Source organism: Struthio camelus, chromosome 3 (genome assembly GCF_040807025.1).
Source record: "Struthio camelus isolate bStrCam1 chromosome 3, bStrCam1.hap1, whole genome shotgun sequence".
Taxonomy (NCBI): domain Eukaryota; kingdom Metazoa; phylum Chordata; class Aves; order Struthioniformes; family Struthionidae; genus Struthio; species Struthio camelus.
The window spans coordinates 9,211,850-9,330,988 of record NC_090944.1 but is presented as its reverse complement, the minus strand read 5'-3'; the positions used below and the strand labels follow the sequence as shown (position 1 = coordinate 9,330,988).

The 119,139-nt window shown below is 44.9% G+C and overlaps 2 protein-coding genes and 1 long non-coding RNA gene across 5 annotated transcripts; 2 read left to right on the top strand and 1 right to left on the bottom strand.

Moving 5' to 3' along the window:
• Nucleotides 1-2,200: 2,200 nt before the first annotated feature.
• Nucleotides 2,201-98,830, top strand: ELP3 (elongator acetyltransferase complex subunit 3). Its single transcript, XM_068936768.1, has 15 exons — nt 2,201-2,336; nt 3,923-4,022; nt 4,967-5,105; nt 6,365-6,435; nt 9,525-9,588; nt 11,454-11,522; nt 14,332-14,486; nt 36,982-37,143; nt 40,272-40,398; nt 56,720-56,913; nt 62,578-62,668; nt 67,250-67,315; nt 75,760-75,987; nt 77,911-77,992; nt 96,587-98,830. The coding sequence occupies exons 1-15, from the start codon at nt 2,318-2,320 to the stop codon at nt 96,661-96,663; spliced, it is 1,644 nt and encodes a 547-aa protein (XP_068792869.1). The 5' UTR covers nt 2,201-2,317; the 3' UTR covers nt 96,664-98,830.
• Nucleotides 98,831-103,377: 4,547 nt separating this feature from the next.
• On the bottom strand, nt 103,378-113,495 carry LOC104152735 (serine/threonine-protein kinase PDIK1L). Of its 2 annotated transcripts, XM_068936766.1 has the most exons (6): nt 113,422-113,495; nt 112,105-112,170; nt 111,387-112,013; nt 110,080-110,296; nt 107,904-108,156; nt 103,388-105,677 (listed from the first exon to the last, which is right to left on the bottom strand). In XM_068936766.1, the coding sequence occupies exons 3-5, from the start codon at nt 111,930-111,932 to the stop codon at nt 107,921-107,923; spliced, it is 999 nt and encodes a 332-aa protein (XP_068792867.1). In that variant the 5' UTR covers nt 111,933-112,013; nt 112,105-112,170; nt 113,422-113,495; the 3' UTR covers nt 103,388-105,677; nt 107,904-107,920. The 2 variants fall into 2 exon arrangements, with proteins under 2 accessions (XP_068792866.1, XP_068792867.1); XM_068936765.1 differs by lacking the exon at nt 112,105-112,170 and having other exon boundaries at nt 103,378-105,677.
• A 297-nt stretch (nt 113,496-113,792) lies between these two features.
• LOC138066660 (uncharacterized) lies at nt 113,793-118,657 on the top strand. 2 transcript variants are annotated; one of them, XR_011139946.1, is made up of 5 exons: nt 113,797-114,241; nt 114,944-115,094; nt 116,279-116,365; nt 118,002-118,222; nt 118,350-118,657. It is a non-coding gene; the product is annotated as an uncharacterized lncRNA (long non-coding RNA). The 2 variants fall into 2 exon arrangements; XR_011139945.1 differs by having other exon boundaries at nt 113,793-115,094.
• The last annotated feature ends 482 nt before the right edge of the window (nt 118,658-119,139 follow it).

Genomic DNA, 119,139 nt, shown 5'->3' with positions numbered 1-119,139 from the left:
GCCGTATAACTTAAGGGAAGGGAAGGGGGGTACGAGAATCAATTTAAAGGCAATTGCCTTGTCCTCAGACTGGTCGCCTCACCGTGTGTCTAGCAAGGGCCTCCTATCTGTCACGTGCTCTTGTGTCATCTCCTAGGGGACTAACTCGCACAACCGAGAGAGACATCCGGCATCTCCTCCAGGTGCATGTTGTGTAGTGTGTGCACCACCCCTGGAGAACCAGATTATTCTGGGGAAAGGATTGCCTTTCCTATCCCCACCAGTCCGAAGCTGGACATGGCTAGATACACAGATAATCCCGACGACTTAGTTGCATCCGAAACATCCCCTTGCGGCACAGCGACCTCTGCAATTGGTGCAGAGAAAGATGATGGTAGGAGATGCAAGCTCGGATGCAGGATGCCTGTCTTTCCTCGCCGTGATACGTGCTTTGTATCTGCACGGCCCATATCCTCAAGCTCGGATGCAGGATGCCTGTCTTTCCTCGCCGTGATATGTGCTTTGTATCTGCACGGCCCATATCCTGAGCACAACCACTCTCCAAACCACTTTGAAAGAGCCGGTTGGCACAGCACGCTTGGGAGACCTCCTGCGATGTATAATCACTGGTATAGACAGGTCCAGACATTGCAGAGCACTCCCAACACATCCTGTAAGAAGGAAGCTGAATTCAGCCCTCTAAAAAGGCCTGCAGGCAGGAGGCGAAAGGTGCAGCAGATGGTCTCAACTGTGTTTTCAACCTGCTCCATCTTGGGATCTTGCTTTATATAGCTAGGACGCTGCCAAGCCCACCTAGCAATATGGGAAAGGCAGGATGGTGTCAAACACATGCACACCCACACGCACGCACCATTATGATCTGCCTGCAAGACTGCGCGCCCTGATCTAAGGCAAGGGAGCCGGCTCCAGTCGCTCTGTGAGCCAGCCCCTGGCTCCCGCACAGGTGTGAGCGGTTCGGCTCCCATCCTTCCGCCTGTTCGCGGCGGAAACAGCCTGCTTGCGGCTGTTTCCCCATGCCCGGGCCCCTTTCTGCAAAGCTTGCTGCCCGTTCAGTGGCAAGACAGAGGCCAATCACAAGCGTGATGCCAGAAGTCTTCCCGTCAGCCCCCAAATCATGCGTTTTTTGTAGAAAGATTGCACTTTGGAGTTCCCCTTTTGCCGTCTTCTGTGGCAAAATCACTCCCGTCAAGTTGCTCCTTTTCCCTGTTCCCCATGACTGGTTATTTGCAGCAGTTTTCACTAGTCCTGGAAGTCCTTTTTGCGAGACGCTGGAGATGCTGAAGCTCGCGTGGGCACTAGGAGTCACCGGAGACTCGTGGATCCCGACAGCCCCTTGCAGGCACTGGGGGCAGCTGGCAGCTCCCTGGAGCCGTCCTTTCTCCTGGCCGGACGAGCCCGTGCCCTCAGCTTCCTCCATCCCCAGGGCAGGGTGTCGCATTTGATGGCACCGAATTTCACCGGGTTCCCGTGAAACTCCCGCGTTCCCCCCCAACTCCTGCGTTCCAGGTGCACCCTGCTCTAGGCCCCTGGTGAGCCCCTCCGGTGTCAGCGGGCGTCAGCCTTTGTCCGGAGGGGAACGGAGCTGTGTGTCCTACTTTCAGTCCTTTGCCACCATCTAGCGCCGAGATGGAGGAGAGACGGGAGGGCAGGAGAGACCTCGCCCAGCAGGTCTCCGGCCTAGGCTCACCTCCTCCAGGACAGATCGGTGCCCCTCTGGTTCTAGGTCACCCCCAGCACCGGCTGGGTCCTTCCCTTTGGTTCTAGGTCACCCCCACCCAGTATCAGCTGTGTCCTTCCCCCTGGTTCTAGGTCATGCCTGGCACCAGATGTGCCTATGCCCCCCAGTTCTAGGTTACCCCCAATTCCAGGTATCTGTGCCCCTGGTTCTAGGTCACCCCATTACCATCCTCCCAGTTCTAGGTCTCCCCCCTCTACCAGAGGTGACTATCCTCCAGGGTCTAGGTCACCCCGAGTTCTAGGCCATTCCCAGTACTGGCTGTGTGCCTTCCTCCCCCCCGCCCCGTTCTAGGTCACGGCCGGTTCTAGGTCACTCCCGGTACCGCCTGTGTCCGCCCCCCCGGTTCTAGGTCTCTCCCCACAGCGCCCCCCGGCGGACGGCGCAGTTACCCACCCCGTAGCTGTGCGCATGCGCCGAGCAGTAGCGACCCCCCTCCGCTCATTCCATGTGTCGCTTTACGGCAGCGCCGTTGGAGGTGCGGCGTTTTCACGACGGTGTGTGTGTGTGGGGGGGGTCGCTTTGCGGCGGGAGCCGTTGGCCTGGGCCGGGAGGGGAGCGAGCTGAGGCGGCGGCGCCAGCATGAGGCAGAAGAAGAAAGGTACCGGGGGGACAGTGTGTCGGGGCTTTGTCCCCTCCCCTGGCCCTGTGGGGGGCGGTGGCAGTGTGTCAGGGCTTTGTCCCCCTCCCCTGGCCCTGTGTGTGTTGGGGGGGAGGTGGCAGTGTGTCAGGGCTTTGCCCCCTGCCCTGGCCCTTTGTGTGGGGGGGTGTGGGCAGTTTGTCAGGGCTTTGTCCCCCTCCCCTGGCCCTGTGCGTGTGGGGAGGTGGCAGTGTGTCAGGGCTTTGTCCCCCTGCCTTGGCCCTGTATGTGTGGGGAGGTGGCAGTGTGTCAGGGCTTTGTCCCCCTGCCTTGGCCCTGTATGTGTGGGGAGGTGGCAGGGTGTCCGGACTTTGTCGCCTCCCTTGGCCCTGTGTGTGTGGGGGGGAGGTGGCAGTGTGTCAGGGCTTTGTCCCCCCACCCTGGCCCTGTGTGTGTTGGGGGGGGAGGTGGCAGTGTGTCAGGGCTTTGTCCCCCTCCCCTGGCCCTGTGTGTGTGTTGGGGGTGTGTGGGCAGTGTGTCAGGGCTTTGCCCCCTGCCCTGGCCCTGAGTCAAGGGCTACCCGTAACCTTGCTTGAAGACTAGGGGGACTTGGCACCCCTTGGTGAGTCACCCTTTGAACAGGGAGTAGAGACCTTTGCACCCAGGTGCTCGGGGGTTTGCCTTGCTCCTGACCTGTGCCCCAGCAGGCTGTCAGACACGCAGGTTGGGATGCCAGGGGCAGGGGAGTTCCCAGTGTTACCGGGTTTTGCCTTCATGTCTGAGGGAAACCAGCTGCGGAGGAGATATGGGGCCGCAAAGATGATGCAGGGTATTGAGGGGTTAGCAGAGGCCTGGTCTGTCCAAAACTGTGCCTGCAGAGAGTGACCAGATGACAGCAGTGCTGTGGTGCTTCTCTGGGGTGGATGTAAGCGCTGCCAAATTTTGGCACGGCTCACACTAACAAAGTTGTTAGTGTGGTTGTGTACCTAGTTATGTCCGTCCTAACAGGTTTTCTGATAACAGTTCTGCGTGTATATAACTTACCGTCCCAGCTCTTGCTAATGCAGACAGAGCTGCATAATGTGAAATAAATATATGTTAGGAAGCCAGGCTCTGCTAGTAGCAAAGCGCTTTTTCTGTCAAAGCTGATATGGAGGAACGTATGCAGTACGTAGAGCGCAGACAGTCCCTGCAGGGTGGCTTAATGGTTGGGGGGAAGCCTTGAGGAAGCTTGATGCAGCGTACCCATTCGGGGTCTCTGACGGAGGAGAGTTTCTGGAGCTGGCTTCTTCATGTGTCTTGTTCCACACTATTAATTGTCTTTAACTTCCAGTGACTTTTTAGTTCTAGCTGTCATGCACGTTCTCCATGCTGAGAAGGTGGAGTTTGTCCTAGAAGTAAAAGAAAAAAAAACAGTGATACAAGGCATTGGCTGTCTTCTGCAAATCAAGAATGAGGTGCAGGGGCAAAATTTCCTCTCTAGGCAGCAGTGCCTTGAAGTTGTAGGAAATCTTAAAAATGAATTACAAGGCAGACGCAACTTGATTGTCACGAGCAGTTAGAAAGTCCTAATATACATGTGGTTTGTTGTTTTGTTCTCATTTCAGGAGATCTCAGCCATGCAGAGCTGATGATGATGACGATAGCTGACATCATAAAACAATTAATCGAGGCTCATGAGCTGGGGAAAGATGTGAATCTGAACAAGTCAGTCATTCCAGGATGAAACTAAACAGTTGGTTCACCAGTGTGGAATGTGTCCTGTGCAGTCTGTTATGTTCAAGCTTTATTTTAAAACAATGTTTCACTTCCATAGCCTACTGTAATTTCTCTTACTATTACCTGACAATGAAGTGTATTGTAATTATTTCAGATATGAAGATTTGTAAATTTTGTGCTGATAGGAAATCATGCCTTGCTACTTTATTGGCAGTGCTCAGAGCACAAAATGGGTTGTGTTGGTGAAAAAGCCCAAAGAAACTTGCGACTGCCTTTTTGTGTCTCCATCTGCTAGTCCCAAAGTCAATTCCATCATGAGAAGGAGAGAATAATTTATGGGTAGCATAGATTAAAGCAAATTTTCTTAGCAGTGTATTACAACTGAAGCTGTTTTTTTACAGAAACTTCTTCCCTCTTTACATATGTAGAGTAATGACAATTGAATTTGGCCCAATGTCCCTATTTTATTTTCATGATATAATTGCAAACTTCTTGTGGATGCTGGAAACAAATAACAGAACTATCTTGGAAATTAACTCAGCTAGAGCCTGAGTTTGTGGGAGATCAGTTGGATGGAAGTCTTATGAAAAGAATAATTCGCTGAAAATGGGTAAGCTGGAGTCTCTGGGGCAGCTGTCACAATGTTTGGGGTAAAACCATATTTAGAAGTGAAAGGTATAGAAACTCAAAACATTGGCAAATGTTGCGTGTGAATTTCTTTTGGAGTTTATTTTCTGTATTTTAATGCCCAGCGCTGCTGCTGTGGTTGCACGGAAATGCTGTTTGCTTTTTAAGTAAGTTGCCTGGAAGGCAAATTGGAAGAACCTACCCAGGTCTCCCTCTAATAGAACAGTAACATGATAGCACTGCGGTGGAAGATGGCCGGGCAAGTCTGACTGTAATCATTGATTTGAGGTCCTTCTGCCTTTTAGGCTGAAAACCAAGACGTCAGCAAAGTATGGACTTTCAGCACAACCTCGTTTAGTTGACATTATTGCTGCTGTTCCACCACAGTACCGCAAGGTGCTGGTACCAAAGCTGAAAGCCAAGCCTATCAGAACTGCTAGTGGGGTAAGCACATATATTGTTCTTTGCATCTATCCCCGCGTAGATAAATTATACTGGATGTAATCACTTTCAAAGACGAGGATATTGAATATCCAGAAGCTTTAATGAAGATGCGCTGGCGACATTGCCAGCTTCCAGGTTATCTTTTCTGTGATGCCGTGCTCACAAGGCTCCTACTTTCAAAGCACTCAGGCATTGCATTTAAAGCATTTGGGAGAAGAGAAAGATAGGACGTGGAGACTTCATTTCATCTAGCAAGTTAGCCTGTCTTGCTTTTTTAGTTGCTCTAGAAACAGTGCAGCTTAATCTGTAGGCCCTCTCAATGAATATTCGAAGATGTTAGTATTTAACCAGTTTCTTTGAATAAGAGTTCAGTTTGAAAACAGTAATACAGGTACAGCTAATGTTGAACTGTGTGCTCTTAAGCTTCCGTATTGTATATATAGCATGCCTAAAGGCAGAGTTTAAAAAAAAAAATCAGAAACCAAAATCTCTGGAAGTGATCAGTTCTTAATAGTTATTTTTTTTTAATGTTTATGGCTAGGGACTATTTCACTAAACTCTTACTCCAAACAGTTTCTGAAAAATGAAGCATTCCAAGTTGGGCGCTCAAAATTAGCGGACGCTTGAAAATCTCCAGTGCCTCTATCTCTTCTTCTCCCTGTTCCTTGTAAAAAGGGATGATAGCATCTTATGTTGTGCTTGCGTTTAATGTGTGAAAAGCTATGTGAGACCGGACTGGAAAAAAAGGTGACAGGGGGAAGCTGTTTTCTTCTTTATTCTCTGTTTTATGTCTTTTTGTTTTTCTTTATCTCCCCTATTTTCATCTTCCAGATGTTTTTCAGTTTGCTTTGTGACACACTTCCGCCCATGCACTGTCTCAGAAGCAGCCTAAATGGTCCCAGTGAATATCTGAATGTCAGTCTGCATCTTTTGTGCTGCGTGGTTATATCAGATCTGATACAAGACACCTGATTCTTTATAATATTATAAAGAGCATATGGGAGTATATTATAATATACTCCCAGATTATTCTGACTTATGTAAATATGTAATAATGGGATTCCTATTTCTTGATATATTTGCTATAATCTTTTCTTCATGAGTTAATGCATAAATATTTTGGTGGTACACTGAGCAGAAGATATCTTTAGTCTCTTGCAAATTCATTTCTTTATATAGCCTTCCAAGACGCGCTCTGTTTTTGTAACTTCTGATACAATTACTAAAATTTCTCTCCTCTGTAACTCTGCTTATTACAGATTGCTGTTGTGGCCGTGATGTGTAAACCACATAGGTGTCCACACATTAACTTTACGGGCAACATATGTGTGTAAGTATGACACTTTGGATGACCTAAGGGAAGGCTGTTTTCCAGTATTTCTGTATGAATCTAGTATTGCAGTAGCATCCTGTTGGAGATTATTTATCACAGGCTTCCTTTCTGCGCAAGTAAAAAGTTGCAGGAAATTGGATCCAAAGTGCAAATTGCCTATACCTGCGCGTTACACTAAAGAATCCACTTATTTAATGGTTTCCGGGGTGCATTAGACAGAGTGTTGCCAGCAGGTCGAGGGAGGTGATCCTGCCCGTCTACTCAGCCTTGGGGAGGCCTCACCTGGAGTACTGTGTCCAATTGCGGGCTCCCCAGTACAAGGGAGACATGGCACTCCTGGAGAGAGTGCAGCGGAAGGCTACCAAGAGGATGAGGGGACTGGAACATCTTTCCTATGAAGAAAGGCTGCAAGAGCTGGGCCTGTTTAGCCTGCAGAAGAGAAGACTGAGAGGGGATCTCATCAACGTGTACAAGTATCTGAAGGGGGAGTGTCAAGAGGATGAGGCCAGCCTCTTCTCCGTGGTGCCCAGCAACAGGACAAGAGGCAATGGGCAGAAACGGAACCGCAGGCAGTTCCATCTGAACCTGAGAAAAAACTTCTTTCCTGTGCAGGTGACAGAGCACTGGAGCAGGTTGCCCAGGGAGGTAGTGGAGTCTGCTGCAGATATTCAAAACCTATCTGGATGTGATCCTGGGCAATATGCTCTAGAGGACCCAGGTTGAGCAGGGAGGTTGGACTAGATGATCTCCAGAGGTCCCTTCCAACCTAAACGATTCTGTGATTTTCAGGTTTTCTTCTTCTTGAAGGAGAAACCCTTTTTCTTTTATGGGCCAAACCCTACTTATATCAGTAGATGCACTTTAGTGACTATAGTAACCAGGAGAACATATGAATGGCCAAATACCAGTTGTAGTACTGTGATAGGTTAGATTTATAAATGTACCGAAAGATCCTATGCCTGTGTGGACTGTCCCTTTGAGCAAACAGGGGCAAATGACTCCTAGTAAGCTATGACAGTGGATCTTGAAGTCCAAAGGAGAAGAGAATATACGGCAAGGAGTATGTGTGTATCTTTGAATATTTTTGCACATGAGAATAGTCTGGGTGCAAAGCAGATAGAAGACTATTATGGAAAAGAAACAGGGCCCAATCTAAAAAGTTTGAAAAATGCTGACTGAGAAGGTTCAGGTGTTGTCTATAAAAAATTTGCTTGGTGTGACAACCTGACTTTGGCTGGCTCTGGAATGAGCTGCCAGGAGCTTATGGTGTTAAGGGAATAACTTCTAAAGTTTTTTTGAATGAAGAAACCCAAAACGGGGTTTACCTTGAAGTATGCTGCCTCTATTTGACTTAAGATTCTGTACACCTGAAATCTCATCTATTTTTCTAATCATATCAGTCGATCTACTAAAAAGCATTGCTTCTCCTTCCCACGTTGTCACTCCCAAAGTTTCAGTGTATTTTACTGTGAGCTGGCTAACAGAGAATGAGCTGGTTCCATTCTTGTTTTTGCATCACAGCTATTTTGTTTGAGATGTTCAAGCTAATTACTTATGTGAAATGTCTTGAATTAGATTGCATAACTTTCACCAGGAAATTAATTTGGCCATGGTAATTTGGTAATTAATTTTATAATGGTGACAGATGGCTTGGGCTGAGTTTGCAGGGCGGGCAATGAGGAAACTAATCAATTTTACTGAGAATGGAATGTGTCTGACTTGATAGAGATGGAATTTTTTTGTCTCTGCGTTTGAGATCTGCACTGTAAGTAACAGTTAACTGACTGCTCTGTTACCTTTTCCATTGGAGGTGGGTATTACTAAAGTTGAAGGTGTTGTCGACCTTTTTGTGTCAGGTGATCGCTGAATGCAGAAGGACTGTAGATTGACCGTTAGTCCCATAGCCCTCAGAAGAAAACTAAGGTCCCTTCCGAATACTTTATATTTCTTTTGATTACTGGCTATGGAGAATAATCCATGTACCATTCTACTCATGGCTAGCAGTCGTTCTGTGATAGCTGCAAGTCTGTCTTGCTGTGTCACAGAAGAGGAGTTTCAAACAAGTCTTTTAGGTTCACCAATAATAACTTAATACTAAACTGCCATGCAATTATCCAGAGTAGGTGGGGCCTTACTCTTTTTAAGTAATCTTAGTGTGCTGTATTCTTTAAATAGCATGTTCTTGAGTTCAGAAAACAAATGTAAATGGGCTTTCACATTATCAACATTCTTAAATTCTCCTACCTTTTGGAAAGGAAATGCAGACTTTTTACCTAGATGGTGTCTCCATTTTCTGTCTTTCCTTGCAAAGCCAAAGTTTTACTTTGTATCAAATGAGGCATTTTTTCTTTGATTGAGTGGAGGAAAATACTTAGAATTGTTTGTGTTTGTAAAACTACTTTTAAAAAAATCTCATGGTCTGTTATTAGTCCAAACTTGTAGGGCAGCTTCCTGAAATAATTTCAAGTTCCAGGGATATGTTCATGGTACATTTTTGCTTCTAGTAAGTCTTACCAAATTGTTTTTATGTGCATGTAGTCATTTAACAGGTCTGAACTGTTCTTTGACCTCCCATCTCTCATTAAAATTAAGTGAAAAGACTTTTTGCACTACTCCGTACTTAGGAACTGAGCCTGTATCTATTTAAAAATGCTCTCAATGTTAATAGATACTGCAGAACTACTGTCTCTAGTATGTGTGTTCGGGCATGTGCTTCTCAGCCTATGCTTACACTGGGTAATGCAGAAACACCCAAATTCATTCATCCTGTGTTCTGAGCTAACCAGTTGTGAGTCAACTTTAGTCCAGAAGCTATATTGCAGCTTTAAGATACTATAGTGCTTGAGCTAACAAGGCCTTCCTTTTTTTGGGGGGAGGGGGAGGGGGGGCAGAAGGGCAATTCCTCGTTACTGTGGACAGACTGTCTCAAACTTGTGTTTCCCTGTATTTCTCATCAGAGATGGACTGCATGGAGCAGTGTCTGCTCAGCCTGCACCCTCTTGTACCTGTACCTCAGACAAACTAAGGGAGTCATTGCAATTAGCTGGTTTGTCTGATGCCTGTTTTCTATTTTGTAATATTTGCAGATACTGCCCAGGTGGACCTGATTCTGATTTTGAATATTCAACACAGTCTTACACTGGATATGAGGTATTACTTCTGTTTGCTATAATGCATTGTCTACATTCTCTACAAACTTTGATTAGACTGCTCTTTGTCTCTACGATTTCATCCTTGTTGTAAGAATAAGCAAAAGTAGACTCCATAAACTCCGTACTGAGACCTAAAGCAGCTTAACTAAAAGACTGGGAATTCTTTTCAGTTCTTATAGCAGTTATTTCTTTCTCCTGACCTTTCTACTGTTTATACCGCTTGCAGAATGCTTTAGAGCAGGAGTGAGCAGCCTGTGATTCTGAGCAGGGCAAATGCAAATGCAGCTCCTGTGTTGCGGCTGCATTGCATGATTTCCTGCTGTGGGAGCTGCTCCTCATCTGAATCCCCCAGCTGTGGGAAGTAGTGACTAAGTAGGAGCAGCTGGAGGTGATATAGCTGTTTCCTGTGGGATGCTGCTGCATGCCTTGCTGCATCTCCTAGAGGAAGAGCAGGAAAGTGCAACTTTCTACTTGTGAACCGTTTATGGAGCAACTCTTTCTCCTTGCTTTCTTGGGGTATGTAGGAGATGTCTGATGACTCTGGCAATGTGAAAGTGTTGTTATGTAGTTTATGGAGTCAAGAGAGGCTGGCCACCTCAGTTTGAAAGGCCAGAAGGTAACTTTTACTTCCTGCCAACTTTTAACTTTGACAAAAGTCAAAGGATAAAGTTTTTATGGCCTACTGTTTTAAGTGGCTTTGTTTAAATGCTACCTCTGATCCCTATAGGAGTTGTCATTCTGCATCAAAATTTTCCTTACTAAACATCTCAGTAGAAACACATACTTTTGCTTATGGCTCAATATGGATTTAACGGAAGGGTATAGAGATGACAGCCAGAGCCTTTCTCAGAGTTGCCCAGTGGAAGCATGAGAGGCAACAAGCTGAAAGTTTAATAGCAGGAGATCTTATTGCAGCTAAATTATTGACTAGTTTTTACAAAGCAACTGATAGCTATTGTACAGATATAAAGTAGTAAAAGAGGTAGATTACAAACCAGATTAATTTGATAAATAGGGATGCAGCCTCCTCTTAGTATGATTTTTGTCTGATATTATACATTATTTAGTGACTTGAAACTTATCCCTTAAACATTAGTCCAAAGAAAAACCTCTGTGTATATATATGTATATACCTTCTTTATAATTCATATTGTTTTAGGTGTCTTTTATATTAATTTATTTAGTCTTAACACCGTATGGGAGTTGCACATGATTAAAAGAGTCTTCTTCCTTTAGAGATTTTAGTATAAAAGATATGAAATACCAAACATCCAGCATACACCAGATAGTTAGAAACCTTATTAAGAGTATTATTAATAAGCTTACAGCAGTTAGTAATGTACAGCATAAGTTATTAGGGATTTCAATGAAAAGAGTATGTTTAGCTGAAGGAATATTTGAAGCTCAAATAGAGCTTTGGAGGACATTCCTTGGATAACTGTTGTGCAAGTGAAGAGAAATTGAAATGAACAGGACACAACAACTGGTATTTTGAAAACCATTTTGTGTTTGAGATCTGCATTATTTTTTGTGAATTATTGTACAGGTTACTTATTTATCCATCCTGTCATAATCCACTAGAAATCTGAAATTGTGTCATTCTTTTTACATTACATTACCCTATCAGGGTGTTATGTATTATGTATTTTGTTAAAATTTTCAAAAATGCAAGGATCTGCGTTCAGTTTTACAGTTGGATGGAGTCTCTGATTGTAAGTTCGAAATTGTCAGGTTTGAGTGTTTGCAGAACTGAAGCAGCCATTTCAGTGCTAAAAAATTTTATCTTGTGTGTGTGCGCGTGTTTTTTTTTAACTGTGTTTAATTAAAAAAAAAAAAAACTAAATCAATTTCTCCATCTTTAAGCCAACATCCATGAGGGCTATTCGGGCTAGATATGACCCCTATCTTCAGACAAGACATAGAGTTGAACAGGTAAGCCTCGAATGTCCTGTATTTTGGATAAGTCCTAGAGTTATGGCAGTTTATTAACGTGTGGGTGCTCCTGCCAGCCCTACCACCTTGCTCATGCCTCAAGTGTTGCATCTCCTAACTGTTATGTTCTGGGAGGTGATAGCTGAGGGCCTGCTTATCTTGTATTTTTTGTATGTTTTCATTACCCTTTGATATTTGACTAGGGGGAAGTCAAAGTAAGTGGCATTTCACAAGGTTATAATCTACCATTTGATTGGGATCACCTACTAACAGTAAAGGATCTTAAAATTAAAGCATGGTGTGTTTCGCTTTCCTTCTCTGCTTTGAAGGTTCTTAAGTATTCTCTCTGCCTTGCTGCTTTTATGAGTTTCCTTTTGTTTTCTGTCTGCATAACTTGACTTTTTCTGTGGAGGGGAACTGAGATGAAACCGTTTCCCTGAGGAATCACTTAACCACCTCTTCTAACAAGAGGAAGGGCAAATAGTTTTATCTGCTGCCCTCCAGCAATCGAGGCAGCACAGGCTGATGTCCTGAGACAAGAACTGACACAAATACCGCCTCCGTTTGAGGAGGAGGGCAGGAGGGAAAGTTGTATTGGGCAGAGGCTAAAGAACCACACAAACAAACAAGCTAGGCTGTTTCAGTGCCAAGCTGGCTTTGTTTGTATGTATATATAACCAGGAAAATTTCTCTTCATATCCTTAGTGAGTAGATCTGGTGGAAGATTAACAACTAAATCCTACAGCTTGTTTATATGATCTGCTTCTTGATGGTTTTCCAAGACAGCTAAATTTTGGACTGTGAGGTGAACTGAAAACTGGCTGAACTGCTGGGCTCAGAGGATTGTGATCAGTGGCACAAGGTCCAGCTGGAGGCCAGTCGCTAGTGGCAAGCCCCAGGGGCCGATTTTGGGATGAGTACTGTTTAACATCTTCCATAACGACCAGCGTGATGGGAGAGAGCGTTCTCAGCAAGTTTGCTGACAATGCCAAGCTGGGAGGAGTGGCTGATACACTAGAGGGCTGTGCTGCCATTCAGAGGGACCTCGGCAGGCTGGAGAAATGGGCAGAGAGGAACCTCCTGAAGTTCAACAAAGGCAAGTGCAGGGAAGTGCAGACCCCTGCACCTGGGGAGGAGTAACCTCATGTAGCAGAACAGGCTGGGGGCTGATCTGCTGGAGAGTGGCTTGGTAGAGAAGGAGTTGGGGGTCCTGGTGGACACCAAGGTGACCATGAGGCAGCAATGTGCCTTTGTGGCCAAGAAAGCCAACAGCATCTTGGGCTGCGTTAGTGTTGCCAGCAGGTGGAAGGAGGTGATCCTTCCCCTCTACTAGGCTACGGTGAGACCCATCTGGAGTGCTGTGTCCAGTGCTGGGATCCTCAGCACAAGAGAGACGTGAACAGACTGTAGCAAGTCCAGCAAAGGGCCACAAGGATGATTAAGGTATTGGAAAAGAGGCTAAAGGAAAGGTACAGGGCAGATCTTATCAATGTATTTAAACACCTGATGGGAGGGAATAGAGAAGACAGAACCAAACTTGTTTTCGTGGTCCCCAGTGACAGGACGAGAGGCAACGGGCACAAGTTTAAACGCCTAAAATTCCATTTAAGCATGAGAAAAAACTTTTTTTTTTTTTTTTTTAAACCTGTGAGGGCAGTTGGACACTGGAAGAGGTTGCCCAGAGAGGTTTTGAAGCCCACATCCTTGGAGATAGTCAAAACATGACTGAATATAGTCCTGGGCAACGTGTTCTAGGTGACCCTGCTTGAGCAGGGGAGTTGGACTAGATGATCTCTAGAGATCCCTTCCAAATCCAGCTATTCCGTGATTCTATATTAGCTTGACCCTACAGAGAAATTGTTTGTAAACAATGTTAACTGTTTAACCCTCATCTCCATTGGATAATTTATGAGTTTTGAACCTCTCATAAAAAGTAGTCTCTTCTGAACAATAGTTTATTGCTGACAGGAGACCCTACTAAAGCAATTGTACTGAATTGGGAGTTTGCTGTTTTTGTGGCAGTTGTTGACTCTTCACAATTACTGGCGTGTAGAATATTTTTGCTGTAGTGTCTTTACTACCAAAATGAGCTTTTCATCTCGGCTGGAGGATTAAAAGATCCGAAGAGGCTCTCCGTCCTGTTTTACTAGTTTCCTGTATATCCCTGAATCTGTCAGAAAATTCTGCATGAATTCAGTCTGCTCCTTTTCTCCCACAAGTTTGTAAGGATAGTTCTATATGGATTGGTGCAGACGTGAGAAAATTGTTCCTACTGGCCATATCTAAGCTAGCTTCAAACTGGACCTTGTCTGACTACTTAATCGAGATGCTGTGCTCAGATTACTCACCTGCCCTGTCCAGAAGGCCAGTTATCCTTTGCACAGTCTCTTAACCTGGCTCTGCATTTTCAGACTGGCAGCTGTCTTGTATCTGGGTGGCTGAGTATGCAAAACTCCCTGTATTTTCCTACTTTGAAGTACCATAGTAGTATTTTTCCATTTCGAGTTTCTTTTAATGACTAGCTCTGCCACGTGTGCCACTCGTACTTCTTGGCTGTGCTTTCCTTGTCATCGTCTCTCTCTAAAGTATCTTTCAAAGACTATATTCTTGCAGTAGAACAGTCATTTCTGAGGTTTTGGAGGGGCTTATTAAGAAGTCTGTGCATGAGTATTTAATGGCTGGTCATTCATAAAAGATTTAACTGCTGAAGGAAACATCTGCAGCTGTAGGAATGTCAGGGTTTTCAAAGAAGTCTTTTATCCAAAAGTCATTCGCTGGTAGTTTCTCACTGGTAATTTTAATTTTATAGCTGAAGCAGTTGGGCCACAGTGTGGATAAGGTAGAATTCATTGTGATGGGTGGAACTTTTATGGCCCTGCCTGAAGACTATAGAGATTATTTCATCCGTAACCTTCACGATGCCTTATCAGGACACACTTCCAACAACGTAGCAGAGGCTGTCAGGTAAGCGCTTCTTTTTTTCAAAAAAATATAATCATTTAAAAGTAGTCTTTAGCCTTTCTAAAGAATTTTTATTTTATCTTTATTTAAAAATAGTCTTTGGTCTAAGGAAAAATAACTGAATACAGAGTTCAGGCTTCAGTTTTTGAAAGGTAATGTTTCAAGTTAGATATCCAACTATGTATTTAGACACAGAGTATTTATAGCTTGACCTCCAGTTTTGCTGCACGTATTGCACAGCGCCAGCAGAAGATAAGGTTGTGGTTTTATCTATTTTTTTCATGTAGGAAATGCTAAGCTTCTCCTAATTTCTTGGCATTCCATCTGGACTTGTGCCTTTTATGTCTCCGCACCTTAATTTGGAGTTGTGACGTATCACATTGCCGTGAGATTTATTTGCTTCAGCTGGGAAGGGGAACTGATCCCTGCTTGGAGGGCAGCCAGACGTCAGCTCCCCGTAAGGGATGACTCACCCCTGAGAGCGTCAGCGCTCAGGAGTTCTGCGCCCCTTGCAGTTATCCTTGCAGTATTTCTGTTTGACAGGGAGTTGCTCTTGTTCTCATTTTACAGCTAAAACTGAAAAGCAGAGAATGATTTATTTATAGTTGCTCTGAGTTATTAAATATACAACTGTCCAGTACATCTTGCGGTATAAAACTGAGAAGAAAAACTTAAAAGGTGTGACATCTTGGAGCTAGTAGGTGATCATCCCCACTGACATTTTTAGTAACTACTTTGCTGTCATAGTTCAGTGCAGTGAGTTTTATTTGATACCTTTGCTGCCTACTGAGGGAAGCAGTTCTAAAACTGGATAGGAATAGGTGTTTTCTAGCTTCATATCTTACAGCTGTAATTTTGTCTTTTTTTCCTCTGGAGGGCAGCAAACACTTTTCTGTTTTTCTCTTCTGGTTTTTTTTTCCTTCTTGTCATTCAAAGACCATAAAAAAGTGCTATGCTGCTTGTTTCCAAGTGGAATTATCAAGGCAATAAAATCATGAACAAGTTGAGAAAAGAATTGCTTTTCTCTGAATTGTAGGTATCATATAGAAATACTTTTAACGGAACATTTATTTTTGAAGGCTTCCTTGAAGGTGGTGTTAATATGCAAAAGAATCTTTGAAACTACCCAGTGTTAAAATACACTGCAAAACCCATAAATATTAAATTTCATTTGCTTACGCCCTAGTTGTGAGCTCTTAAAGAACGCAACTCCTTTTTGAGGAAGGGTCGAGTTTGCAGTTGCCCGTTCAAATTAGTGCTCTGCTGCCGTGTACATCAGTGGTTCAGAATACAGTTATTCAGTGTTTCCTGCTGCAGGTCTCTAGACAGTTTTATTGGAGACAAAATTGCTTTTGGAGTAGGCTGTCCTTTGCTCTGCAGATTACTGAGGAAGCTACTCATGACGCAGATCGTGTGACCAGGTAATTTTCAACGCATAAGCAAATAAAATGACTCTGAAGTCTGTATGTTGCCTTGCAAGCGCGCAGGTTGAGCAAAGTGGAAAAACCCTGCACTAGCAATGTATGGGGTTTTTTCCAGCAGAAAAATAAAAATGTTTATTTTTGACATAAAATTCATGTTAAATGGTTGGTAAATGGAGGTAGGTGGGAGTTACTAATGTTGCACTTCCCATATAATCTAGAGGCGACAAGATTGTGCTTGAGGTGAATCAGAGCTTTTACTTTTTGTGCTTATTTTTGCGTAGAGCTGTTGTGCTACGTCACTACAGTACTGTTTTGAGATGGTCAGTAAGACTGGGAATAAACTTTCAAAGTTGAATTTATATTTCTTTGTATATGAGGATTCAGCCTTTCTCCCTCCCTTCTTCGATTAACAGAAACTGTGCTACTTGGGGGATATTGACAGTATTTTACTTGTTTTGTATTTTGGGTATTGCGTTCAGCAATACCCTGGCATCTGCTCTCCCTCGCCCCTTACTTTTAAAGAGACTGTAATAGCCTTGAGGTTTTTTTTCTGCTGGTGAAAATAAATGTTAGGTTTTGTACAATGGTCCCCTTCTTGCTGTAAATGACCTCCAGCTTTTCAAAATTCCTTCTTTGGTTAAACCAGTGCGGCATCTATTTGTATAGGCTTCAGTCCGCCTAACTGTGAACACAGGTTTTTCCCCTTCTGTCCAGTCATTTCTTTCCTTTGCCCTAAACTTGAGTTCTGATTCTGTGTCAAATGCAGTCTTTCCAGTGATGGTGATATGCTGACCTTTAATGCCTGAATTGTGCCGCACTGATGGGCTCATGAGTCTGGCATTCTCATCCTGACATCATTTGGAATTCTTTTCATATAATACTTTATCTTGACCAGCCCTGGTTCCAATTAATCAGATAAAAAGGGTCTGATCCTTTGCAGTTCCAAGCAATACAGTAAAATCATACTCTGCCATGAGGATATGTAACTGGTTCTCATCAGAAAACAGCACTGCATGTCTGAGGTTTTCTTGTTTGTTTGTTTGTTTGTTTTTTTTAGTCCTTGAATTGTGCTGGCCTTTGGATACCAGCTCATGTTCTTGAGCGGGCTCCTGGCTTTTTTTTTTTTTTTTAGAGATTCAGAGTCTTGTGGTCAGACTGGCTGTGTGGTAAATCATACAGCTGCAAAACCAGCCGCACTTGCATAACGCCAAGTGACATGGGACTGGGAATGATCCATCTCAGAAGACGAGGCACTGGTCCAGACAGCTGCTGCCAAATAAATACATGTGAAACTGTCTTTTAGTACCTATATAGAGACAGTGGAAAGAGCAGGATCTTCACAGCATGGCTCAAAGCATCTACATTAGTTTGCTACTTTAAACTGCTTCCAAGTAAATTGAGTAGCTAACCTGGGAGGTGTGAAGAGGTCCCTTTGCATCTGTATTTGTAAAGCAATAGGAGATCCTTTGCATGAGTGGACCTGAAATGAGTTAAGTGTTTGTTTTTGTGTGTGCAAGAACAGAATGTGCATGTAGAAGTGACCATGTTTGCTTATGCAAACTCTTTAACCAAAAAACCAGATTTGAAGAAAGATGAAGAGAAACTGCTAAGGCTTTCAGAGTGGACTCTGTTGGAAGCGGAGGAAGGAAATAACTGCCCCAAGAAGGTCTTGCTAGTGATTGATATTTCTGCAGCACCTCTCTATTGAAGGAATGGATGCCTTTTAGACTAGTCAGACAGAAGTCTTTGCTTGAGGTGCTACTTGAGAAATAAATTGGCCCAGGAATGAGTAAAGAATTGCAGAGCCAGAGGACATTTTTGTTTTGCAGAGAGTATGCAACAAGACTGAGAAGTTTTAATTTCTGTCTCCTGAGAACACAGCTTAGGAGAGTTCAGTGCATTTCTGGATGTCTGTCAAACAAGGATGTGTTCGTCATGATAAGCTTCCCTTCTTTGGGAGGAGGTGTATAGTTACTGCTAAAGCAGCACTATAAGATAGATGTTGTGTTGCTTCTTTTTGTACACCACTAGAGAAATACATCCATCTTTGGGAGCTGGTCCCATCAAGTCCAAGTGTTGATCAGTAATTGTGGCTGCATTTGCTCTTTTGGGAGGACAGTGAAAACATGAACCAAGAAGGTGTAAAATACACATGCAAATGACAGTTGCTTCTCCCCATCATTTTGCTCTTCTCACCTGACCCATGACTCACTAGAGGTGCTGGGCATATTTAACTGCCAGTGTGATTCATCACTTAACTCGGAAAGGCTGAGCACCTTTTCCTTTTCTCTGAGCCAGGATCTGAATTTAATTGGCGAATGAAGCCAAAAGAGAACTTGCCTTTGTTCAGAAAGGCAAGTGGCAGGAAGATCCCCCTGGGCTCCACGCCCGATGTGCAGCTCGTTGGACTACAACATCAAGTCTGGTTTCTCTCCGTATATTTAAAAATGCAGAGAAATGTTTTTTTAAAGTTGATTTTGCCACTATGGCGGTTTATCTGATGTTTGCTCTGGTCTTCAATTGCATTGCTAATGGGAAAGTAAAAAGGGGAAAAATTGCTGGAAACGTTCTGCAGTTGAAGCATCCTGTGTACGTGATACTTGTGACAGTATTCAGGTGTACAGCTGGCGTAATAGCATGTTCTTGTCCACATGCGCAAATCAGTTTGCTTGAATTAAACAAAATTGTTTGCGGGAAGAGGGAATATGAACACTTCTTGGAAGGGTGCTGCTCTGCTGGAGTGTTACCGCACTGTTTCTGTCAGTATAGTTTCTAGTAAATTGAAACAGAGCTCTTGAGTTCAGGGTTTCTTATGTGGCTCGAGAATAACTATGTCCATAATAGGTCCGTTACCCAAGACTGGTTCTGCTTTACGTCTGCTAATCTGTCAGTGGCTCCTTAAAAGGCTCACTTTCCACTCGCGTCGTGCACTGAGAACCCAGACTTGCAAAAGTAAGTACTGCTGGCTGTATTTGATTTCATGTGGAGAAACCGCAGCTCCTGGTATCTGATGACACCACGAGCCTGACTCTCTGCTCAGGCTCCTTGCCGATTGCTTTTGCCAAGCGTCCTTTTGTGTCTTCCCTGTTAGTTGTATCTTCAGCTGGGTCGGTATGCTGGCAGCAACGCCTCCTTCCGTCACAAACGTCTGCGTTATGTGCGGGGGCACTTCCTTTAGGTATCCCAAAAGCTGTATTGATCTTTTGGCAAGGTGTAAGCAGACAGATCCGGCTACTTTAGAACATAAATTTGAAATAACCCCTGTTTGAGGCTGGATTATTATGCATCTCATTTAAGACCTCTTGGTGTATCTCAGAAAGATCCAAGCGTGGATGATTTCAGTAGCAGTTGGGTTGATATGTGGAGTTCCTGATGCAGTTTAAAACCCAGCTGGAAGTCACTGCTCTTGAGCATGCTAAATCAGAGCAACCCATGAAAAATGTGCTTTGTGTGGTTATGAGGTTATGTATTTTACAAAAGAGCCTTGTATTTTTTCCTCGGATCCCTGGATTAGGGCTCTCATCAGTAATTCTTCTAAAACAAAATCTTGTTTTCAGTGTAGTACTTTTTTTGAAAAGGGCTGAAAATGCAGTATGCATTTAGTCGTCGTACTGACAAATGAGCGTCCTCTGATGAGGAGGTCTGTTGACCACTCCAAGTTTAGACCATTGCTGGTTTGTAGCAGTATAATGCTTTGTAATGCTTACAAGCATTAGCTATAGGCTTGGCGAGAGGGCTGTATGGTGTTTGCGAGAAATGTTTGGGTGGTTGGAAGTTGTCTGCAGCCCAGAGAATTTAGGAATTCATCACCTAGTGGTCATGCAGGTTGACTGCCTCTAAGCAGCTCCTAATTCTGCTTTTCAAAAGTGAAGAATAACCCCATTTGTAAAAGGTCGCTCTTTGTTGTCAGAGTTAGAAGTCTACTTTGAATTTCTCAATTTGAATTTTTTAGAAGCTGTAGGCTTCTGCAGGTAAATTAGGTCTTGTCTTCCTGCTGCTGTAGCTATATTAATTCTAGGGCACAGACGTGAAATGAAATTACGTACGGTAACAAGTGATCGTCTTCTGCCTGTGCTGTTGCAGCTGTCCGTGTGTGTGTGTTCAGCTGGCTCCATTTGTGAGAAATAGTAGTCTGCCTTGAATCTCAAGGAAAGAGACTTAAGCAAACATGCTTAGCCTTACAGTTAGTATGGGCTAAGAAGATATTCTCATACAGTTCAGGTGGCTTAGTTGACATATGGTAGTTTGTTGCACTAATTTATCTTCGTTGAGCTTTTAGACTACTAATTGTCGCTCTGTAGCAAAGATGACTGGGGGCTTGGGCTCACTAGCTCCAGTGATTCATACTGGAGCAATTTAAGAGGTTGCTGTTCACCTTTATCTACCTTGACCCTCTGCTTGAGGTTACCGTTTCCAAAACAGGCAGCTGAACATACAGTTGTCCACCCTTCTGCTGCCAGAGTGCACTGTGTGGCAAAAGCACTTAATCTGAAACGGGTAGGGATTTAAGAAGATGTGCCACCCCTTCTGCCGCAGGGAGGCCAGCCCGTTAAATCGCTCCGCTACAAATTGCCAGAATGTGATAGTCAGATCTTACCTCTTGACTTGCCATAACGAGTAGGTATTTTGACAGGTAAGCTCTTGCTGCTCTCGCACAGACCACTGTAATTGCCAGTTTAAGCTACTACTTTAACTGCAATTTGGGCAACTGAGATGTCAGTACTTTTGTGCTGCAGCCTCTCCCGTGCAGAGAGGAGCTTTTGGCAGAGAAAAGGGTGAATAGCAGGAGGCAGCAGCATTGCAGATTGCTGTGGCTGTATCCATCCGAGCTTGCCTGTCAGATCCCTCAGGACATCTCATGGGCAGTGATTTCCCTCCGCCTCTGTGCCAGTCAGGAGATAACTGGCTGTTGTTTTAGTGCCAGAGCATTTACAACAGAGGTTCTGCTCACATTTCCTTTTATTTCCAGAGATTTGGAGACTAGTTCCTAATGTTTGGGAGAAGCAGGCAGATTTTCTTTGTTTCCAGCACTGGATGCGATTCTTCTGTGATCCAGAAGCCATGTTTACCATTAAAGCCTGTTTGTTGCTGAGTCTTTCCTCCTAAACGCCTTCAGTATGGATAACGTCTTTCCTGCCTGTAGAACTTGAGGATATTTACCCCCAAGTTGACTGGCCTTTTTTGGGTAACTGTTACTTGTGCATTGCTTATTTTCTACTGCAAGACCCAACTTTTAGCTGCTGAAGTGTGTTATTTGGAAGATAAATAAGTGAAAGTCTTTTCATCAGATTGTATCCTAATGATGTTAAGAGTAGCTGTTCATCTTGTTCCTCCTACAGCTATGGAAAGTGGTTGCCTATCGAGTTATCTGTCCTGTTCGGTATTTCTGTAGCATTTTCTCCTGCGTGTGAAATATTCAGGTTTGCAGTTGAACATAGATTGCTGGGGTAGGTAGATAGGAGAAATCGATACCCACAGACTTCTGTGAAAGCAACAGCACATCTGGTATTACGTGGTTTGAGGTTTTCGAAGGTGGAGGCTGGAACCAAATATATCTTTAGCAAACATTTACGAGGTGGTAGTGTTTATTCATAAGAGAAATGTGAGTTACGCCAAATTTAGCAATATTTGTAAATGCTATCGATCGGTATTTTATCCTGTGCTGGTGGAAAGGATGATGGCCCCAGCGGTCATGACATTGTCAAAGCTAAGTAATGAATTTTAGGGGCTTTTTTTGTACGTTTTCAGCAAATTACTGCTGAACACCTGCCAGAGGGAATACTTTTCTCATTTTTGCTGCTTCACTGCTGCGCCTGTGTAATTTGGCAAGGATAACAAGTTCTCTGGTGACCTGCACTAAAATGTTAATGCTAGGTTGGGATCCGAGCGGTCAGACGGGGATGGCAGCCGGAGATGGAATTTTATTCCTGGCTCAGTCACCTGTATGAATATACTCTCGACCTGGCTATTACGTGGTTCTAGTTCAAATTGTCCTGGTGATCCAAAGTTAATGCCATGAAGAGAAAGTGCAGCATGTATTAGATAAGCTTTCTGGTGTAACTTCCTTGGGCCTCCCCGTCACAAAGGATTACACCTTTCTGTGTATGACAGAAGTATTACCTGAGCTACTGTTTTATTCCATGTTTTCCAGGGATGCAGAAGACCAAATATTGGAAAATGCTTTGTTGCTCCGTGAAGTTGCAACACAGGAAACGTCACCTGTGTCCAGCAGTTGCCTCGCTGTGGGCAGACTCGTGTCGCCCAAGGTGTAACACAAGAGCGGTCCCAGTCTGACGTGTCCGTGCCCTGGAGAGTTAACGTGTGGCCTGCGCTCCCTTTTTTCCTTCTTTCGGCAGAGATTGCTTTCCAGCCCAAATTAAAATGTGCTGGTAAAATAGTGCGATGCCGTTTATAGTTCCCTCAGCTGTGCTGTGCTTGCCTCGTTGATATTGTAAACTGAGAGCTGTTGCCTTTCAACCGCACTAAATTCACTTAAAAGTTATTTTCTAGTAACATGATGGTGCAGTACGAAAGTTAAAAACAGCAGGTTTGATTTTCTTATTTTTAGGGAAAAATATCGAGAAGTGGTTTTCCCGAGACTGTTTTGAGAACTACAGAGAGCAAAGGCTGTTTGCTTTTGAAATACGTCTTTCTGGAGCATGTTGCAGCTAATGCGTCCTGGGATGCTGTGCCTCCTCGCGGCCCGTTAGTTTGCAAAGCCAAGCTAACAGGCATTGGCAGAGTTAGGGCAGTCTGTGCAGCCTTAACTTGGTTGCCCTCTGTCTTTGCTTTTGGCTGTAGGATTGCCTACTTTTTTTCTTTTCTGCAATTTGCCTGGTTCACCTCCAAAGATGGATTATGTGCAGCTCTGGGTTGTTTCAAGTTGGGTTTCTAAAATTAGTGGGAACAGCCTGAGCGCCTTGTGTATAAGTAGGATTCTCTTTGCCTCTAAAAGTTACGAGGTGAGATGTGGGTTCAGACAGCTCAATCTTTGTGCTTGCATGTGAGCTGCGTGCCCGATCTCCCCTTACAGCCGGTGGAGATCTCATCGGCGGAGCCCAGCGAGTGATTCAGCTCATACTGAGGCAGACGCCCACGTTCGATTGAATCACGCTGGGTTCTAGTGGCCCAGGCGCCGTCGACTGCCGTGGGAGATGAGCGCCCGGCACAATTTGGGTGCGTACTGCCCTGAGCTGGGTCCCGCACCGAGAGTCTCCGTACCAGTCCAGGCTTTGGCAGGAAATGTTTTCTGCTTGGTCAATGATGTCTGGCTCCTTGAGCTAGTGCCGGTTGTTCGTGCATCTGCAGTTTTTTCAGATCCTCCCGTTTCTTCCAGTGTTGGTTTCTGGTCCCGTTCTCCTTTCCAGGTGTTTGCTTTTCCCCGCCTCTTCCCTAACATCAGTGGGTCAACAACGTCACCTTTTTATTGTGCTCTTTTCCTCGTTTTCTCTTCTGCCTCTTGCTGCTGTATTTGCCCTGGGCACGTTCCCTCGAGTTTTCCGGCTGCCAAGAAGGGAATAATAGCCCAGGAGGCAAACGCGCTCTGTTCAAAATCCAGGTGTGCCCTTGACAGGGGGAACAGCCGTGATGGGAAATGTTTGGCTTCACCCCTTAGTGGTGGAGCCAAGGAAACTTGCTCTGTAGGACTGGCCCATCCTCTCTGGAGTTGGGAGGGATTTCATGCCCAGGGAGGATGAAGTTTTTAACTGCTGAAGCAGCTAAAAGCTGAGCATGCGCAATCATTTTTCCAAAGCTGTCAGCTCAGTCCTTCATTTAAAGTGTCAGTGGCTGGTGGCACCACATGCTGCCTTAGAGCTACCCTGGATGGAGCCAGCGAAATGGCACCAACAGGTCTCATGGTCTGTTGTACCAAGCCTCTTCGTGACCGTGCAGCTTTAGAGGCATGGAGAGAGCAAATGAGCATATTTGTATGTTTTGTAGCACTTTTTGTGAGAGAGATCGTATTGCTGCTTTATAGGTGAGAGTTATTTTGGCGAGAGAACAGGATTAGCTAAACCATAGCTTTTCACCGGCAGTTTTGGCTGATGACTGTTTTATTGGCTCCGTTTATAATTTTATTGATACAATTTCTTTGTTTCCTCAAAGCAGCAATCAAGCTGTTTTCCCTCCTCAAGCTAAATGTTCTTCTAAAAGTGTCAGATGGGAACGAGAGGAGTTCTGTTTAGCAGGGAGATGCAGAAACGCCAAAGAGAGTTTTTTTTTTTTTTTACTGGACACTTGTCTTTATGCGACAGCAGTTTTGAGCGCATTTAGTCTTCCGAACTACGTGCAGGACCGCAATGGCATAAGTGGTTATTTTCCTCAGTAACCACCTGGGAGCGTTTGTTACTAAGAATATGCAACTTTCCCTAGGCCACAGTGAGTCAATATCTGAACTGAAATTTGAACAATTTTTTTAATATGTATAAACCTCACCTAGTGCAGCGTGTCTCATCAGCCGCAGCAAGAAAAGCTTTGACTTCAAATTAGATTTAATAAAGGATACCTTGTGTCAGTTTCATTCTTTTAGATTTAAGCATTTTTCTCCTAAATCCCTCGTTATCCCGTGTCTGTAACTGTATATTGACTACTCCATGACAAACTATATAATTAAGACTTGATCATAGGTGATATTGATTTGGTAACAGGCATTTGAATTGTTCTTTCAAGTTTCTCTGAATGAAATTGTGCAGCAAAGAAGTGAGAAACCAAGGGCAAATCTTGGGCATCTCCTCATGCAAGTTTTATAAGCCACTACGTACAGGGAAATAAAGACGGTTACAGGTTGCTTCAGTGCCATTGTTCTGGCATCATTTACTGTTCATGGGATGTGGTGCCTATTTCTGTACATGTAGAGGAACAGAGAAACAGATATAAAAACCTGTCCTATGGGAATAGCTGTTATTAATTACTCAATAGAGGTGGAATTTAACTAGAAGTCAAATAAAATTGTACTGGAATCCACAGAAGGGACACTTAAAATAGGACTAAAAGCCACTTTTTTTTGATTATATGTTCCTTGGTGAGACGATCCCAGAAAGCAAAAATTTACCAAAATGAAATATTAACTAAACACAACCTGCAACTGTACATTTTGCCTTTTTCACTTCGATGAAATACTATATGGATTAAGGCCATCGTGCCGCATAGAATTCGTGCTTAAAGGTAAGAGTGGGACGCTGTGTTCGGGGTTTATCCTGCATTACTGGAGAGAATTTCACAAATTGTTATGGAGAAATGCTTTTTTTTTTTTTTTTCTTTCTTTCTAAAACTTAATAGCTTGAAGCATCTCTGATTTTTCCCTCAGTGTGCTGAGCATATTTTTCCAGGCTTTTCTTGTGCATCGTAAATTGACAAGTGGTTTTGAAAATAATACTGCTTGGAGCGAAGCGAGGACCACAGACCTGCTTGGTTTTGGTAGTATGAAAGGATATGGAATTGCTTGTGAACTATTTTCCTTTTTTTTTAAATAGGAGAGGAGCTGTTGTTTAACACAGGAAATCTTACCCTGCTTTGTAGTGAGTCCGGATCTTCACAGTGCCGCCAAGCTTCTGATTATCTGCATCACCTCTTCTGTAGCTCCTTTTTGCAGTTTTATTGAGCCTTTCGGGGATACGTTAACAGCTTCTTTTCTCTTTGGTTGTCTTTTGCAAATGCTATTAGATATAATTAAATGAGATGAAAAGTCTGTAGAAGCATCCTTGGAGCAAGGATGTGAATTTTAGAATGACTGCTTGAGTGCATAGGTCAAAAACCTATAGTTTGATCTATGTATATAGCCTATGAAACTGTTTATCTTGGTTGCTGAAAACACAAGCTAAAATGATCAGTCTGGTCTGCCAGACTAGGTGCATCTTTCATGTGTACTGTGGATTTTTTTTTTTCATACTGGCATTCATATATTAGTCTAAAATCTAAAGCATCTGACTCATACTCATGGAAACTATGTACGCTCCTCATCTAATGGGTGGAATATGGGCTTAGGGGGTGGACATTTTGCAAGCATGTTAGGTATTTTCTTATTTCAGACATCTTGGGGAGGAAAAAAAAGTTGTGCTTTACTATCTGTTTGTGTCCAAAATTGTATTATGTCGAATCTCATAATTATCTTTTTTAGGATAACAGTTTTTGTTTTCTTTGACTGTTAAGATTCTTAACAGCCAACCATGCCCATTACGTAGAAGGGAGAGAGAGATTCTTGCTTTCATAGAATTTTTCCTCTTATGGCAGATGAACTCCTTTCCTCTGGCTACTTGAAGTGGCCTAGTATTTGGGCAAAAGCACTAGGTTGTAGTTGTTGTCTTTGAAACATTTGACAAATATGTGAAACTACCTGGATTTCCAAAGGTGAGGTCCCTTGCTAAGAACTCTTAAAGACTGTGAGATGAGAATGAAGGCCTTGCATGGGTAAATAATTGGTAAAAAGATAGGAGATGGGGGGAAAGAATGAATGGTCAGTTTTCACCACAGAGGAAAGTCATCAGTGCTATCCTTGAGGAATCTGTGCTGGAATCTGTTTGAGGTATTCTTACATAACCTTAAATAAAAAGGCTGTCAACTTGCTATGGTACTGCATTATTTGGAGCAGTGACAATGAGCTGCCTGTGGAGAGCTGTAGAAGGCCTTCACCATGCTGAGTGTGAGTGGGTGATGAAGGGGCAGGTGGAAATCAGTGTAGATAAATATAAAGCAACGTGTATAAGAAAGAGAATAGCTCTCCTTATTGTGCTTAAAGAGCAACGGGCTCCAAGTTGGCTCATGCCACTCAAGACCAAGATTTTGAGATTGTAGTAGGTAACTATGAGAAACACGGGCTTGATGCTTGATATTGGTTAAAAGACCAGCACGGCATGAAGAATTATAATGAAAGGAAGAGAGAGCAAAGTGGTGAATGTTGTTATGCCACTGCTTAATTTTGTGGTGCCTCCACAGACTGAGCTGTGTTTGGGTCTCCTTTAAAAAAAAAAAAAGGTAAACCTGGGTGAAAATACGGAGAAGCGCAATAAACATAGCCTGATCTATGGAAGAGCATCCATACAAGGATCAGTTAAGTAACTAAGACTCTTCAGAGTGGGTAAGAAATATTTGTTTGTTATATAAGAGAGATCTATAAAATCCTCAGTGGTATGGAGAAGATGATAAAGGATGATGTCCTTTAGCACAAGAACCTGGGGCTTCGGATGAGATATGAGTTAAGGACAAAGGGATCACTTATTTGCTCAGTACTTTATTGGGCTGTGGGGGGAGGTGACTGAACACGTTCATAGAAAAAAATCTATTGAGGACTGCAAAGCACTAAGCATATCTATTACTACTAAAGACACCACCTCTGGCTCAGGAAGTCCCTGAAGATGAAACTGTTGGAGTAGTGTTTTTTTCAAGAGCAGGCCTGCCCTGCTCTTGATGCTCTGATCTCAGCATCTGCAACCAGCTGTTGCTGGAGAGGGGATGTTGAGCTGGATGGACCTTTGGACTTGACAGAGGCACCGTTCTTGTGTTCCTGGACCTTGTAGGTCCGTTATTTCATCTCCAGACAAGGTCAGTTTGTTAGTTGCTGTCTGAATGCAGTTCAGAGACTCATGTCTCCGTAAAGTTTGGCGTGAGGAAGCTTGTAGTTTGTGTTGGCACTTTTGTTCTGCAAGAAGTGTGAAGACCTCAATCTCCCAGACTATCATTTGGCTCTGCTTACTGGGACAGGGTAGTGAGGAGCAAAGAGCAGCATAAGGGAGGAAAAGTTAAGCACTCTCCTACCCATCCAAGCCTTGTTCAGCCTCCAACCCTTTAGTTTTAAGAGAGGCAGATAAAAAAGAGGTGGTAACTTGGCTCCTGTTAGAGCCATCCAATGTAATTTTTTTTTCTTGAAATATTTCACTCTAGCATATGCCTATTCATAGTGGTGTTTTCTGTTACAGCTTGCTAACAGTTTGTCTCTGAGAAAACATTAGCTGTGTTGCTCTTGCCTTGAACTGGATGGATGGGAGCATATAAAATAAGCCTGTACTGTTCGAAGGTCCTGTCAGGGTTTTCTGTTCTGTGGCCTTTCCTTACCTCCTGAGCTAAGAAAAGCTTTTCAGGGCCCACTCCTATATCCTCTGGGAATAGGCAGTGATTATGGTTTTTGACAGGATTATGCGTGTTGTAGCCCCAATTTGGAAGAGTGCAGCAGCTCCCAAGGAGGTTGTACATGGCTCTGTCTTGTTGGTCCGGCAAAGCTCCAGCCTCCTAACCCAGGAGTCCTTTATGTGCTCATGATGTTGCTCTATGAAAGCTGTGAGTGATGTTACAAAAAATAAATGCAATGCCCCCCCCCTTCCTTTTATAGCCAACATCATTACCTCCTTGTCGTTACAGCTAGAGTTTAATTAGTCCATGGAAATAGCCCTCTTTTGATTAGGCCTGAAGTGTTTTAACATAGCTGTGCCGCTTGTGCTCGTGCTGGGCTTTTTCTTCAGAGGATTTTCAAGATGTCACAGCCATTCATTGCGGCTGCAACTTGGTAAACAGAGTAAGAAGGCAGAGAAGACTAAGTTCTAGTTTTTTGCTTAAGAATGGATACTATTTTAAACACAGATCCTATCTTGGATTTCCAACACCAAGTTACACAACAGGAGGGAGTCTAATTATGTATGACTTAAACTGTTAGTGGCATTTCAGGGAAAAAAAAAGAAAACAGATTTGTTCTCGCTAATCTGTTAGTGGGTGGTATAAATACTGTTACTTTATCCAAATTCGAAAGTTATATTTTAGTCAATAAATTACTGTATTTTAAGGTACCATAGTTTTTTCAATATTTGAAAACTAAACTTTGGGAACCTGGTGCTGTTAGGAAACCAAAGCATTCTGTCCCGCTCCTGGCAGCCGTGATAAAGAAAGCACTGAAATGTTGTAATCAAAAGGGAGCAGTCTAAAGCCAAATAACTGATATTTGAGCTTTTGGAAATATCTGCTCAGGGCAATAATCAGAAATGCAACCTTTGAAACATGTCTGATGAGTAAGATGCCACCTGTTTTTTTTTTTTTTTTTTTTCCCACTAGCAGGAAATTGTAGATGCTGAATTAATTATTGCTAGCTGTGGTTCAAACATTGGCATCGTAATAAAGCAGGACTATTGGAGATCGAGAAATAGGAGTTAGTTTATTTAATAGATGAGGATGTATTATGCAAAATACTTGTTGTATATCATCTAAGCAATTTCCGGAAAGTGATGGTGTCACTTTTTGTCTTAACTCCATGTGCATGGACATCAGTGTCTGTCTTGAACCTCTGGAATTTAGGGTTCCTTCTGGAACAAAGTTGCTTTTAGTCAGGGGCATCAGAAGTGGTTTTTCAAGATGTTGTCAGAGACACCTCTTTGAGATGATGAACAGCAATGGTTGCACATATGCAAGAAGTTAAGAAACTTGCTTATGCCGTAAACCCAAGAGCCTTCTGCCAAGGACTCCTTTGGTCCCTGATTAAAATTTTTCATTTTCCCACCCTCGACATTTTCCCAGCCCTCAGACGTTTCCCTTTCCCCACTAGGCTATAAGCACCTTTTCTAAGGGAGGTTTTCAACTGTTTTTTCTTGGGGATAGGCTGGGGGAAGATGATCAACGATGTTGGCCTTTTTCCCTTTCCATTTCCAGCTGAGCTATGGCCACTGATTGCAATGTGTTTTCTGAAATGCTCTTCCTACAAATTGAATTTACAATTTCTGGATGATTTTTGTATTGTTATGATTGGACTTTCTCTAGTATGGACAACACTATTTTGTAGAAACTAATGGAGTAATCCCATTAGCAACAACGCTGATCAAGTAATCCAAGCAGCATCATAATTCGCTCTGTCTTCTTACCTGCAGGCAGCTTACTGGGGACAGTGGGATTGGATGAGTTGTTCTAGATCCCTCCCTTCTTTCCGTACAGAAGGAAACAAACTTCTTGCTCTTGGTGATCGGTTCCCCTTGATGTTGCCTTTGAGCTGTTTCTTCTGCTTCTTGTGCCTCTTTCTGCCGTTTTCTCTTATGTATTCTTCTATTTTGAAACTCTTGTAAAGCAGATAAATGATTTAAGGCATCCGATGAACATGTGGTATTCCCGCTGTGTTAACCTGCTTGCTTGTTCTTATAGCTTGTCTTTTCTGAGCTTGCTGGGGCAAGGCAAGTCTTTCTGTGTTGTCTGGCATCCTGCCACTCTGATCCTGACCAGGGAGTTTGGATGCTCCTGGATTATGAATTGTAAATAATTGGTTCTTTGATGTTCAGGTCTCTTAGCTGATGACTTTTTTTTGTCTCTAGCCTAAAGTTTAATCGAGAGTGAGTGGAGGCATTGTTAAATGGGTTGTTTTATGCCAGGACTGTGCCATCTGTTTTTTCTCTAAATGAGAAAGTACGCTGAGACCTTGTATCAAAGTGCTGTGCTTGGTGGAGAGGTAGGTACTTTTTTGATCTAAAAAAACATCTTACTTAAGAGGCAGATTTTGACTTGTGGGTCCTTTCTGCTTAATGTATCAGCTTTCTCTGAATAGTCAGTCAGATATTCTCACATGATTAAAATTATTAATCTCCCCATTACTCCTTCCTTACAGCCGTAGTAAACGCTGTAAAACAAATGGGGTTCTATAATCATGCTGAAAAAAACTGACTTTATCCTTGGTACTCTGTGCAAATCTTAAAGGTTTCTGTATCTCATTTCCTTCCTTCATGGGGTTTAGCATCTGCCTAGTTCGATCTGCCTGGCTAGCGTGCCACTTTGCCATTTTTCTGTTATGTAGCTAGATACCTATTGTTTTCAAAGACCCAATAAAAGCAAATCCATCATCTCTGTTATTGTGCTAAGTTACTGTATCCAGTCAGTGTGTTTACAGGTTTTTTTGGAAAACTTAAGGGTATAATATGCTTAAACTTCTCTAAGAGATTTGACTTGGGTACAGTGAGATATTTTGACTTTACGAAAGAGGCTAGAATAACTAGAACACCATGTCACCCATTACATTGGTTGTCAAAACAGGTGCAACAGAAAATTATTTTAATTGTCCTGAATGGTTTCTGATAGGGTTCTGTTGTTTTTGCCTCTGGGCCCTATGTTTAATACTTGTGTTAAAATAGTAATTTCTAAGAATTGGCAGATGCTGTCAATACTGGAGATGGGCAAAAAAGGAATAAATCTTTATCCCATGGTAAGTTGTATACAAGCAAGCTGTGTAGTTTATTATGGTAAAACGTAAAGCTGTTTTTCTAGGAATGGTGCAGGATTCTATTCTGAGAAGCAGCAAAATATCTATAAAAGATTTAGGAGTTCAGTCACATTTATCATGAGCTTTCTGTATGATTCAGCAGCCAAATTATCCTTGACTGTATAAATAGTGGAAAATTGGATAGGAATAGGCAAATCATATTCCATCTGAATTTAGCATTGGTGTTTCTGCAAAGCTCTGTGGCTGTTCTTGGTATTAAAGGCAACAAGAGGAACACTTAAAAACTGGAGACAGCGCTGAGAAAAGGCATGAAAATATCAGGATTAGAAGATAACGCGCTTACTGAACAACATACAGAACTCCTTGAACCTAGTCTGACACTTGCTAGAAGAGCAACATGGCAGAGCACAAGTAACTTAAGAGATTTCTGGAGTGCGTTGCAATGATATTTTGAAATAGCCACTGGATGAGCCAACTGGGAGAGGTGCTTTGCTAGATCTGCTACTCACAAAGAGGTGTCAGGACGATATTCTGAGGGACGTGGTCTTAGCTGCAGTGATTGTGAGATGGCAAGGGGATGTGAGGAAGGCAGGTAGCAGAAGAATGACCTCAGAATTCAGGAGAGCAGACTTCAGCTTTTCCAGGGAACTGATAGATGGGATCCCATGAGAGACTGCCCTGAAGGGTAGAGGAGCCCAGGTGAGCTAAACGATCTTCAAGGGCAACCTCCTCAAACCACAAGGACAGTGCAACCTGATGGGCAGGAAATTGAGTAGGCATGACAGAAAGCCAGCTTGGCTCAATAGGGAAATCCTGACAGAGCTCCAACATGAAAAAGGAAGTGTGCAGAAGGTCAAAGTAGGTATGGGCTAGCCAGGAGGAATACAGAAGCATAGCCCAAGCAGGCAGAGGTCGTGTTAGGAAAGCTTAGCTAAAATTGAACCTGGCAAGAGATTGAATGGCAAGGAGAAGGACTACCATAAGTATGTCAGCACCAAAGAAAGACCAAAGACGGTGTGGGTCTGCTGCTGAATGAGGCGGGCAACTCAGTGGTGAAGGATACAGCAAAAGACTGAGGTATGCAGTGCTTCTTTGTCTCAGTCTTTATTTGCGAGGTCTGCTCTTGCTAGGTGGCAGAGTTTGGGGGGCACAGGTTTTACCCATGATAAAGGATTGAATTAGGAACCACTTCAGCAAACTGGGCACGTGTACATCTATGGAACTGGATGAGCTGCCTCTAAGGATGAGGCAGCAGGCTGAGGTCACTGTGAGGCTGCTCTGTGTCAACTTTGAAAGGCCGTGACAATTGAAGATAGGCATGATGTTTACATTTTTCCAGTCACTGTGGACCTCTCAAGAGTGTGAGAAGGAGAACTGAGGGAACCACAGGCCCGTTGTGCTCCCCCCGAGAACGTTACGGAGCATGTCGTAGAAGCTGTTTCCATGCACAGGGAGGACAGGAAGGTGGCTGGGAAGCTTCAGCACCAGTTTATCGGGATTAAATTGTGCCTGACTAACCTGATTGCCTTCTATGATTAGAGAGATGACTCATTCTGTGAGCTGAGGGGAGAGCAGTGGACATTTACCTTGACTTTAGCAAGATTTTCTACGAGGTCTCTCATAGCATCTTTGTAACTAAATTAGGGATGTATGGACTGGATGAGCAGATTACAAGACGGGAGAAAAACCATCTGGCCTGTCAAGTGTAAGAGGAAGCAGCCGATGGTGGCTGGCTGAGTGGTGTTTCTTACGGGTCAGTAGTGCCGATGCAGCTTAGCATCTGTTCCTAGCGGACAGCAGGTTGAACCTGAGACAGCACCGTGCCTTTGCAGCAAGGAAGGCCTACACCATCCTGGGCTCTGTTAGCAAGAGCATAGCCAGGAGACTAGCAGAAGCGGTTCTTCCCCTATTTTTGGTGCTCAGGAGGCTGCATCTGGAGTACTGTGTCCAGTTTTAGTATCTTCAGTTTGAGAGATGTCAACAAACCGCACGCGAGTCCAGTGGAAGGCTGTTGAGATGATTAGGGGACTGGAGCACCTAAAATTCAGGTGGGCTGAAAGAACAGATTTTGTTTGGTCTGGAGAAGAGAAGGTTAAGGAAGGAGATCCGTTGCCGTCTTCAACTACCTCTGTTAGGAGATTATAGAGAAAATGGAGCCAGGCTCTTCTGAGAGGTGCACAGTGAAAGGAGGAGAAGCAGCAGACAAGTTGCAGCAAAGGAAATTCTCATTAGATGCAAGGAAAATGTTCTTCACAGTGAGGGTAGTCAAACCCTGGGACGGCAACCCGGAGTGGCTGTTGATTCTCCATCCCAGGAGATATTCAAAAGGTTTAACATTCAATTAACTTTTAATTTAGTTCTCTGAGCAGGGAAGGAGGGGAATTCTTTCTGGAGAAAAAAAAAAAGTAGTGGTGGGTCATGGTTTTGATATTAACTGGAGTAGAAATATGGGAAACCACCTTGTTTCCAGTAGACAGTTATGATGAAACCTGGGGACTGAAAGCAGACAATAGGCAAAGTCAGTCTTGAAATAGCCAATGTGCTGTAAATTGTTACATTAATCACTGTCTAAAAAACCAGATATACGACTGGAGATGTGTAACACTAGATCAGATTTTGAAGATCAAAAAACGAAAGAAAACCCCAAGAAGCTTTCTCTGCTAAAGGAAAAAAAAAAAAAGAGCCTTAGTGTTAAAAATGTCAGTGTGCCATTTCATTTTCTCTGTTGGCTGGAGAATATCTATCTGAGATCCTGACTGTGCTTTAAAAGAAGAAATCCTGCCAACTTGATAAAGAATCAGTGTGTGTCTTGATGTAAATCCAGTATTTAGTAGATAAGCTTTCAAATAGTACTTCTTGCCTTTTTCAGGTCTCTGACCTTTCCTTTATAGCTCAGCTTTGGCCCTTTCTATAAAGTCCTGGTGAGTGAAGAGGATGCTGACTGTGCATAGGGAAATGATGCAATTAATGTTAAACACTGTAAGATTTTAAAAAATTAAAAAAAAAACTTAGTTGTGTAATGCAACTTTGCACTGCATAATAATAATCAGTACAGCTTCTAAGTGTGCTGTTCGATAACTCCTTCCATACAGTAACAGCTTACATATTTTAGGTAAACTTTTAATTGATATCCAGTTCTGGTGCTTTGTGTTTGGCTTCTGTTGATTTATAATCTTAGGATTTGTACCTTTGCTTAGTTTTTAGTATTAGGTGACAAACGAAATAAAGTTGCCTCTTTTGCGAATGCTGAAAAACCAACGCTGTACCTAAAGTTGGAAAGTCAAGAAAAGGGAGAAGAATAGCCCAATTTATTTATTTTTTTTATTTGGGAATTGATTGAGGTGAGTTGCCAGAATCATTTTCAGTGGAAGGATGGTTGTCGCACACTTTCTTTCCCTTTTCCAATTATTTCAAAGGAATCTGTAGCTTTTAGTAAGTATGGACTGCTCAATCAAAGCTTTTGGTTTATCTTAATAAAATAGAGTATAAATCTGCAATCTGTTTGCAAAATAGAGTACAAATCTGCAATCTGTTTGCTTAGCACAATTCCTCTGTACAACCTCTGAGGCGTTAAACATGAAGCCCGCGTTGCGACCAGCACCAGCCTTTCCTTTCAAGACATCTCCTTATTAATGCCTTTGGAGCAAACCTGCTGGGCTGAGCTGTTTGGCTTGGGAATCGGGTTGAAAGTGACTGTCCCTTAAAGACGACAACGATTTGAAGATGCCTTTGTGCTCCATGTCCTTTGGTAGGGACTGAAAGAAGCTTGTGACTTTTCTTGGAAATGCCAACTTTGTGGCTTGATCTGTTTGGGGCTCTCCTTTTGTTTTGTTTTTCTAATTGTGCTTCAGCCACGCTTCTCTTTACAGCATCGAGTTAGGCAAGACGATTTTACCAGCCGTTACACCAACCTGAAATCCTGTTGGTCCCCTTAGTAGATGTTACAGTTTAGGATATGTTGGTGTTCATTATATTCAGCATTTTATAACTTGGCCGTAAATTTGCTTCAAGGGGGAAAAATAATTATTTTGGTCTCCCCTCTGTATTTCTATGCTGATTGCAGGTGGTTATTCCTTAATATGAGCATGTCCCCTCTGGCCTGATGGGTGACTTATCTGGTGGCTTTTTTTTCCCCTTTGCTAAGATTTCCCTCTTTAATTTTTGCAGAACACGATGTCTTTAAAAGCTAGCCTTTTCTGGTCTGATGTTAATGAATCACATATTGGCAATGTTTTCCCTGACACGATAAACAATTGTTCTGTTCGTCTGTCAGGTTAGTGAGCCACAAACTCTGAAATGTTTTATTTATGCCTTTTTTTTTTTCCCCTCCCCTCTCCAATATACATGTTTTGACAGCCATTATAGCCTTCCCCAAAAATGTTTTAGGCTTTAGATATTTTAGGCTGTAACAGTTTGAAGGGAATTAATATTTTTGTTTGCGAGTTTGAATCTACCTGTTCTTGTTTTGTTTTTGTTTTGTTTTTGTTTTTGTCAATTGGTACCTCTCATGCTAAAAAAAGTAGACTCTGGAGCTTAATTCTAATCTGGAAGTTTCCAGTTATGCTGGGCCGGAAGTCAGATGAGGAATCTTTATAGAATATTTAATAAAGTGCTGAAATTAGTCATCCTTATGCTTTTGGCATGCACTATTCTTTCAGGTATCAGCATAGCTCATATCTCTTACTCAAGGTGTCTTATTTTCAACCACGTTTAATACCAGGATCTTCATCATCAGGGGTCATTAGAGAGACCAACGTTCTTCTCGGAGAGGAGCTGTTAATCCTGCTCACATCCTGGTTTGGGAATTATCCACATTATCTCTGCAGTTTCAGATGGTTTCAAAAGAAGTTTCCTTCTTCCTCCTGTAAATCTGTCCTATGCTGCAGTCCTCTGTTACACAACTACCTTACTCTCCAGGAGAGGTGGCTATTTTGGGAGGGCTGAGTGAAGCAATTCCTATATGGAAATGAATATTATTCCCACTGATGGTGTTGGAGATTATGTTGATTTATGGCTTTCTTTTGTGATCTTTGGTTCAAGGCTACTTCGAATTGCTTTTTGTTTTGTTTTCCTCTCTCATTGATCAGTAACTTACTGTTTGTCACTAAAAGAGGGTTTTTATACTAGCTGGAACAATTCATCTCTGTTAGACATCCAGGGATAAATGGGGTGGAGGGAGAAAAAGGTTAACAATGAGCTTTTTCAGTGTTAGACCTCAATGAAGTTGAGAGCGTTTGAGTCGGTTGCAAAGGGTGATGCATTGTGGAGTTTTTCATTCTCTCTCTCTCTCTCTCTCTCGTGTTTCTTCTTACCAGAACACGTCAGGTAGCGCTGAATCTTGGCCCAGTCCCTGCAGCTTATCTCTACGCCTTGGGACTCGAAGGAAAAGGTCTTGATTATACAAAACTCCCTAGTCTGAGATTTTATACTATTGCAGCGACTGAGCGGGTGGAAGTGGTTGGAGTGTCTTTCAGCTTGACCCCAAGGCCAAACGCAGTTCTCAACGTTTGCTCTGGTTTTCCCTCTTGCCCAGGCTTTGTTTCCAGATGACTAGTACTACAGGCTCAGTCTGTTCTGGGAGCCTCTTCCTGGCAAGTACTGTTTGAAAATAAATAAATAAAAACAAAACAGAAAAACCCTGCAAGGCAGTTGTATTCCAGTTCTCTTCCATACAAAGCAAGCCCCAGACTTCTGTTAGTGTGCCTGTATGTGTGGTGTTTCATCCTTGCGTTGTAATAGTGTTGAAGGCACTCTGACTGAGTCTAGGATCTTGGGCGTTTTTACCTGGATTTTGATTGTGGTAATGATTGTGAGAAACTTTTACTGAACGCTTCTGGAACCTCTTCGGAGGTCACTTGTGATAACATCACAGTTTTAACAGAACGTGATTTTTTTGCAGGTATTCAGAGCGAAGCCTCACAAAATGTATTGGCATAACAATAGAGACCAGACCAGATTACTGCCTGAAGCGGCACTTAAGTGACATGTTATCCTATGGCTGTACAAGACTAGAGATCGGCGTGCAGAGCGTGTATGAGGATGTCGCCAGGGACACCAACAGGTGAGAAGAAAGCTTCGACGTGAAGCTGAACGTGACTGCTCACTGTATGCTTTGTAGAGTACTCCAAAGCAGCGTCTCTTAACCTGCTTCTTTGAACGCCCGTTTAGCTTGTTTTCTTGCTCGTTTGGCATATGCCTGTTAAGAAGAAGTAATCAACTGTAAAGGCTTCAATGGATGACTTTGTGGTATTGTGTAGACCATGGCTTGAGAAAATGGGTTTGTGATATTTTATTTTCAACTCGTGGTCTGTTCCTCTGTTGTGGTGTTTTGTTTTGTTGCTTCATAAATATATACAGTATTGTGAAGTGGAAAACATACCCAGGGAGCACTCATAGTTCTTGTCCTACGTAATTCATGATCTATACTGTCAAGTAGCTACAATGCAGTGCAATCTATTGGAGGTACTTCACAGGCAAACAGCATGTTCTCTTTAGCAGATACCTTTTTCTGTTGATCATCAGAGAGATGACATTTGGCAAGTGCAGAGTGTGAGACAGCCAGAAACAAGACCTGCTGATAGATCAACCGGAGTCATTCTAGGCATACAGTATTCCTAGGGATTGTAAAATATATTCACAAGATGTCTCTGATTTATTCCTTGTCATCCTGGACCTGTGGCCAAAAGAACAGTTGTTCTGCGTAGGAGTGTGTGCGGTACGGTGACATACTTGCCTGTAAGGGATAGGAAGAACAATCTTTTTTTGTCATTGCAATTCTGATAATTCCCTTGGTATTTTGAAAAGAGGTGACTTTTCTCGTGTTTGTTTATTCATTTCTGACACGCTTACAACTTGCCTTCACTCCTACTGCTTATTCCAGTCACCTACCAAAGATGTTTAATAACCACAATCATAAGAAATGACAGAGAATCATAGGTAAGGTTCAATAAGTGAAGCACATTTTTCTTAATACCTACCTTAAAGGCAGTAGTGCAAAACTGAGTATGTTGAACATTTCCTTTTAGAGACTCAAAGTAAGAATCCAAAATTAGATTCCTCCTGCGGGTTTAGCTGTAGTATTGCTGGTGCGTGGAAGTGCAGGATGTCACTGCTATGAAATGGCCAGACTCCAGGTCTGAGCAGACAGGAAAAGCCTTTTGTTGAGCAACCCAAGAGTTAACAGCAAACGTTTATAGGTGGCGCTTTCCTCCTCTAGATGTCAGAGCTTTCCAAAGGAAAAGATCCATACTAAGGACCGTAGCTAGATCTCCTCCCTCTTGGCCTAGATGTATTTGTTAATGGCCAATTCTGGCGCAGATTGTAAACTTAACAAATCCTTTGTTTTCAGCTTTTTAAATCTTTTTTTTTTTTTTTACAAGCTCCTTCTAAAGATGTGGAGGTGTAAAGCCCCACTTAACTATCACTTCAGCATTCGTCTTTGGTTTTTTCCTCCAGTTTTATCTGTCAGATCAGAGCTGCTGCCGTAAATCATTCAAAGCTATATGTCACTTCTGGCTTGTAAGTTTGCTAACGACACCTTGCTTTCCTGCTGGTGAATCAGAAGAAGAATGAAGTAGTGTATGACTGGCTTTATTTCCCACAGAAGCAATCGCTTATGGAATTGTGTATTTTTTAAGGTTTTGGCACTTTTCAAAGCTGCTTGCAGAATCCCTAAAAGCTTGTGCAGCAGGATTCCCTGGCTCTTTTACAGCAGAAAAAAATGCAGGCTGTTAATTCAAATGTGTCTCCAACTTTTTAGAACAATGAATTGGAATATACGTTTAGAGAAGTGTGATGCAAGTTTCTTTCTTTCGAAACGACCTCAGTTTGCTTCCATTCTTCTATTACTTTGTGGGGGATGTGTTGTGCTTTAAACTTTTAATATTTTGCTTGTAGCAAAATGTCAGATTACAACCAATTAGGCTAACTGTTTGGAAATTACTTTCTATTATGTTCCATAAGTCATTAGTGAGGTTTTTGAGTGCTTTGGGTGGCTGTGAGGCAGAAAAATATTCAAGAACAGATCTAGGCATCAAATAATCAAGTTATTGATGCAGCTCAGATTCTACTTCTAGTAAGAAAATAATTTTTATTTATGAAGCAAGTCTCCATTTACTCCCCTCAGGCTACTCAAGGTCTTGACTAATACTGTCCTTGAACAGTCTTATAAAAACACTGTAATATTGCCAAAAAAAGTCATAAGTAAAACTATAGCCATAAAACTGCATGTAGAAATTTAGCAGAGGCAGAACCTTTGAGGAGAATGGAAGGAAGAGGTTCTTAAAATCAGGGAAGTAGCTACCTGGTTTGGTTAACGTTAAGTTAATAGAGATGCGTTAATTCTGCCTCCAAAGGACCATCGAGGAGAAGCAGGGTTGCCTGCTGAGCTGATTTGTTGGTAAGGAAATCCAAAAGACAGAGCAGACTGGGGCAAAAGCATGATGGGAAGAAGACAGTGGGGAGGAAAGAGGGGAGCAGACATTGAAAGGATAGAAACGGAGTTCCCCGGCTGCTGGGCCCGGGAACGGCATCTGCTCCAAGAGAAATAGGAGCCCTCCGAGCAGGGGAAGAGCAAAAGCAAGGACTTTGTGGGAAGGCTGGTCGCAGGTGATGGGGAGCTGCTAGTAACTGCAGAGGGCTCCTGGATCATGGAGATGGAACAGGAGAAAAGAGTTTGCTTGAGGCTAATCAGTTACGTGAGAGTCAACCTTTGCTTCTGCAGTCGATCTGGTTGCAGAGTGATTTTCTAGCTCGTTAGTTTTATGTAGTTGGTTTTCCCCGCTTTCCCCTTCCATGCTTTTTTTTTTCCCCCGTAGACTTTATTTTGGTTTTATGCGGTCTTCGGTGCAGAAGACGTCTGCTTGTCGTTGCTTTGCGAATGGAATTTCAGCAGCTTTCAGCAGTTTCTTGGCCCGTGGTTTGGGAAGCTGTGGCCTTGCGCGATACACCTGCTATAGAAGCACCACACTCAAATGCTTTTAGCCTCTAGTTTAGTTGAATAGCAGCCGTGTTCCGTAACTTGAATTAATGGCAACGAACTGATAGTAAAACTCATCCCCGCCAAGGAGAGATGCTCCCTTCCTAGAGAATGATCCCACTTCAACGTGTCGAAGTCTATCTTGGCTTGTTCCTCTTGGCTGCAGTGCCCTTGGGCGTTTGGGACTCTAAATGTGGTTTTCTTCTTCCCAGAGGTCACACCGTGAAGGCTGTGTGCGAGTCGTTTCACTTAGCCAAGGACGCCGGCTTTAAAGTGGTGGCGCACATGATGCCCGATTTGCCAAACATGGGGCTCGAAAGGGACATTGACCAATTTGTTGTGAGTATGGCTTTAAATAACCAGGAGGTTTGTGTTTTTTGCGGTTTATCTAATGCTGCTTCTTTTTCTTAGCTCAGCTATTAGATACAATACAGGCCGGGATATTTTCTTAAGGACAAATAATTTAAAGTTCCTTTTTGAAGGTGGAGGGTAAGAAAGATTTGTTGAACTACTTCATCCAGAAAATTATATCCTTGCCTCATGAAAGACTGAGTCACTCGGGTCTCTGTGGAATAGAGCTCTTCCGGTATTAACTAGGGCTCTAACTTTTTTCCAAGATGGTTTTCTTTCCTTGGATTTAGAACTGTATATGTTTCAAAGGTAAAAGCATGCCATCTCAAAGGTAATTAATTGCCAAGTAGAGTATGTAGGCGCGTTATATAGCATCTGTGTTCCTGGCTCATTGCTATTCAGTGTCTTTATCAATGAAGTGGAAGAAAATATAAGATTTCTAGAGAAACTGAAACGAGGAATAAAATGTGTATGGTCAACAGTGTAAGGAGTTAACCACTAGAGTCAAAACTGGTTTGTCTTTTTAAAAGAGGTGATGCAGAAATTAGTGTCCTGGTACAGGAATCACAGGTGTATTTCTGTGCAAGGTTAGACAAGGTGATCATAATTGGACTTTCTGGCATGAAAAAGCTATCGATGTGCAGGAATATTTCAGTTAGATATATAATGTGGTTTATCTTGATGTGTTGCAGGCAGACACATCTAGGAAAAGTAATCCAAAACGCAGGTATACGGTACAGGAAGGAAACTCTGAAATTTGTGGGAGATACTTTTTATAAGGGGTTTTGTGCAAGATTCTTTGAGCATTTCATAATGTCATAGCACTTAGTAAATATTATATTCACATGACAAAGCGAGAGGCTGGGGCAAACGGATTAGGTGACGTGCGCAAACCTAGAGGTGAAGCCAGTGATGGAGCTGAGAGTTAACTCAAAATTCCTGACGCAGACTCTGTTGCTGCTGAATTATTTTCTTGTAATGCTGAAGGAGATAAAGGGTGACAGTGGACATCAAATTAGCTGTGTTCTCATATAATTACTTGTGCTGCAGGGTAAGGCAAAAACAGAGTCCCTTACTAAATATTTAGTTGTAGCTGTAGTCCTGGGTTCTTTATGGGTCTGTCATAACCGAAAGTAGTATTAGGCTGGAAACGCTTTGTGATGGAAAGATAGCGATACTGACTTAGAAGAGATTTAAAGAGCTGACCTTGGATAAGACCCAAGAAAGAGGACACGTAAAATATTTCCAAGATGTAAAAATGAAGAGGGAGAAATTATTTAAGGGCAGAATTACATGCAGCTATAGAAAGTATTTTATTTAGTGATTTTTATTCTTCACTTTTTATTCATGATAAAGGGCTAAGGCTTTTCACCCATAGATTCTGGAGTTGCTCTTGTTTAATTGCAGGAGATTTTGGGAAGCTCTGGAAGAACTCTTCCAGCAGTCTGTCTAAAAGCTATAACTTCAATGATGCTGAACTGCCTCCAGCTTCTGTAGGCGAGAGAGCTGTCTTGCTTGTTAGGGGAAGGTAATGCCATGTTGTATTTTGTCCATTTATTGATGACAATTGTTGCAGAAAAGGAAAAATCTGAAGGCAGAATTTTCCAAAAAAAAAAGGGGGGGGGGATACAAAAATGTGGTGAAATGCTGGAATTGCAAGGGTGGGGATTAAACAAAATCTAGGAAAATAGACTTTAGCATAGAAAAGCAGGAGAAGGACAAAAACAGAGTAGAACAAGTCAACCTGTGTAGAATATTTCTGCGAGAGAAGTGTCAGAGCTTTAGGAGCTGGGAAAACCAGTGCTGACAGTGTGGTGGCTATGGGACGTGGCAGGAGGGAGTTTACACTTTGTGATGGGGAAGGACAGGAAAGTTGACAGTAGATGAGAATGAGGCCTGGAGAGAATTATGATGTCTTTCAGTGGAGAAAAAGGAAGGGGTAAGATCAGATGAAAATTTTGGGCTGGAATTAGCAAAAGGGCTGAATGGAGGGCTAGGAAGGAGAAATGATAAGCAGTAGAAAAACAGGTGGTAGTTTAAGAGGGGTATTCAAGAAGTTGATGGGTGAAGACTAGCTCAAGTGACAGCTGTGTGGATGAGTTAAGAAATTTCAAGCTGGATTCACAGATCAAATTAAGATTTGATGCTAGTAAACACACAGATAAGGAGCTGGAGGATGAGTAATCAATGTGGAGCCCTGAAGAAGTTAATGAGAATGCTGCAGAGTGAGGATGAGCAATTGGACTTGGAAAGGCATGCTGGTGGGGAAGAAGTGATAGATCACATCATGGAGGAGAGAAGAATGGGACCTGTGAGAAGGAAGTATGGAGGAAGAAAGGAGAGGAGGAAGAAACAAAAAGGCTTGTGTTAGAGAGGCGAGCAGAGTCCCCCTTGGGATGTGAGACAAGACGGCATGTGAAGACGGACCTGGGCGCAAGAGGCAGCTGCCAAGTGATCGCTGCATGTTTCAGAAAACGGAGCTGCAGGCAACGTGAATGGAGAGGTTGTGGATCACTCTGACATGTTTCAAGATGGAAGGGTAAACAAGGCACTGTTATCCTCTGCCTTTTCCCTTCTCTTCTGCCTTTCTTGTCCTGTCTTAAATGCTCTACACTTTATTTTTGAAAGCTCTCTTTGTCTTAGGAGAGAATAGAGCTGAGTAAAAATGACCCTTCTTTTTTCAAACCTCCGCGCTGGTGAACGTAATAGAAGTACGCAGAAGAAGTAATTCCTTTTTTGCTGGGGCTTCAGCTAGATACTACATTCTCTATTTCCTGCTTAAAATTTCTGTATCATGGATCTGAGATGCTAAAAACAACTTATTTATACGTTGTAAAAAAACAAACAAAAAAAGGAACAAAGAGCCCAACTTATTTACATGTTGTGCCGTATAAATGGTGTTCCATTCTGGTAAGTATTTAGATGCTTATCTTGCATAAAAGTAACGAGAGAACAAAGAGAGGAACCAAGACGAGAGTATCTGTTGTGTTCCTGCAACACTACTGAGCTGTTCACTAGTGGAAGTAGTGCTATTTTATGCACTCTGTGAGTCTGTATTCTTCTAGTTCACCAAAAGGCAAAATCTCACTATAAGATACCTCTAACTTCTCAGGACAAACACCTGTGTCTTATAAAGGATCCTGAATAGATTTGTGCTTTTCGGGTAGCTCTAAATAAGTTTCGAAAAAATAAATTTATTTACTGTGACACTAAACTTTTTTCTAGCCACATACTTTTCAGACTGGGAAAAGATACAAGAAGGAGCTAAGATGACTTTAGATAAAGAGATCTAAGCGCTTTGGCTTCATTGCCAGTTGATATATTAAATATAGGGACTTCTGGGAAGTTAATAAATTGCTGATTGTGTCTACTGAGTACTAAAAATACTGGATGCTGCTTCAAATTGAGCAGGCAACTATGTTTTCAAGAGTAACATCGCTTCCGTCCCTTACGACCTATTGATTTTTGCAGCATTTCCTGCTACTTCCATCTAGCAGTTAGGACACCCGTTGGTTACTCTTTTGCAAGCCTGTCTAGATTTTTGAAGTTGTGTGTATGTAAAGCAACAGTTTTCATGGAGAGTCTAATTATTAATAATTAAATTAATAATTATTTAAACTGTAAGTTATTGATAGGAGTCAATTAGATATGTATCTCATTCTATGTATATACTCTCTTCTACAGTATGCAGCAGGTCACTGGCTCTTTGCCTGTCCTCATTGCGGAGGTTGTCACAATTTTTTAAATCAGAATGGATATACAAGTTCTGTGTCCCAGCTATGTTGCGCTTCCCCACCCTTCCCTCCCCCTACTGTGTCTCTTTTTCCCATTACTATTGGTTCTTTTTATAGTCTCAGAGGATTTCCTTTCTACTTCAGGCCTTTTCATCCCGTTCCAAATATGAGAAAACTCTGTAGGAGGGAACATGCTCTGCTTCCTCCCACCAGCCAAGTTGTTGTGCCAGGAGTATCAGGTAGTACACACGCACAGACACACACACAGGCGCGCGCACACACACGCTGCTGCTTATTGTTGGCAAATGCACGCACAACAGATAAGACCGATTTGCAATGCCTCACCTAGCAGGTGGTCCGAGAAAATAATTAGAATAATAGCTAGAATAAATCAAGGACTCAGCAGGGATAATGGAATTGTTACCAGAGCGGACACCTCATTCTGTGGAACGCGATAAACACTCAGCTTTGCTGTTGGAGCACGAGAGAGATGAGGTGACTCTAGGGGTAAATGGTTGGGAGGATTCATGAATCACACTTGCCAACAGGGCTACCAAGCAGAACTTTAGGATTTAAGCAAAAGCTTTAGGAGGCTAAAGAATTCCCAGGGTGCTATTGCTGATTCCTCCTGCTTTTGCAGAGCCACTAAGTGGCAACAGCGCAATCAACAAACTGTATCTGTTCTAGTATAAATATTACTAAGCAAGTAACATTTATTAATGGTGAAGGTATTGCTGTGTTTACCTATCGTATTTCTTCTGTAGTCTTTGTCTAAGCGTGATTTACTGCTGCTGTTCCTCTTGGTCGTCCGGGAGGGATGACTGTAAACCCATCTCAAACAGCTTCAAAGACCCTTCCCGAAAGGGGGTAGGTGGAATAAATCTGGGAGACAGCAAATAGAAAAGGGAGCAGGGAGGAGGGTTAGAAGGCTAGAAGTCCCTAGTGTGGGAAGCATCTGGGGGGGTGTCGTAGTGTGCCATCGGCAGACTCCTCCAGCTCTGAAGGCATGCAGGGAGTTGGATGCTGCCCAGAAGCACGAAATAGTCTGTCAGTTGCCGAGAAGCTCATTCTCTGCTCGAGCTTCAACCTCCTGGCGTTTCCGATGGCCAGCTCGGTCGTTAATATGAGCAGATCCACAAGGAGGTCTGTGAAGAGGTCCTATGACTTTACTCTGTCCATCTGAGGTCACATAGAAATAAAAAGGTGAGGGTAAAAGCGCATGATCCAAGCTTAAGTTATGCAGAGGGCCACTGCCTTCTTTGGAGTGTTGACCGTATGAGAGAGAGAGAGAGAGAGAGAGAAACAACATCCAAGTAATGCAATAGGTGGTTCAACTGCCCTTTCTCACTGAAATGTAATATTTAATGTTGTTGTAAACCTTTAAATGCTGTTGTTTCACCTTTAGCTGTAAATAAGGAGTTAGCTTTCCTGAGGGCTTTCATTTTTATTAAGGAGCTGAAATTCCTAATGGAACTAATATATTACAGCTCTATCAAGAGCTTTTAATAACTGTAATAAATGATGGTTAAACTGCTGATCTGCATTGATTTTTACTCTTTTGGGAAGACGATTATCTGTGTTTTTAAATACAGCTCTGAAATGTTTAGTGGGTTAAATGATTTGCCTTTCAATTTGTGCTAAACATCGCATTGAAAAACTACCCTTGGCAGGTAGCTAGCATTAGCTCTGAAAATTTCTTGCCTTTTTTCATGGGCACATTCACAGAAACAGATTAGGTGGTATTTAACCATCAGCCCTTCAGAAACAGTTTCTAGAGCTTCTCTTGGAGACTTAGTAAATGATAGAGCTAAAGAGCTTTTTGTTTTGGAAACAGTTCCAGTTTCATGAACTATGGCCAATGCCATGGTAATTTTTATGTTAATGAGAGTCCTGGTAGTAAGGAACAGGCTATTTCTAGAAACTGTTTTCACAGATAATTGCGCTCGTATTCCTGTGGATAAAATATCTAGATAAAGGCCCGGTGCATGCCCGCTTCTGCAGATGGTCGAATTGCGTGCACACAGCTTCTTTCTCTCCCTCTCCAGTGCTTGTGTGGAAATAACTTTTATTTGCTTGCTGGACGTGTTTGGTGCAGCTCTGGATATGTTTCTTATAAAGCAGATGAGGCTGTTCTGTCTTTGGATATGTGCAGCGTGAGAAGGGAATTGTGTATTAAAGCTACAGCGCTGAGCATGATGATGTGCAGGAAGAGAACAGCTGAATCGGTTGAAGAGTGCAGGTGAACTTGGTCCCTTATCTTTTGTGTGATCTGGGGGTCCGTCTGTACCGTAGGTAGAGTGTCCCAGTTGAAACCAGAGAACGCAAAGGACGGGGACTCCACTGGGCAACGTGATCCTCGCTACGTTGCATTTTACGCTCTAGGAGCGATACGTATCGCTATACCTTCAGTGTGGACGTGATGAATTGCAAGGCTGTGTAAAAGACCTGCATTTGTTATGGGTCTTGTATCGCTTCCTTTGTCTTTTTGAATTAGTATTTTTGTCTACATGCAAAACTTCCTCCAGCATGCCAGCTATGAAAGGTATAATAACAACAAAGCATGATGTTTAAATAGCCTCCCCTTCAGAAAAGGCTTCTGCTAAATGCAAAGGTACAGTTGAGAGCCTATTTCTACCTGAGCTAAAACACCATTTTGGTATTTAACAATCTCCAGACGACTGTGGCTTGCATGGAATTGCACAGTTGCTCTATCTCTGTTCGCGCGGTGGTTTGCAAGCTAGCATTCGGAAGAGGGTTTTCTGGGGGTGTTTCACTAAGGCCCCTTGCTGTTACCATCAATAATAGGCATATGTCTGGGAACATAAGCCAAATATGTAAAGGAGCGAGGGGGTAAAGGGATGTGCCTTGGACAGAGAGTGCAAATTTGCCAAGTATTCAGGCAAACAGAGCAGCATTCAGTTGTGCTGCTGAGTTGTGGTTAAAATACGTATTTTGCTACAACTCAGCAGCACAACTGAATGCTTGCCGTCAGGGTGGGTAAACCTCAAAGTCCAAATTAAATCCTCAAGGACTTAAATTGCTCTCTCTTTTTTAAGGGTACTGGAAAGGCATAATGTTTTTGCTGTGAACATAACTCAGAGAAGCTTTTGCAGGGCAGAGTCGGGTAGGAGAGAGCAAACGATTGTATTAAGTTCCTTATGGAGAGGAGAGGTCTGATGAAGGAGAACTAGGTTATCAAAAGCATTATAGAGTTGTTGATTTCAATGTTTTTCAAGGCAGAAGACATTATTAAAGTGATCTATGTTGCAAAACTTGTGTACTAACTTATGACAATAAAAAATGCTATATTTCCTGTCCTTGGCCCTTGGAGATAGCTGATCTTCTCAGAAACATAAAGACCAGAGCTCTGTGTTTGGTAAAAGTGAAGGTGAAGCTTCACAGTAAATTGATTGAGGTATTCTCATGGGTTTCTCCAAAACTGCGTAATAAATGTAGACTCACTTGGAGCACCTGCAGGACTTAGCAGATGGGACTGCTTGGTGCACTGAGCACAATCTGGAGAGGGCTGTCGGCTGCTCTGATAGATGCTGTGTTCAGGGGTCGAAACCGCGCTCCAAGGTCGTGCTGCTGATGTCCAAGGCCTCTTCCAAATGTTAAATGGCTCTTCTGGTTATTGCGTTGTATTACGGCAGTGCCTAGGCCTGTCGTGGACTAGCATCTCCTTGGGCAAGTTCTGTGCAAACTTGATGGAGAGAGCATCTACCCAACAAAGTATTAGACAGGAGGAAACATGTAGGTCCCAACAGTCTGAGAGTAAAAAGAGACTGCAGGAGGTGTGGGATGGGAGTAAATTAGGCATGTTCCCTCTTCCTCTGGCAGCAGCAATTTCCTTGTTATATCAGGTACAGAATTAGACGTGGCATTTATGAAACTGAGAGGTGCTTGGCCTTGGCAAATAACTTGCTGAAAACTGCTTTGCATCTGTGGACTGACTTTTCTTCTCTGGTAAATTAGTTTGTTTTCCTTTACACTGAGAGCTGTTTGTTCCCATGTTTAATGTGATGATATGAGTGATTGTTACAAGGAGTCACATGTGTTTTAAGGCTTCTGGAAAAGTTCCTTTTGGCATCTGGATTTAATGTTTTTGAGATCGTCGGGGAAGGGAGGAGGCAGTAACAGCTTTTTGAACCTTGAAGGGGAAACGACAAGATCCTTCACAGCGTTCGCTCTGGATGCTAGCAGGCAACTCTGCTTTTCTTACTTGGCGTTCAAAATCTACATATGAGGCGTTATAGAATATACTAAAGTAAGCACAGATTATTAGGTAGCAACCAAAAGTGTATGTTCTTGCTAATTTGAGTTGTTCTACTACCTCAGTACGACCTATCGAGGTCCTCAGGGGTATGCTACTGATAAGCTTCTTTTGTGTTTTGAGCCGGTTCTTTTAGGAGTTTTAAAGACGAGCAAAACCAAGTGTAAAACAGACTTTTCTGTTCCAGCTACTGTGCACTACTGTGCTACAATCTTTGTGCTGTTTTTCCACACATTGGTTTATGCTAGTGTCGAAGAAATTTGTGGGCAGTAGGGCTGAAAGCAGATGTTAATCGTAGTCGTAGAACTGAACCTTCTGTGGCAGAAACGTTGGGTTTTGTGACGCAGTTTTCTTGGTTTAGTAGTTTCCGTAGTCATATAGTATATGGTGAAATTGGACAGCTTGACGTGTCAGTAGCTGTAAGGATTTTATTACGTAGCTGTCAATAGTCAGGAAGGTTTTAACAGCCTATTGGAAAATGGTCTTTCCTCCCTTGGTTGCAGAATGCTGTGAAGTGCGCTCAGGAGAGCTAGGAATTTGGGTCCTCTGCTTCAGAAACTTTTTGCCACACGGTCAGATCTGTAGGGGATTTTGTCATGAGTGCAGGCATTAAGCAAAAGTAACTTGATTTATGTCAGCTTCAAGTCTGCCTTTGAATCATTTTTATACAGATTCACGATGCCATATATATTGTAAAATGTGCCTTTCAGAGGAGCCTAATTAAAAATGTTGCCGCGTTGCCTGTGTTTGCATCAGCCATCCCTGATTCAGCAGCAGGATTTGTAAGTTGCAGTGTGGAGTGTCTCCAAAGAACGTGTGAATGGACAGAAAATGTTGCTGTTCGGGGATGGGTAACGCTCCTCGAGACTCCTACTTGGTTGGTGGTCTAGAATTAACTTCTTCCCTCTTCTCAACCCCCTTTTGCACACTTCTCGTGCTGCTTTGGGAGTAGATTGCGGTTAGTAGATTACAAAATAAAAACAGAGCGGGCAAACTGTAGAGTTTCCTGAGGAAGCCGGTCTTGGTCCAACTTTTGCTCTTCAATCCTTTATGCCAGTGGATCGCCGATCAGGGAGCGCTGCGAAGCCTTCCTGTTCACCCACGCTGCAGAGTCGCGTCTTCAGGGGTGATGACTCTGAGGAAACGTGAGCTTTTTGTCAGTTGTAAATGCTAATTAATTAGCTTTATTTTGAGTTAATTTGCACACAAGACATGTAGACAAGTGACTTTCTAGTATAGAGCAGAAATCTCAAGAGAGGATGAATGAGGCCAAAGCTCTGATCATCTGTGATTGTTAAGGATCCCTTGGTACCAGCTAGAACCCTGGCATTGCTTTGTTTTGGTTTAAAAAGAAAAAAAAAAAAAAGAAAAAACAACCGCAACAAAAAACTGGCAGTTTACCTCTGAAGCTGATATACTTTGGCATGCGTAATTTCAGTATATCATCTGTACACGAACCCAAGGCAGCGCTGGAAATTCCAAAGATTACATTAGGAAGATGTTTCAGTTGGTTTTATTTTAATTACAAATATTTAAGATAAGTGTCAGATGAAGATGCCTTGAAGAGGGGATGTTCACGCAGTCAGCAGAACAAGAAGCTACGACTCGCCTCAGGTGAAGTACAAGGTAGTTTGCTTCCCATCATAGAAGGCTGATTAGCCTTATTGCCACTGAATGTTTTGTGTTGGGCTTGTGTGTTGTTTTTGCATGCGATACATACATAATCGCAGTATGTAAGATATATACCTCCATACTATGCACCAGAGTAAATAGGGTTTTTTGGTCACCATTCGGTCACCGAGCAGTCAGAGTTTGCAAGCAGATGGTCTTCTGAGCAGTTAATAGGTAGTTATCATCTTATGTTCTGGTAATTCTTAACAGAAAGCCTGAAGTTACACAATTGAAAGATATTGATGTTAAGTGGCTTAAAAATGACCACCTCTCAGCTTGGTGCTGGCACTGCATTTCCCTCCTTCCCAGGTGACAACCGGTGCTTGACAACGTGTGTAATTGTAGGCCCTTCCGGCATGCCGTGAAAAGGCGGCATAAGGTCTATAGTGATCAGTCAGTAGGCCATTGTAAGCATTAGTGAATGCAGATCCTATCACTACATTTAATTAGACTACTATTTACGAGGAAGAGGAGAAAATGCAAATTTAAAGTTGGAACGGAACCACATTTTTGAGCCATAAGCTTCTATTAATGCATATAATTAAACCACTAAGTGATTGTTCATTCCCCGGAGAGCTGGAAGTGTCATTCAGCGTTGTAGCTTTCAAGTATTAACCGTATTCATAGTTATAAATAATACAGCTGAAAGAGATAAGAAATGCTGTAATATGGAGAGTTAAGATATTCATCTTAATGTAGTTGGACATGAATTTAATCATCTGTTTAATGCAGGTAGCTGAGTAAACGGACCCCTTCAAGGATATTTATGGACTCAGATGCTGAGTGGCAACACATTTCTACTGGACAGTCGCGCAAAGCTAGATTTTGATGACCTTTATTTTTAATAAATCCTGACATTTTAGTAAATAGGATAAGTGCAGCAATTTTTAAGCTATAGCCGTCATTTCCTAAAACTATTGAACATCTTGAGAGGAGGAAGGTTAAAGACCACAACAGATTCTCTCTTCTGTTAGAAAAAAACACAGGTGGAATCCCCAGAAGTATATTTCTCTGTTTTCGGAGTGAGGGGCAGAAATGCAGCCTTTGGGACACTTTAAAACAGGTTTCTATTCCACTGCCCTGGTACTGGAAGTGACCAACGAAGCTGAATTAGAACTGAAATGGGGAATCTTTTTAATACTGACTGGTTTGTTCTGTAGCAGAACTAAAAAGTGGGACCCGACCACTGCGTAGTCTCATTATGATCCAAAAGCATTTGACCTTTCTGTTGTGCAGGTGAACAGATAAGTGGATGACTTACAGATTTTCCTATCTGTTTGCAACAATCTTTTTCAATAGAAACTATTTTTACCTGACCATGAGAGTTCAGGACTTGCATCTCCTCTTACTTTCTAGTATTTCTCTCTTCTTTTTGCTTCATGTTACTGTTATGTCGACTGTTGTTTATTAACTGTCGTCCCCTTTGTTGGGCAGTAATAATAATGTCATGCAGTTTTTAAGACTCAAAGCAATTATGGGACTTGGACAAAAGGATTCCATCATCCACTTTGATGCATCTGCATTGATGGAAAAATCAGTGGCTTTTGGCATCTAAATGACTAATTTTACACCCACTGGACCCTGATTATTCATAGTGGCAGTGAGTTTATGAGGTGGTGGATGAATGGATCCTATAGATGCCATTAGCTTTAATAACAGGGAACTTCTACAACAAAGGCATATGCTAGTAAAATCAATTACTGTTCTCGTAAAACATGTTAGTGGCTAACTCGTATAACCTTGTAGACTGAATATGTACTGATGGGATCTTATTAGGATTCATTGTTTGTAATTCATAGAGCAGCTGTTCCTACAAGTGAAATATGTTTATTGGAACTCGGATGAAGCAAAAAGATTTTAAATTCCAGGACTTTCTGGTTACTCATTGTATTATTTGCAGTGAAAGAATGTTCAGCTACACTCTAATGTTGCACAAATTGGGCAAGGATGGGAGAAACATTATTTTGGGGCATAAAAAGGATCGTGTTTATGAACCTCCAGATCACTTAAAAGTTTCAACTGAGTTGACCACTTCCATTTTTGTTAAACTGCTGTGAAAATCTTGCAGACCTTACCTATTCTCTACATGCATAAATTAAAAATTTTACTCTAGCATCCGTTTTTATTGCACAAGAAATGTTAAACTGTTCTTGGCTTACAGTCTTTAGCTAGAGGGGAGAAAACTTCAAGTTCAAAGAAAATTGGTTTAGTAGCTTTGAAGTTGTATGTGTTTCCATTTCGAATATTCATGCGTGCGAGAGCACTTTGCTGCATCCTCCGGTGATTTGAAAAAACTGTAAATACGCAGGGATCCTTTTTCTCTAGGTCTTCTTTAACCTCTTACTTTGAAGTGCATTAGATGTTGACTTAAGTCCTGATCGAGTGCTCATTAGAATCAATGGAAAGGCTCCTGTTGATTCTAGAGATGCTTTCAATGGTGGTATCTGGAACAGAAGTTGTTTTAAGGATGGAAATTTTTGCTGGCAGTGAGCTATTCTGAACGTTTTTATCATTTGAAGACACCTTTGAAGGTGTCTAATAATAATAAAAAAAAAAATTAGCATTCCTACTAAAGCTTTGAATGTGTTTGCATTTTGTAGCTCCTTTATTTCGCGAGGTTCTGAACCATTTTTCATTTGTAAACAGGTTTGATTTAGCTTTTAAACATGGGAATTTAAAGAAAAGCTTTAAAGTTTATGTCACAGACCTGCCTTGGCATAATGCCATGCTTTTCCACTGGAAAAAGGAGTTCAGGAAAAAAAGAAGGTACTATCTTGTTGTATTTGTGAAGTTATTTATTTTTGAAATAATTAAACTTGAGGAATGTTCTGAGAAATAGGTTTAGACATAAACATGAAACGCTGTTACATTCTTAATACCCGCGTAACTGAAATACAAAGTAGCATTATCAGCTAGCTTAATATATGACGTAAAATATGCAGCATGTATGAAGCAGCAAATCTCATGGTGTGATTAGAAACCTTAACTTTTAACCTTGCCATTGCCTGCTGGATGTTTTTAACCTTAGTGCTGTGTTGATGCATTTGCCTTTAATCTGCAATGTAAATGAGTGAATGTTTAAATATTCTGACTGGTGAATCACCCATGCTTTTGCATTCACTTTGGTATTGTTGTGAATATTAATACGTGGCTTACTGGAGATGGTCTTTTTTCCTTGCTGGATTGGTTTATTTACCTTCCTGTATCTCACCGCAGAAGTGTCATTGCGTTCTTACCTTCAGGTCTTTCCTGTTTTCAGTGCTGCTGGGTTGCAGAGCTCCTCTCTTTAGAGGTTTCCTTACTCCTTCTTTCATATTTGCTTTCTTTTACATTAGAGCATGTCTAACCACCTACAAAGGATGGAAGTCTGCCTGGTTGTTCCAGGACATCACTATTCTGAATTATTTGCTGCGCCTGTTCTACCTAATGTGCTGTGTGGCTTAGGACAACACATCTGCTTCAGTTGGCTGGCTTGAAAATGAGTCCAGTAATTTATTTTTTCCTTTTTTTTTAATTTTTTTATTTTTTTTCCTTCCTCTTTGCATCTTGAGGGCCAGAAGCATGCTAGAGCCAGCACAGAGGAAGTGGTAAGGGTGGTCAGCCAAGGGCAGAGCATGTCTGCCTTGGCTGCCAGCCAGGGCATTGCTTTACCTGTAATGTCAAACAACCCTTGGGGCAGTGGGGAGGACGCACGCTTCCAAGAGATGCGTTGAGCGGACGTAATAGCCCACTGATCTCCAATGAGAGCAGATCCTCTTTCTGACTTTGCTCCACCTCTGATACTCGATAGATTCCTCCACAACCCGATCCAATACTAAAAGGAAAGAGAACTGCTCTCCCCAAAACGCGTGTTGGGTTCTCCCACGTTAGCAAGGTGAGTCCTCTTGGTCAAGGGTCCATCGGGAATCAGAGCTGGCACGAAGGGGAGCACAGAGCCCACGTGGCAGGAGGCACGAGCTGGGGAGGGAGCTGTGTCACCTCTCAGGCTGCCTGTGGCGTGGCAGCGTGAGCCAGCCTGGAGGGTCTCCAAAAAAGGTGCTTATGCTCTATTGTCAGTTCACAGAGCTGGCAAGATATGCACGTTTTCTCACCTCGTGGTAGTGAGCTTGGTGATGAACAGTATTTGTAGAGTGCATACAGTCCTGAGAAAACGAGGAGACCAATCTTCTCTTTTATATCTGCACGCCCTCCAGAATGAGTGCCTTGACGCTGGGGTCTAGAGTCATCTGTTTCTGGCCCACTTTTTAAACCATTTACTTCACGAATAGCACAGCCTAATGGGACGTATATGGTGTCTCGCCTGTCTGGAACAGTTTTTGATCTTGCATCTTGGAGGCTGTGTGAGGAGAAACAAGTTGGATAAGGCTCCCGGAGGCTCAGGGTGGAGATCATGGGTCTTAACATTTCCTACATGGACGTTCAGTTTGTCTAGCTAGTCTGTAATGGGATGAGCACAGCTGAACTGTGGATGGGGTTCTTGTGCCTTTCTCTTAGCAGCCAGAGCTTTTGGCAAAGTTATTTGCAAATCTGTAGGTAACCCGAGTTAAAAAAAATTGTGCAGAATTTAAAAATAGTACATCTCGAACTGCTGGCAGACACGGTCCTGCCACTTTTCTCACCTTACTTGCCTTCTTCCTTCCTTGTATGCTAGATCCAGCACATTTGAGTGTGTGCAGATTCTTTTTGGTGTGCTAAGCTGGCAGAAAGCCATTTACTGTTTTTGTCTTGTTAAAGGTTGGTTTTGTGAGGCAGAGTGAGCCAGCAGAACAACTCAGTGCTGCCTGAGCAGGGAGGTCCTGTTCCCAGCAGCCTGCTCATGGCACTTCATGCTAGCCTTGGCGCCTGTTAAAGCACTCCATGGACTGGCTTAACATGCACTGACACCAGGAAACTGCAAAATACCTGAGTATGTTTTGTCCACGTGAATGTATTGAAACAGTTCAGTGAAGTTCATGAGGGGAACCTCGTGGAATTCAATAGCAAGTGCAGGGCCCTGCACCTAAGGAGGAATAACCCCAGGCACCAATACAGGCTGGGGGATGACCTGCTGGAAAGCAGCTCTGCGGAGAAGGACCTGGGAGTCCTGGTGGACACCAAGGTGACCAGGAACCAGCAATGTGTCCTTGTGGCCAAGAAAGCCAATGGGATCCTGGGGTGCACTAGGAAGAGCGTTGCCAGCAGGTGGAGGGAGGTGATCCTGCCCCTCCACTTAGCCCTAGTGAGGCCACACCCAGACTCGTGTGTCCAGTTCCAAGAGAGCTCCTGGTGCGAGTCCAGCAAAGGGCTACTAAGGAGCCCTAGAGGGCCTGGAGTGTCTCTCCTTGGAGGAAAGGCTGAGGGAGCTGGGCCCGTTCAGCCTGGAGCAGAGAAGACTGAGGGGGGTTGTCATCAGTGTGTACAAGTATCTGAAGGGAGGGTGTCAAGAGGATGGGGCCAGCCTCTTCTCCGTGGTGCCCAGCGACAGGACGAGAAGCAACGGGCAGAAACTGAACCACAGGCAGGTCTGCCTGAACATGAGGAAAAACTCCTTTGCTGTGCGGGTGACTGAGCACTGGAGCAGGTTGCCCAGGGAGGTAGTGGAGTCTCCTTCCCTGGAGACAGTCAAAACTCATCTGGATGCGATCCTGGGCAATATGCTCTAGAGGACCCAGGTTGAGCAGGGGGGTTGGACTAGATGATCTCTAGCGGTCCCTGCCAACCTCAACCATGCTGTGATTTTTGTGAAGCGCTGGTAAGCACCGAAGGTAGCACAGCACCTGGGGAGACCCGATAACCAACCATTAACTTGGCATAGCGACTTTGCATTTCTTTACTGCTCTGAGCATGCCACACTGGAGACGGGTCAAGCTGTGGATTTCAAGTGCACATTAGTGTAATCCAGTATTAGATCTGCACCTAGACACTGTTAAAATGATGGCAGGGTCATCACTTAAGTGGATTTAATGGTTATTTGGTGCAGGGTGCTGCTGGGTTTTTTTTCATTTTTATAAGTGATTTTAATCATTGCTGCTGAAATTTAATCTGCAAAAAACAGTGCAATTGTTGTCATGTGTGCTAGTGGTGTTTAATTTGCAGTTCTGCGCTGGTATTTAGTCATAGGAGAGTAAGTAGGAGATACAGTTTGTCCTTCTGTTCTCCAGGATTGTTCAGAACATCATTGTAGAATAAATCTGTTTTTCTCCATTGCTATTCAAATGATGTGTCCCAGACACATTGATTAATCTCTAAATGTGGCCTATTGAGATGGAAGATAAGTACACTCATTCCTATTGTTCTAATTCTGAGCAAAGTCTGTTACAATAAATGGTGCAATATCTGTTGAATCTATTGAAATCATGCTGAAAGGTAGCAGTAATGCACAAATCTGCCTTATTGCAGTCACGTTTATTTTTTTTTCAGTGGCTTTCTCCCTAAGTCTAGAATATACTCTTTTATTTCTAAAAGTGTTGTAACCTGATAAATGTTGGAAACTCACTGTAAGCCAGTAATTCTTAAATTGGACTTCCAATTGTGTTTTACAAAATCTGTCTTGCAGTCTGTTTTATTGGGGTTTTTTGCTTAGCCTGGGGACACTAAAGCCCCAGGAAATCTAGCTTGTTGCTCTGACTTAAATTTTTGTTCTGTTTTCCAGGAGTTTTTTGAGAATCCTGCCTTTCGCCCGGATGGGATGAAACTCTATCCAACACTGGTGATCCGTGGCACTGGTCTGTATGAGCTCTGGAAGACTGGAAGATACAAGAGCTACCCTCCCAGCACTCTTGTGGATCTGGTGGCGAGGATCCTGGCTCTTGTCCCACCGTGGACACGTGTGTACCGCGTTCAGAGGTAATGTTCTTTGGGCCTTGTATATTGATTTATTGCACTGGGAGGGGCCATTACTTTAATTACAGCAAGATGTGACTCACTCTTTTATTATTTTCTAGTCCTAATCGTTAACGCACTAAAGATTTTTAAAACTGCTTCTGTCTGTCTATGGGGAAGGCCAAGTAAAACGAGAAGCTATATAAACTGAACTGCCTCTCTAATGCGCCCATATATACTTCAGAATTTCTGGAGGCCCCGCTTTGTGCTGCTGATCAGACTAAAACATAGGATGTAGAACAGGTAGTATGATGTTGATGGATAATCGCCGCTAGGCTGTAGATTGTTTCTAGTGTTTATTGGAGGAATTGTGAGGTATTTGATTTCCCCTCCCCACCCCCCCAGCTATAGAGTCGTCTTGTCCTTCCCTGTGGATATTGCAGGGTTTTTATAAATGCACTATAGTGATGCCATTAATCTCATCTAGAACCTCACCTTCCAGAGGGCTAGGTAATACTTGCGTTTGAGCTCTTGTTTTCAAAGTGCAGCTTTTCTTGGATCCTTTTTCTTTTGTTTTGTCCTACATCTGTCGGATATTAGGAAGGGAGGCTATGCCATGGTTACCCATTTTTCTACGTGCAGACAATAGTCAGTTGTTTTCCAGCTACATGAGCTGGAAACAGTGCCAGTGCATAGCTCTCCAAGAGGAGGCAGAATGAGAAAGCGTTATGCATTAAATCTCACCTCTCTGGACTTCTGTAAAGCATTTGATTTTGTGCCATGTCAGAACTATACAGGAACAAGCAGAGAAAGCTGGTACAGAAGGAAGTGGCTCAAGACAAGAAACACTGGAGTATCTTTGAAAATATTATTAATGGAATTTCTCAAACAGCCATTTAAAAACTAACCTTAGTCAGAGTTTTGTTTATTTACAATGACACAAAAAGTAGCAGGGCAGTGAGGAAGCCTTGCTGATGATGCAAAGCTGGGAAGCATCATTGAAAGAGGGAGGGTTTACAAGAGGATCTGGTGGTGATAGAGATGGGATGAGATTTAGTTGTTGAAGTTTGAGGTTAAATGCTAGCAGGGTTCTGTTGCAATTGGAAGATCATCGTGTGAAAATAGCAAAAGAGGAAAAATTTCTGGGGTCTTAGTCTCTCATGTGGTAAGTGAGCCACTGGTGAATGCAACTGTGAAAAGCATTTCATTCAAGATAACTTTTTATTTAGAGAGGGAAGAATTAATGCAGCCATCCAAAGGCTTTGGTAAGACCTTATTTGGAATACTCCCTATCTTCAAGAAAACGAACTTCCATGGGAATCTGTGTGGAGGAGCATCTGTCTTTTGTCTGAAGGCCAGATGTGACCATAGATGGTCTCTGCAAATATATCAGAGAGGGAAAATAACCTTTTAAGAAATTAGTTTGGGCACAGAACAAGAAAACACGAAGTAACCTTGCATAAAACGAGGCAGGAAGCTAGGAATTTTCTGTCTGTTGTAAGAATTAGATCCTGGAGCACCTTTACAAATTTGCCAAAGAGGAGGAGAACTAAAGTATTGCTATGGTGAAGCTTGATTAGGTTTACGAACGCGATTGTGATCCAACAGTCTGTAGTAACTGAGATGCAGTTTCAGAGGCCAGGAGTTCTCCTCTTCAGCTCTTTGGTCCTATGAGAAACTGGTGGCTGTGGCTGAGTTCTGAAAAGAGGAAATATGATACTGATAAAGAAGGTAAAAGATGTCTTACAGGAGATACCTGCTTGATATTCCTACAGGCATCTCATTTGTAGAAGCATTTTCAAAGCTAAAACTCTTGTCTTTTCTCCCTGTGTGCCTCCCTCTTCCTGATGGATTCCAGTATAGACACAGTGGTCCGCTCAGCATTGTATCCAAGAGTAAACCTGTTCATTGTATAGGACTGTGAGTTTCCAGCCTAGCAGGTCTTCTCCTAAGGAACACAGACCTGGAAAACTCTCACTCGCAATGCTTTGCCTCGTGCGCTGTTTTTTTTTTTTTTTGGACTGAGATTTCTTCTGTCAGCAGCAGAGGCCTCCATCCAGCTGTCTTCCAGTTGTCAGTTATTATGTTCCAGTGGAATAATTGTTTTCTTACTGACTGGCTCACGTTATCTGAAATTTGTTCCTGGTGATTACAGATTTTGACACCTCCAGTGCAGAGTGCGAAAGCTATTACTTTGATCTAAATTGCCTTCAGGATAATTGTGTTATTCTGTAGCAGAATAATGAACAAAGCCTGATTTCTAAAATGTTTATCCTATGTTCCCAGCACTGCTTCGCTGAGGACAGCAACTTTTTTCCCTGTCCTCCATTGCTCTCCACTGCAGCCTCCAGGCCCTTTCCATCTCCCTCTGCCTGCTTCCACAGTTCCTCCCTCCTTCATACCTTGCCTTTCAGACTCTTTTCAGGTTCAACTTGAGCCCCAAAAGGAGGCATATCCTGAGCTCTCTGCGTACGGACTAGCCATTTGATACACGCATGCAGGTTTTCTAGCAGACAAAACACTGGCAAAAGGCCAACCCAGCTATGCTCTTTCTAGTTAGGATTGCTGTTTGGGATCTCTGTTCTCTATTGCCAGGTTTTCAGGAAGCATAAGAAGTCAACGTTTTTGTAATCTGTCACATATATTCAAAATTATCAGTTTAAGGAGTCAGTTGAGGGTGGAAGAGATATCACCAACAGCAATGCAGAAGCCTTTCTGCTTCAGGAAACCACATTAAATATGTACAAAATGATTGTGATACTGTTGCTTAAAAGCTGTTTGAAAGAAAATATCTTCGTGGGTACTTCATGGTTGTCTGAGATGCTTAATACTGTGTTCAACCTGAATGTCTGTGAAGCTGATGTGCACCTAAGTGCTTTGGTGTGTGAGAAGGTGTGAAATGACAGCAGTAGTGCTGGAGAGTGTGACACCTTTCCTCTTATGGATCTAAGTGTTTTATGTGAATGATATTTTCACTTTACTGATGGGGACATGTAGGTATGGAGAAATAAAGCACCTTAGTCAACTGAGATCATCTAACAAGTCAAAGTTAAGGGTAGAATCAAGGTCTTTTAATTTCCACCATGTGTGTGAATCAGCTGCTTCACAAGTGCTAACGCAAAATGTTTGAAAAATTGAACATGAAATATGTCCTGTGGAAGGTCCTGACAAATAGCACGTTAACTTTAATAAGGTCAAGATTTAATCCCAAATCCCTGATTTAGCCTGAATTTATTTAGCCTTTTAACAAGTCCTGAAATCACTAGTGCAGTGTTGCCTTTCGGCTGTTCAAGAAATACATTTATCCTCTATACCCATGATGCACATAGGGTATTTGTTTACATATTCTGTCCTACTCTGAAGTGGGGATAGAAAAACTCTTCCTTGCTTTCTTTTTCTTAAAAAGCTTATTTTGCACATACGCGTTTTGTCTTAGATTGTTCCCTAGTCGGCAGATGAGAGGGGCTCAAGTTACTGTATCTCGTAATCTTTCATTTATTTGCAGTAGTTTATTTACTGTTTCTTAGATGACTCTGGATTTTGCTAAAGACCTAATACTGGAAGATGTCAATGTGTTTCATCTGTGCCCCTTTAGGGGAAATACGTGCAGCCTGACTTTTTGGAGTTGTTCCATAATTAGAAGAAAGGCGTTTAGTTAGATTATCACTGTGGATCTAACATGCCCTGATGAAAACGCTGTTCTCCTCTAGTGTGTCCTTTAGTCACAATGTGAAGTGCTCATTTCCTCTAATTGAAGCTCTTTGAAGTATGTTGTGTTGGCTCTGCCGTGTCTTATTTACTCCAAGAAATCCACTGAATAAATGAACTGGTTAGCTAATTGTATTTTGCCTCAACTTTTTGTCATGCAAGTTTAAGAGGTGGGGAATTTTTCAAAGACTCTAGACATAGGCTTTCTCTAAAGAAGGTCGAGGAAAGCAGGAGGAAAGTAAGTAGACTACGAGGTCCCCAGGACCCAGCCTTATGTTGGCAAAAGTTGTACTTTTGGGCCGTATTTGAGGCTGAAATAGGAGGAGAATCCTGCAGTCTGAAGTACTTGTTTTCATTCTTAACAGTAAAGGAAAACTCCTCTTCTTGCTCCCTGCCAGTGTCTCAGGCCTCCACAAGGGTGAAACAGCACAAGGATCAGGTCTGCAGGACCCTTTCAGACCATTACCTTTTATACAGCTTTTGCCCAGAATAGTAGCTGTTAATGGTGGCCATGATGTGAACACAAGTCCTCAAGGAACTGAATAGATCTCAATTAAAACATTTTATAGAGGTCATCAGACAGCTGCTCAGTGATGATGACTTTCAATCACTACTGAACCAAGATGGATTAAGCTAATTACATTACCAATTCCCTGAGCCATCGAGGTCTCTGTATGTTTTTTGGTGATATTCTGCTCTTTACTCTGCTGGAGTACATTGCTTGCACAGATGAAGAAAAAGGAGAAATACTCATGAAAGGATGTAAATGAACCGTATTTTGAGACCAAATTGTTCCACATTGTACTAAATATTGTTCACACTTATATAGTCCTTATTTTCCTGTAGAAAATCTGAGGGGTTTTGGATCATATTGTACTTAAGTAGGTTTGTTTTGTGTCTTTTTAGAGTGTTTTTCATTTTAAAATACTCTGGTGATTTCTTGCTTTTGAGGATTACCTGTGTCTAGTGATAGGTAACTGCTCCAGCACTAGTTATAATTCCTGCTTTATTCTCACGGCCAACTTGTGGTTACCACCATACAGCTTGCGTTCCTTCTCACCTTCTTCTTTGCCACCTCTTATGTGCAGGGGTCTAGTGCGTTATCAGAGGGACCAGGGTAGAGTCTGAGTCAGAAGAGGGGGAATCATTGGAATCACTGTATATAATATAGCGTTAGATAGAAGGTGACTGTGGATTGAGATGTTGCAATAATCCTCTTGCTGCTTTTTCCGTTTGATTGGGATGGATAATTCCTCCTTTCCTGGAGATGGTGATGGGCTTACGTTATGTCTAGTGAGACAAACTGGCTGCTGTGGAAGGCATTGGAGAGGCCAAATCCTGTTTTGCTTTCAAATTTCTTTTTAGTACCTCCCTTGGAGAAATGCAGGAAGGCATCTTGCCATTCACTGATTCACATTCCCACAGGAGGGCCCTAGATTTTGTGTGTGGGCTTGGCTGCAAATCATTTCTTAAACAGGACCTCTTAACTTTTAAGCAGTTAGCTTCCCAGTTTAAAAATGTTGTAATTCTGATGAATTTTCCCTGATGAGCATTCAGCTTGGACACAGCAGAAAGATGCGGAATGGTTCCCAACTGCTCGTCTCCCGCAACAAATACTGTGACCTGGTGTCCTAGGCTAGGCGCAGGCTGGACTGGATGATCCTTTTTTCAGTTTTCCAAGTGAAGAATTGAGAGCAAAATTATAACCTACCTCTCAGGATTGTAAGAGCCTAGTTTTGTCTTCAGCCTTTTACTAAAATGAACTCTGTAGCTCTTTTTCCTCTCCGTTTTCCTCCTGCCTTTAGTTGATATTGCCTGTGTTATTTCTTGTTCAACCAAAAACTTGAAACAAAGGTAATTCAGATAAGTTTTATGATCCGCTGTATGAGATCTTGGCCTCAGTGACCATAATAGCACTTTATGGTTTAATGTCTTCTAATGCAGTTTTTTTGAGGTTTTTGTTTTTCCTTTTACATGCAGAGATATCCCAATGCCACTAGTCAGCTCTGGAGTGGAGCATGGGAACCTGAGAGAGCTTGCCTTGGCCAGAATGAAGGATCTTGGGACACAGGTAAAATATTTGTCAATAGATATGGAGGGAGAGCTGTTTGATGACTTTATGCAAAGTAGCTGATCATTTTTGAGAGGAAAGTGATGACAAGAAGACAGTATAGGGGGTAAGTTTACCACTGGAAAACAAAATTATCTGCAAAGGTGTTTTGGTTTTTTTAATGCGTGTGTATGTGGGGTTTTTTTTGTTTTTTTTTTAAGTTTATTGGCTAAAAAGCACCTTGAGGAACCAGAAAGCTGGTTTTGAGCTTTTTGATTAACTTTTAGTTTAGAACTCTTACCCCCACCCCTGGTACTAGGTACCTGGTAACTAGTTTGTGACATTTCCATTTACAACAGTGAAACCTTTTAAACCAGACAGAAAGCAGGAAGGTTTATTTTTAATTTACGCTATTAGAAATTCTCCTTGCTTTCTCTTTCCCACGCATGCACTTATTTGACTGAACAATTGGAAGAAAGCTCTTAGTGTAAGGCCAGAGAAAAATTCCAAGAAAGATTTCAGCACAAACAAATGAGACTTGATATTCTTGATATTTCTAAGGTTAAATAAATATATGCGCGGGGGTGGAGAGAAGGGAGGGAGGGAGAAACTGCATTTATATTTGAAGTCAAAAGCAGGCGCACATACCTAATCTTAATTTTATGGGAAGGTCACTGTAACAGTCAGCAGCTACAGTGCCCCGCATAGTCTGCCCTGATGCTGCTCCCTGTTTGCACAGAATCGCAGAATGGTTGAGGTTGGGTAGGGACCTCTGGAGATCATCTAGTCCAACCCCCCTGCTCAGGCAGGGTCACCTACAACACATTGCCCAGGACCATGTCCAGATGGCTTTGGAATATCTCCAAGAATGGAGATTCCACAACCTCCCTGGGCAACCTGCTCCAGTGCTCAGCCCTTTGCTAGACTCACTCCAAGACCTCCATGTCTCTCTTGGATTGAGGAGCCCAGAATTGGACACGGTACTCCAGAGGTGGCCTCCCCAGGGCTGAGGAGAGGAGGAGGATCACCTCCCTCCACCTGCTGGCAACACTCTGCCTAAGGCACCCCAGGATCCCATCGGCCTTCTTGGCCACAAGGGCACATTGCTGGCTCATGTTTAACTTGTCCACCAGGACGCCACAGAGCTGCTTTCCAGCAGGTCAACCCCCAACCTGGACTGGTGCCTGGGGTTATTCCTCCCTAGGTGCAGGACCATGCACTTGCCTACGTTAAACTTCAGGAGTTTTCTCTCCGCCCAACTCTCCAGCCTGTTGAGGTCCCTCTGAATGGCAGCACAGCCTTCTGGTGTGTCAGCCCCTCCTCCGAGTTTAGTATCATCAGCAAACTTGCTGAGGGTGCACTCTGTGCCTTCCTCCGGGTCACTGATGTATGCCTTGAACAAGACTGGACCCAGCAGGACTGACCCCTGGGGGACACCGCTAGCTGCAGGCCTCCAAGTAGACTTTATGCCACTGATCACGAATCGTTCAGCTCTACCATTCAATCAGTTCTCAGTCCACCTCACTGTCCACTCATCTAGCCTGCACTTTCTGAGCTTGCACTTGCTTCCTGAAATCCGGTTGTCAATTGGTTTGATTCTGCACTGTCTTAAGCCTCCAGCAAAGTCATGTCCAATTTCTGCCTTTCGTGGGGCGTCCAAGTTCCTACACAAAACATGACACAAACAGCATGCTTTTGAGCTTATTCCAGAAACCTTTAATTGTGCCTTGGTATCCTGGTGCTCAGGCAGGCCAGATCCTCACCACAGCCACTTCATGTGTCTGTATCATGATTTAGGGCACCCTATTTCTAACTCACCTTTCTTTAAATTAGAGTTTTTAGGGCATTGCTGCATCCAGCAGGATGGGACAGAGGCCGGAATGGCACAATCTAGACTATAATGAGCCCCGTGGTTTACAAGGAGGGAAATGCAAGCCCAAACCCAGTTGTGTGGCCGCGTGTGCTTTTGGGGATTGTACTAAACATTGCACAGTTAGTCAGTGTTGGATGAGTGAGTTAGATTTTGTTTTATCCTAATCAGGGGAAGGGTAAAAGAAATGACTACAAGGAAAGGTTTGGACCAATACACTAACTGCATCTCTGGTAGATGTACGCAAGCCAGCTTTTAATCTAGTTGATTGGGTACCAAGGACAATGAAGAAGCAACAGGAAAGGCTTCAGTTATGATGTGTGAACCAATAGCCCCACACAGATTTGTACTGCTGCAGCTCTATTGTCAGTATTTAACACAGATAGCTCTCTGGGCTGTATCTAATGCCTTGCTGCTTTTGCCACCTCAGGTGCATCTTGCAGTTGTAGAGTAAAAGATCAGAAAATAAACTCCAGACTTCTGGAGTTGACTCTTCCTTCCAGCTGGGCTTGCCATACCAACTTACTCTCTCCTAAGCTGATGCCCCAGACTTTTCCTTAAATCATTCCTCCTGATCTCTCTCCAGCAGCAAGCCAGGATTTGGCCGACAGCTTTGCCAGCCACTGAAGCTTCCATCTCTCCTGCTAACTTTTTACTTCAAGACCAGACAGGGGAGACGAGCTCTTTGCTGCAGTTCAGCCTTTTCAGTTGAGCTCTTCAGGGCTACTAGTGAATTCTTCCCTGTGTCTGATACTGAAACCACATCAATTGATCTGAACCTGATCAAGATCAGCTGGAGAAGCAGGGGTATCTGATCCATGGCAGTCAGGGATGAGCCTGGTGCCTGAGCTGAGCTGAGGCTTAAAGGGCTCGTCAGGCTAGCAGTTATTGCTTTCGGAAGAATCAAATCTGCTTAAAAAAAATCTCTACTGTGCAGATAATTACAGATTTCAATTTAGCGAGGCAGAAACACTGCAGCTGGTGGAACGAGGAACCAGACAGTCTGCTGCAGTATTGCTTGAAGTATAAGATACTGTTGCGTTTTCTTTGTGTTGTATGAGTAAACTATGAATGTGCTTTGCCCTCTTTTCTCTGAGTTTGGAAAAGGAGAGGAGAAGGCCAAGACCAGAAAGGGACTTGTAGGAATCTCATATTATGTATAGGCTCACTAGTAAAGATCAGCCAGCTCACTAGCTCTTGTAGCTCTGGCATCGTCTTTGTGGAATGGCTTGGTGAGGAGGACATTTAGGGGATGAGGCTCAGTCATGGCAACACTACAACTTGTGGCTGTGATTGCTTGAAAGAAATGATCCCCGAGCGGTTAGTTGGAGGCACAGGATGCTGCTTTTGTGATTGCCAGCTGCTGTCTGGAACTAGAGACGCGTGGACATTAGATGGGGATGCAGAGTTTTAAAGCGTCCTAGAATACGTTGTCCTTTCTTAGTTCTGGGATTCTTAATGAAGAGTGGATAGTTTTCTGTGGTGGTGTTTGCTGGTTAGGAAATTGTAAAGCAGAGAAGAGTTTGTCTACTCTAGAACCCTAGGATTTTTAGGGGGTACTACAGTGAATCCCACTATTTATTTTCTGCTTTTTGGGAGATTTTTGTTTTACATTGAAAATGCAATTTTAAAAACGTTGAGAGGAGTACAGGGCGTGGGACAGAGCTGTGCTTATTCTGGGTACTCTGGGTTTCTGTGCTTCGTGTATTTCGTGTGAATTGGATTTTCCTTGGCGAAAAGTCTTTGGAAGTTCATGCACAGATAAGTGTTGTTAGAGCAGTTATAACCCACTGCTGAAGGTTATCCTCCTTCCTTCCAGATACAGCAAAGAGAGGGGAATAAAACATGCATTTGCACCTCAACTGCTTTGGATAAAGTATTGTGGCTAGGCACTTAATTGCCGACAAGAGTTGGGTTAAGGTTAGCATTGATCTTTACAACGAACCCACTAGGATGCAAATGCGCGTAGTCTCCTGCAGTAGGAGGGCTTATACGACCACAACTGTTCACTTATCTGAATGGGTGCCAAATTGCTTAATTTCATTGGTACTGCTGAGAAGTGCAAAAGCTTATGCAGGCTGTAACCCAGCTCTCAAGTACTGAACTTGGAGCTCTGTCTTCTCCTCAGATTTCTGCTGGAGGGAAGATTTCTTTTGGCTATTTTTAGTTTCTGTATCCTTCGTCCCAAGCTTTGGTGATGCTCTGTGGATGCTGGGTCAGCATTAACTTTACTTTCTTGTATTTGGGTGGGACTTTTGCTACTATTTTCGTGTTATTGTTCAAAAGCAAGGAAAGGGTTGTTCAGACCCAGCAGCTGGCTTTCTAAGGACCTCTCAGGTGCGTTAGTTTAGGTTTTGTCAATGTCGGAACTTTCCAGTGTAGTGTAAAAATGGATAATGTCAAAGTCTTTTCTTGTATGTTGACTTTTCCTCCAGACCCTGCTGTTTGTGAATCAAAGGGTACGTGTTCTCCTGAGACATAATGGTTGCTTAGTGAATTGATTTTTACCAGCATGTCTTTCCATTTAGCGCTAAGACCTCTTTCCAAGGTATATTAGGGATGGATCGGTGAGCATTTTTATGTTGAAATCTACCCATTTGGAATTCATCCTTGCAACTTCACACTATTTCAGCTTAATTTTGAGCCCAACGGGTGGCTGGAAATCTGTATGTTTCAGAGCCTAGTGCATTTCTCCTGTGTGATTTTTATTTTTTCTCCTTTTCTTTTGCCAGTGTCGTGATGTAAGGACGAGAGAGGTTGGAATTCAAGAAATTCACCATAAAGTAAGACCTTATCAGGTAGGATTTCTCTGTTCTCCAGGAGCTTGCTTCTGACACAACTTGTTGTAAGTGTTTGGTGTGGAGGCATTGGGACCCGTTTGTTGCACCTGTGATTTGCCATTGTCGCTGGCTCCAGTTTTTCTTTTTGTTCACTGCAGCTTTGGATGGCTTTTGTTTGAGTGCAGTCACTTGCTGAAATTTGTGGACCACCGTGTTCAATAAACCAACAACAGCCACCAGTTATTTCAGTATTTGTGCTGCTATAAGCAAATGCAGTTTTTTTCCTACTGCTTCTCAGCCTTTCCTCCCACCTGCTCCACCCCATTACAAATATGGATTTAGAAGATACCAAAAGCACAGTACGTGCATGCTGAACAGGAATGAATATTTAGTAAGCTGAACTTAAAGCCTTTTGTATCGGTGTGCATGTTCATATATGCAGATAGACAAATTTCTGCCCATGTATGTATATATGTATATGTGAGTAGATGTGTTTAGTGTACAATACGTATGTTGTATTTTTTCTCTCTGGAATCCTAAAATAGTCCTCAAAAAAGGTTACTATGCTTATTTTAGGGAAAGGAAAACACATGCTGCTGAAATTTAGGCATCAAATTTAGGCAACTAATTCCCTAGCTCGTTCTAGTTACAAGAAGGGATCAGTCCTTCTAGAAAGTGATCAGGCTGTCCATGGCCACATTTGGGACCTAAGGAGATGAACCTTCTAAGGTTGCACAAGGTGGGATCCCCCTTGGTATACGTGATGCAGTGGCCAATAAATCACATCCTGAAAATATTCTCTTCCTGCTTCTTTGCTAACAGTAAGGAAAGTCTGGAATAACTGACTCAGACAACTGACTCAGACAAAGATATCTCCCCAGTAAATATCTAAAGCTGGGGAAGGGGGATCCAACACATGGTGACTCAGACAAATTTAGGATAACAAAACCAGTAACCTCTCCTATTCTGTCAGCTGTTCTACCTCTCAAATTAACGATGGTGCTGTTAAAATCCAGCTCGGTCTCTCATTCCCCATGGAGGATTGTAGAGTTTGTCAATCAATATATTAACTTTACCTTCAAACATGAATTCTTTGTGCCAGACCAAAGGTGCTGCTACCTTCAGGTGGAAAGGTGAATCAGAATGACACTTACATACCTCCACCCTCTTCTATCCGGTGGGCACGTATATGATCGCTCTCTCTAAATGTAGGCAACTAAAGAGGGATTAGGCTTTCCATGTGTCAATGCAGAAAGAGATTCCTAACAGGGATCCTCTGACCCTTGCGTTTTGGAAGCTCCACTGGTTAGGTAGGCTTCAAAGAGGCTCTGAAGTTCATGCTACTTAACTTTTGGTACCTAACATTTGTTGCACTTGGTATCTGGACAGTGTTCTCACTTTGCAAATGGGAGATTATTGGGAGCGATATTTTGTTTCTCTCCTGCCATTATGTGAAGTCAGATGGAATGGAATACTTCCCATCTTTCTGACTATGTAACAGAAATGTAGCATGGAAATGGGTTCTGAGTCCAAATAACTTATCTTGTTCTTACCAGATTTTTACAAGAACTCAGGCTGTACAGGCTCATTTGTACATAGGCCATGCATCCTTTCTGCTCCGCTCCTGTTATCTAACCTGTGGTCATTTCACAAAATATCTTCCAAAGATGTCTGTTCTCAGCAGTGCTGATCTGATTTAAATTGTAAATTTCTTGGGTGGTTAGCAAATAGCTTATCACAGGGTTTTCAAAGCAATGTTGTGTTCAATATTCCTTTTGTTAAACTCATCTGTCTGCGTGGCAGGAGGATGTCATTATCTAGTCTTAGCAAAATTTATCATGACAGTGAGCGACAGAAAAATTCTGGAGATGGTATAATTTTTCATGTGCTTTAGACTAATGACAAGGTATGATGTTTTCCTTGTCTTCAAAAGTAAACAACACATCCCTTTAATAAGAGAGGCTATCATGTCAGATCTAAAAGTAATTAGTCTCTTCCTATAATTAGTTACACTTTATGCAGCTTCTTTTTGTTAAGGATCAGTAGGCTGTGTTTTTTTTTATATATAATGATGATGGTGTGTCGTCTTTTAAAAGTATTTTGAAATATTTAAAAAAAAAAATCAATTTGAAATAGATTACTTGCCCATAGCTGCTTATTTACAGAACTGTCTCTAAGCTGCCTTTTCAATTAATGGCATTTCTCCACGGCAGCGGAAGGTATTTGCTTGCTCTTAGAATGGTTAAAGCTGTATAGTGCTATGTAGTAGTCTTAAAAACACTCTAGTTAATAGTTGCTGAAAAGAGATGGTGGATTGACAGCTTTTGAAAGGCGAGGGGCAATGGCAGCTCTGTTATGCTTGCTGCCTTAACACTAATACAGGTTCCTATCTGTAGGATAGGTAGAGGCTGCTTTTTCTGCGAAATAGAGGCTTTTTGAATCAAGATAGCAATCTCAATCTTATTCCTTAGTAGGAATAAGGCAGATTTTTAAGCTGGGAGTAGCAGCTTTAGGTCAAGAGTGTAGTCTCCATCTGGGATTTTCCCTTATTAGAGCAAGTTTAAAAAAAGACTGTGCCGAGTCTTTAATAGGATTGCAAGCTGAAATAGCAATCTACCCTAGTGAGGATTATTCTCTCCCAGCGGATGGAATGGTTTACAGGCAAGGGACTGCCGCTGGGAACCACGGTGAAGTTTACTGACTCATGCTGCCACGTGTAGATATGCACCAACCAAGCACCGGATGATCCAGGCTGGCTTTTACCCCTTTGAGGGTCTCTCTCTAACTTAGATCGTTCTATGTCCAGGGAGATCAGGAGAGCAGAAGATTTAGTCCACTTAAGTAAATGCGCATGGAAGTTCCTGTAATCTTTCTTCATTTCTCCCTACAAGTGTCTTTTGGACTGTGTAAGCATAACAGACCCCACTGGAGTACAAGCAATGGAGACACATTTTCTATGGGTTTTTTTGCCCTCAGGAGGAGGCTGGGAATTCTGACATCTTGCCATTTTGAACTCTTAGTATAGCAGTGCTCATTATTATTATTATGTTTTTAAATTAGCAATAAACTTTACCCTAGCTACTTTTTACAGTGAGTTCCATGTATGATTCTGCAGCGTGTCTGAGCCCTATATAGACCTCATGCCCTCGTATTTTCCTCTACGTTTCCATTTTACTACTAGAGTTAGGTAGCTAACAGTAGATTTCCTGGATTGGCATGTGCCAGCCTTCCTTAGCAAGCTGGAGCATAGCCGCACTCGTGGAGAATTTGGCACATACGCAGACATCTGTTTGGGTGCTTACCCTGTGAGCTGTACGTCAGTGCTGAAATGAGCCCTGCTTCTGTAGTCAGTAAGAGGTTTAATTGTGAGCTGTGCTCACCCAGGCTTCGTCATGGAGCGGAGCAGGGAGGTGACAGGATCCCTCGTGGCTTTTCGGTAAACAGATTTTTAATTCATGGATTTCTGGGCATTGGAGGATTTGCAGAAAAATACCGAGGTCCCTTGCTTGAGTCTTTGTTAGTAGTACTGGGAGGAGTATGGCAAGGTGTATGTAGGGATCAATCCTGTACTATACTGTCAGGAAGGAAGTGTTGGAAACACCAGTGCAGCTCCTGCACACAGGGCATCCAGTGGTGCTTGCCATTCAGGGTTGAACTGCTGTGGTTAAAGGAGTCTGTCTGAATGATGGCAGGTATGTCTACATGATGGTTTGAGTTCAGATCAGGATTTGCTTCAAAAACATACCCTCTGATAAATCCCTACTTGGATAGCATCAGAGTGATCTTGAAGCACACAAACCTGATTCCTTTCAGGTTAAAGTTAGAAGGTGCCTTCTAGAAGTGCACTTAATGTACTCCAGCCATTAACAGATGTCTGGTTCATGGGATGAGACTAGAACTAGCCTGTACTGAAAATGCCCAAACATATATTATGTGGTCCTCAGGCCCTCAGTGTTGCAGACCGAGTGAGGGTTGCTAGCACTCACCTGTTGAGCCAGCCAGTTTGGGAAGTTGGGTCTGCTCATCAGGTGTTAGGGGTGGGCAAGGGAATCCTTATAGCAAGGATAGGTAGCTAGCCTGGCTTACCAACTCAATTCAAAGCACAGAGTGACTCACCGTGTCACTGGAAGCGTGACTTTATTGTCATCGCAGAATGGATGAGGTTGGCAGGGACCGCTAGAGATCATCTAGTCCAACCCCCCTGCTCAACCTGGGTCCTCTAGAGCATATTGCCCAGGATCGCATCCAGATGGGTTTTGACTGTCTCCAGCAAAGGAGACTCCACTACCTCCCTGGGCAACCTGCTCCAGTGCTCAGTCACCCGCACAGCAAAGGAGTTTTTCCTCATGTTCAGGTGGAACTTCCTGTGGTTCAGTTTCTTCCCGTTGCCTCTTGTCCTGTTGCTGGGCACCACGGAGAAGAGTCTGGCCCCATCCTCTTGACACCCTCCCTTCAGATACTTGTACACACTGATGACAACCCCCCTCAGTCTTCTCTTCTGCAGGCTGAACAGGCCCAGCTCTCTCAGCCTTTCTTCATAGGAAAGATGCTCCAGGCCCCTCATCCTCTTCGTAGCCCTCTGCTGCACTCTCTCCAGTAATGCCATGTCTCTCTTGTCCTGGGGAGCCCAGCACTGGACTCAGTACTCCAGAGGTGGCCTCCCCAGGGCTGAGGAGAGGGGGAGGATCACTTCCCTCCACCTGCTGGCAACACTCTGCCTAAGGCACCCCAGGATCCCATTGGCCTTCTTGGCCACAAGGGCACATTGCTGGCTCATGCTTATTAACTTGTCCACCAGGACGCCACAGAGCTGCTTTCCAGCAGGTCAACCCCCAACCTGGACTGGTGCCTGGGGTTATTCCTCCCTAGGTGCAGGACCATGCACTTGCCTACGTTAAACTTCAGGAGTTTTCTCTCCGCCCAACTCTCCAGCCTGTTGAGGTCCCTCTGAATGGCAGCACAGCCTTCTGGTGTGTCAGCCCCTCCTCCCAGTTTAGTATCATCAGCAAACTTGCTGAGGGTGCACTCTGTGCCTTCCTCCGGGTCACTGATGTATGCCTTGAACAAGACTGGACCCAGCAGGACTGGCCCCCTGGGGCACACCACTAGCTGCAGGCCTCCAACTTGACTCTGCACCACTGACCGCAACCCTCTGAGCTCTGCCACCTAGCCAGTTCTCAGTCCACCTCACTGTCCACTCACCCCACCCACACTTCCTGAGCTTCCCTAGGAGGATGTGATGGGAGACAGTGTCCAAAGCCTTGCTGAAGTCCAGGGAGACAACATCCACTGCTCTGCCCTCACCTACCCAGCCAGTCATTCCATCGGAGAAGGCTGTCAGATTGGTCAAGCACGATTTCCCTTTGGTGAATCCATGCTGACTACTCCCGATCACCTTCTTGTCCTCCAGACAATGCTTAGTGAGGACCTCCAGGAGGAGCTGTTCCATCACCTTTCCAGGGATGGAGGGGAGGCTGACAGGCCTGGAGTTTCCTGGCTCCTCCTCCTTGCCCTTTTGGAAGACTGGGGTGACGTTGGCTTTCTTCCAGTCCTCAGGCACCTCTCCTGATCTCCAGGACCTTTCCAAGAGGATGGAGAGTGGCCTAGCGATAACATCCGCCAGCTCCCTCAGCACTCGCGGATGCATCCCATCGGGGCCCATGGATTTATGGATGTCAAGTTTGGACAAAAGATCTCTAACCTGATCCTCCTCAACCAAGGGAGAGTCTTCCTTTCTCCAGCCTTCCTCTCTTGTGCCCAGGGTCTGGAATTCCTGAGGGCTGGCCTTAGCAGTGAAGACTGAAGCAAAGAAGGCATTCAGCGACTCTGCCTTCTCTGTCTCCTTTGTCACCAGGGCACCCGCCCCATTCAGCAGCGGGCCCACATTTTCCCTAGTCTTCCTCTTGCTATTGATGTATTTGAAGAAGGCCTTCTTGTTGTCCTTGACATCTCTTGCCAGATTTCATTCCAACTGGGCCTTAGCCTTCCTTGTCGCATCCCTGCACCCTCTGACAGTGTCCCTGTATTCCTCGCACGTGGCCTGTCCCCTTTTCCACATTCTGTAGACTTCCTTCTTCTGCTGGAGTTTTGCCAGGAGCTCCTTGCTCATCCATGCAGGTGGACTGCCCGCTTTGCTGGATTTCTTACTCAGAGGGATGCACTGCTTTTGAGCCTGGAGGAAGTGATACTTGAATATTAACCAGCTGTCCTGGAGCCCCCTTCCTTCTAGAGCCCTACCCCATGAGATTCCTCCAAGTAGGTCCCTGAAGAGGCCAAAGTTAGCTCTCCTGAAGTCCAGGGTTGCGATCCTACTTATTGCCCTGCTTGCTCCTCGTAGGATCCTGAACTCCACCATCTCATGCTCACTGCAGCGAAGGCTGCCCCCAGCCTTCACATCTCCAACCAGACCTTCTTTGTTTGTCAGTACAAGGTCCAGCAGGGCACGTCTCCTCGTTGGCGTCTCCATCACCTGTGTCAAGAAATTATCATCAGTCCTCTGCAGGAACCTCTTTGACTGTTTGTGCCTAGCTGTGCTGTCTTCCCAGCAGATGTCAGGGTGGTTGAAGTCCCCCATGAGCACCAGGGCCTGTGATCATGAGGCTACTTCCAGCTGTCTGTAGAAGGCCTCCTTGACTTCCTCTTCCTGATCAGGAGGCCTGTAGTAAACCCCCACCACCGTGTCACCCGTGTTACCCTGCCCTTTAATCCTTACCCATAGGCTCTCAACTTGCTCTTCATCCACCCCGAGGCAGAGCTCCACACATTCTAGTTCCTCCCTCACACAAAGAGCAACTCCACCACCTTGCCTTCCTGGCCTGTCTTTTCTAAAAAGCACATAGCCATCCATGACAGTGTCCCAGTCATGTGAGCTATCCCACCACGTTTCTGTAACTGCAGCAAGATCACAGCCCTGTGACCACACACAGATCTCTTAATTCTTCCTGCTTATTCCCCATGCTGCGTGCACTGGTGTACAGGCATTTCAGAGAGCCAGTCGAGCATGTAAGCTTCCCAGGAGAGGTGCAAGAGGATCCTCCGTAGCCATGTTCCACGCTGTCTCCCCTGGCTGCATGCACCTGCTTGAGGCATCCTGACTTGAGCGGTGTTTTACTGACTACCCTGTCACTATACCACTTCCCTTCTCCTATCTTTCCTAGTTTAAAGCCCTCCTTACCAGGCTCGCCAGCCTGTATCAGCAATGGGATACATCAAATTAACTGAGCGTTAACTCCACTACAAATAAGCGCAGCTACCATTATATGAGATTTGATCAGATCTCATGGTGCCATAGGGAAGTCTCATCTTGCATTGTTTCTTGGGTCCTGGGTCTGCTCCTGAGTGATGCTAGGTTCCCTGGGGTGCTGGGTTACCTTCTCTGAAAAAGAAGTTTTTCTTCTTTCTATTCTTACCCTTCAGTTACTCTTTAAAGCTTCTAGGGATATACAGAACTAATTTCTTCTACCCAAGTACAGTCTTTATTGTGTTCTCCACAGGCAGTCAAATCTCACTTTGTTTTTCCCTTCTACTCATTGTGGTCTTCAGAACTGCCTTTATCTAGATTGTTATCAATAACTTAAATTCGAGGCAAGTGATATATTGTTACTGGTCAGTTGACAGTGTACTTGTCCAGATGCTTTTGGTGTCTCCAATGCTATCTGAATGAGTAACAATATTTCCTGCTGACTCTGTAAAGCACATATGTAATTTTTGATGCATTGCAAAAACTTCTAGGAATTCTTACTCACTCAACACCAGCCATTTCAGATCTGCTCCTATTGCCCTACACTAATTGCTAATGTAGGTATATCCAGCACATTTGCTGGAGAGAACTAATTCATAATTAGTAAGGGAGTTGACTGCTGCTTGGAAGACCATTTTTTGTAGACACCTCAAGCCTTTTCTTTTGCAGAGCAATAGAGAGGTGGCCTGAATACAAGTTCACTGAAGGCAGGTGTGAAACTACTCATTCCACATTAGCTAATTTGTAATTGGAGTTGAAGTTAAGTTAGTGCGAGTCCCTTGGTTAGTGGAAGGAGTTGCTGCCCCCATTGATTTTGCAGTGGTTGTGAAACCTGAGTAATTTGAGGAAAATAGTTTTAGATTTCTTATTGACCCCAGCTAGCTATATGGGTTACCAGCTTTTCTGGAAAGCTTGCAGATGGGCATAGAAGACTAGTTCTGTCCTGCTGGCAAATATATTTCTATTAAAGTAGTCTTTAATAGCTTTATCTTTAATATGACTGCAGTAATAGCTCCTTCAGTTCTTATCCATTACTACTAAAATCCATCTAGAATTAAATTGGGCTTCAAGAAAGCGCTTCGTGTTTTCTCTGAATCATAATAGTTTATGGATCCATGAAATTGGGTTTAGTCTGTTCAACATGTTGCTTAAATATTTTTCATAAGTTTCTCTTTTTTTTTCTCCCTCTTTGTATTCTTCATTCTTTGTTCTCTTTGACCAGATTGAATTAGTTAGAAGAGATTATGTGGCTAACGGTGGCTGGGAGACCTTCCTGTCCTATGAAGATCCAGAGCAGGATATTCTCGTTGGCCTTCTGCGCTTGCGGAAGTGTTCAGAGGAGTCATTCAGACCTGAGCTGAAAGGAGGCGTTTCCATTGTCCGGGAGCTGCACGTGTACGGGAGCGTGGTCCCAGTGAGCAGTCGGGATCCTTCGAAATTTCAGCATCAGGTACTCCAGGCCATCTTTATTTTTCCTCTGTGCCTCTTTCTCATTCCTCCCGAATATAATTGGTGCAAAATTTTATTTAATCTTTGAGATTTGTTCAGTTCTTTGGGTTATAGTCTGCTGCAGTGGGAACAGAATTGAAATCAAGCCTCCTCTTGCATTTCACATGCTAAAATCCTGTGGCTTCTGGGTTTTTTGCTAGTGTGATTGAGTTTAGGCCCCAGCAGATTTTAAACTTTAAGATTGAGCTTTTTAAAAAAGCAATCACTTTGTCCTCTGTGCCAAAAGCGCTCAGGGCTGATGTTTTAAATTAACTTCCTTGTATTTAATAATCTTTCCCTGCGTATATGCATTAAGATGCAATTTTGTTGGACAGTGATGACGTATAGCCATAAGGCAGCTGCTGGAAAGAAACAAAAAAAGAAAAAAGGCAAAAAAAAAAATATTTCCATTCTAAAATGGTTAACATTTCAAAATTTAGAAAGGGAAAAGTGGTCATCCTAAGTATTTTAAAAAAAAGAGAGAGAGAGAGAGAGAGGAAAATCAATTGAAAGTAGCCAACTGCAAACATTAAAATAGACTGGAAATTGAGATTTCACGGCATATGACGCACTGATGTTCATTCAGAATAGTCAGTGATCAAGAGGTTGAGCAGAAAGTGTTCTTTGCAATTGGTGGGGACAATTTCTGGTTAGGAGAATGTTTTAGATTGAAGAGTTGTATGTGTTATTTAAAAACGCCTGTAAGTATTACATGTTTTTAGCATTAAATCACATCCACTTCAGTTTCACCATAGCCTGAGTCTGTACATCTTGTCAGGAAAATAGATGAACAAAGAGCCAAGCATAACTCCTGCCTCCTAATGTTAGATGTGAATTAATCCAATCAGTTATTCAGAGTATAGGACCACCTAAGTTATTAAATAGAGTGGAAAAGCTATTCCCTGGTTTTGAAGCATTGTTTTGGTCCCCGTAGCACTCCTGCCGTGCAAGACTTCCAAACGTAAAAAAGAGGCTTGGTTCTGCTCCAGGATGTTAACGTGTTCTTCTGCAGTTCTTTGTGCTTTGGCATCTCCTGTTTCACGAGCTGAGCCCTACAGTTGTGCCGTGAGCTATGAAGAGCAGTACAGGGTTTGAGCACGAATCTGCAGCTGCAAAGAGGCCCACAGATCGCGCAGCCGTTCAGCGCAGGCTTTGTGGGTGGCCCCAGACAAGCCGTATGGTCGCTGGGTGCCTTGATTCTTTGTTCAGAAATGTTAATAACCCCTGACTCCTGGAGGGGTTGTGGAAATAAAGATTGCAAGGCACTAAGATAACATCTGTATCAGAAAAGTAAGCAGCACCGGGGCCCATCTCTGGTTCTGCAGCCAGCTGCTGAAGTCTGGCCACATCCGTGGTGTCCCCTGTCAAAATCGTGGTAGGGATCCTCTTAGCAGCGTAGACAACTGCGTGCCAGCATCCGTGCTCTGGCTCTGGTTAACTCACTAGCATAAACCCAGCCCAGCCTTTACGGGTCTAGTAAGGGAGCTGTGAAGATGCATCTTGGTTGTTTCAGGGTTGGGTATTTCAGCAGGATAGCTTTGTTCAGGGCCAGGAAATCTGGGATGCACACCAAGTGGACTTAAATCAATGGATTTAACTTCATTCTTTTCTGTGTTGGGAAGCAGTCAGACATTAGAATTACCTACAAATAATTTGATCGGAAAAAAACCTTGGGAGAGCTCCGCTGTAAAGGTTAGTTTTAGTACACCTCTGTGCAGTAACTCTTCTCAAGCCTTTTTGCCTTCGCCTGCAATAAGGTTTTGATCATTCCTTTGCCAAAAATATGAGTCTTTTAGGTCTATACTAGTGCTTGAAATCTGACCTTGCTTATGTTTTCTTTTTTAACGAGACTTTTATTTTCTTCCCCTTATTTCTTCCGCTATAGGGATTTGGTATGTTGCTAATGGAGGAGGCAGAAAGAATAGCCAGAGAGGAGCATGGGTCATGGAAAATTGCTGTTATTTCAGGTACCTCTGCTTTATCCTTTTTTTTTTTTTTTTTTTTTTTTCTCCTTCCCCCTAACTTAATCTGAAAATGAACCCAGTGCAGCCAGCGCCACTGCTGTGAACATTCATCGTATTAGGTAGAAAAATGAGCATCAGCAGATGTTTCTTAGTAATGGAGTCAAATTCCAGCCTAGCTTTGCCCAGTACAATACTATTATTGTGAGCAACATGCCAGAGGACACGCTGCGGGGAACCATCCTGCTCTTAGTGATGAAGGAGACCGGCTGCTTGACTATGGGGTTCCTCTTCCTGCAAAAACTGCTATTTCTGAACTCGCTGATTTGGCCGCGTCGCAGGTCGTTATCGTGGAGGGCTGCTTTCCAGAACTTAGGAGTATAGAAAATTGCCAGCCATCGTTTTAGAGTCTTTCTGCAAGTACCATTATTATGGCGGACAGGTGTGCTTTTAGGATGCATTAAGCATTATCATGATGAAGGGCACTGTATAAGAAAGAGCTGTAGCCCTTTCTCCCGCTTCATTTTCAAAGCATTGTGGCTAAGGAGAGCGGCATCAGCCCATGGGGTCGGGTGTGTGAAGTCAGGGTCCGGGCTGCCTTGGTGCATGAGTTTATACTTATTGGTAACACGCTCGTATGAATATTATCAGCAGGTATAGTAGCTATAGGAAGTTTTTACAGGCGTATAGGTTATATAGCTGAGGAAACTGGCAACCTGGGAGGAGAAACTCCTATTGGCCTAAGATTCATTTACGCTGGCGAACTTTAGCAGGATGGCTGTAGTAGAGGACTTTTAATTATAATCCTACCCCTGCTCCCCTAAAAAACCAACAAAAAGCCGCATGACTTTGATCCGGGTTGTTGAGTGCCGAAGTGAACAGCCTCTCGCAGTGTGTTTTCAGCTGTGTAACGTCACTGGAAGTAGAACAGCACAAGTGGGTCATCTCGGCAAGTACTTGTCACAGGGGCCAGTGCGCGTGAGGACAATGTGTAGGCAATAGCCAGATGCTTAAAGACAATCCTATGTTCTCCAGACTCCCTGTTTCTGGTTTTCTGAAGGCTCATGCCAAACCTCTAGTCCCGCTGCGTGGGAGTCGGTCTGAACAGGACATTTCTGAACTGTATGAAATTCCCATACCAGGTCTTTCTAAATAAAAAGAGGCGCAAAAGTGAAAACGGTTTCTCTCCTTTGACTAGTAACGTGTTGGCTTGGGATGTCTGGAGAGAGGAAGTAGCAATTCCTTTGTACTAAACACTTCTTTTGACAAGAACAGAAAAAGTATAGCAAATATTAAAAAATGACTTGTCAAAGCATTCGTATTACTAATATTAGCAAACTGATGTGAAGAAATATATTTTTGTGCACGGAGGCACAGTACGAGAAATCCGTCTTGCTGCATACATAGTTTGTGATATCTTACCAAGATTTTATCAGATTTTTTTGGGGGGGTGAGGGGGGGGTGCAAAGTATGGTATTGTGCAGTGTGTTGTAACAGAGTACTACAGCATCTGCAGAGAACAGAAGCTTTCCAGCTGTTTCCTTGGAGATGTTATCACCTGAATTTCAGTTCTCCTGTTGGTTTTATCTGAAGTAAAAAAAGGCAGCCAGAAATTATTTCTCTGTTGGAGGATGAACTTGTTTTTGCCAATTTTGATTTCAAAATAGATGTATCATCTAGGAAGGCATTGCAAGGTTAGGTCTTCAGCATACTGCAAAATTTTGACTACTGTCTAGAGAGAAGCTTTTAATGGAGAGCTGCTTTGAAGGTGTCTCTCTACAGGACTGTCTCTATCTCATTAATACTGTATGTTTTTATTAATGCTTTGATTCAATGTGTCCTTTAACAGTGTCCTTTCTTCAGCATTATTTTCCAGTCTGCTACCTTCTGGCTGCATCAATACTAGTCAACTAAACAGTGCCAGCACACCCAACCTGCTTAACGTATATAAAGAGGTGACGGCATGAAGGGTTTTGAGCATTGGCTATAGGTTAGAGCTCACGACTAGGACGAGCAGTTCAAGTTCAGCTCAGGTTAGAGTTCACCTTAATCTGTACAGCATCCAAAACAGGCAGTACAGTTGCAAGTGCTCATGAGAAACAGGAAGGAAAGAAAAAAAACATGGCTGATGTGCTTTTACTGAGGTTACTTTAGAAACGTCTCTCTCCTATGCAGGTGATTTGCTGCCGTTCCTGACAAAGGTGGTATTCCACATTTCCTGACATCTCAGACTGTGTCCATTAGGGTCTCACTCATTAGAAACCTCTTTCCCTCGTGGCAGAGCATGTTAGCTGTCAGAGCAAATTTTCCTTTTATCCAGGCTCCTCAGAGGACTTCAGACATAATCTTATCTCCTCTTACTCTGTTTCTTTTCGCACATATAAGCTAGTCAATACTCTTAATTTAAAAAATAAAATAAAATAAAATAAAACCTTATTTCACTTCCCTAGAAATGCGGATGTCCCTTTTTGTTAAGTCAGGTGTCGTGTCTTGTACTGGCTCATTTCTCGCTTCAGAAAGGGCTAAAACTCATTCGCCCTCGGGGCTGATTCAGTGGCATATTTCAGTGTGAAGTATTCACATTTTTATATTCTGTATCAGGCAGTGCTGTGAAATAACTTGATAGAAACATGTAAATGGGAGACAAGTGAGTAATTCATGATTGCCTCCTGATTAAGATCAGTAGGACCATAATGATCAGTTGGGGGTGACTGATCCCAACATCTTTCTTCTAAGCGTACTGCAACAGTCAGGAATCCACAATCACAAAGCTGTGAATAGAAATTAAACTAATACCACCTATTCTCTGTAGTCTCCACGAGAGATAAAATCGTTTATTACAGTTGGTGACTCATCTCCCAGTCTGTTGGTACTGCTTGAGCACGCCGTCTCATATGTTTAAGGAAACTACTGTGCCTTTGCCTTTTGCAGTTATGGATAAAAAGGAGGTTTAGAACTTTCTAAAAGTAAATGCGATGCATCATACCAGTGTTAAATTCGGCTGCAATGAGCAACATATTAAGGGGAGAGAAACTGAGCTGGCACATAAATCAGAGGTAAAGCTTGAGGACACATTCAATGGTACTCTGAAGTATCTAATTTGCTCATGTAAATAGCCTCTTGGTCAGCCTAGAAGTAATAAATTACTTGAGTAATCAGTGTCTCATAGTTCCTATCAGATGTTGATTCATGGGCTGCCTCAGAGATTGCCTGCTGCCAGGGTGCGCTCGGGAGACCTTAGGACTAGACTCGGAAGCGTTGCTGGGAGGATTGAAGGGTTTGGTAGGGCTCCCGGGAGTTTTGCTTCCATTGCTAGCTGGTTATTTTTAGAAATGCCAAACTTAGTAGCCATGATAAGAGAAGAAGAGGCCAAGATAAGTGGAAATATGGGAATGTTAGCGAAGGGACTTTTGGATGCTTCTCTGCTTCAAATTGACAGCCTTTGGAGGAAAAAAAAAACCACTGATAAGGGGATTTGCAGGAACCAAGGATAAACCTGTACTAGCAGATTGTTGCTATGGAATAGCTGCTCTATACAGTCCTGTAGTCCTTAATAAACTTCAGTTCTGGCCTTGTAGCCTAACGTCTGCGTAAGGCAGACTAGAGGCTTTCCCTACCTCTGTCCCATCTGAGCACGTATTTTGGAAAGAGGAAACTTATCTTGATTTGTTAATGCCTTGTACCTATGGACAGCGTGCACATGCCTAGGTAGTACTTTTTCCAGTGTTAAATCCCTTCTCGTTATTTTTCTTTTTTTTACATTCTGAAACTCTGATCAGGTAAGAGAATGTATCCTTCTGAGTGTTCGGTGCATTCTTTCCGGGGTAGTGGATGCTCCATCAGGTTTTTATATTTTCATCTGCAGGAGCTTTCCTTAGAGCAGCCAGAGGGAGAGCCAGCAGAAAGACAGACCTTAGAGAAGATTGATAGGGCAGGAATTGAAAGTAGAGGGTTACCTTCTTTCTGCTTCTTCCTTCCTCAACTCCCCTTTTCCCCAGTATGAACCTAGACCACCCTCCATTTTATAAAACCGAAAAAAACTAAAAGCAACCCACAAATTCTGAAATTAGATTAGGCAGGCAGTATATAGAAGTTGGATTGTTCATGAGAAAATGAAGGTGATTGCCATGCTAGCAACCTGTACCACACCGCAGCGTCAACAGCATTGAATCAAACTGTGAGCAACAGCAGCTTTCGGGGATTTAAAAATAAATACAGTTTTCTTTCGCGGGGATCCTCCTCTCTGACCTGCAGTGTTCTTACACTGCCCACAAGTGGTAGCGCTCCTTTGCAAGGCAGCCTGGGGGTGAAGGGCTCAAAGCTTGCTCTTATTCGAAGCTTTGAGTGCCGAGTTCATTGAGTTGTGGGTTGCAGCTCTGTCGTGTTTACAACCCACGGCTGACGCGCGCTTGCAGTCCAGCTTTTCGACTGCTGCTTTAGCCGCGCGTTCGTTACTTCTGGCTTATCACCGGTGTGCTTTGTTCACCTCTAGAGGCTGTTACGGAAAGATTAACGCTTTCTCTCTGCTTTACCAGTTTTTGGCTTGTGTTTTGGGGTAGCATTCTGCGTCTCATCAGCCTGGATCACCCTAACCAGAGCAGGGTAAGGACTTCTCCCTGCGTCAAGAGTCGAGGCACTCGTGAGACAGCTGTCAGATTTTTTTCTTTTCAAGCACGTACAAACCAGGGCTGCATAAATGAATGCCATCAGTTCCTGTACTTCTTCAGAGTACATTAATTTGCACTCCTAGGGAGGGGAAAAAAAAATCTGAGTTTCCTAGCGGACTCTTTCCAAAGCAGTTTTTTCTCCCTGCTGTTCTTGGAGTAAACAGGTTCAGCTGAACATGTCTTCTTGTAGCAAGTCTCTTTGCTCTTAGAGATGTTTAATTTGTGGGCAGCAAAGAAAAAGGTACAGCAGGATTTAACAGGATTGCTGTGACTTACTCCTATAGTACCTAAAGCACGCAAGGTTTCTTTCAAACAAAGGAAAATCTCAGGTCTCCTGCATCGAGCACCCAAGAGTCATCGCAGGCAATGAACCGGCGAATGATGCACACAGCAAACTCGGCTGCACAGCAGCTGCCTGGTGGTGCCTGATTAAATATCACTTCGTTTGAAGAGGACCGGTGGGAGAACTGCATGTAATTGGCTATGGAAGGAGCAGGTTTGTAAGGAAAGAGGAGCACTTGCAAGCCGGGTTAGGAAGGGCGTTTTGGGTTCTGGCAGCACAAGAGGAAATTAGGTCATGGATGTGATGGGAAAGGAGAGGAGCCATAGACATTCCAGTTTCATATCGTGTGTGATGCTCTAGTTATACCACTGGTGTTTCTGCTATGCATATTCTCTGAATGCTGTTTTTAAAGCTTGCCCCCTGGATGTTAATGATTACAAGGTATTTCCTTCCCCCCCCCCCCCACACCCCCGAAAATGCAACTGAGTATCTGGATTTTGGACCAAACAAAACAGAACTGAGTATTCACAGCAGCAGGGTGGGTTTGTGGCCTGCTTGCGCGAGTCAGAAGAGTGCTGTCTACTCCTTAGCAGGAGGGAGGAGGAGCCCCACCACCACCTAAATCAAAGAGCAAAGTAAAAAAGCGAGTGGCTTGTTTATCATGAAGTCGTTGCTCATTTAAGGTAATTTTCTGCATGAGTGGTGCCTTTCTACTCTTCTGATGCGAGTAGTATATTAGTATGCAGGCTTGGGTAGCTGAATGGTAGACCCTGGAGGCATCACTCCATTATTCAGAGCTCTGGGGAGGTCTGATCTGAAATGTCTGTTTTTCCATTTTCCAGCATTTGTAATTGCATGTGTGTTTTCATTGCCTTTTGTTGGTTTTGGGTTTTTTCTGTTTTTGTTTTTGTTTTGTTTTGGTTTTTTTTGCTTTTAGGAAACCTGCTTTGAGTTTCCATCTTTTTTCCCTTTAACAAAGCCCTCCAAAACCTAATTACACTAAAACAATTTTAAACATGTTCCTCCTCTGATGTCCACGAGTCCTCAGGTCATGAAAATGTAAAAAAGCTTGGAATGTTTGAGGCCACTGTAGGGTCTCATAACCTGGCTGAATTCATAATTTGCTTTTTCTGTTTTGGGGAAATGCTAATGCTTCAATTCTGTATTTAGCGTGGTGTTTGTTGTTGTTGTTTTTCCCTCCTTTTGGAAGGGTGATGAATGAAGCTTTCCCTTCTGGTCCTTTTTAACCATTCGAGTTGCAAACCTGTATCTTTGTCTGTCTGCCTGAGGTGAGGTTTCGTGAGCTCTAGGTAGGACTTGAGGCTGTATCTCCCATTTTGGAGTCCGTAGGTCTCAGCGCTTGCCACGATCTCCGTTGGGAGTTGGTGAAGAGCGGTTGCGTGCTGTAACCCAAATAGCTCTTTCCAAGCGGTTTGGGTTTTGTCAGAAACCGCACAGCATTCAGAGGATGGATTTAGGAAAAACAAGGGAGCTCTGCGTTCGTTCCCTGCGTCCTCCCCAGCCCACGGGGTAAGTGCAGCGCAGCCCTCATATCTGTTGTTCTTGAGTCCAACTTGCAACGAATTTGCTTTACGCTGCCTCTGTCAGAAAAATGTGAGTAGGCTGCGGTGGTGAGATCAGTATGCCGTTTCTGACACCCCCAAAAGTGAGTGTCTGGGGAAGAGTAATATCGAGTAAGCACACAAACATCCTCTTGGCCTCCAGCCCTTTGTCGCCCAAGGACTCCTTGAATCAGAGCTAGTGTCTTTGTACTTGATAGCCCTCGAGGGATTTTTTTTGCCTTGCCAGTCTGTCTGCTTGTAACCACTGATAGCCTTTTCTCCCCATCCCTTTCCTTGAGATCTTTATGGTTGGTTGTAAGGGCCCACCATTGTACCCTGAGCTTGGGAGAAGGAATCCTTTCGTCGAGGTGAAGGTGGATAAAGGACAGTCCTCATTTAAAACCTCTCCTGTTGTCTCCTTGAGGGTTCCTATTACCATTATTTTGACTTTGCTGCTTGATATCCCGTAACTAGCCCTTTCTGATCCTAATCCTATAACAAGTACTTCAGACAGTCATGTGGGGACACGCACAATAGTGACCCAAAGCAAGACAGTTTGATCTGTGGTTTTCACTGTAGGTCTTTGGTTTCAGGGAAGTTGCAAGTTAAAAGAATTACGCTATTTCATTAAAATGGCACCAGCGATGAGTACATGAAATGTAACATATATCAAATTGTGAGATATTTGGAGTCCTGAGTCCTTCCTCCTCCTAAATGATATAAGCGTAAGCCTGCTGCCTTAATATGCTTAAACAAATTAATACATTATGAGTCCTTGGTTTTTCTCCTAAGCAGCAATTTGATTGTTCTGATATCATCCTCCAATTTTGGTAATGATGATTTATTTACAGTAACAATGACCAGAGAGATTCAAGTCAGAGCTGTACGTTTACTTGAAGTATCTGAAAAATGGAATTACAAGACTGATACCTTTCTCTCTAAAGTACAGTAGTTATACCAAACAGTGATTGCACCAAACATCTTGCTATGGCTCCAGGTGTAACATGACTGGTTGTTTGTGTGTTTGTTTGCAAAGAATATATCCTCTCTTGCTTCAGGGATAGCCACTGACTTTCCGTGTGGGTTTCCAATGGTATCCTCTCCACCAAAACGCTACTTGTACCATCCAGCATCACTTCTGTGTGTCCTTCACATGTTCACGTGTCTTCAGTGGGTGAAAGCCACTTTCTCTAAACCTTACGCCGCTGGCACGTGCAGAGCCCTCTCAGCACCTGATACATGTCAGCCCAGGGAACTGCCTCCAACTTCACTTTCTGTGGAGACAACAGAGATCCTGGCAGTCTCAACACCAGTGGCATTTTGCCGTGACAGTACTTGGCTTATCATTTAATTTACCTTGGTAGCCTGAGTCCCACGTACAAAGTTAAGATGGGGCTATGACAAAGTATTCACTTTCTTCTGAGCAGCAGGTGTACTGGAGCATAGGGCAGAGGACCTGAAGGTATCTGACTACTGAGTAGACATCTCCATCCCTGTCTACCTATCCCGAGTCAGCTGCCAAAGCAGAGGGACAGCACCTTTACACTACCATGTTGTGTTTAAGGGGCTGGTGTCCTTGAAGAGCGTGCAGGTGACAGCAGATGAGCTGGCTTCTTGGTTTAGTGACTCTGGAAGCTGTAAGTGGGGCTGCTGGCTCCTCCAAGGGCGAGGGCCAGCCACGCACAGACAAAACGCTTGTGCGTTGTAAGACTGTAAATTACTTCTCGAACAGTAAAAGCTACTTTATAAATACAATGCTCTTGCACAGAAGGGCTTTTCGCCTGCAGTGTGTGCTGTGACGTCTGTCTGTGTTATCTGTTTGTGCTGGCATTAGAAAAGCAGATGAGCTTGGCTGGTACCAACAGGATTGCCTCCTTATCTCTGTCCAGAAGTCGCTTGTTTGAGGGGGTTGGGGACAGGATTGAATTCCCCTGTTGCAAGCGCTTGCCCTGTTACAACTGAATGCATCGTTAATAAGCACCCTTTCCTTTAAAGTAGATCCATTTTGTCACCTGTGCCTACATCGTCTCTGGTAGCCTTCAAAGAAACCTTACTGAAGAAACACAGAGACTGGGGAGGTGTCTACAACCGCAGCCAGATCTGCACCAGCACGCCTCATCTTCTGAAGCCGGAGTTTAACGTCTCCCTGCAGCGAGATTTCACTGTAGCCTCGCTGCATGCCGGTGACGTAGCAGCCTTATCGCAGTGGTATGGAGGTCTGCCACCACCGCTGGTCTCTGCTATAAGCTAATTACTATGCGGCAAGCTGATCACTTTTCCCCCAGACCAGGTTTCTATTTGTGTTCTGTCAAGTAGAAAATTAACATGGACACAGGCCAGGAATGTCTTCTGCCTGAGTGCGCAGGGGCCGAAGGTGGCGATGGGAAGGCAGGATGAATTTCTGAATGGGAGGTGTGTAGGATCAGGTGATGGCAAGCATCACCGGCTTCTTTCATTAGCCGGCTCATCAGGGAAGTCGAGTAGCCAAAGAAGGCTGGAGAATAATCACCCGTAGCAAACACGCAGCCCTCATTAACTGCTAATCTGTGCTCTTTGTTCAGCTCTGAACTGAACAGTGTTTCTGCAAAGCAGGTAAGGGGAGTACTGAGTGCAGATTTTTCAAGGGAGAGGCTGGCTATCTTGAGCTGAATTTGTTCAGTACGTGGCACACTGGAGCCCTTTCAGAGCCCTTGCACTACGGCAACGCAAACGTCATTGATGTTCAAGTGACCCTCTGCATTTGTTTTGCTGTTGGGAGTCCAGAAGAGCACATGAGCTTTTAGGAATCCTATCAGGAATTTGTAAGAGGGACTATCAAAGCAAATGCATGCAAAAATGAGAAGAGATCATAAAGGATTTTTTCCTTGGCTAGTCATTCTCACTTCTCATAGTCAGTAGCAGTATTTTTGGAGCACTTTGCTGCTTTTTATTAGAAATGCTTGAGGTAATAACCTCCTTTGGGAGGAGCCACCTAACCTGCTGAATGTGTATGGTGCTGTTGGGGGGGGAACCCAACAGCACAGAGATTCCCAGTAGGCATATGATGGTCTTTCTGCTCTTTTCTCATAGTAGTTTCAGTGACCAGAAGTCATTAATATCTGATTTAGTGATCTGTGCTATTCAACTGTAAATCGATGGGAGCCTGTTAAGTAGTTCTTCAGTACAGAGACATTATGACATTAATGATCTCTTTTTTTGTTTTGATGAGCAAGATGGGAAGGTCAGAAGAAACTGCTGATTTGTGACCCCTACCTTCCTGCACTGGATAAATACTGAAAGAGATTCCCAAAGTCATGTACTGTGGGTGAAAGCTTGCTTTAAGAGCTGACATCAGATGAAATAGGTGCACAGGTACACTGCTTGTTTAACGACTGGTAGACTGTATCCGTCAAGATTGTTGAGTGTTTCTTTGCTGCTGTTTAAAATCGCTAGCACATAGGAGAGAAAATTGGCTGTGAATTCCTCAGATGCCTGATGAGTCATCCTAAATTCCCAAACTCGCAGTAATACCTTGCCAGATGGGTTGAATATTTCAGCAGCCATCTCTGGAAGAAGCCTCAAGACATTATGTAGCCTGTAGATCTAGACTCTTGCAAACCTTTAGCTTGACAGATTTGGGTTTTAGTAGCAGAAACATTTTACTCTCCCTGTCTCAATGCCTGGTGGCCACACCAATAGCAGCGCCTTATTAAATTGTAAGAGAAGCTGTGGTATTAACTCGTAAATATTTAATTTTGCTTGGTTTAGAGTCAAAAGATCTGTTAACTCTGGCTTCATCTGTCGGAATTAAAGGCAGTGTTGGCTTGGTGGCTTTCGTTCTCCTGAAAGTGGATTCTTTCAGTGCAGCTGGGTTTGGGCAGGCCTGTTTAGTCATTAATGAAATATTGCCTCTATAATAAAGAGATCAATGAGATGTAATCTCACCATCTGGAAGCTCCAGGATGGTTCTTAACTGATTTTTAAATGACAAAGTCTGCAAATACAACGAGGGCATCTCCTGTGTGCTAAATACCACCCCAAAAGTTGAAAGCTGCAAAATTAGTTCTTTAATTCTACCATTAGATTTTTCTTCATTGTTTTTATAAAAATTTGTATTGGTGATAGTCTTGGCTTTGAGATTTTGCCTTAAGAACAAACCAGAAAATCCCGAGTGATCCATGTGTTAATATTATAAAGCTTTTGCTGTGGTTTTCCTTGTTAGCTGGGTACTCTTACCAACAGACAAATTCTTTGATGTTACAAGATAAGAGAAAATATGTGTGTATATACATATCTATTTTGTTTCAGTGAAACTTCATAATCAGTTTACTAACCTATTCTGCCAAGATAACATCATTCTTAGATTCGTAGTTACTTTGTTCACTTAAATCAGCATTGTAAAAAGAGCGAGCTATAGAAGGGGGGAATAAAGGTCTCCCTTGCTGCTTCAGCAGTGGTGTTTCTGCCTTTTTGTTCCTCAAGCAGAAGAGCTGGCCACATCTCGGGGAGATGATCAGCTTTATTAGAAAGGGACAGCATCTCCGCGTTTGCATCACATCCAGCGTGTTTGTTTAAACATGGATTTTTCAGAGCAGGGACAGGACTGGTGAGGGGGAAGGGGATGCTAATGATATGCAGTTGCTTGTGGGTTGAAAAATAATCCAGTCTCAAATTTGAGAGCCATCCCTGTTTGTAGTTAAAAGACCTACGTGAGGTGAGGTGGTGAGCTGATTCAGGGAGACACAAGGATCAAAGCGCTCTCTTTTTTTGTTATTTATTTATTTATTTTTTTAAATAATTGACTTAGTTTGTAGTTTCAGACAAATTACCCAGCTGCTTGGGATCTCGGCTCTTCTTCTGGATCGTGGTGATGACAGTACTTGCCAGACGGAGGTGTTATGAAAATAATACTTTAAAAAGTACGGGAAGCAATCTTTGCAGGAAGAAACGCAACTTTCATTTGACAGTCACAAAAATAACAGACAGGATTTCAGGTGCAGATTTCCCTTTCGGGTTCAACAAACAGCAGCATCTAAACTCAATACAGGGTTGGACACAATTGCTGTTAGTGAGTTTAATTCTGTTACTCATTTTGCCCTTACTAGAGGAACGACTATGAAATGCTTCAGACACGGTGGTATTAACAATCGTGTAAGTACATTAAAAAGATATGTCTAAATCACAGCTCTAGCCGTGACGCTAATTAGCTCTTTATTGTTGCTTCAGCAGAAGGAGGTCATGAAATACTGAACTTTTCTCATCCCAGGATTTAGTCCCTTCAGAGATCCTTGAAACACGTGGGCACGGTGGCAGAACTGCTGTGCCGGCAGAGTACTTCAGACACCAGAGCTGTAACATGCTTACGAGCACAAAATCCTTTAAAATATTAAAAAGAATTTCCAGTATTCAGTTTTTAGAGCAGAATTATTGAAATACAAATATTTTCAAATAACCTTATTTAAAAAAAAAAAAAAACAAACTTATCTCCACTTTCCTTTAATACGTCTGGATTACGTTGTCTGAGGACTGCCAGAACATTAGTAGTGCTCAGTATTTCTCAACAGGAATCTGTTGTGTGGAGTAAAAATGAGCCTATCTGCGTTTCCGCTCTGCTAATTTGAAAATTGAGAGCATCATATTTGTAAGATATTGGGTAACATTTCCAAAGGCCCCTAATTCCAGTTTTCAGAGGTTTTTAACTCCCAGTATCTTCAGGAACTTTGGGGAAATGAGTTGCCAGTTATCTAACTTTGAAAAATCTTTGACTGTTTAATTATTGATCTAGGGACTGTTCATTGGCTTCTTAAATTAAGAACTTTGGTTCTGATTACTCTGAAGTGCTTAGGTTTTCTCAGGGCTGTTAAGAGTCTTGGTTTTTTCCATATCCTTGTTGCTGAAAAGGATTTTTTTTAGTTATCTCAAATCCTTTGGCTCTTTCCCATTGTTACTATTCTTTGCAGTTGGTTGTTAGTGATTCATGTGAAACAGCCTTGTGTTTTTCCTAAAGATAAAACACAGCACTGCGAAAACTGTAAATACCAAACCAAACTAATCAGAGGTCATAGATGGATATTATGTGTGTTCTTAGTTCATACATCATTTTGGAAGTGTCGTGTGTTTTTCAGGTTATTTTCGCATGATATTTATATACGCATGATGAACAAGATAGTTTTCTCTCATGTTTCCTTGGGTTGTGTTTGACCTTCACCGGGAGCTGGAACATGACATTACATCAAATAGATTTGTTCTGAGAGAGGTAGAAATAAATTGGCTGGTTCCTTCCTTGCATTGCTTTCACAGTTGGAATCTGAGAATTTGTCCATCTGATGCTGGACACGGTAGAGGCAGGACTGGTGAAAAAGCCACAGGGATCTTACTTTCCTACCATTCATATGTATGTGAAGCCAAATTTTTGAGCGTTCCTCATATAAGTACTTCCTATCAACTTCAAGAACAAGGAAACCTGCGGAATGGTTAGTTCCAGGACACTTGCTTGAGTGGTTGCTGAGTGACCTAAAATGTCACTTTGCTTTGAAATCCTGCGTGGAATCTAGCCTTTGAATAGCCATGGATTTCACCAATAAGGCCTTTGTTTGAAAGCTAGCAAAGTCTTCTCAGACATTTTGAAGGTCAAAGCAAGAAACGTAATGAAAAACCTTAAACTTATGTTTTATAACATAAAGCAGTCTAGCGTCTCCACCGCTCACGGAAAGAGTTGTGTTTGCTCGTTTGTCCCTGACATCTCACTCCAAGTCATCTGAACCCAAATCTTGAGAGACTAAAACGTGAGCTTTGTGGTCTCTGAATATCTGCCTTCGAATACTTTGAATTCTTTGGCAGTGTCAGTCTGTTCATGGGAAGCGTGCTTGGACCAACGGGATTTTCTCAGAGCTTTTGCTTTCTTTGATTGTTCTTTTAGGTGTACTTAAAAGGCAGATATTTACGGTCTGTCCAGCAGAAGTGGCTTCCAAGTCCTCTGTCCAGCTCTGTGAAATCTCTCTTACTGGTGTCTACAGAAATTCTGCACACAACTGCGGAAGCATTTTTTTGCTTCCTCCTTCGTTCCTTTTTGAAACCACAAAAGTTATATTGTGGCTAAGGTAGAACATTCCTCTTGCAGAGCATTACAGTGCTCAGCAGCTCCATTGCAGTCAAGCAGAGAACGTCCTTCCCAATATCAAAAGAAGCAGCCTCGACCATCCCAAATCCCAGAGGCGGGGTGGAGAATCACTCCTGATTGTGGGTGAAATTCTTAGTGTTTTGATAAATGTAGCGTTTTCCTGTCCTGCTGCCTGTGCTAACCAAGAACCCTTTTCTCAGCACTTCTGCAGGAAAATCCTACTTGACAGAGGTCCTATGGAGAATTTGAACGTCCCCACAGTGAGTCCAGGGCTCTTTGGTCCTAAGGCAGAAAACTGCACAAGTCATTCCCGGAAAACTCCGGAGAGGTTTCGCTGTCACTAGAATTGCAGCTGGCACATTAATGAATTGAGGCAATTTGGAAAGTTCAGCTGACTCAGGTTCACTGCCTTATAGTTCCTTGCGCATAGGGCTCCACTAACTGTTTCTAAGAAATATTTTAAGGAGGAAGGAAGCTGTGAGACATCACATGCGTTGATTGTGCTTCTTTAGAAGAGATTTCAGTTGTTGCTGAAAGACGTGGAGGCCTGCGTATAGATAATTCTCTTGTGTGCCTCAGTAAGTCTCTGCTATGGAAATTTTATGAACTATTAGGAGCTCTTTAATGATCCTGAAAACAATCTCATTTTCACTTAGTTCTGTGACTAGTGAGCCATGGCAAAGGAATCTTTGAGGATACTCGGCCTTAGGTGCTGCACTGCAATATCCTTGTGTGGCAGGGTTGAGTCAGAAGAGTGTATTTATGGGCCCTGCACAGAAAAGATCACTAGCAGGGGGGTTGCAATGAAGTCTGATTTCCACCTTCCTCTGGGTAGCTATCCTGTACTGACTGCTTTTCCTTCTGAGCTAGAAGAGTGTTTAACTCTGACACAGTGGTCAACTATTTTCTGTCCCCTGCTGCAGACGGACTTTTTTTTTTTTTAATTCAATTTTGTAGTTTAAATGTTATGGTAAAAAGCCAGCTTTGGGGTTTTATCAGTAGGATTCACCATTATCAGACTTCCAACAGATGAGAACAAGAGACTATTAAATTAACCGGAAGCTGTTGCCAGAAAACGTGTAATTTGAAGATTGCAGTGAAGGATGCTTCCAAAAACCCTTACCTGGCCCATGACTGTGGGTTTCTGTCCAGGCAGGTGTGATCAGAGCCCTCTCCCTTCGACCAAACCAATGCTAGTGAATCTGGTAGCAGTGATTTGAAATACAACTGCTCCCAGCTGCCTGTCCTGGCGTTTGGAGGGGGTTAATGCCCTTTGGACTTAGAGACAGCTGAGATGAGCGTAGGCATGGGTGTGTGTCCTGTTTGGCCTTGCTGCTGTAAGGACAGGACTTCTCCAAAGGGCTGGTGGGCAGCTCTGTAGGTGGTAACATCTTACCTGCCAGGCATTTGTTTTAGTGCAGACAAGTGAGAGCCACAGGTCCTTTTGACGTCCGGCTGGGTTTTGTTGCAGTCTGAGAGGCTTTTGGCCTTAGTCTTTCATTCTTGGATGATGCTGCTTCTTTTCACTGGAAGGTGCAAGGCTGACTTTGAGCAAAGGGAGGGCTCCTGTCTGATTAGGTTCTTGTGGCCTACCAGCTGCTGGGCACAGCCGGGTGGGGTTGCCGGGTGGTGAACCTGTGTTATCAAGACCTTCCTTTCAAGCACGCTTAATGGACAAGTACATTTGGGTGCGTTTTAGGTGTTATGGATTGCTTCTCCAACCCTTACCCTAATATGACGTGTGAGCAGATGAAATGGCATGTTGTTTTAATAGCTGTAGCTTTCGTTTTCTTACCGCTGCACATTGCTACTCTCCTCGTGAGCAGAAGCAAGCCGTATTGTCCTGCTAGTTTGTTTGTTACCTTCAGTGGTTTGGAATTTGCGTTTGTACAAAGTTGTGATAATTTCAGAATTGAGATGACTATTTCATTAGTGAACGTGAATTCCTTCTACATGATTTGTAGCCGCTTGTTAGCGTCCCAGAGATCTTTTATTCCATTTAGCAGTGCCTACGGTGTTACACGCCGCTCGTCGAGGAGGAAGGCTGTAGCTGGTTTCTGGCTGTATGCCTGCTTTTAATTCCACGTTTCAGCACCCTGTTTCTTTTCTAGTTATGCCATGCTGGTCTCAAAATAACCTTCCTCTGTTCTGGCTGTGATTTCCCTGATATACCGTGATTACAAAGAGATACCTTTGTACTAGTGGCATCCCAGTGAGTATCGTAGGCTGTGTTTGTTAGCCTTTCGGTTCAGAGCAGCAGAGAGTGGGTCTGAAGTGAAAACCGTGTGCATCGGGTTGGTTCACAGAGAGATTTTGGTGAGGGTCCCTTCGGAGGAAACCAAACCATGAGCTTTGCTCCGGGCACAGATCAAACACGCTCCACTCTGAAGGGGGCAGAGAGGTCTGAATGAATGCCCTGCTCTTTGGCTGTCTTCCAACCATGTCTGTGGTGGGAACGTTGAGTCTGGGGTACCAGACATCTAGTCTGCAGTATACACCCGTTACATATAATGTAGATGTACAGGCTTGAGCACCAAGTGTTCCTCAATCTTCTGATCCCCTCCTGTTGCACCAAATTAGACTGTAAGCAGTCTGCCCGGCTGGCTTGTACCTGCTTTCCCCTGCTTCCAGATTTAAATGCTGCCACTGTACCGTGACCAGCCTGCCCCATTACGCTGCAGCAGGATGAAGTCTCTTGTGTGGATGGGCTCTGCCTTCTGCACGGTTCCCTTGTAAGCAGCAAATTTTTGCCTTTGCCTTCCCATCATCTTTTAATCCAGGCATTGAATTCCCAGGTCTGTTATGGGCTGACGCCTGAAGCATGGTGGGAGCATCTCTATAATCCCATACACTTGGCTTGCACATTTGAATGCAATGATTGTTTCTTGGCATGGTCTTGGTGAGAGCTTCCCCCTCAAAACAGGTAGCTTCCCTGTGGTGTTGGAGCTAGTGAGACATCCCAGGTTGGCCTGCCAGAGGCCCGCAGCTTAAGGAGTGTCTGCTTCATCTTCTCAGAAGACTTTCCTGCTGAAGGACAGTAATTCTGTGCAAGAAGTCACTGCGCGGCTGAGATGACGATTGAGACACTTCAGAGGCAGCCCTGGGTGGGACCCCTGGGGCACAGGGCCAGCCAACTCCATCATCAGTCGTGTTAATGACTTGAACCCGTTGCCCCCAAATGAGGAAGAGCTGGCACTTAACTAGCACCACTTAATAGCTCTGAGATTAACGGAGGCAGCACATAATGCTCCAACGCAACCTAAATTACCTTCTTTTAAAATCCACGTTTTCCAGGAGCTTTAGTAAAAAGGAGGAGGGTTAAGTAACTCTGTTCGAGGTGTTTTAAAAACACCATCAGCTGAATTACTCAGTTGTCCCTCAGTTTCAAGAAGATTGTTCTTTAGATTTCACTAATCCTTTTAACCAAATTGTTGTGGGCCGCTGATGGGGTGGCTCTGTTCTGCTGGGATATGGCATACAGGTTTTGCTAGCATCTCTGCTAAGGAACCCGGAGGACGGTTTTTTGGGAAGATACTGCTAAAGGTGATGGTTTGCACAAGATCAGGGATGCCAGCTCTCCCGAACAGAGATCAGGAAGGGGGGAGTGGAGGTCTGGGCAGGAGCCTTGCGTTTGTCTTTGGCTTCAGGCTCACACTTCAGCTGAGTGAATTTGGGGCTCTTTGGCTGTGATTTTTCAAGCTCTTCTCAGCTCGAGTTGGAATGAGGGGCATGAGCACTTCTTGGCACGTCTGGGTTTTGGATGTCTCCGTTTCCCTACCTCAAATTAATGTTCGGCTGCTCTAAACTGTTGGCCTGGGGGGGTTGGCTGGAGCTGAGGTGCATAAGCAGGTGGGTAGCTTTTGCGAGGTAGGTTCAGGAGATGTATTACCGCTCTTTTAAACAAGTCTGTCAAAGCAGCAATAGCTAAAGACGAGTGGCTATAACGGTGGGGGGCAGCAGGAAGGGGTTATGAGCCGGATGGGGTCACTCCGTACACGAGCGATGCAGCCGATTCCTGGAGAGCCATTTGCAAATGCCACGGGTTCCAGGAACTCGCCGCAGGGATGAGATTAGAGGTAAGAGGGGCTGCTTTTCTTGGAGCCGTGTCCTATCTGTCCTTCTGTCCCCATCCACCAGCTGCACTGACAATGATGCCGCGATGTTGAGCTCTTCCTCCCTCCTCCCGCTGACTAATGTCTGCATCTGTGAGTAATTAGATAAGGTGAGGGGGATGGCTGCTGTAATGGACCTGTCTTTCTGCAGGATGTTGCCTGCGCGGCAGTGTTTGTCGGCGGAGCCGGGCTTGCCCGGCGCTGGGACGCTGCGGGGCCTCATTAAGAGAGGAAGGAGGGGGAAGAGGTGGTTTAAGAACGGACGCGTTCGGAGCCTTCCCTTTCAACGAGGAAATTGGATTGCGACTGCGGAGCCCACTTGTATATCTGAAGTGGAGCTGAGCTCGCTTCTGGGAGCGACTGGCCAGCGTTTGCTGGGGTTTAGAGCCCTTCAGTTCCTGGTAATGATGCCTGCAGCTGGGCCGCCTCCTCTCGAGAGCCTGCCTTTTGGTTTTTGTTATACCTGTAATCCTTCCCCGATGCTGACGTCTGGCGAGCAAGGAGGCTCAGGGCCACCTATTCGGAGAGACCTAGGCAGGCAGGCAGTTCCCTTCGGCACCTGCTTTCAGGCCGTCTGCCCCACGGGCCCGGTGGACAGTCCGCACCGTGGTTTCCCGGCACTGCGATACTGGGCTGTGTTACGGTCACGTTAGTGAAGGCAAGGTGTGCTCCCCTTGCCGCTCCGCGTGCCTCAGGGGAGGACTAGGTTGCTCAGAGGTCCTGAAACTGCTTCAGTCCTGGGCTGCGTGGTCTGCTGAGATTGTTTCACACTAAACGTCCCTCCTGCAGGGACGTCCTGGCTTTCCTGGCCAGCCCTGGCTTCTCAGTCTGGTTTGTCAGCACACTGAATTAGGCTTTTTTGTCATTGCTCTGGCAGGTGTTGGCACAAGGAACTACTACAGGAAGATTGGTTATGAACTGGAAGGGCCTTACATGGTGAAAAGGCTGGACTGACCCCAGTGAGGTCCTCAGCCCCTACCAACTGCTGGGAGTAGAGAAGATACTAGGCTCATCCTGGAAAGAAAGCTCAAGGTGACGGATGCAGGCTGAAAACCAAAGCCTGCCAGCTGCAAGGTACTTGCTTATGCCAGAGCCCGCGGCAGCAACTCGGCCATCTCATCTGGGAAGAGCAGTTCGGCTGAGGTCTGCCCGCTGCCCAGGAGAGGTCACAGACGTGCCACACGGCATTACCCACGCAAGCCTGCCGGCTCTCCAGGACTGGCTCTGATGCATTTTAATAAGTGTGTAGGTGAACTGAAAGCTCTGAATGTAGGGGCCTTATTCAACAGCCGGGTATGAAAAATTTCCATTGTTTTTATGACACTGTCATCAGGCTTTTAATCTTTGAGCATTGAAATTGTGCAGGTTATTCTGAAACACGAACGAATTCCTCCTTTGTGCATCTATTTACGCTGGCCTAGCTCTTTTCTGTTTATCCCAAGAGGTGCAATTTGATTCTTTTACAGTAGGACCCCGTGGGGATTGGAAGCCATTACCTTGCTGGTGGTAGGATTTGAGATTAAAATTTCAACTGAATCTGTATTGGGACACACAGTCATAAAATAACTAGGGTTGGAAGGGACCTCTGAGGTCTCTAGTCCAACCCAGCTCAAAGCAGGGCCAATTAGTTCAGGTTGCCCTGGGTCCTGTACAGGAGATGTTTGAGTATCTCCAAGGATGGAGAGTCCACAACATCCGAGTCCCTGTTCCAGTATTTGACCACCTGTATGGTGAGAAAGGTTTTCCTAATACCTAATTGGAATTCACCGTGTTCCAGTTTGTGCCTGTTGCCTCTTGGCCTGTCACTTTGCACCTCTGAGAAGTCTCCTTCTGGCTCCTCCATGCCCTCCTGCTAGGAGTTGTAGCAGTAAGATCCCCCTTTGCCTTCTCTTCTCCACGCTGTGCAAACCCAGGTCTCCCAGGCTGTCCCTGCACATCGTGTACTCCCAACACTGCATTCAGCCTGGTGGGCCTCTGTGGACTTGCTCCCGTTTGTCAGTCTTGCTTGTACTGGAGAGCCCAAAACTGGACACTGTGTGCAGATGGGTCCCACCAGCGCTGAATAAAGGTGAAGATCCCTTCCCTCCTCTGCGAGCCGCGCTCCTGCCGATGCGGCCCAGGATGCGCTCAGCCCTCGTTGCTGTGAGGGCTGCACGCTGCTGCCCCCCCGCTCAGCATGTCCACTTGGTCCCTGTCCCGCTCTTTCCTCTGTGCAGCTGGAAAGGGCCTTGAGGAGGATTTGGTCTGTAACTTGCCGGGGAGTGCGGTGAGGCTGACTGGCCTGTGGTTCCTCGGACCCTCCTCCTTGAAGAGGGCTGTGATGTTTGCCTTTTTCCCATCATTAGCAGGTCCCCAATAGCTGTGACCTTTTGCAATGGCATCAGTGACCTCAGGTCCAGCTGGGGACCTGTGCACGTCCTGTTGGCTCCGTAATGTTGTGGTCCTCCCTTGGGGGCACCGCTTTGCTCACGCGATGCTTTATGCGGCTCCATGAAGGAGGCCACTGCTTTGTCCTCTTCTCAGAGGCCAGTCACGTTGGGCTGTCCCCATGCTCCCAAGCTCCCACCTGGCTCGTGACCTCCTCCCCTTCCTGGCCTTTCGTGCTGGAGGGGCTGCACCCTGCCATCACGGCATGCCGGTCAGGGAGGAGCATGCGGCAGGACAAGTCTCAACAGGAAGTGATAAAAAGGTGAAAGACTTAGCAAAGGGAGCTTTGCTTAGCCTTATCTGACACAAGCGAGCGGGAACCGTGGCGGGGGAGAGCTCAGCGCCTTGTGATGTGCAAGGACAGCAAGTTTGCAGTGTCAAGAAGCCATTTGAGTAGCATTTGCCATTTTGCGGGTGTTGCTATGATAAATGACTCTGTCAGGTGGAAACTTGGCCTGGGCTGGAATTTGGTTTCGCTGGTGCTGCTGCCTTAATTACACAGCAGTGACGCTTCCGCGCTCTGACAGCCCTGGGCTTGCAGGCGGGGGCCAGAAAAGCTCGCCACTGCCGCGTGGCTCAAATCTCGGCCCTCTGGCAAATCCAGAACCTACCTGACATGTTTATTTTTTAAGGCTGATTGCTTTTTGAGTTTTCTAGGAGCTTTATCACACAATAAACCAAATTTTGTGTCTTATTTTTAGTTTCCCATTTGTGTGTATGTGTGTTTTCTTTTTTTTTTTTTTCTTTCCTGTGGAGCTTTCGTGCTGCACCAGCTCCCCTTCCGCCAACCCTTCTTTCCGGGCTTGTCTGCACAGGCTGCAGTTTATTTTGAAGCGTGATGTATCGATTTGACCATTTGATATAAACGCAGCCAAATGACGAGCAGGTTTGTACTTCTCCACGAGCCATCGCTTCCGGCCGGGACAGGGAGCTCCTCGGAGGCACGTCGTCGGGCGCGTGCGTCACCGCTGGCACGGCACAGCATGTCCTGGGAAGAGGTCGGCTGTGCCCACGCTTGCACCTAAAAGCTTAAAAGCAAGAGGAAAAAAAAACACCCTTGGGAGATCTGGCACCTGCCCTGCTGGCTAGGCATGGCTTGCATGCCTAGGCTGTGCTCAGGCGCTGAGTCCAGCTGCAGCTCCACTCTTTGGCTGCCCTGAATGTCCGAGCACTTTGGACTCATGACACCTGGGCTGGAAAGCCAAGGGTGGTGGTGCTTGGAGCGCTGCTTGCGTGAGAGCAGGAAATTAGGGGAATAAAGTGGGAATAAAGCAGCTATTTGCAGAAGGGCTTGTGCATGACGGTTGGGTTCGTGCTCATCGGCCCAGTGCCGCCTTGCAGGGCATTTCACGGGTTTGGGCTGAACGAGGATGTTGGAGACCCATAATTTGCCCTTTGCAGCGTTCGGCCTGCTTGTTGGGTGGGTTTTATAAGGCTCAGTAGCGTTGAAAGCTGCTTTGACGAAGCTTTTGCCATTTGAAGCCTTTCAAGGATTTATGTCAGTAGTAAAAAAGGAAAGCCCCTTTCAAGCCTTTTCTGGAAAACAAGGGCATAAGATTTTTGATTATGAACTGTAAAATTAATAAGCAGGCACTGATGCGCTATAGTGAGTCTCTGCTGTCGAAAGGCAGCACTTTGTGCCCAAACGGCAGCGCTCGGGGCTTGAACCCAGCTGCATCTGGAGCGCTCTGCACACACGGCTCTGTCCCCTTGCTGCCCCAGCCCTTCGCGTTCGCCCTCTTCTGTGATCCCGGCCAGGAAATGTATCAAACATGACAATTTTCTCCCACTATTTTTTCTAATGTGCAATTTCACAGTATTTTTGGTTTTGCAAAGTTGATGCTTTTGAGCACGAGCGCAGCCGAAGGGCTCGTGCTGCAGGGCCTGCGTCTACCGAATTAGCACTCATTGGGGGTGGGGTGGGGTGGGGGGGGAAGTATTTTGGAGCCTGGAGTTGAGGCTTCCCAGGCTGGGACCTACCTAAGGCGCAGAGCAGCACCTCCTTACAGGCAAGGGGCTGCGCCTGGCCCCAGGAGAAGGGACATGCCAGCAAAAGCCACCTGCATTTTTTTTTTCTTTTAATTAAAGAAAGAGGTGAGTCATGCTCATTTCTGCATTGCTTTCAGACCCTTGCATTTCTCCCATTTTAAGTTTGTTTTGGCGAGGGGGAGATGACCCTCGTCCAGCTCCCCGCAGTCAGCCCTGGCTCCTGGCAGTGGGGAGCTCAGCTGCAGCTCAGGCAGTAATAACCTGCTTGGGGCACCGCTACAGCTGCAATTTCATCTGTGCAGTTTTGCACTTTCTGCCACCAAAAAACAGCTCTGCCACGTTCACTATTTCTCTTGAGTCTATTTATAGGCCTTTTTTTGTCATTGATGCAAAATTATCTCCTTCGCCCCCTGCCTTGGTGGTGCGTGGTGGCTCTGCCTGGTGCACCTGGGGCTGGTGCGGGAGCAGCTTTGGGCTGCGCTCAGAGATTGGGGGGGGAGGGGGGTTTCAGAGGCTGCAATGGGCTGAAGGACCCCAGTGACCGGCTGTGGGATGGGGGCCAAGCACCCCTGGGTAGGTGTTATGACTTCTGTAGGGGCTCAGCTGCAGAGCAGCTTTGGGGTCAGGCTTGCAGCAATGCATGACACCTCAGAGCGTGGCTGGCCCCGGCTCAGGCTTGGTCCCCCTGCCACCAGCCCGCAGCCCTGCTTTTACCCCTCTTTTATATGCAAGAGGCCCCTCTACATTTGAAACAGCAGAGATTAGTGAAACACCCAGTGTTCACTGGATTGGGATTTTTTTTTTTTTTTCCTTCGTGTTTGTCTGTTTGGGATGGGGAATTGCATGTGGTGGGGGTGGCCAGGATCTGACCTTCTTCCTAGGACTGAGCCCCTGCTGCCAGCTCACGGGGTGGGTTTCTTCCTTGCTTGCAGCCTTCATGCAGCCGCGGGGGGGGGGGGGGGCTGCTGCCCACCTCCACAGCAATAAGCCGGCTCACCAGGGGCTTGCGGAGGCTTCCCAGGGCCTGCGAGATGAGGAGGAAACTGAAACCAAGGCGAACAGGAGCAGCCAAGAGCAGGCCGTGCTCATCAGCTGCATTTAATAACGAACCTCAACTCCTTGGGTCATAGCGCTGTTCTTCCTTGCCGAAGCCCTTTTCTCCACCTTTTGCTTTCTCAAAAAAGCAAAAAAAAAGAAGAAAAAAAATGCTCAAAGTGAAGCTCAGGGGCTTGGCACAATGGTGGTTTTGGGGCACCAGGGAGGGGTGTAGACACCAAGTGCCCATCTAAGCTCAATAGCTGCACTGGGCTTTCAAACCTCTGCCCAGCTGCATGTGGCTGAGCAGGTCTCCAAATCTGTTGCCCCCCCCAGCATGGCTGGCCGGTTGAGCTCCTTGCCTTCTCCCATCCTCAGCCCTCCTGCTGCACAGCGCAGCGCCAGCCGGGCCACGCGGGTGTACCTGGAGCCGACTTTGCAAGCACACTGCAAACGCAGCGCCTGGCCTCAGCGATGCGCGCCTGGAAGAGCCTCCTCCGCCGGGGGGGGGGAACCGCAGCCGCTATCTAATGGAGCAAAGGAGAAACTTAGTCAATGTTTAGGATGAGCGAGGAGGAACAAGGCAGCCCCGGCTCAGGACGCGAGCTGAGCTAGACAACACACAGGAGCACTAAAGGCACAACAGGGTTAAAAAAAAAAAAAAAAAAGAAAAAAAAAAAAGAAAAAAACCCCCCAAAATATTGCCATGCATACACCTTAATGCCGTTCTTCTTACCTCTCCGGCTTGCAGAAATTCAATTGTTCATCTGAACCCTTGGCAGAAGTTGCCCACCGCACCGCCTGCCCCCTCCCTCCACCAGGGGGAGGTTGGGGAATCTGCTTTCGGGACCCCCCCCCACCCCGCTGCGCTGAGACACTTCGTGTCCCCCTTCAAATGACAGATACCTCCAGCCACCCCATCTGCATGTTTGTTGCCCGTAGATAACTGCTAAGCGACAGGCAGCTCGAGCGCCTCATTAGTCTTTGTGATAAACAGACCTGTGAATTTATGAAAAAGGGGGGGGAAAAAAAAAAAAAGGAAAAGAAAAGTAGCTACCACCAGCTACCGTGCTGTATTTACCAGCCACAGGAAAAAGCCCTCTTCTGCTTCTGCTGGCTGGTGAGATGTGCTGGAATCCATGACCAACCTAAGCTTTTGCTAAGGGATGCTTTGGATGCAGTGCTGAGTTTTAGGAAAAAAATTGACTAATATTGAACAACTTTATAGTGACTGAGACAGTAGCAAGTATTTGATTATTCCCTTGATAAATGCTGCTTGCATTGATGTGAGCAATGGTAGTTGTAGGGGTGAAAAGAAAAACGAAGCAGCAACTTGCACATTTTTTTTTCCCCCTCCAGTCAATGTAGAAGAGCAAAACTTCACAAATCCCTCTCCTTCCTTTTCTTTTGTTGGAGAGAGATTATGACCGCAGGTAAAAACAGAGCGGGACCCCCCCCCCCCCCCAAGCCTCGGCTCCCAGCAACGCCGCATCTGGCACTGAGCTCTTCCTAAACGCATCCAGAGAGTCGCACAAGCAGCAAATACCACGGCAGCAGTTTTCACCAAGACCCACAAGTTGCTCTAAACCGCTCTTTCATAGCTACCGCTAGATTTATCATCCAGGACTATATCTAGTTTGTTGAGGCCTCTTGTACTTCAGCCACCACCAGCGAGTCCAGCGCCTCGGCTCCACGCCACGCGAAATCCCCGCCGTCCCTGGCCGCCCTCGGAGCGGGGAGCGTTCGGTCCGTCGTAACCTACACGCTTTAACCAACTTCTGGCTTGTTCTCCCTGGCCCCCCATTCCCAAATTGCACGGGTTTGGCAAACTTTTCTCTACTTTTTTTTAAGCCTGGCTAAGTTTTTTTTTTTCTAACGGGCTGCATGCTGTTTTTAAAACAGGAGAAGACCGTGGCTTCCTCCCCTCTCCCATTTCATTCTCTTCCTTTCCTAACTACGGGCATTATATTCAGCTTTCCCTTCTGAATAGTGAGCTTACGTTTTCAGAGAGCTACACAGCAGCTCCAGGACTCTCCCCCACCCTTCCCTAAGATATAGTAACTAAATTAGAGGGTGTCATCGCCTAAGTGTCTCTACCAATTCACTAGGTATTAGATTCAGACTTACCAAACTGTGGTACCTAGAATCACATGCGAGACTTCTGGTTCTTTTCTTCTTCTTCTTTCACGAGATGGAGAGTGTTACTGCACTTTTTAATGTGTTAGTTAAAGCACAAAAAACCCACAGCCTTTTATTAATTTGTAATATACAGAGTTTCAAGTGATTAAAGCATATGTACAGACCAGCTAAAAATATCTAGCAGCTGTGAGGATGCTCATCCAGCATGGCAAAACAAGGAAGGGAATCCGAGTAAACAGCCAGTGTTGGGCCCCAGAAATTTCTCATGTGTTGCAAGTATGTGCAAACGTACCTGTATTCCCAAAAAAGCGACCTGGTCTCAACTAAAAACAGTCCCATAAAACTAGCAGCATTTGCCTAAGCTAAGAGACGGCAGAAGAGCCGACTAGTTTCGGGAGCTACTGGATTAGAAAGAGAAGGACGAAGACACTTCACTTCAGAATAACAGTTCTGCCAAGCAGAACAATGTTCATAAGCCAGAAGCTGCATAAAGGAAAATCCAGCATACGGTCATAAGTTACGATCTCCATAAATTAAAAATTTGTTAAACTCGAGGCAACGCAACTAGAATTAGCTAGAACTGGGCTGCACTGCAGATGTGGAGCAGCAAACAAAGCCGGAGCCGTCTCATAACAACACGGAGACGAGATGCCCTCCAAAACAGGGTCAGCAACGGCTGGTAATAACAAAAGATTCAGACCCCCCGTTTTCAGCTTACGTCCAACCACACAGCCTGCCCAGAGGTGTCAAGCGCTGAACGAGCTTCAGAGCAGTCATACCTTTCGTTACTACGCACACTTCATACACGTTAGCACTGTCAGACTAGAAATTCTCTAAATTCAAAAAAAAAAAAAAAAAAAAAGGTCCCAAGTTTAGTTTCATGACTTGAATTAACTTATTTTTCGCAAGTTCCTGAGACCGCTCTTTACCGGGATCGCTCCTCTTGGCTAGTCCATTTGTTACCTGACTAATTACAGGGATAGAGTCCAATTAATCTACTGGCTTGTTTGTGCAGGATAACGAAGTGCTGTGTTTTACAGCGTAGGGGGGCAGGCGACAGTGTTTCCCTTTTCCCGGGAAGGCCAGGGGAGTTTATGGATAAAGACACTGCAGTAACCATCCTTTCCATGAATTTAGCTTATGAGACACTGCTTAAAATACAGAGTCTTCTATACTGCAGTCGCAATCTTAGTAGAGAGACCCGGGGGGAGAAAAAAGGAAAAAACCTCACAATTTCTGTATTTCTGTTAGCCAAGGTCTATGTGGCACAGGTATTGCCCAGGGGTCACTGGGTTATCTTTCTTTCGGCAATTTATTCCTTTCCCATCGAAGGAAATTGTCCCTGAAGGACACCATTTCACCTCTGCGCAAGAGAAGAGCATAGGAGAAAGCTTCCAGGAGCCTGCCGCTTTTTAAGAAAAGTTTAGATCAGCATGACTTTACCGCTACAGGAAAATATTTTTCAAACAGGGTGCAAATTAGGCTCCCCGTTTACCTGCCAAGATTCCAGTTCAGTCCTCGGCGTTTCCCTTACAAGAACAGCTGGCACAAGCAGCTAACACAGCAGGAAGCATGATTCCTTAAACTACTTTAAGTGTTAGTGACGCATACGTTCTAATCAAGAGTTGGCATCTTTAACATTCTTTGTATTTATTTTAAGAAAGCATTTTAGTTAATCTAAGCAAGAATATTCAAAAGCTACTGTGAAGAAAATACATTTTTGTTTCTGCTAAAACTTTTCAGAATAGATACCGAACGCTTTGCCAGCTCATTCAGCAGACATCACTTAGTTACGTGGCCAAGCACCACAGAGTGAAGAATTATACAAAAAAAGCTCTAATTAAAATCTTGTAAAGACAACTTCTATCTTCTGTGCCAAGGACAAGCAACATGGCATTATCAGTGGAAGGCCAAGACCGAAAAGCTTAGCCAACACCCAGTAGGTCAGAGAAGCCAGTCCCCAGATAGTTTCAGCATATTTCTTTGCAGTCCTCCAAAAGGGCAGTCAAAGTGTCAGGAAAAGGATGCATAAGGGTTACTTAAAAGAAAACAAGTTTAGAAATTCCTCTATGACTGTGCCAAGTATGGCCCGACAGTCAAGGTCACTTTAGCCACGTTTTTCACCTATGCTACTCACCGCATAAAACAACGCAAATATTAAAACATGGACGTTTTGCATAAAAATAAAATTTTTGTAGTTCTCTTCTTAAAATTACTGTACAAATAAATAAGTTAGTGTCCATTTAAATACAACCGTTCGGGAAAACTGGAAGCAGGCAAGACCAAGTCAGTCTCTTCTGATCAATCCACTCGTTCCTTCGGGAATTCACAGTTGTGTGCCATCTCCAAGGTAGCCAGACCACAGCTGAACACAATACCTGCAAAGAAACATGCCAAAAATGTAAAATGAAATGCTTCTCAGTAAGAGCGCTAGCTCCTACCAAAGGTGGCCTAACCCAGTAATCTGCTGTAGAATGATCAGTAGCACGTGTTGAGGGAAGAGTACAGGGCAAGCATGTAGTTAGGCTTTCCTGGGTAAAAAACGCAGTTCCTAGCAGTCTGATTCAGGAAGTCCTGAAGCTGAAGAGGTTATACCTATATCCTCATCTGTAAATTCATGGAAAAGAAACAAACTCATTTAGATGTTATTGCTCTGAAGAGATTTATAATTTGGCTACGCTACACTGTAGAGTTCCTGACCCCACGATATTAAACCCATACAAGGAAAAAAAGTATCTATCTCCTTCCTTTTGTTTCAGGCTTACTGTTGGATAATTTCTTCTGACGCGCCTACGTTTTGCTTTGTGGGAAACCCTATTCGGCTGTTGTTCCACTCACGATTTGAGATTAGAAAAGCAGGACATGAAATAGGTCTGTCTTCTGGACTGAAACGCCTGGGAATTAGCAGAGAGAACCCCGTTTTAGCAAGGCAAGTCGGTTTTCTCGTCAGCCCATACCAGCAGCAGCTGACAGATTTTTCAGCAGTTTGAGACTAGTTTCTGGCGGCGCGGAGAGCTGCGCCACAAGCCACTGCTGCTGCATCGACTCGAGAACAGAGGCCAGACGTACGCGGGCGCTCAGCTAGCTTCCTACCTAACAGGAAAAGGAACGGAAAGAGGATTGAGACAGACAGATGGGGCTTTCCAGGGAAGTTTGCACGTCCCTGCCGTGCTGCCCTTTTTCTTCCGAACTTAGCCCGCAAACACATTTAGCGTTACGGCATCATAACGAAACAGCCAAATCAACAGCAGCAAGCCTGATACCGGTGCTGTTAAAGCCTTCCTTCTCTTTATCCTCGCAAACGACTCCCTAAGAGACGAACGGCTCCGGGGCTGGCCTGCCAGCTAGTGGTACTGCTGCTATTGCAACGTGCCAGGCCACCCGCTTCAGGTTGGAGTCCTTCAAAAGTGTCGATCGTTCTAGACCAACTGAGTAGTTTTCAGTGTCAAAGTAGATTATTCTAGATAAAAAGAAGCGTTGCTCTCGTCCACTGAGATTTCAGGGAAGCATTTGATGCAGTACCACATGAGAAAATACTCGATAAATAAGGAAGGATGGGGAGTAGTAAAAAGGAAAACGTAAGGCAGTTAACCTGGCCCAAGGGAAAAGTGAAATGGAAATGAAAAGGCTGGAGTAGAGTTTATCAAGACTGGCACTGGAGACAGACTTGTTTAATTAGTATTTTCATTAACATCCTTGGCACAATTATTAGAAGTGCACTGATGATGCAAAGCTGGAGGTATTATGATTATAGAAAAAGAGGGGATGAAAAAATACTCTGGATCATTCACTGCTTCTTGTAACAGGGGATAAAATTCAGTAACAGAAAACATAAGGTCATGCATCTATGAACAAAAGTTTCTGCTGTAACCCAGAACGTTATTGATTTGAAACAACTCACAGAAAAAAGGCTTTAGGACACAAAGCAATTATAGGATTGCAAAGGACTAAGTGATACAGATATGAAAGAAAAGAGATGCGATTCTGGAATACATCAGGAGAAATATTTCCAGACTAGAGAGTAAGCGCTTGTGCTTTACAGGAACCTGATGAGAATCATCTAGAGTAAGTACAAATAATTTTTGCACGTGGAGGAGAACGAGGAACCAGCTTTGATGGAACCAACCAACCTTGGACAGAGAGTGAGCCTGCCAAAAGAAAATGCTGCTAAGGGTACAATTGATCTCTATAAATATTGCAAAAAGCAAACAAACATATTATATTGCAAAAGCAACAAACACAAGCATGGGCAAACACTGGAATGACGGCAGAAGTTTGCCGTCATTTATGGAAATAGATGAGTTTTAGAGTAAAAGGACAGGCTGGCCTAAATACAAACAGGTCAAGGCCCAGAATAGCAGATTCCCTGAACAAACAGGCATTAAGGAGGAAAACGTTTCTTTTTTAAGGGTACTTCAATCCAGTTCCTTTTCCCATACGTTTATCTAGGTGTTATTTTCTAGTTTGACTGCATCTCTCTATCACTGAATTTTCAGAACTGCTACAGGTCACATTTGATTTATGGGACTTTGGCCAACAGGCCAGTAACATCCCCGCCCCGAAATCTCACATTAAATAGAGAAAAGCCTGGCAGAGACACTAACCTGAATGTCCTTTGTTTCTACGAGACAGAGCGTTGACGCTTTTTGCCATAGGAGATTTGCCTGATTCGGACTTCTAGCTGGAAGGCATCCAACCTTTCCTTTGGGTTAAAAGCTAGCATATCACGCAGGAGTTTGCAGAGATCATCCGGCATGGACTTCTTGTTCTTCAGAGGAATTTGTAATTTCATGTTTGGATTCTCCAGCAACGCTTCTCCAAGAGGAATAAGCTCCTTGCCTTGGCAGATATAAGTTCCTGAGCACAGGTTGGAAAGAGTCAGGTTATACAAGCAAAGGAAAGTCTACAGAAAATATGGCGGTGCGCAGGATGGATAGGCAATCTGGGAAGCAAAACATTTCATAAGTGATCTTTCCAGTAATCTTTTAAGAGGAGACTGCTAAGTCAAATGTTGTAACAGTTTGTTTGTTTGTTTTTTGTTTTTTTAAATCAGAAGAGGCTTGACTTTCGAGTAGTAATCAAGTATGGCATGGTTGTCGAATATTTATATGGACTACCTGCAAGGAAAACAGAGTAAAATGGAGGAAGCTGATTTCGAAGGCTGTTTGACCCTAAGGGCAGGCTCAGAAGCTCTAGAAAAGGGAGGGAGAGAGGGAGCGATTGAGATTGTCCTTGGTTAAGCTGACTTGAAAGAGTTAATAAACAAAACTTATTTGCTCAGTTAGTCAAACAATTTTCAATTAAAATGACAGCATATGCCATTTACCCTTAGCCAACTTCTCCTCAGCAAGATTAAGGGAGGGAAATGTAAATTTGCTCCTAGTAATCTAAATAATTTCACCGGTTGCTGAAAATGATTAACTGGCTTCCAAAACAGACAGTAAAAACAGCTTTGCTCACTCAAGCTGTTCTGCCCCTGCACCAAGCAAAGAATAAATGTTTCAAAGGCAGTGACCTGTCTGTGTATAGAAAAGGTTGGCCATGCAAACTCCTTATCTCAAGTTGGCGGGTAGCTATTTTAATGAAATCTGTTCATGCTTGTGTCTCAGCTGCAACCATTTGCTTGTTTTTGTAGGCAGGAACTAAAACATTTATCAATGGTTGGCATTTTAAAAAGAAAAAAAAAAATATATATATATATATAATAGAACGGAACCTACTTGAAAACGAAAAAATTTCAAAGGATAGCGTAATAGCTCCTCAGTGTTGCTGTGTAGAAGTTCCTTATAAGTTAAAGAATTTAAACATTTAAAAGAAAGACAGACAGGTACATTATGATCTCAGAGTCTGGGTAGATGTCTTCAATTGTTATGCTAATGTGCACAACTGGCATTCTCTCCTCTCAAGATGGAATTTTCACTGCAATATATGTTTCTGAAATCATTTAGTACAAAGTATTTCAAGCATGCATATATGTGGGGGATTTGGGGGAAGGAAGAGGAGGAGGAGGAGGAGGAGAGAGCAGGCCATCAGACGAGTCATCCCAGTGAGATCTTGCACCTCTAAGCTGTGAGGAAACGCAGCCAGATGGCAATGAAGCTTATCTAAACATCCTTTCCAAGTTTACAGTTTGGCTCCTTGGAGCATCCTTTCAATGCTTTGAGTGGTCCCATCCCTTGGATATGCCAAGTTAAAGAGACAAACTAACTCATCAGCCCAATTCCAGGCTGCACAGGTTTTGATTTTCAGGGAAGCATTAAGAGCATTTCTGAGCAAACGGTAGGATGCAGATAAAAAGATGCCAGTGTCAATAGCTGTCTGAGTTCTCTTCCTCTTACTTTCAACTCTTTAGCGTCAATAAGAGCCCATCCCGTTTTTGAAGATCATTCCCAGGAGTGAGGAAGGCCTGACAGAAAAGAAGCCAGAAGCAATCTTTTCTCAACCTTTAAAACTTACAAAAGGTATTTTGAGAACTGGCAGAACCTTCCAAACAAAATAATCATATATAAATATAAGAACTGTTCCCTCCAACTCACTGATATAGCCTGAAGACCTGGAAACCCTGCATAAAAAGCAACCAAATTCAGAGGAACAGGCACTGAAGGAAAGAGAGATTGCTTTACAGCTCTCTGAAAAAAAAAAAAACTTTGGGGAGCAAAAAGCAAATTCCTGGAAGAGCCACATCCAATAACATGCCAAAACATTTGTAACTATGCCCAGGAGAAGACCTTTCAGATGCAGAAGAACACCCACAGACAACAGGACAGCTCTTATCCTCACCGAGCAATTCCTTCTCAGTATCCCCGTCTCGGAAGGTGATCCTTTCCACCATAGCCCAGAAAATGATCCCAAGGGCAAATATATCAGCCTTAGCAGTATAGTGACCTTCCCACACTTCTGGGGCCATGTAGAAGTTTGACCCGCAGGCAGAGGAGAAGCGATGCTGGTTCACATTCCCTTTCCCCTGACACACCTTGCTGAGGCCAAAATCTGCTACCTGTAACACATTAGAAGAGAAGCAAAATCAGTTATTTGTGAGCGCCAAGTTTACAATCAAGTTTACAGACAGCGGCTCAGCCAATTCCACTCGGAAAGTCACCGTGCCATTGCATTAACAGGTGTCAACCCTAGGGAGAGAAAGAGCTTATATTTCCCATTAGTTCTCCGTTCCCCATTCTTTTCCTGTTGTTTGTTCTCCTTCCTAGGATGCACAAGACAGATACGTGATTGTTATCCTTCTGTAAAGTTCAATCCGATTAAATCTAATTGGGCATAAACACACCTTAAACAACATCTAAGGTATCGGAGATGGAAGAAGTGGCTCTTACTGTTCCACGGTGAGCGCACTGAATCTCTGGCATTACCGTTCTTATCCATAGTGATTAAGATGACATTGATTTAAACGTCCCTTGACTGCTATACAGGTCGAAGTACAAATATCATTATTGATCTGAATGGTCAAGGCATAAATTATCTGCAACGCACAGAGCTATTATTTTATGCCTAACTCCTGGAACTCTTGGGATTGAAAGTCCAGGAGCAAAGTGACTCCCAGCTTTAAAGCTGCTTTTCAGAAAACCGTGACAGATTTTCCGTCTGGTGCTACAAGAAATGCAGTTAGCCAGTCCTCGCTTCAGTCAGGGCACCAACCCGCATTAAGCGGGCTGACATCCCCCACCTCCCCTGAACATCAATATGTGCTTGAGGCAGCAATATTGGAAGTGTTAGCAGGCGTAACAGGACAGCGTGTTCTCAAAGTTTAAGGGAACAGAGGCTATTGCTCCATCTTTGATTGATCGCGATCTCTCTGATTATCTGGCGCGCAGACGTTAGACGACCCTGAACCGCTGCTCTCAACAGGATGAGCAGTGGCTGAAAGGATGTTACATAAACACACCATCCTGACCTCTTTCCTTCCAAGACTCCCAAAAACCACACACTCGTAACTGACATCAGCTGTTTTGAACACGGTTACTACAAGCTAGAGGCACAGAGTATCCCAGCAATTTCCAAGACACCCTCCCAAAGCATATAAGGCACAAGCATCTAGATCACGTACTTATTACAGCCAAGTTTTATTCTCTTACCTTTACTACGGGACTTCCACAGCTGTGAGAGACCAAAATATTGTCTGACTTCAGGTCTCTGTGCACAATCTGGTTTCTGTGCAGGAAAGCCACAGCACTGCTCAGCTGCCGCATGAAGCTGTTGTTCAGCTGGGCATCTGGGCTGCGAGACAGCAGGTATTCGTTCATGTTTCCACCGTCACAGAACTCCATCACGAACCACAGAAAGCAGGCGGATTTTGGATCCATGCACCTCCGCCCTTTCAGACAGGTCTCAATCAGCAGCAAATGACTGTCTGATTTCCTGTAACGATGACTAATTGGCTGAAAGACTTGGCCGTTCTGCAGAATACACTCCTCCAACTGGATCACGTTTTCGTGTTGCCTCTGGATGCTTTGCAGGGCCCAGAACTCTTGCAAAGCCAACTCTACGTTTTCAGGCACGTTGCAGTGCATCCTTTTTACTGCCACTTTCTTTCTAGTTTGATTAACAACTGCCTCATAAACCACCCCGTAGCTCCCTCGGCCCACTTCTCGAACAATGCTGTACTTGGCTTCTGTAGCCATCTCTCACTTTGGCTCCGGAACAGCAAATCAAAGGAAAATATTTGAAGGTATGACAATCAGATTTTCACCTGCAGCAAAACCCTAGAAGAGAAAGGGATAAGAAGTTAAAAAAAAAAACAAAAACCCCAAACCTCCCAAACCTGGCCGTTTATCAACGATCAATTGCAAGTACCTTCCAAAAGATGTCAATTTAGATGACATATACCATTACATGGTACGGTTGCACAAGGATTGACAGCTGAAACAGGATTTTGAGAAAGCCTATATATGTGGTAACTTTAAGAGACATTATCAAGTACAATCCCGACTGCACCACAGGATAAAACCACACGGGAAGCAACATTGATTTGTCCAAAGCAGACAAAGTTTTGTGCGGAAGAAAAAGACACAGCTGTGTAGATGGGTTTATCAAACGGGCTGGGAAGGAGGACGAGACCTCCTGGGTAACACCTGAGCGTGCTTCACCAGCATTAACTCTTTAAGAAACAAAGTTGGCCCAAAATGCCCACTGGGCACCCGATCTTTCAACCTCGCTTTTCCCCTTTGTGCTCACGCTAATCTCTCACGTCCCAGCCCGGCCCGGGAGGTCCCAGGGTCTCCCCGCTCCCCTCGCAAACCCTCAGGCCCAGCCAACCCTGCTCCATTCGTGCCTTTCCCACCCGGCTGCTCCTCACCATCACCCCCGAGGCTTGTGCCCCAGTCACCCCTCCTTGCTCTCTCCCCAAAACACTCTTCCCTCCCAGCCCCACACCCCTCAAAGCCCCCCCACCTCCCTCCTCCAGGGCCCCAGCTGAGCTCCTCTCCCAACGTAGCCCCCACCTGCACCCCAGCCCCCAAACTCCTGACCCCTCCCAGCTCTGCCCCATAGCCCCCAGCCAGCCCCGCCCCCTCGACCCAGCCCCGCCTTCAGTCCCAGCCCCGCCCCCCAACTCAGCCCCGCCCCTTCCCTGCAACAGCCCCTCCCCCTCAGCTCCAACCCTGCCCCCTCGACTCAGCCCCGCCCCCTTCCCTGCACCTGCCCCGCCCCTTCACTCTCAGCCCCGCCCCTTCACTCTCAGCCCCGCCCCTTCCCTGCACCAGCCCCGCCCCCTCAGCCCCACCCCTTCCCTGCACCAGCCCCGCCTTCAGTCCCAGCCCCGCCCCCTCAGCCCTAACCCTGCCCCCCAACTCAGCCCCGCCTCCAGTCCCAGCCCCTCCCCCTCAGCTCCAACCCTGCCCCCTCGACTCAGCCCCATCCCCCTCCCTGCACCTGCCTCGCCCCTTCACTCTCAGCTCCGCCCCTTCCCTGCACCAGCCCCGCCCCCTCAGGCCCGGCCCCGCCCCGCCCCTTCCCTGCACCAGCCCCGCCCCCCCAGGCCCCTCAGCCCCAACGCCCTTCCCACCCCCGGCCTCAGCCCAGCCCCCGGCCCCACCGCCGCCCCGTCCCGGCCCCTCAGCCGCAGCCGCCGGCAGCCGGCGCCGCCTCGCTCCGCTCCTCTCCTCTCCTCACCGCGCCGCCCCCGCCGCCCATCGCCGGCGCCATCGCCGGCGCCGCCGCCCCAACCGCGCGGCGCCCGCGCGCCCGGCGCCGCCGCCGCCGCCGCCGCCAGTTCCCGCCACCGCCGCGCGGCCCCGCCCGCTGGCCGCAGCCGGCCAACCGGAGCCGAGGAGGCGCGGCCTCGCCAATCGCCAGCGAGGGAGAGGAGGGCGTGCGGCCGCCGCCGGGCCAATCGGCGAACGCCTCGCCTGCCCCGGCTCTGCCCGCCGGCGCGCGGACTTCTGCGCATGCGCAAAGCCGCCGTCCCGCCCGACGGAACTACAAATCCCAGCAGCCCTTGAGGCGGGCGACGGGAGGGCGCTAAGGTCAAATCTCGCGTCGTGAAGTGAAACGCGTGGCGCGCTGGGGTCGTGGCCAGCATGGCGAGATGGGGGAGAGGAGCCAGGCTGCCCACCTGCCCCGGCGCCCAAACACGAGCGGGGGGAAGAGCAAAAACCCCAGCCCCCTGCCCAGGAAATCCCCACCGGACAGTGGGGCCGAGGCCGGGAGTGAGGCCCAGGCCCAGGGGCACCAAGCCACGGGCACCTTGGGCCCTGCTTCCCCCCTCGCCAGCGAGGTCCGGAGCTGCGGAGGGGAAGGGAGCAGGAGGCCGAGGCCTGCCAGGATCCCTTGGCCGCTCAGAGGCAGCCGAAGCGCAAATAATCCCCGCTGGCGTCTCCGGGCTCTGCTCCCAGCCGATATCCAGCAGGTGCCCGGCCAGGCCCGGCCGCGATGGAGGATCTTGGCGTAGCTGCGGCCCCCGGCGCCCTCCGAAACCTCAGCGGGGTCTCAGGCACGTCCGAAAGCTGCGCGTCGCCGCCTTTATTTTATCCAACTCAGCGGGCTTCGCCTGAGTCGGATTCGCAAAGCGCCGCCCTCGCGGGAGCCGTCCCGCCACCGGCCAGGAGTTGTCCGCATTATCCCTTGGAGCATCTCAGGCGTCTGCCGTGCGGCCCGTGCCCGCCAACAGGGCGCTGGCGGGCCTTCGCGGCGGGCGGGCAGCTTTCCGCCCGTTGCCCCTGTTAATTCGAGGCGTTTGCAGGCAGCATCGATATGCCTTTTTCCTTTCTTTTGGGTTTTTTTCCCCCCCCTCCCCGCTCTCGCTGCTGCTGGCTGGTGTGGCCTGGCTCGTTTTCTGGTTTCTTATTCTCTTCGCGTTGCAGCCGGGAAGGGCAGGGGGAAGGAAAACGCGTGCGTGCACGTGCGAGAGAGAGGGACGGAGGGAGGCTGGGAAGGATGCTTTAGCCGAAACACCTGCAGGACTTGATAGAAAAGAGCTCCCCCCTCCCCTTTTTTTTTAATAGTCCAATTTCACCAGAAAATGGGACAATTTGCTGATGCGTTAATTTTGTCGGGAGCTACTGTATTTGTTTCCACTTTAGTTCACGCGCTGCCTTGTTGGGGGCTGCGGGTTCGTCGGTAGGAGATCCTCCCGCTGGATAAAAGCGGAAGACGGAGCCGCTAGTGAGGCAGAGTTGTTATTTTTGCTTTACAGCCAGAGACGCGACCCCGTCACCCCAGACGCTGGGACGCGACGGAGGCAGGATTTGGGGGTCTGCTCCAAACCGGCAGCGCTGAAAACCATGTTCAGCTGCTGCCGAAGCTCGATGGCGTTTACCTGGCACGAGCCAATCTTGGCTTTACTGGTGAGCTCTCCCTCATGCTGCGCCTCTGTGTCCTCAGGCCTGACCAACTCATCGCTTCAGCCCTTCGGTATCAAGGGACGCTGAAGTCGAGCGGCTCGTCTCACCCGCTTGCAGGGGTAGGAGCCAGCGCCCAGATTACGACACCCACATTGGATGTCCCCATGCTCTTTGGGGGAGCTACACGTGGTCTCTGAGCACCCCTAAAATGCACCTCGCAAAGTGCCGTGCCACCCGTGCCGTGTCCCACACCGTCAAACGTTCGCGCGGTCCCGGGTGCAGATTTGGCCACCTTGCCACGGAGGCAGGGGTTCCCAGCACGGCCCGTGGCGTGAGCAGGGAGGGTTTGGCCACGCTGAGATTTTTGGGGGTGAAGAGCGGTGAGCTTAGACATGGGCACCCGCAATGCCACACCAGCTGGTCCCAGGGCAACCCTTGGCCTGTTTTATTCAATAATAAAGATACAGCCCTTATTTGGTGTATGCTGGACCCCAGGGGAGGATAGTCCTAAAAATAAGCCCTGTTTCCCAACAAATGTGGGTTTCCCTCCAGCGTTTCGGCGGGCATGTTCGCCGGGAGGCAGCTGCTGCTCGCGGCTCCCTCCCCAGGCCGGTTCCCATGTGCTCCCTGCGCCGCAGGGGCTGTTTTTGGGGCTGGCGCCCCGTGACGGGGGTCTCAGATAGGAAAGCGCCGATTTGCATGGTTTTGCAAATGGAAATGGAGCCTTTTCCATAAAAAGAGGTTAAAAAGCCAGCGGTGCCTCCTCCTGCCATAAAGCGCTAGGGAACGGGGAGGAGGGCAAGGGCGAAATGCAGACCCAGCTTTACAGCTGGGTGCTGGCCCGATGCCCCTGTTTGGTGGCCGCATGCAGGTCGGGCTGAGGTTGCACCCCGTTCCTCCGTGCCTGGCGCCTTTCCCCATGCCTTGCGTTAACCAACAAGGTGTTTGCTCCGTCCTCACTGCTTTTGAGACCCTGCTGGCCCCAAAAGCAAGATTTTATCTCAGGCGAACGTACCCTTCAGCATCACAAGCGCCCTCCATCCCCACGACAAGCTCCTGCAGGGCCATCTGCCACCCGCAATATCATTATTAATAACAGCTAGCACTCCCGGCACCGCTCGATATTTTTTAGAGCACAAAATGAAAGCGTGGGCCTTCATTTCTAATATCTTCTCTCCTCTTTAAAGACGAGGCAACGGCCGGATGTCGGAGGACGAGGTGGTCACGGGAACGCAATGCCCCGAGCGGGAGGATGTCCCAGCGGCTCCAAAGCTGTAAGAAAAGTGGAATATTGGAGTTGCGGCTTCTGCAAACTGCCTTTTCTTTATATAGAGAGCCAGAAAGAGAAGGGAAAGCTCACCCAAACAACCCCTGAAATCCCGTCTCCCAGTTCGGGCTGCTGTTTTCCGTCTTTCCGAGACAGCGGAGGAAAGGGGAGATGGTTTCTCGCAGTCTTCTCGGGCCAGTGCGGGCCCAGCTGCGGCACCGCGGCTAAATGCAGCCATCCAGCTTGGAGGAAGAGGCAGATAAGTTGGAGAGCGTTCAGGAGAGCGAGGGGGATGAGAAGAGATTTGTTAAAAAGTGATTAGTGAGGACCAATTGTGAGAACTGAGATAGTTTAGAAAAGACCAAAGGGGACCGTGGCGGCGACTGGTAACTCCGCAAGAGGGTGTTGTAAAGATAACGTTATCCAGCTGCCCATGGGAGAGAGGACAAGAGGCAGCTCCCTTTGTCTGCAGCCAGGGTGAGATATTAGGAAAACCCTCTATTAACCGTGCGGTTCAACACCTGAATCGGCTGCTGCGGGAAGGCATGAAATTCCCCCATAGGAGATCTTTAAAGCCACCTTAGAGAAAGACGCTGGTCTGTAGTTACCAACAAACACTTGCAAGCCACGGGCCAAAGTGTGTTGACCGCGGATCAGCCGGAAGTGGCGGGCAGCGGCTTGCTTTGCAAAAACCCGGGCTGCAGGACTTGTTTGCTAGAAAGGGTATTGATTCATGGCCCGGGCCTAAGCCAGTGCTTGCTGATTTCCTCTGGAAGGGCTGAATTGCAAGCCCCGACCTGCAGCAGCAAGGTGTTACACCAACTGCCGGAAAGAAATAAGGACCCCTAGAGAGAGAGAAACCCAGAAAAAACAGGGCATCTGCTGGCGAGACAAGATCAGGCTTGTCGCTTGCTCTAATTCCCACTGACACGCACTGCGCTGCCTGGCTGGGGCTTTGCGCGGCGCCGGGAGCAGGCGCGTGCCGGGGCTGGGTGCGTGACGCAGGCTGCGGCACGGGGGCAATCGGCGTGTTTTGGGTGTTGCGCGTCCCAAAGCGCTCCAAAGGCTGCTCCTTTGGAGAGCGTTGCACGGGCTCCGTCCCCGCAGCAGGCACCGGACGCTGCGATTCTTTAATTTTAGCAAGTGCCGTCTCCGGGCAAGGTCTGGCCGCGCCCCTGCTATTATAGCACAGTCGCTGCTTCGGAGAGTTTCCAATCTCCTCCGGGCCCGGAGGAGTGTTGTCACCCCTATGTGAGCACGGTCAGACCACACCAGAGCCGCTCAGCCCCAAATCCTGGCTCCAAACGGAGCCGACAGCAGGAGCTAGCGCAAGGAGAGATGAACCCGGTGAGGATGCAGCTGCATCCCCCTCTGCTCTCCCGGCCATTTCCAGCAGAAGGTGGTGGTGGGGGGGTGGTTTAATTGCCATTGCTGGATTTTTTTTTTTCCCATTATTATTTCCAGGCTTTTTGCATCATCTTGTAGCCTCCACTGTGTCCTGCAGCAAGGAGCTCCCAGCTCAACTCCTCGTGGTGTGAAGGAGCATCTCCTCCTGTCCGCTTCCGGCCTGCCATCTGCTCGTTGCTTTTGATGCCCCCTGCTTCTTGCCTTTCCAAAAGCCATTCCCTTTTTAATCTCTCCAGCCATCCAGGATTTGATAGACCTCCATCACGGCCGCTCTGAGCTGCTTATTTCCCAGTCCTCGTACGGAAACGACCCCGTGCACTGACGGCCTTTCTGCCCCTCGGCCTGGATCACCAAGAGCAGGACAGGGGTTGGAGACCACGTCCTCACGACTCCGAGTGCTCTCCAACCCGGGACCCACGACCAGCTGAGCAGTTCCTACCGTCTTGTTCAGTTTAAGGTAACGTGAAACCTCCTTTTACTCCGAGTCCCACCATTTATTTCCTTCTCTCTCTTCAATCAATGCCACAGCCTGCTAGTTTGTGGCTGTCTCATCCCAACGGGGCGGTCACTATTTTTACGTTCAGGTTAAAAAAATAAATAATTGGAGCATGAAGATGACCGTTGACGTGGAATGAGTCAGTCCGTGCTCGTCCTTCCTCACCCTCATGATAGCCAACACCGGCCACTATAACCTGTTGGGTCAGAGCGAACGCTCGGGCTTCGGTCCTGCAAATACGTAGGGCCATGGGTCAGGGTATTTAGGGAAAATAATTTTGGATTCGTCCTGGAGGTCACCGGCTTTGAAGTACGATTTGTAGTCCTGATTGATGGCAACGGCACCGGGATCCTTCCACGGGCGAGTTTGAATGGGAATGTTTTAACGGAGCAGTCTAAATAAATAAAAATAGCATAAATCAAAGCCCCTGCAAAGAGAATTGTTAAACATTCGGCCCATTAAGACAGTTTGGACTCTATTAAAAAGCACTGCACATTCCTGCGGTGACTCAGAGGCTTTACGTGCAAAGAAGACAGTGATGTAGCAGTTTTCCTTTTGGAAAGCACTATAGGCTTCCATTTTTGGGGGAGCTTTTTTGGTGCAACGTGCTTTAGCAGGTCGCCAGCCCCAGCCCGTCGACGGTAGGGCGCTGAGCCCCGGCGGCACCCGCGTGGGTGCCGGCTGGCAGCGAGAGCAGGGCGAGCGGAGGGTGCGAGCACGCGGGACGGCGTGGGCTGCCGAGTAGGAGGCAAGATTTCGTGGCTGCCGAGTAACGAAATCCCTTCGTGTTTTTTTCCTCCCACCCCCCTTTTTTCTTTTATTATTATCGATCTGTAAACCGGTTTCATTAAACTTCAAGAGCTTTCTCCCCGATGCGA

Coding starts and splice junctions, on each gene's coding strand:
- ELP3 (XM_068936768.1), top strand. Junction 5,106..6,364: donor CTATCAGAACTGCTAGTGGG/GTAAGCACATAT, acceptor TGCTTATTACAG/ATTGCTGTTGTGGCCGTGAT. Junction 75,988..77,910: donor CTTCGAAATTTCAGCATCAG/GTACTCCAGGCC, acceptor CTTCCGCTATAG/GGATTTGGTATGTTGCTAAT.
- LOC104152735 (XM_068936765.1), bottom strand. CDS start 111,932: ATGGCTACAGAAGCCAAGTACAGCATTGTTCGAGAAGTGGGCCGAGGG. Junction 110,297..111,386: donor GTGGAAGTCCCGTAGTAAAG/GTAAGAGAATAA, acceptor AATGTGTTACAG/GTAGCAGATTTTGGCCTCAG. Junction 108,157..110,079: donor TACTGAGAAGGAATTGCTCG/GTGAGGATAAGA, acceptor ACCTGTGCTCAG/GAACTTATATCTGCCAAGGC.